This window comes from Oncorhynchus keta, chromosome 15 (assembly GCF_023373465.1).
Source record: "Oncorhynchus keta strain PuntledgeMale-10-30-2019 chromosome 15, Oket_V2, whole genome shotgun sequence".
NCBI classification, from domain to species: domain Eukaryota; kingdom Metazoa; phylum Chordata; class Actinopteri; order Salmoniformes; family Salmonidae; genus Oncorhynchus; species Oncorhynchus keta.
Window position 1 is genome coordinate 35259827 of NC_068435.1, and position 114452 is coordinate 35374278.

At 43.7% G+C, this 114452-nt stretch overlaps 3 protein-coding genes and 1 long non-coding RNA gene across 4 annotated transcripts; 2 read left to right on the forward strand and 2 right to left on the reverse strand.

Moving 5' to 3' along the window:
• Positions 1-10190: 10190 nt before the first annotated feature.
• LOC118395134 (uncharacterized) lies at positions 10191-17365 on the forward strand. Its single transcript, XR_004827906.2, has 4 exons — positions 10191-10306; positions 15009-15152; positions 15793-15949; positions 16342-17365. It is a non-coding gene; the product is annotated as an uncharacterized LOC118395134 (long non-coding RNA).
• An 8568-nt stretch (positions 17366-25933) lies between these two features.
• On the forward strand, positions 25934-29844 carry LOC127907688 (major surface-labeled trophozoite antigen 417-like). Its single transcript, XM_052464264.1, has 3 exons — positions 25934-25968; positions 27629-28393; positions 28962-29844. Exons 1-3 carry the CDS (start codon positions 25934-25936, stop codon positions 29842-29844), a joined length of 1683 nt encoding a protein of 560 aa, XP_052320224.1.
• Positions 29845-34103: 4259 nt separating this feature from the next.
• On the reverse strand, positions 34104-55008 carry LOC118394847 (phospholipid phosphatase 3-like). The gene is made up of 6 exons (XM_035788437.2): positions 54488-55008; positions 43941-44098; positions 40403-40683; positions 40098-40155; positions 39814-39990; positions 34104-35907 (listed from the first exon to the last, which is right to left on the reverse strand). The coding sequence occupies exons 1-6, from the start codon at positions 54627-54629 to the stop codon at positions 35779-35781; spliced, it is 945 nt and encodes a 314-aa protein (XP_035644330.1). The 5' UTR covers positions 54630-55008; the 3' UTR covers positions 34104-35778.
• Positions 55009-69676: 14668 nt separating this feature from the next.
• c8b (complement component 8, beta polypeptide) lies at positions 69677-109052 on the reverse strand. The gene is made up of 25 exons (XM_052464265.1): positions 108583-109052; positions 94889-95028; positions 93393-93491; positions 88253-88384; positions 87832-87951; positions 86998-87036; positions 85938-86003; positions 84623-84691; positions 82113-82160; positions 80681-81491; positions 80141-80268; positions 79289-79376; positions 76078-76088; positions 75716-75978; positions 74931-75072; positions 74415-74568; positions 73966-74107; positions 73729-73861; positions 72232-72429; positions 71726-71966; positions 71436-71564; positions 71136-71299; positions 70223-70376; positions 70023-70091; positions 69677-69884 (listed from the first exon to the last, which is right to left on the reverse strand). The coding sequence occupies exons 1-25, from the start codon at positions 108671-108673 to the stop codon at positions 69730-69732; spliced, it is 3786 nt and encodes a 1261-aa protein (XP_052320225.1). The 5' UTR covers positions 108674-109052; the 3' UTR covers positions 69677-69729.
• Positions 109053-114452: the final 5400 nt, after the last annotated feature.

Here is a 114452-nt window from a genome sequence, read left to right on the forward strand (position 1 = left end):
TTTCTTCACGATTGGCTGAACCCTCCTGATGACCTGGTTGGACATGACTCCACTTAGTTCCACTCATTTGACTACATTAAAATGGTGTACGCCGTCAATGGTAGTCTGGGTACCAGTCTTATTAGCTAACATCCCACTCCTGCCATTTGCCAAAGTACTTGGCCTTTATGCAATCACAACATTCGATATGCAGCTGGATTTATGGTGCAGTTTCTAATTAGTAGCTAGAAATAACATTAATATATTCCATTCCAACGTTATGGAACATAGGGTGTAAAGCAAATTTGGCGCAATATGAATTAGAATTTTAAGAATGACAACAAACAATACCGTTAGGTTACCTGCTGCGGTCATTCTGTGAGATGGTAGTGTCAATGCAATATCATGTTGTTCAAAGATGCTCGAGAGGAATCTGTAACGAGAGAGAAATAATGATATGGAAAATATTACCCTACAAGATTCAATCGAGCTAAGATTTCTTCAGTTGCGTCCCATTAATGAGAGAAAAGAAATGCAAAACTGGCATTCCTTGCCAGTGGTGATTTTAGCATGTACTTCTTGGTGGGGCAAATTTTGTTTTTATATATATAAAAAATTATGCATGCCAGCAAAGCCACTACACAACACTAAACAATACATTAATTGCACTTTAATGGTGGCAAACGGTGCCTACAAACTGTTAAGGCCTACACAAAGCTGTCTCAACAGCAGTCCCAACACCTTACCACTGCTAAGCCTTGTCTGACAGCAAAACAGTTCATTCAGCCTTCCCTTTTAAAAAACATAGCTGACATGGCTGACTTGTTTAAACAAATGTGGTTTCTACTGACAATTGAGCAGTGGTGGAAAAAGTACCCAATTGTCATTCTTGAGTAAAAGTAAAGATACATTAATAGAAAAGGACTGTCACCCATTTTTTTATTTTTTTTATTTGACCTTTATTTTACTAGGCAAGTCAGTTAAGAACAAATTTTTATTTTCAATGACAGCCTAGGAACAGTGGGTTAACTGCCTGTTCAGGGGCTGAATGACAGATTTGTACCTTGTCAGCTCGGGGATTTGAACTTGCAACCTTTCGGTTATTAGTCCAATGCTCTAACCACTAGGCTACCCTGCCGCCCCATAAAAGTGAATGCCACCCATAAAATACTATTTGAGTAAAAGTCCAAAAGTATTTGGTTTTAAATATACTTAAGTGTTAAAAGTCCATTTAATTGCAAACATATACTTAAGTATCAAAAGTAAAAGTATAAATCATTTCATTTTAGTTCATTCTATTAGGCAATCCAAACGGCACAATTTTCTTGTTTTTTAAAATGTACATATAGTTAAGGGCACACTCCGACATAATTTATAAATTAAGCATTTGTGCTTAGTGAGTCTGCCAGATAAGAGGCAGTAGGGTGACCAGGGATGTTCTCTTTTCCTGTTCTGTTAAGCATTCAAAATATAACAACTACTTTTGGGTGTCAGGGGAAATGTATGGAGTAATAAGTACATTATTTTATTCAGGAATGTAGTGGAGTAAAAGTAGAAGTTGTCAAAAAATATAAATAGTAAAGTACAGATACCCCAAAAAACTACTTAAGTAGTACTTATAATAATATATAATAATATAATAATATAATAATATAATATAGTATTTTTACTTGAATACTTTACACAACTGCAATTGAGATGTATAAACTATGGCATAAGGGAACAACGAGTGGATAAGAGGCAATCCGTAATTTCGATTAAGACATTAATGAGCGAGCTAGGATGGACGTGTCAATATAACCATTTGTGCTTCACTTTTGAAATGTACAGTGACAGAAATCAGAACATGGGCCGTTCTTACAGTATTCTCCCTGTACACCAAGTCAGAACCATAGGATAAATAACGGGGGCATATAAGCAGACAATGAAAGCGCTTACATTATTCGTTGATTACATTTCTCTAAAACAGGCTATAGGCTACACGTGCACATGCACCACCAAGTCAGAACAGTAGGCAAAAGTAAGAGGGTAAAAGAGACCAAATTATTAACGTGAGGCTCATGGGCTACTAACAGCTTACTACACAACATACACTTAGTATTATTTTCTTAGCTACAGTATACATATCTCCCATATCTCTACATATACAAAACCTTTTTGAACTCACCTTGTTGTGCTGTGCTCACTTCCTTCCAAACCACTCATTGTTGAATTTGCGATTTCCAAATTGTTGTGTAATGTTTATGTCCAATGGCTGATGAGCACTGATACGTTTTATCTATAATTTCTGTTAATTATTTATCTTCATATGACAAGGATTGAAAATAATTTGCCATTTTGCCATAATTTTATCTATGGCCAATGACCTTGAGGCTTCATGGATGGGCACTTCAAATCAATTCATCATCACATTTTATTGGTCACATAGTCATGGTTAACAGATGTTAATGAGAGTGTAGCGAAATACTTGTGCTTCTAGTTTCGACAGTGCAGTAATATCTAACAAGTAATCTCACAATTTCACAACAACTACCTATACAAATGTAAAGGGATGGAATAAGAATATGTACATTTCAATATATGGATGAGAGATGGCCGAGTGGCATAGGCAAAACGTAATAGATGGTATAAAATACAGTATATACATATGAGATATGTAAGATATGTAAACATTATTAGTGGCATTTTTAAAAGTGACTAGTGATCCATTTATTAAAGTGGCTAATGATTTGATTCTGTATGTAGGCAGCAGCCTCTCTGTGTTAGTGATGGCTGTTTAACAGTCTGATGGCCTTGAGATAGAAGCTTTTCAGTCTCTTGGTCCCAGCTATCATGCACCTGTACTGGCCTTGTCTTCTGGATGGTAGTGGGGTGAACAGGCTTGGGTGGTTGTTGTCCTTTATGAACTTTTTGGCCTTCCTGTGACATCGGGTGCTATAGGTGTCCTGGAGGGCAGTTAGTTTGCCCCCGGTGATGCGTTGGGCAGACCGCACCACCCTCTGGAGAGCCGACAAGATCCTCTCAATTGTGCATCTGTAAAAGTTTGTGTGGGTTTTAGGGGATAATTTCAGTTCGTCCGTGATGTGTACGCCAAGGAATTTAAAACATTCCACCTTCTCCACTACTGTCCCGTAGATGTGGATAGGTGGGTGCTCCCTCTGCTGTTTCCTGAAGTCCATGATCATCTCCTTTGTTTTGTTGAAGTTGAGTGAGAGGTTGTTTTCCTGACACCACACTCCGAGTGCCCTCACCTCCTCCGTGTACACTGTCTCGTAGTTGTTGGTAATCAAGCCCACTACTGTTGTGTCATCTGCAAACTTGATGATTGAGTTGGAGGCATGCATGGCCGTGCAGTCATGGGTGAACAGAGAGTACAGGAGGGGGCTGAGCACGCACCCTTGTGGGTCCCCAGTGTTGAGGATCAGCGAAGTGGAGATGTTCACCACCTTCACCACCTGGGGGCGGTCCGTCAGAAAGTCCAGGACCCAGGGCCTCAAGCTTCATGATGAGCTTTGAGGGTACTATGGTGTTGAATGGTGAGCTGTAGTCAATGAACAGCATTCTGACATAGGTATTCCTCTTGTCCAGATGGGATAGGGCAGTGTGCAGTGTGATGGCAATTATATCGTCTGTGGACCTGTTGGTGCGGTATGCAAACCGAAGTGGGTCTAGGGTGGCAGGTAAGTTGGAGCTGATTTGATCCTTTACTAGTCTCTCAAAGCACTTCATGATGACAAAAGTGAGTGCTACGGGGCAATAGTCATTTAGTTCAGTTATCATTTAGTTGCTTTCTTGGGTACTAGAACAATGGTGGCCATCTGGAAGCATGTGGCGACAGCAGACTGAGGTAGGGAGTGATTGAATATGTCTGTAAACACACTAGCCAGCTGGTCTGTGCACGCTCTGAGGATGCAGCTAGGTATGCCGTCTTGGCCAGCAGCCTTGAGAGGGTTAACACTTTTAAATATCTTACGTTGGCCACGGAGAAGGAGAGAGGGGGTCCGCAGTCCTTGGTAGCGGGCCGCGTCGGTGGCACTGTATTATCCTCAAAACGGGCAAAGAAGGTGTTTAGTTTGTCTGGAAGCAAGGCGTGTACAAGGGAGGGTGGGGTAGCGATGCCTTGTATGCATCGCAGAAGTTAGAGAAGCAGTGGCCCAGTGTATTTCCTGTGTGCGTGCCACAGACAATGTGCTGATAGAATTTAGGTAGCCTTGTTCTCAAATTAGCTTTTTTTTAAATCCCCAGGTACAATAAAAGCAGCTCAGGATATTTGGTTTCCAGTTTAGATTGAGTCCAGTGAAGTTCCTTGAGGGCCATCGTGGTATCTGCTAGGAGGGTTATATACACGGCTGTGACTATAATCTAGGAGAATTATCTTGGGAGCTAATGTGGTCGGCATTTGATGGTAAGGAATTCTAGATCAGGTGAACAAAAATACTTGAGTTCATGTATGTTATGATTACACCATGAATCATGAAACATCCACCTCCACCCTTCTTCTTCCCAGAGAGATGTTTATTTCCGTTGGTGCAATGCATGAAGAAACCTGGTGGCTGTACCGACTCCGACAACATATCCCGAGAGAGCCATGTTTCCGTGAAACAGAGAATGTTACAATCTCCAATGTCTCTCTGGAAGGCAACCCTTGCCCTAATTTCGTCCACCTTGTTGTCTAGAGACTGGACATTGGGGAGTAATATACTCTGAAGCGGTGGGTGGTGTGCACGCCTCCGAAGTCTGACCAAGAGGCCGCTCTGTCTACCCCTTCTGCGGGTACATTGTTTTGGGTCAGCCTCTGGGATTAGATCCAATGTCCTGGGTGGTTGTCCGAACAAAGGAAAGTCGTATTCCTGGTCGTAATGTTGGTAAGTTGACGTCGCTCCTATATTCAATAGTTATTCCTGGATGTACACTCAGCAAAAAAAGAAACGTCCTCTTACTGTCAAATGTATTTATTTTCAACAAACTTAACATGTGTAAATATTTGTAAGAACATAACAAGATTCAACAACTGAGCCATAAACTGAACAAGTTCCAAAGACATGTGACTAACAGAAATGGTATAATGTGTCCCTGAACAAAGTGGGGGTCAAAATCAAAATTAACAGTCAGTATCTGGTGTGGCCACCAGCTGCATTAAGTACTGCAGTGCATCTCCTCCTCATGGACTGCACCAGATTTTCCAGTTATTGCTGTCAGATGTTACCCCACTCTTCCACCAAGGCACCTGCAATTCCCGGACATTTCTGAGGGGAATAGCCCTAGCCCTCACCCACCAATCCAAAAGGTCCTAACCGTGCTCAATGGGATTGAGATCCGGGCTCTTCGCTGGTCATGGCAGAACACTGACATTCCTGATTGCAAGAAATCACGCACAGAACGAGCAGTATGGCTGGTGGCATTGTCATGCTGGAGGGTCATGTCAGGATGAGCCTGAAGGAAGGGTACCACATGAGGTAGGAGGATGTCTTCCTGTAATGCACAGTGGTGAGATGACCTGCAATGACAACAAGCTTAGTCCGATGATGCTGTGACACACCGCCCCAGACGATGACGGACCCTCCACCTCCAAATCGACCCAGAGTACAGACCTCGGTGTAATGCTCATTCCTTCGACGATAAACGGGAATCCGACCATCACTCTTGGTGACACAAAACCGTGATTCGTCAGTGAAGAACACTTTTTGCCAGTCCTGTCTGGTCCAGTGACGGTGGGTTTGTTCCCATAGGCGATGTTGTGCTGGTGAAGTCTGGTGAGGACCTGCCTTACAACAGGCCTACAAGCCCTCAGTCCAGCCTCTCTCAGCACTGATGGAGGGATTGTGCGTTCCTGGTGTAACTCGGGCAGTTGTTGTTGCCTTCCTGTACCTGTCCCGCAGGTGTGATGTTCGGATGCACCGATCCTGTGCAGGTGTTGTTACACATGGTCTGCCACTGCGAGGACAATCAGCTGTCCATCCTATCACCCTGTAGCGCTGTCTTAGGCGTCTCACAGTACGGACATTGCAATTTATTGCCCTGGCCACATTTCCAGTCCTCATGCCTCCTTGCAGCATGCCTAAGGCACGTTCATGGAGATGATCAGGGACCCTGGGCATCTTTCTTTTGGTGTTTTTCAGAGTCAGTAGAAAGGCCTCTTGAGTGTCCTAAGTTTTCATAACTGTGACCTTAATTGCCTACTGTCTGTAAGCTGTTAGTGTCTTAACGACCGTTCCACAGGTGCATGTTCATGAATTGTTTATGGTTCATTGAACAAGCATGGGAAACAGTGTTTAAACCCTTTACAATGAAGATATGTGAAGTTATTTGGATTTTTACGAATTATCTTTGAAAGACAGGGTCCTGAAAAAGGTCCGTTTTGCTTTTTGCTGAGTTTATGTTATAACACTTAAGATTTTCTGGGCTAACAATGTAAGAAATAATATATTAAAAAAACGAAATACTGCATAGTTTCCTAAGCACTCAAAGCGAGGCGACCATCTCCGTCTGCGCCACCTTGCTAATGTAATTCTGTGTCAGCACCCAAAGGGCTAGTAACTTTGAGCTCTCCCCTTAGACTTCGCTGTGACGTAGTTTCCCCATGAGTGACAAAACACTGAGCCAATCACGGCGCAACGCTCCGTATTTTCTGCTATCTTGCCACACCACCACAGAAAGCTCTGAGCTGGTATGAAATACCTGCATTTTGGAGCTCCTTACTCAAGAAAACAAAAAAGAGACCATGTTTGTATGGAGCTTTATTAACTCAATGATATACACTACTGTTCAAAAGTTTGGAGTCACTTAGAAATGTCCTTGTTTTTGAAAGAAGAGCAATTTTTTTCCCATTAAAATAACATCAGATTGATCAGTAACACAGTGTAGATACTGTTAACGTTGTAAATGACTATTGTAGCTGGAAACGGCTGATTTTCTATGGAATATCTACACAGGCGTACGGAGGCCCACAGGAGAACACCGAGAATGCGGTCCATGCCACCAAGTCTGTGGAGACCACACGCGCTCACCTGCAGGGCCAGCTACACAGTCTCACCGTGCAGCTCCGGGTAACACACAAGTTCAGGCATTAGTCTATTAGTCAGTCAATCAATCACTATATTGTCTGAGTTGGGAAAGGTGTATTTCTAAGCCTTAACCATTCTGTCTGTAGAATAAGACACCGGTAAAGTAAAGGAGGTAGTTTGCAGTCAGTATTATGCTTCCAGCCTGTGTGTGTGATGTCTGGGACTGTTGGGAAGAAAGACTGTAAAAAGTAGACATTTCTGTTTCACAAAGAATAGTCTTCTATACAACCCATTCAAGACGGATGTCGTCCATGAGTGAAATCCTATCTTGTTTTCACCAGGCTAGAGATAATTATTAAGATATGTTGAAAGGTTAAACAGTCAGTGTTTGTTCCCTGTCTTTCTTTCTCCCAGGGTTTGGAGAGGCAGCTGACTGAGCAGAAGATGGAGATAGATGGTCTGAGGGGGGAGATCTCCAGTGTGTCTGAGAAGGCAGAACAGGAGAAAGAGGGCCTGAAGAAGGCCACCCGTGCCCAGAAACAGAGGGCCGAGAGGTTCGAAGCTGCTGTGGATAAATGTTACACTCAGCTGAGGGAGAAGGTATGTATGGGTAATGTTGGGAGTCAGTTTGGAGGTCATCATTTTCTCGTCCCCAGGGTTTAGTTCAGGCTGGAGAACATGTTTTGAAACCAGGAGATACTACATGTACTTGTCCAATAACACCACAGCTTTTTTAGTTGTATTTTTGTAATACTTTTTATTTATTGGTTTTAGATCACAACAGAATCCCAACAAGAGATATACACATTTACCCCCCCCCCCTCCCCTCCCAACATGAAAAGGAAATAATTAATCTCTACACACCGACAGTCAGCATTTCATAAAACAATATAATGGTACGCCGACACGCACCCACACATGCTTACACACATCTTCTACAGTCGCATACATGCACCCATTCTCACACACATCCACCGACACACAAACACCCATCTCTTTCAAACATGTACATTTTATCTTCTGTTAGGGCCTATAAATATTTGCCAATATAATGTCAGTTTTCTATACTTTTTCCCATCGTATCTCAGAGTTATTTGGTTTCTTATTCTATGAGTTACCATTTACCAGACTGTAGATTTCATTAATTGTTTCTTTCCAATTTCTTATTTGTGGTGCCAGGGGTTTAAGGCAGTTTCTAGTCATCTGTTTAAGTGCTGTTATTCTCAGAATTCTGAAAAGGTACTTATCATTTTGGAGGACCAGTGTATGAAGGGTTCTCCCAAGGAACATGTGTTCTGGATTTAGAGAACGTGAGTGTTCAAGCGTATCATCCAGTACTTTATATACTTCGGTCCAGAAATTATTGAGGACTGGGCAGGAAAATAGTATGTAGATGTGATTAGCCCTGCTCTCCCCACAATTACGCCAGCAATTTGGTGTGATGTCACAGTTGTATTGTTGTTGTATTATAGGAGTTATGAAACATCTTGACTGAATTTCCCAAGAGAATTCCCTACAGAGTAGAGTTAGTTGTCTTGGACTTGTTCTTCTAGATATGTCCTCCCATTCCTCTGCGGTTGTTACTATTTGCAGCTCGTCTAACCAATTGGTTTTCACTATAATGTTCTCATCTTTTGTTTCTTCTCTGATAATTCTGTGCCCCAGCACATTCTTGGCATTTACTTTCTTAGATGTCTTTTCTATCTAATTAAAGGATGTACAGTGCCTTCGGAATGTTTTCAGACCCCTTGACGTTTGCCACATTTTGTTACATTACAGCCTTATTCTACAATTGATTCAATTAGGGATGCACCAATATGACATTTTTGCCTGATACCGATATCCAATATTTTCCTTGTTAAAAAACCCGATACCGATATTAAAATTTTTAACAGCTTTTTAAGTATTATAGTACAGTTAAATATTTGAGACACACACACACACAGTTATTACAGTTATACACAGTTATACACACAGCTATTTTGTTGGCATTTGCATACTCTACCGTTCAAAAGTTTGGGGTCACTTAGAAATGTCCTTGTTTTTGAAAGAAAAGCATATTTTTTTGTCCATTAAAAGAACATCAAATTGATCAGAAACACAGTATAGACATTGTTAATGTTGTAAATGACTATTGTAGCTGGAAACAGCTGATTTAATGGAATATATACGTAGGCGTACAGAGGCCCATTATCAGCAACCATCACTCCTGTGCTCCAATGGCATGTTGTGTTAGCTAATCCAAGTTGATCATTTTAAAAGGCTAATTGATAATTAGAAAACCCCTTTGCAATTATGTTAGCACAGCTGAAAACTGTTGTCCTGATTAAAGAACCAATCAAACTGGCCTTCTTCTTTCTTTTGAAACGTGTCAGTCTGTTCTTGTTCTGAGAAATGAAGGCTATTCCATGTGAGAAATTGCCAAGAAACTGAAGATCTCGAACAACACTGTGTACTAGTCCCTTCACAGACCAGCTCAAACTGACTCTAACCAGAATAGAGAGAGGAGTGGGAGACCCCGGTGCAGAACTGAGCAAGAGGACAAGTACATTAGAGGATTGAGAAACAGACGCCTCACAAGTCCTCAACTGGCAACGTCATTAAATAGTACCTGCAAAACACCAGTCTCAACGTCAAGAGTGAAGAGGCAACTCCGGGATGCTGGCCTTCTAGGTAGAGTTGCAAAGAATAAGCCATATCTCAGACTGGCCAATCATTTTTATTTATTAAGATGGGCAAAAGAACAAAGACATTGGACAGAGGTACTCTGCCTCGATTGCCAGCATCCCAGAGTCGCCTCTTCAAAGACCCCTCTTTTACGATGCTACTACTCTTAGGTTTATTATCTATGGATAGTCACTTTAACTCTACCTACATGTACATATTACCTCAATTACCTTGACTAACCACATTGACTCTGTACTGATACCCCTGTATATAGCCTTGCTATTGTTATTTTACTGCTGCTCTTTAATTATTTGTTTACTTGTATTTTTTTTTTTTACTTATCTATTTTCTACTGAACAGTTATTTTTCTTAAAACTGCATTGTTGGTTGTAAGTGAGCATTTCACTGTACTACACCTTTTGTATATTAGCGCATGTGACAAATACAATTTTATTTGATTTAATAAATCTGAGCTGATATGGCACTATAAGGCTGTGACTGGATGGTTCCATTGTAACTAATGATACGCTGTTCCACGACCTAGAAAACCATCACTGGCCCAGGGAGGTATGACATCCAGGATTTCACTGAGAACCGGGAGAAGAAGCCATGCACTGTGAGACGTGACATCAGTAAGGTTTAAAGACTTCATGAAGGTACTGCAGTAACCTACCACTAGAGGGAGACACATACTCATATACAAGGCATTGTTTACCTCTGTGAAAGGAGGCATGTGATCATTGGGAATGGTCATCAAATTTTCATCAATCAACTAATCAATTATTTTACAGTGTTTAGTACCCTTTTACTAGAACATTTGCAGGCTTGGAGAGTAACGGATTACAACAAACTGCAATAGTTACATTACCAGCAAAAATATTGTAATCAGATTACAGATACTTTTGAAAAAGTAGATGATTACCTCGAGGATTACTTTTAAATTCAGAAAAACAATCTTTGACACTTCAAATCAGCGTTGAAAAAAAGCGCAAGTTTATGTTTGTTCCACCTGAGCGAGTCTGACCACAGGTCAGTAACCACTATGATGACACACCAACTGTGTTTGATGCATCTCAGGAAAAGGGCAGGAATAGGCTTTTGTAGGCTACAGTCCAAGCTATTTCTTCCAATGGTGTGACTGCTGTCGTCATCCAAAGATTATCCAACTTGAATAAACGCTTGGAGTTAAGGATGACAGCAGTAGCTAAGTCTACGGTGATACGGATATCACTTGTTACTGATATCTACATAGCGCATTGATGTGAATCACACTCCTGCTCTCTCATTTAGTTATGGGCGCCTTATGGATTGTGGCTGTTGTTGATGGCTGATCACAAATCTAAATGTGTATTTGAACTCAATAATGGTTGAATTCAAGAAGTTTAAGCTGCCTTTCAATTATTGTTTTTGAAACCAGTGGACCGCCAGTGAAAAATGCATCGCTTCTTAGAGCGGATCCAAGCCTTTGGGAGACAATCAATTGTTTTTTCTTCAATAGTGCTCAAAGCATGCCATTCCATGAGCGCAGCATTTATGACAATCCATGACAACAAAATCATAAACAACAGAGTAGGGCTGGCTAATAAGTCCTTAGTATGCAAATCAAATCAAATCAAATCAAATTTTATTTGTCACATACACATGGTTAGCAGATGTTAATGCGAGTGTAGCGAAATGCTTGTGCTTCTAGTTCCGACAATGCAGTAGTAACCAACAAGTAATCTAACTAACAATTCCAAAACTACTGTCTTATACACAGTGTAAGGGGATAAAGAATATGTACATAAGGATATATGAATGAGTGATGGTACAGGGCAGCATACAGTAGATGGTATCGAGTACAGTATATACATATGAGATGAGTATGTAGACAAAGTAAACAAAGTGGCATAGTTAAAGTGGCTAGTGATACATGTATTACATAAGGATGCAGTCGATGATATAGAGTACAGTATATACGTATGCATATGAGATGAATAATGTAGGGTAAGTAACATTATATAAGGTAGCATTGTTTAAAGTGGCTAGTGATATATTTACATAATTTCCCATCAATTCCCATTATTAAAGTGGCTGGAGTTGGGTCAGTGTTAATGTCAGTGTGTTGGCAGCAGCCACTCAATGTTAGTGGTGGCTGTTTAACAGTCTGATGGCCTTGGGATAGAAGCTGTTTTTCAGTCTCTCGGTCCCTGCTTTGATGCACCTGTACTGACCTCGCCTTCTGGATGATAGCGTGGTGAACAGGCAGTGGTTGATGTCCTTGATGATCTTTATGGCCTTCCTGTAACATCGGGTGGTGTAGGTGTCCTGGAGGGCAGGTATTTTGCCCCCGGTGATGCGTTGTGCAGACCTCACTACCCTCTGGAGAGCCTTACGGTTGAGGGCGGAGCAGTTGCCGTACCAGGAGGTGATACAGCCCGCCAGGATGCTCTCGATTGTGCATCTGTAGAAGTTTGTGAGTGCTTTTGGTGACAAGTATTGGGGTCATGCTCAGGTAAAATAATTTGGCTAATCTATACTTCCATATTTCCAAGTCCTATTTTTGAAAATCAAGGGGTATAACATTTATTGGAATGACTGGAATTTTTTATGTAAAGATATAATTTAATCGTATTTTTATATGTAGTAGAAAGCAATGGGTTAGAAGAAGCCTCCATAACCAACCCATAAAGTAACATTTAACATCCATATATGACCAGCTATGTAAACTTTAACATAGATTTATCCTGCAATAGATGTCGTTCAATTGGTAACATTCATTTTGGTCTTCTTCTAATCTAAAAGTAACTGAATGTAATCAGATTACGTTACTGAGTCTGGGTAATCCAAAAGTTACGTTACTGATGACAATGTTGGACAGGTAACTAGTAACTGTAACTGATTACATTTAGAATGTAACCTACCCAACCCTGAACATTTGTCAAGTGCTTTACAGTAACCCAGCCTAGACCCCAAAGGAGGGAGCAGTAGCACAGTGGCATGGAAAAACTCCCTAGAAGAAAGAAAACTTGAGAGGAACCAGTTTCCGTTTGCGCCACCGGTCAGAAGATTGTTGATAATTATAGTAATGCTATTATTGTACTTTCTCAATTGACAGAAGCAGACTACTCCAGGCCCAGGGGCTTATGGGAATGGGGGCATCCCGTCTCGGCTGCTGGATGAGAGTATCACAATTCCAGTGTGTCAGAAGTTTACATACACTAAGTTGACTGTGCCTTTAGCCTTTAAACAGCTTGGAAAATTTCAGGAAATGAAGCTTCTGAAAGGCTAATTGACATAATTTGAGTCAATTGGAGGTGTACCTGTGGATGTATTTCAAGGCCTACCTTCAAACTCAGTGCCTCTTTGCTTGACATCATGGGAAAATCAAAAGAAATCAGCCAAGACCTCAGAATTTCTTTTAGATCTCCACAAGTATGGTTCATCCTTGGGAGCAATTTCCAAATGCGTGAAGGTACCACGTTCATCTGTACAAACAATAGTACACAAGTATAAGCACCATGGGACCACGCAGCCGTCATACCGCTCAGGAAGGAGACGCGCTCTGTCTCCTAGAGATGAACGTACTTTGGTGCAAAAAGTGCAAATCAATCCCAGAACAACAGCAATGCTGGAGGAAAATGCTGGAGGAATCAGGTACAAAAGTATCTATATCCACAGTAAAACAAGTCCTATATCAACATGACCCGAAAGGTCGCTCAGCAAGGAAGAAGACACTGCTCCAAAACCACCATAAATAAGCCAGACTACGGTATGCAACTGCATGTGGGGACAAAGATCATACTTTTTGGAGAAATGTCCTCTGGTCTGATGAAATGACCATCGTTATGTTTGGAAGAAAAATGCATGTGAAGCATGGGGGTGGCAGCATCATTTTGTGGGGGTGCTTTGCTGCAGGAGGGACTGGTGCACTTCACAAAATAGATGCCATCATGAGGTAGGAAAATTGTGGATATATTGAAGCAACATCTCAAGACATCAGGAAGTTAAAGCTTGGTCGCAAATGGGTCTTCCAAATGGACAATGTCCCCAAGCATACTTCCAAAGTTGTGGCAAAATGGCTTAAGGACAACAAAGTCAAGGTATTGGAGTAGCCATCACAAATCCCTGATCTTTGTGGGCTATACTCGGCCTTGTCTCAGGATGGTAAGTTGGTGGTTGAAGATATCCCTCTAGTGGTGTGGGGGCTGTGCATTGGCAAAGTGGGTGGGGTTATATCCTTCCTGTTATCATCGGATGGGGCCACAGTGTCTCCTGACCCCTCCTGTCTCAGCCTCCAGGATTTATGCTGCAGTAGTTTATGTGTCGGGGGGCTAGGGTCAGTTTGTTATATCTGGAGTACTTCTTCTGTCTTATCTGGTGTCCTGTGTGAATTTAAGTATGCTCTCTCTAATTCTCTCTTTCTCTCTTTCTTTCTCTCTCTCAGAGGACCTGAGCCCTAGGACCATGCCTCAGGACTACCTGGCATGATGACTCCTTGCTGTCCCCAGTCCACCTGGCCTTGCTGCTGCTCCAGTTTCAAATGTTCTGCTTGTGATTATTATTATTTGACCATGCTGGTCATTTATGAACATTTGAACACCGTGGCCATGTTCTGTTATAATCTCCACTCGGCACAGCCAGAAGAGGACTGGCCACCCCACATTGCCTGGTCCCTCTCTAGGTTTCTTCCTAGGTTTTGGCCTTTCTATGGAGTTTTTCCTAGCCACCGTGCTTCTACACCTGTACTGCATTGTTTGGGGTTTTAGGCTGGGTTTCTGTACAGCACTTTGAGATATCAGCTGATGTACGAAGGGCTATATAAATAAATTTGATTTGATCTCAATCCCATATAAAATTTGTGGAACTGGAAAAGCATGTGCGAGCAAGGAGGCCTTCAAAGCTGACTCAGTTACACCAGCTCTGTCAAGAGGAATGGGCCAAAATTCACCCAACTTATTGTGGGAAGCTGTGGAAGGCTACCCGAAATGTTTGACCCAAGTTAAACAATTTAAAGGCAATGTTACCAAATACTAATTGAGTGTATGTAAACTTCTGACCCACTGGGAATGTGATGAAAGAAATATAAGCTGAAATAAATCATTCTCTCTACTATTATTCTGACATTTCACATTTTTAAAATAAAGTGGTGATCCTAACTGACCTAAAACAGGGCATTTTTACTCGGATTAACTGTCAGGAATTGTGAAACTGAGTTTAAATGTATTTGGCTAAGGTGTATGTAAACTTCTGACTTCAACTGTATATGATTAGCTACAAACAGGGAGGGAGGCATAACTTATGAATGAATGAATTAATGTTATTGATCCCTATAACAGGACATATGGTTGATTGACTTTTCCCTCTCTCTGTGTTCAGGATTCTGGTTTGTGCCCTGGTACCTAGAACCTTCAATGAGGTGCTCCTCAGATGAAGGTTCTCCACGTCAGAAAGCAAGGACCCTACGACCTCTTCACTGGCTGACGAGAAAAGCCAATCACCTTCGGATATTTTGCTGCCCCGGTAACTGCACCATTAATTAAATTACCCTTACGGGAAAAGATTGCAGTCAGTGTGCATTATAACTGCAGTACACTGCAGTGTAATTGCAGTTAGAGTGCAGTCTAACTGCAGTTATAATGCACGCTGACTGCAATCTTTTTTCGTAAGTGTAAGTACACTACAGTTATTCTGCAATTACTGCATCCAAAATACCACAGTCGACTGCAGTTACTGCACTTTTCCTGCAGGTTCAAAACTGCAATATTTTTTTGTAAGGGGAGATTTTATGTAAATGAGAATAACCCCTTGTAAAAAAAAAAGGTTAAATGAAGAACTATAAATGAAAAATAAGAACTGTCAGATTTGGATAATTGAGATTTCATAGAGTGTCATCATGACCCACTGTGAAGATTGATAATTGATTTTCTTCCATCGTGAACGTTTAAATGATCCTTTTTGTGCTACATTTTGTTCAACCATTTTCTTTCCTTTCTGATAAGCAGCTGAAAAGGAAACTGGATGATACACAATTAGCTATGCACTTTAAGGCATGTTTGATGTGTAATTCAACCTAACACCCTGCTTGCATCCGTGCCTTAAGGACATCCTTTCACATGCTATTTCGGAATAACTGGGTTGTTTTGCTGCCTTCCTGCCCTAGAAAAAAAGCTAATCTGAATCTTGGTACGTTCGTCAAGCCGGCTAAGGTCTGGTATGAGGGCCTTCTGCGGCCAGAGAAAAGACACCCCGGCACGATTGGCCACTACCCTTCCGAACGCATATATGTGGGTTCCCTGCCCCAATACCCCCGCCAAGAGGTTAGTATTACGGTTTAATAGAGGTAACCGGGTTACAGAGATTTACAGAGCACCCCCCACACACACATTTTGTTGAGTTAAAGCCTGAATTCAAAATGGATGACATAGATTGTTTTTCTCACCCATCGACACACAATACTCCATAATGACAAAGTGAAAACAAGCTTTTGGAGATTTTTGCAAATGTATTAAAAATGAAATATAGAAATATATAATTGACATAAATATTCACACCCCTGAGTGTACCTTGTACACCTTGTGCACCTTTGGCAGCGATTACAGATTTGAACAATTTTGAGTATGTCTGTATCAGCTTTGCACATCTGGATTTGGGGATTTTTCTCCCATTCTTCCTTGCTGATTTTCTCAAGCTCTGTTAAATCTTTCCACAGATTTTCAATGGGATTCACATCTGGGCATTGGCTGGGCTATTCAAGGACTTTCACATTCTTATTCTGACACCATTCCAGCATTGCTTTGGTTGTATGCTTCGGGTCATTGTCCTGTTGGAATGTAAATCTTTGCCCCATTTTAAGGTTGTTTTCAGTCTGAAACTTGTTCTCATCAAGGATTTTCCTATATTTGGCTCCATTCATTGTCACCTCTGTCCTTACCAGTCTCCCAGTCTCCCAATCCCCATAGCATGTTGCTGCCACCACCATGCTTCACAGTAGAGATGGTGTTAGATGGATGATGAGCTCTGCCTGTTTTTTTCCCCAGACATAGCGCTTTGCATTCAGGCCAAAGAGTAAAAAAATGTATCTCATCAGACCACAGATTTTTTTGCCTTATGCTCTGAGTCTTTCATGTGCCTTTTTGCAAACTCAAGGCATGCTCTCATGTGCCTTATTCTTAGGTGTGGCTTCCGTCTGGCCACTCTCCAATAAAGCCCAGATTGGTGAAGTGCTGTAGAGACTGTTGTCCTTCTGGCAGGTTCTCCCATCTCAGCCAAGGAACTATGTAGTAATATCAGTGGTCATTGGGTTCTTGGTCACCTCCCTGACCAAGGTCCTTCTTGCCCGGTTGTTCAGTTTGGTCGGACGGACAGCTCTTGGCAGAGTCTGGTTCGTTCCTTATTTTTAAAATGTCCCAATGATGGAGACCACTGTGCTCTTGAAATTGTTTCAGACCCTTCCTCGGATATACAGTATGCTTCATCACAATTCTATCTCAGATATCGACGGCCAGTTCCTTGGACTTCATGGTATAGTTTCTGCCTTGACATGCACTTTCAACTGTGGGACATTATATAGACAGGTGTGTTTCTTTATAAATCATGTCCAATCAACTGAATTTACCACAGGTGGACTCCAATCAAGGATGATCAAAGGAAATTGGATGCACCTGAGCTCAATTTGGAGTGTCATAGCAAAGGGGTGTGAATACTTATGTAAATGAGATATTTCTGCATTTCATTTTCAATACAATATCAAACATTTACAAAAACAAGTTTTCACTTTGTCATTATTGGGTATTGTGTGTAGATCCATTTTGAACTCAGGCTGTAACACAAAATATTTGGAATAAGTCAAGGGGTGTGAATACTTTCTGAAGGCACTGCACATATGAGCAGAAAGCTGAAGTCTACCTATCCATTTATGTAAATATATCCACTGTCTGATTCCCAATTTGTCCACTGGATAGCAGTAGCAGATCACATGACGTCTCTTGGTAACTTGAAACCAGTTTAGTTTGGTTTGGGTAGTGAGTCACTGTGCCAAAACGGCTGAATGGATCTATATATGACCTTAGCAATCAGGGCTTTCAAGGTATGGAATTTGTTATTTTGAAATAAGACACAGACATGTGAGACAATTCTTAGATTCTTGTGACATTGCCTGGAGTAAGATTTTTGAGGTAGCTTTTCAAAAAGGCCTCCCGAGTGGCGCAGTGGTCTAAGGCACTACATCGCAGTGCTAGCTGTGCCACTAGAGATCCTGGTTCGAGTCCAGGCTCTGTCGTAGCCGACCGCGACCGGGAGAACCTTCCAGAAGGACAATAATCTCTGCAGCACTCCACCAATCAGGCCTTTATGGTAGTGTCCAGGCGGAAGCCAATCCTTAGTAAAAGACACAACAGCCCACTTGGAGTTTGCCAAAAGGCACCTAAAGGACTCTCAGAACATGAGAAACAAGCTTTTCTGGTCTGATGAAACCAAGATTGAACTCTTTGGCCTGAATGCCAAGCGCCACGTCTGGAGGAAACCTGGCACCATCTCTACGGTGAAGCATGGTGGTGGCAGCATCATGCTGTGGGGATGTTTTTCAACTCCAGGGACTGGGAGACTAGTCAGGATTGTGGGAAAGATGAACGGAGCAAAGTACAGAGATCCTTGATGAAAACCTGCTCCAGTGCACACAGGACCTTAGACTGGGATGAAGGTTTTACCTTACATCAGGATAACGACCCTAAGCACACAGCCAAGACAATGCAGGAGTGGCTTCAGGACAGGGCTCTGAATGTCCTGGAGTGGCACACCCAAAAGCCAGAATTGAAACCGATGGAACATCTCTGGAGAGACCTGAAAATAGCTGTGCAGAAACGTTCCCCATCCAACCTGACAGAGCTTGAGAGGATCTGCTGAGAAGAATGGGAGAAACTCCCCAAATACAAGTGTGCCAAGCTTGTAGCATCATACTCAAGAAGGCTCAAGGCTGTAATCGCTGCCAAAGGTGCTTCAATAAAGTACTGAGGAAAGGGTCTGAATACTTATGTAACATCTTTTACATCTTTTTGTTATAAATTTGCCACCCCAAAAAAATACAATTTTTTTCTTATAGGATATTATTTTGTGTAGATTGAGGTTAATAAAACATTTTTTTTTTTAGAATAAGGCTGTAACGTAACCAAATGTGGAAAAAGTCAAGGGGTCTGAATACTTTCCCAAATGCACAGTATTTAGTTTAGTTTTATCTTAAAAGGATAACTTTTTTAATGTCTCGCTATTTAAATTTTTCTGAAATTCACTGAGGAGGATGGTCCTCCCCTTTCTCCTCTGAGGGGCCTCCACTGATAGATTTTTGAACATTCATTTGATATTGGAGTTATAGGCAATGTTACTGTATGTAACAGAAATATGGATCTCTCTTTCCCTCATAAAAATACGGTTACTTTTTATACCTATTTGTTGACCTGTGGTAAATTCATCATGAATTTTACCCCACTCGGCATCATCTGTAACCATTCGACCCATGCTGACACATTTTAAATCCCAATCCTAATTTATCTTACAAGGGGAGTCTGAAACGCATCAATATTCCCCCACATATGATGTCCTATTAGCAGCCTCCAGGTGAGGTTTTGGCCAGCGCAGCTCCACACTCCTCAGGTTGAGAATAAGGAAAACATAGTTAGATGACTACTTGCGGTCGCACAGCAACGTGTTGGCACAACATTCTTCAAAGATTGAGAGAAAAAGGAGGTTAGTCAGGAGTGGAGTTAGTGGATATACAAATGAGGTTACTGACGCTACAGGGGTTAGTAAAATATTAGCCTCTCCTTAGGGTCAGCATTACATGAGGTAGATGGTGTCCAATAAAATATTGCACACAGAAAAGGTTATGTTGATTTTTTACGACTCCGGCAGCTGATTTCAACTTTAAGGGAAATCGTTAAGTTAAACAAACAGCAGAAATGCGGTCTAGATGTGGATGTCATTGAAAGGCCACCATTATAAGCAGATAAGGTTTTACTATAGCTGTCAGTGCAATTGACTCTGATTTATTATTTATGAATCATAAAATGGGTGTGTGGGCTATTTGGGGAGTAACCCTGGTTTTCTGCCAACCCAGTTGAGGCATAAAGCAGTGAACTGCTCTGAGAAATGGATATACAATAAAACCACAACCAGAGAGACTCATACCAGTAGGAAGATTAAGATCAGATCTGTTTGGCCTGGACTGGATGCTCTCGCTCTCACACACACATACTCGCACACACACACGTTTGTTTGAATAGATAGAGGAAAAATATTTTGATCCGTGTCCTGTTGAGTCCAAGATGATGTCAAAGCGTGGCGTTTTAAGTTTATGTGTTTGCGAGCGGTGAGTCGAGGGTCAGAAAAACACTGTTACAAACGAGGCCACTGGGAAAGGAAGGAAATCCTCCTGGGTCACAGGATTTGTGGAAGGGCCTCGACCACTGAGGTATGGACTTGCAAACAAAAGCCAGTTGGGGGTGGGTGAGAGAGCTTTATGGACTTTTATAGCACAGAATTAGTCAAGAAAACACTTTTTTTTTAAACTCTACGGGCAGTTTAAGTTTCTTGGAGAAAAAAATAAAAACTCAAGTGTTGAGGTCTCAACATATCCATGTCAGAAACTACAGTATCCACAAGGAATTTGAGAATTGCTCAATTCTCCTCAGGGGAAGTTTGGTACACAACTTTAACTGAGGCATAATGGGGAAAGAGGGAAAAATTCAGAGGAGGAAATCAGCAAGGAAAAGCATTGTTTATACATACTGTAGCTCTGCCTCATGCATACTTATTTGGATGACTCAGGCCAGGACCATACAGCTGGTTTCAGTCAGGAGCCTACAGAGAGATTTAAGTGATAGTAAAACCTTAATGGATCACATGTGTAGAGAGAACGTCACATTTGTAATTGTGTTGCGTTTTGAGTCTTTCGCTGTATCATACCATAAAGAGCAGTGGAGCCAGCTGATAGACACTCCCCAAACAAGATAATTGAGAGGCGAGGTGAGATACGAAAAATAAGACATGCACTTGTAAATATTTACAGTGGAGCGTACCCAAGATATACCCATGTCCTCCTGAATCTCTAACAAGACATGAGTGCAAGAGCAAAACAATAACCCAAAGACAGCGTGACCATTTTTTGGGTCATCATCAGTTTGCAACAACATCAATGTTAGCGCACCATCTATTCTAGAGCCTTTGATGAGATCTGATGATGTTATGGACAAAGGCATAAAACTATAACGACCATGCCCCTGTCAAACAACCGTCATTCAGATGGACTGCACCATAACAGAATCATTTTGCGTCAATGATGTTGGTTAAATAGAAGGACCCCAACCAGAGAGACGGTACTTCGCATCGGCTGCCTAATAGGAAAGCCTTAAGGAGCCCTCCTCCATGTCAGGCCACAATAAGGGCCATGAATGCAGATTCTAAGCACATTAACATTCCTGATGAAATAACCCCAGGGAATGTAACTCTGTATGAGATATCTACAGTCCAGTCCAAAGCCCAAGGTTAGGCGCTATAGGGCCAGGGGTGAATTCAGATTGGAGACAGACATTGCAGATATAAATGTAACAAATATAATAAACTCACAATGCCATATTCATCTTCAGGCCAGCTTATACTATGTTCTACCCAATGCATTTCTATCTGAATTTTCTGTAACATTGGACTCTCCTGAACAGGAGAGCCGTTAGACAATAGCATTAGCAAACCCTTGCAATTTGAGATGTTTTGTTTTTTTCATTTTCTGATGGAGAAATGTTGCCATAACTCAACTCAGCCATGTTCAGTTTGAGGTGCAGAGGGTGCAGAGGAGAGCAGTGACAGAATTCTGCTGGATCAAATAGGGATTCTGATAGTACAGCTTGCGCCTCCAGCTTAGTCCTCTCTAGATAGGAGGACATCTCTTTTCTTTCAGCAGCCAAGGCCCCCCCATCGCCCTATGACTCACACATTCCTGGTGGTGCAAGTCAGTGCCATGGGACCGCTCATGTTTCACAGAGGAGCTCCATGATGAATAGATGAAATATGGCCATAGATGATTGGTCTTTCCCCTCGGCCCTATAAAGTTTGCGTGTATATGTTTGAGCTTTTCAATATTTGATGAGACTCCAGGGGCTCATTGCCTAGGGAACAGTGTTACAGCTTGCTGAATGATGCTCCAGAGAAAAGTGAATGAGGTCACATACCTGTGGGCGTTAGCCAAGAAAAAAACAATGCTTCAGGAGAGAATGAGAGTGGTACTTGAAACTAAAAGTAATCTACGCACTGGGGATATTTTCCCTGTCTTTTCCTTTTCCTTTCCCATTTGTCTGCCTCGGGTCTCTTGTTTCACCCCACTCTGTGCTCTGGTTTCGGGTTCAGAACATGACGGGCCCAACCAGGGGTCATGGTCTCCAAATGTTTAGGGTCTACCAGTCTTCATTACATAGTCGAGGACGTTATTTAAATGTTTCTCAACTTTTGTAACCTTCAAACCTTGTTGTGTACTGAATTCTACATCTGTTGGTGTTTTACTCTCCCTTTGTTTTCTGCTTTGTTAAAGACATTGTTCCCCCACAACGTTCTAAAGAAACCCACACTGACATACCGATCGATGTGTAACTGGAGTCACTGACAACACACATCAACCTCCCTCAACCTGGTCTCAGAGCATTTTGTATTATTTTATATGTAAATCCGAAACACTCTATTTGGTATGATATGTTAAGAATTACAATTCGTATTATATGTTACGAATTTGCAAAACGTACAATATTATACACATTTGCAAAAACGTATGATATGTTACGAATTCTAGCTTGGTGGCTAGCTGGATAACGTTAGCTAGGCTAGAGGTTAGGGTTAGGGGTTAGGCTTAATGTTATGCTTAAGTTTAGGAGTTAGGTTAAAGGGTTAAGGTTAGGGTTAGGGGCAGCTAACCTGTAGATGCAAAGTAGCTAAAAAGTAGGAAATAGCTTAAGTTGCTAATTAGCTAAAATTATAAAGTTGTCAGTGATGAGATTTGAACTCACAACATTTGGGTTGCCAGACACTTGCATTATACGCCCACCCGTCTATCCAGACCAACCAACCTACTTTCATTTTTGCCTTAAGTTGCTAGCTATTTGTCTTATGCAACCATACCAAACATGACATATCATATAAATTTATTTTTGGGGTTTATGTTTACTATGTTAAGTCTAGTCTATGAGACCAGTCTAGTAGGCTATGTACAGTTGAACACAGTTTACATACACTTAGGTTCTAAAAAAATTCTTGTTAACAAACTATAGTTTTGGCAAGTTGGTTAGGACATCTAGTGCTTGACACAAGTAATTTTTCAAACAATTGTTTACAGACAGATTATTTCACTTATAATTCACTGTATCACTATTCCAGTGGGTCAGAAGATTACATACACCAAGTTGACTGTGCCTCTAAACAGCTTGGACAATTCCAGAAAGAAATATCATGGCTTTAGAATCTTCTGATAGGTTAATTGACATAATTTGAGTCAATTGGAGGTGTACCTGTGGATGTATTTCAAAGCCTACCTTCAAACTCAGTGCCTCTTTGCTTGACATCATGGGACAATCTAAAAACAATCCGCCAAGACCTCAGAAACAAAGACCACAAGTCTGGTTCATCATTGGGAGCAATTTCCAAATGCCTAAAGGTACCACGTTCATCTGTACAAACAATAGTACGCAGGTATAAACACCATGGGACCAGCCGTCATACCGCTCAGGAAGGAGACACATTCTGTTTCCTAAAGATAGTGAAAATCAATCCCAGAACAACAGCAAAGGACCTTGTGAAGATGCTAGAGGAAACAGGTACAAAAGTATCTATATCCACAGTAAAACGAGTCCTATATCGACATAACCTGAATGACCGCTCAGCAAGGAAGAAGCCACTGCTCCAAAACTGCCATAAAAAAGCCAGACTACGGTTTGCAACTGCACATGGGGACAAAGATTGTACTTTTTGGAGAAATATCCTTTGGTGAAACAAAAATATAACTGTTTGGCCATAATGACCATTGTTATGTTTGGAGGAGAAAAGGGGATGCTTGCAAGCCCAAGAACACCATCTCAACCGGGAAGCACTGGGGTGCAGCATCATGTTGTGGGGATGCTTTGCTGCACAAGGAACTGGTGCACTTCACAAAATAGATGGCATCATGAGTTAGGAAAATGATGTGGATATATTGAAGCAACATCTCAAGACATCAGTCAGGAAGTTAAAGCTTGGTCGCAAATGGGTCTTCCAAATGAACAATAACCCCAAGCATACTTCCAATGTTGTGGCAAAATGGCTTAAGGACAACAAAGTCAAGTTATTGGAGTGGCCATCACATAGCCCTGACCTCAATCCCATAGAACATTTGTGGGCAGAACTGGAAAAGCGTGTGCGAGCAAGGAGGCCTACAAACCTGACTCAGTTACACCAGCTCTGCCAGGAGGAATGGGCCAAAATTCACCCAACTTATTGTGGGAAACTTGTGGAAGGCTACCCGAAACGTTTGACCCAAGTTTAAATGATTTAAAGGCAATACTACCAAATACTAATTGAGTGTTTGTGAACTTCTGACCCCCTGAGAATGTGACGAAAGAAATAAAAGCTGAAATAAATAATTCTCTCTACTATTCGGACATTTCACATTCTTAAAATACTGGCGAGGCGCACTGTAGGCCCGGTGCGTGGTGCCGGCACTGGTGGTACTGGGCCGAGGACACGCACCTCAGGGCGAGTGCGGGGAGGAGGAACAGGGCGTACTGGACTGCCGAGGAGCACTATAGGCCTGGTGCGTGGTGCCGGCACTGGTGGTACTGGGCTGGGGACAAGCACCTCAGGACGAGTGCGAGGAGCAGGAACAGGGACTACTGGACCCTGGAGGCGCACTGGTGGCCTGGTGCGTGGTGCCGGCACTGGTGGTACCGGGCTGGAGACACGTACCTCAGGGTGAGTGCGGGGAGGAGGAACAGGGCACACAGGGCTCTGGAGATGCACAGGAAGCCTGGTGCGTCGTGTTGGCACTGGTGGTACTGGGTCGACGACACGCACCTCAAGGCGAGTGTGGGGAGGAGGAATAGGGCGTACTGGACTGCCGAGGCGCACTATAGGCCTGGTACGAGGTGTCGGCACTGGTGGTACTGGGCCGAGGACACGCACCTCAGGATGAGTGCAAGAAGCAGGAACAAGACACACTGGGTTGTGAAGGTGTACTGGAGACCTGGTGTGTATAGCCGGCATCAAATCTTCCGGAACTTTAACACAAGTTTCAGGCTGAGTACGAGGAACTGACACAGATGGCATCGGACAGCTAACACGCTCCTCAGGGCGAATGCCGTGCATACTACGCCAAACCAACAGCTCTCTCTTCACTCTCTCTCCTCGAATGTCTCATAATCTCCCCTCCGTTCACTCTCCTCCGATCTGTCCAATAACTCCTCGACAATCTCAGACTCACCCCTCAACTTCGCCGACTGCTCCAAGTCCCCCCCCCAATACATTTTTGGGGCTGCTTCTCAGGCTTCCAGCCGCGCTGCTGTGCTGCCTCCTCATACCAGCGCCTCTCTGCTTCCGCTGCCTCCAACTCTGCCTTGGGGCGGCAAAATTCCCCTGGTTGTGCCCAGGATCCTCCGCCGTCCAGAATTCCCACGAGTCCTGCGATTGCTGCTGCTGCCTTTTACCACGCTGCTTGGTCCTTTGTTGGTGGGTTATTCTGTCACGAACGTCGTAGTAAGGAGACCAAAGCGCGGCGTGATGTGAATCCATTCTTTTAATGTAAGACGAAAATAACACGAAGTACACTAAACATTCAGTCAGCAATATATTCTTCTTGGCTCCTTCCTTGGGGCTTCTTCACACACATATGGAGGTCATTTGGGACTTTTAGAAGTCTCCTAGAGGGGCTAGGGGGAGGTTTGTGTCTTTGGAAGGGTGAGGGGTGTACTGTGTGAAATAGTTTCAAAAGGTTAAGTGTGAAATGTTATAGTATACATAGTGAAAGCCGATATAGCTGTTACGGAATGAATTGACTGCATCATCCAATGAAGGGAAAAGTACAACACTGACCAGCACGTATAGTAATGTATCTACTGACATTTATACAGTCATGGTGACCGTATAGAAACCAATGGTGGTCAGGATGGTGACAACCCACCAGGATACATCTGTAGCCAAGCTGTGACATGTGCTTAGTTGGTTTTAGTCACAGTGGTGATTAGTGACAGACAAACCATATGGGGCAGATGGTTGAGAGGTACAGTGTACATTCAATTAGACCTATGGACAGCTCCCCGCCCAACATCCTCCAAGTGTGGTAAAGAATGTTTACCATTACAATCAAACCATTTTGATCATGGTTATTCTTCGCTCTCATTGCTCTTTTGGCAGTTTGGCTTTTGAGTACTGGCCTGGGTTAACAATGGGCCTGGAGAGTTCAGATTGAAACATATGGTGTAGAACAGATATGATTGTCTGTCATGTAGCCTTCCTAAGTTTTTGAGTTAATGCCTAACTTAACCCTAACCTTACACATTTGGAGTTAATGCCAACAACTTGACCTTAAACACTTAGATATTTGACATTTGGAAGAACTTCAAAAATGTGATGTATGAGAAAAATGTATGAATGTCTAATTGTGATGTGACTGTGAGAGCTGGTTGGACTTACAGCTGTGGTCCTCAATCCGCAAGTCCTCCTTGATTTAGAGCTTTAGGACGGCACAAATGAATAATCATGCATTGTGCACTCACTCCAATGCACAGCATGATTATTCATTTGTGCCGTCCTAAAGCTCTAAATCAAGGAGGACTTGCGGATTGAGGACCACAGCTGTAAGTCCAACCAGCTCTCACAGTCACATCACAATTAGACATTCATCCATTTTTCTCATACATCACATTTTTGAAGTTCTTCTTGTGTGTGTGTGTGTGTTTGTACTGTACGTGTGTGTGCATGTGCGTGTGTAGATCTGTGAGGGACAGTAAAGACTCTTACATAACTACTTGATCCTTGATTCTCCTCACCCACGTGCCCAGTGTGTGTTCCAGACCTTTCAAATAAAACATTAACGAGGAACAAATGCTCTTGTTAAAACAAGAAGGTTATGAAGATGGAAAGAAGTGTGTGTGTGTGTGTGTGTGTGTGTGTGTGTGTGTGTGTGTGTGTGTGTGTGTGTGTGTGTGTGTGTGTGTGTGTGTGTGTGTGTGTGTGTGTGTGTGTGTGTGTGTGTGTGTGTGTGTGTGTGTGTGTGTGAGTGAGATAACACATACTGACTATCCTCTCATAGTCTGGTGATGGTTGGTGTCTCATGGGTGAAGGCCTGTGATTCGTGCCAAGTGAAGGACGTGTTTAGTAAAGACCCATGTTGTAATGAGGCCCCTTATCAGCTGTGTGTGTGCGTGTCTGCGTGCGGTCGTGCACCATGCCTGAGCGAGGGAGTGTGGGTGTGCCTCGTTTCCTATCAACCCCCAATCTGGGGTGGAGGGATGACTTCGCAGGTTGACGTTTATTGGGATGAGACTTGTCCTTCAGGTAGAGCTGAGCGATTTCCTCTGCGAAGCCAAAAGTTTGTTATGCTCACTATCAGTGGACATGTTACTTCTTCTAATGGTTGCCATATGTTTTTCCACATTCCACATTTATAAGACCTCACATCAAAAACACAGCCAAAACAACAGCTCAAGTGTTGTAAAAACCAGATCAGAAAAATTGTAGCAGAGCCCCCTCAGCAAATCTCCTAATTTGTTTGTGTGATAAAAACAAGCTACTTCAGTCATTTTAATTGATAACATTTCTCATTTGGCTCAATGTTGACGTTTCTAGAGCAGAGAGGGCCCTTTTGAATAAACAAACAAGACAAAGAATATGTTCAAATAGGACAACCACAACAGTTCCACAGAGCTAACTGCGTGTGGAGAATGCAGTAAGGACAACCACAACAGTTCCACAGAGCTAACTGCGTGTGGGGAATGCAGTAAGGACGACCACAACAGTTCCACGGAGCTAACTGCGTGTGGAGAATGCAGTAAGGACAACCACAACAGTTCCACGGAGCTAACTGCGTGTGGAGAATGCAGTAAGGACAACCACAACAGTTCCACGGAGCTAACTGCGTGTGGAGAATGCAGTAAGGACGACCACAACAGTTCCACAGAGCTAACTGCGTGTGGAGAATGCAGTAAGGACAACCACAACAGTTCCACAGAGCTAACTGCGTGTGGAGAATGTAGTAAGGACGACCACAACAGTTCCACAGAGCTAACTGCGTGTGGAGAATGCAGTAAGGACGACCACAACAGTTCCACAGAGCTAACTGCGTGTGGAGAATGCAGTAAGGACGACCACAACAGTTCCACAGAGCTAACTGCGTGTGGAGAATGCAGTAAGGACAACCACAACAGTTCCACAGAGCTAACTGCGTGTGTAGAATGCAGTAAGGACGACCACAACAGTTCCACAGAGCTAACTGCGTGTGGAGAATGCAGTAAGGACAACCACAACAGTTCCACAGAGCTAACTGCGTGTGGAGAATGCAGTAAGGACAACCGCAACAGTTCCACGGAGCTAACTGCGTGTGGAGAATGCAGTAAGGACAACCGCAACAGTTCCACGGAGCTAACTGCGTGTGGAGAATGCAGTAAGGACAACCACAACAGTTCCACAGAGCTAACTGTGTGTGGAGAATGCAGTAAGGGCAACACACAACAGTTCCACGGAGCTAACTGCGTGTGGAGAATGCAGTAAGGACGACCACAACAGTTCCACAGAGCTAACTGCGTGTGGAGAATGCAGTAAGGACAACCACAACAGTTCCACGGAGCTAACTGCGTGTGGAGAATGCAGTAAGGGAAACACACAACAGTTCCACGGAGCTAACTGCGTGTGGAGAATGCAGTAAGGGAAACACACAACAGTTCCACGGAGCTAACTGCATGTGGAGAATGCAGTAAGGACAACCACAACAGTTCCACGGAGCTAACTGCGTGTGGAGAATGCAGTAAGGGCAACACACAACAGTTCCACGGAGCTAACTGCGTGTGGAGAATGCAGTAAGGACGACCACAACAGTTCCACAGAGCTAACTGCGTGTGGAGAATGCAGTAAGGGCAACACACAACAGTTCCACAGAGCTAACTGCGTGTGGAGAATGCAGTAAGGGCAACACACAACAGTTCCACGGAGCTAACTGCGTGTGGAGAATGCAGTAAGGACGACCACAACAGTTCCACGGAGCTATCTGCGTGTGGAGAATGCAGTAAGGGCAACACACAACAGTTCCACGGAGCTAACTGCGTGTGGAGAATGCAGTAAGGACGACCACAACAGTTCCACGGAGCTAACTGCGTGTGGAGAATGCAGTAAGGACGACCACAACAGTTCCACAGAGCTAACTGCGTGTGGAGAATGCAGTAAGGACAACCACAACAGTTCCACGGAGCTAACTGCGTGTGGAGAATGCAGTAAGGACAACCACAACAGTTCCACGGAGCTAACTGCGTGTGGAGAATGCAGTAAGGACAACCACAACAGTTCCACGGAGCTAACTGCGTGTGGAGAATGCAGTAAGGACAACCACAACAGTTCCACAGAGCTAACTGCGTGTGGAGAATGCAGTAAGGACAACCACAACAGTTCCACAGAGCTAACTGCGTGTGGAGAATGCAGTAAGGACAACCACAACAGTTCCACAGAGCTAACTGCGTGTGGAGAATGCAGTAAGGACAACCACAACAGTTCCACGGAGCTAACTGCGTGTGGAGAATGCAGTAAGGACAACCACAACAGTTCCACGGAGCTAACTGCGTGTGGAGAATGCAGTAAGGACAACCACAACAGTTCCACGGAGCTAACTGCGTGTGGAGAATGCAGTAAGGACGACCACAACAGTTCCACAGAGCTAACTGCGTGTGGAGAATGCAGTAAGGACGACCACAACAGTTCCACAGAGCTAACTGCGTGTGGAGAATGCAGTAAGGACAACCACAACAGTTCCACAGAGCTAACTGCGTGTGGAGAATGCAGTAAGGACAACCACAACAGTTCCACAGAGCTAACTGCGTGTGGAGAATGCAGTAAGGACAACCACAACAGTTCCACGGAGCTAACTGCGTGTGGAGAATGCAGTAAGGACAACCACAACAGTTCCACGGAGCTAACTGCGTGTGGAGAATGCAGTAAGGACAACACATAAATGCAACCCTGCACCTGATAAGGGTTCAATTGCTGTGGGAAAATAAAAACAACAGATTGATGTTTCAAGACCACGTGTCAGTATTAGTATGCAGTGCCGGTGATGAAGAAATCGTTCTTTCTCTCAATGAAAAAAAAAACATGGCTCCAAATGAGAATTCCCAGTAATGGCATCTGTCGTTGCAATATATCGGTCTAAAGAGCACTGTGTATACAACCTCAAACCAAACATTTCATTCCCAATCATTGCAACACATACATTTTACAAGAAAACATTCACCAAAAAAAAGGCTTTTATTTATCTTAACTGAAACAATAAAAACACTTGGTCCAAAAAAAAGGAAAACCTTTACCATACAACCTCAAGCCAAACATTTCACTCCAAATCATTTCAACACATACATGTTTATCAAACTGGCACACAGAAGGATTTCTGAAACATCTCTACAGGCCTTATAAAGTTGTAGACTGCTCAAAGTAGGGGCTCGTAATAAAACCTTTATCATCTGACCACAACCAAGGGGTGCAAGAATGCTTCACATCTCATTTCTGAATATCTATTAGACTTGGCCACTGTCTTCATCAGACAAGGACATTTCTTCATGGAGAAATAGAGTCCAGACGTACTGTAAATGTCCTCAGAATCTTCCTCTAACTAAAGATATAAGATGAACATGTGACCATGTTGTGCGTCAATAGTGTTTCAACTCTCAGAAGTAAAAAAATCCATGTTTGGTTTGTGAAACTTTTCACCAGCGTTGTTTATCGGAGGACAAAACTGGCTTTGAGGTTTTCAGACGCTGTTAGTGCTCAGGCCTCTCCGTCCTCTGGTGTGCCAAGTATCTACTCAGGTGGACGATGGGAGGGTAAATACCGTAACTGGTAAAGAGGATAGAAATTCCAAACCATGTACACACCAGACTTCTTTAGGGAGTTCTCTCTTTGATATGGGCTTGCTAGACAAGGAAAAAGTCAGGAAATAGTTGTGGTTGAGTCATGCCTAGAGTAAGCAAGTTTTCCAGCTTATAAGCTCCTTGCTGACACACTGCCAAATCTACAGTTACAGTTTTTTTCTCTCAGACATATACAGTACTGTGCAAAAGTTTTAGCCAGGTGTGAAAAAATGCTGTGAAGTAAGAAAGCTTTCAAAAATAGAAAGACACATCTAAATCAAATCCATATTTGGTGTGACCACACACAGCATCAATCCTTGTAGGTACACTTGCACAAAGTCAGGGATTTTGTAGGCATATAGTCAGGTGAATGATTAAACAATTAAACCAAACAGGTGCTAATGATCATCAATCCAATCCATGTAGGTTGAAACACAATCATTAACTGAAACAGAAACAGCTGTGTAGGAGGAATAGAAACTGGTTGAGGAACAGCCAAACTCAGCTAACAAGGTGAGGTTGCTGAAGACAGTTTACTCTCAAAAGTCCTACACCATGGCAAGACTTATACTGCATCAGCAAGGTCTCTCCCAGGCAGAAATGTCAAGGCAGACAGGGGTTTCCAGATGTGCTGTCCAAGCTCTTTTGAAGAAGCACAAAGAAACAGGCAAGGTTGAGGACCGTAGAGGCAGTGGTCTGCCAAGGAATCTTACTGCAGCAGATGAAAGACGCATCAAGCTCACTTCCCTTTGCAATCAGAAGATGTCCAGCAGTACCATCAGCTCAGAATTGGCAGAAAACAGTGGGACCCTGGTACACCCATCTACTGTCCGGAGAAGTCTGGTCAGAAGTGGCCTTCATGGAAGACTTGCGGGCAAAGACGTGGAAACAAGGCCAAGCGACTCAACTATGCACGAAAACACAGGAACTGGAGTGCAGAAAAATGGCAGCACGCGCTCTGGACTGATGAGTCCAATATTTGGCTGTAGCAGAAGACAGTTTGTTCGTTGGAGAGTGGTACATGAATGAGTGTGTGCAGGCAACAGTGAAGCATAGTGGAGGTTCCTTGCAAGTTTGGGGCTACATTTCTGCAAATGGAGTTGGGGATTTGGTCAGAATGAATGGTCTCCTCAATGTTGAGAAATACAGGCAGATACTTATCCATCATGCATTACCATCAGGGAGGCATCTGATTGGCCCCAAATGTATTCTGCAGAATGACAACCTCAAACATACAGCGAAAGACATTAAGAACTATCTTCAGCGTAAAGAAGAACAAGGAGTCCTGGAAGGGATTGTTCGGCCCCCACAGAGCCCTGATCACAACACCATCGAGTCTGTCTGGGATTACATGAAGAGAAGAGAAGCACCTGAGGCTGCCTAAATCCACAGAAGAACTGTAGTTAGGTTGGCCCAAACATCTTGGAGAACTATCTGCCGAATTCCTTCAAAAAAAATGTGTGCAAGTGTACCTAAAATAATTGATGCTGTTATGAAGGCAAAGAGTGGTCACACCAAATATTGATTTGATGTAGATTTTTCTTCTGTTCACTCACTTTGCATTTTGTAAGTAGATAAATATAAACTATTAACATGTCTATTTTTGAAAGCATTCTTACTTCACAGCATTTTTTCACACCTGTCTAAAACTTTTGCACAGTAGTGTATATACAGTACCAGTCAAAAGTTTGGACACCTACTCATTCAAGGGTTTTTCTTTATTTGGACTATTTTCTACATTGTAGATTAATAGTGAAGACATCACAATGGTGAAATAACACATATGGAATCATGTAGTAACCAAAAGAGTGTTAAACGGTTTTGCACACCCTTGGCATTCTCACAACCAGCTTCATGAGGTTGTCACCTGGAATACATTTCAATTAACAAAGTGTGCTTTGTTAACAGTTCATTTGTGTTATTTCTTTCCTTGTTAATGTGTTTGAGCCAGTCAGTTGTGTGGTGACAAGGTAGGGATGGTATACAGAAGAAAGGCACCCTAAAAAAATTACTTTTCACTATTCATGATTCAATCAGGATTATCATGTTAGCATCCACATTAATGTAGAAGTGCTTATAAACATATTATATTCTTATTTACATTATAAGTGACTCCAAAATGACACAATACATTATTTAGCATTAACTTCTATTGGGCACAAAATAATCTGAAACAAAACCAAAACAAACAGGAAATGCATCCAACAAATATATAGTCACATGCTTGATGTAGTCATTGAATGCTATGAATATGCGACCAATTCTTAACTTTTTACTACTTTAATACAAATATAAGTGAATTTGTCCCAATACCTTTGGTCCCCTAAAATTAGGGGACTATATACACAAAGTGCTGTAATTTCTAAACGGTTCACCCGATATGGATGGAAATACCCTCAAATAAAATCTGACAGTCTGCACTTTAACCTCATAGTCATTGTATAATTGCACTCACTGTCGCAATACTTTTGGAATGCACTGTACATTATTCATCCATTTACCATGTTAAATGTGGGGTCCGAAATTGTCAACCTGAATGAAGATGAGCAAAAATGACCGCTCTATTTTAATGTCATCAACAAATGTTAACGCCTGGAGTTTGCTAAACGGCATTGGCACTTGGATTGGAACCTGTGCATTGGTCAGATGACATGAAAATAGAGCTCTTTGGCCACACACAGCAGTGATGGGTTTGGCATCGAAATTAGAATGCATAATCACAAAAGAACCCCATGTCTACTGTAAAATATGGTGGTGGTTCTTTGATATTATGGGGATAGTTTTCTTCCTCTGGTCCTGGGCCCCTTGTTAAGGTCAAGCATCATGAACTTTACCCAGTACCAAGACATTAAGCCCAAAACCCAGCGAAAGTTGTGATTTTTCAGCCACTCCCGAACCTATGACCAGAAACACCTGAAACTGTTGCTCATTTGAGTATGGATTCTTGAAAGTTTGAATACTAGCATATGGAACAATCTACAGATGAGGCATATTTTCACTTAATATGAATTGTAACATGGAGCTCTATCAGCCCAGCAAAGGGCTAGTCTTCCAAGAGTCACATTCTCATATGGGAATGTACTAATTTGCCACTGGGGCATACTCACCAGGTATGTTCTATATTATTCCAGTATACCACTCGGGATATGGGTAAAAACCTGGAATGCACACTATTTCCCCTTGAGGAAGTAAAGCACGGAACGGAACTCCACCATAGAGTCTAGAACCTACGCCCAGATCTCACCTTCGCACGCAAAGTCAGAGAGAGAGCTGCTCAGCTTCATTATCAACTGCCTGTAAAAAAAAATAATATATTTTATGGCTTTGTCCCAGTCAAAGTGAGGAAGGACACAAAAAAAAGCACAAAAACTTTTAAAATAATTCGTTTTTATTATTACAAAGCACATCATCTATAATACATTTACACCATATGGTTTATATTTTCATCATTGTACAATATACAAAAAAAAAGGACAATACAAAAATATTAAAAGGTATTTTAATATAAAGCTGTCTTCTTGAAAGCTATTTCACAGAAGTTTGAATACTCACAACACAAATTGTCATTTCACTGAATGACTTTTGTCAATCCCTGCTTATTTAAGCAGCACTTACACAATAACACATGTATCCACGCGTCAACATTCATAGTGGATATTGCATGAAATCATAGGTAAATGATATTGTACATAATTCTCTGATACAAAAATGTTCTTTACATTACAAAAATAAAACAGATAATGCTGTTTGGTTGCAATGACATGGTAGGACAGAGCATACTATAGTGACACAGGGAAGGGGTTCTTTTTTCTGAAGTTGGCACAGTTTATGTGAATCACTAGAAAATGGATCACAACGCTCGTCTATGAAAGTATAATTCCACAGATTTCCTGTTTTTAATATAAACGTCTGTTGAAGCAGCCTTACGTTCCCGGTCTTTAACCTCAAGCACTTATGAAAAACACACACACACACACACACACACACACACACACACACACACACACACACACACACACACACACACACACACACACACACACACACACACACACACACACACACACACACACACACACACACACACACACACACACACACAGTATAGACATGACACTTGGATACTTGCACACTGACATACATACACACACATGCCTAATACTCTGACCTAATACTTGTGAGCAGTCATCTGGCACACATAGTCACTTCATTACAGGGCTCAGTGGAGGCTCGTCCCAACAAGCAAAAAGAGGCCCACATCCCTCTCTCTGTAGTCTCCATCTACAGTGTATATATTTCTATACAAACTACATTTCAGGAGACCTAAAAGCTGGTTTTAAAACAAAACATTACAGAAAAGCTTCACTTCAGTTCATTCAAGTGGTGACAATTAAGTAAAATATTGAGTTTGGATATAGTGCTATAGCTCGAACTTATAACGAAGGTCATTTATAAAAGAAAAAACATCCTTCCTGTAATCAAGGAATTTGTTCCTGTTCATGAGTTTGTATCTCATATGCACAAAGTATGTGTGTGATGGTATTATTAGCCAGTCTCCATGGTGCCTATAAAGCCAAGCGGACATTATCACGTTCCACAGCTGTTCGTTTCCTTCTCTCCTTCCTTCATGATTCTGTCTGTGAAACTTCATTGTCTGCAGATAAAGATACAGTTAATCTGCAAAGCACCAGGTTTGATATAGAGACCTTGGGTAATTAAAGCAAAATATGAATTCTCTCCCCAAACTCTTCCACATTCACATGTCATATGAGATGGTGAGAAACATGGATGTTGCTGGCTGTTCAAACAGCGTGTGTGTGTTGTTTGTGTGCGTGTGTGTGTGTGTGTCTCTCCTCTTCTTTCCAAAGTAAGTTCTCCATAGCTCATTATTTCTCTGTGCCTTGCAGACATGTCGGTCGGCAGTCTTGCTGCTTTCGCTGGTTGTTTAACACATCCAGTACAGACCAGTAGGTGAAATAAAGGATGTTTAAAACCTACAGCGGAAGGTAGCTGTACAGGTAGCTGTACTCTACTGGTCTCTACTATGCCATGGTGATGTGGTTGCTCCTCTCTCTTATGTCTGCCATGGGGTTGTTGGGGTTCTTTAATGGGGTCACTGGTAGAGCTGAACTTCTGCCTTTGGGCTTGAACAGGTCAGATACAAAAAACACCTGAGGGATAGGAAAGAAGAAGAAAAAAAAGGTCAATATTGTCAATAATAAATTATATTGTAACGGTTGTCTTCCTCCTCCTCAGATGAGGAGGAGTAGTAGAAAGGATCGGAGGACAAATGCGCAGCGTGGTAAGCGTCCATCTTTTTAATAAAGTAAATGAACACTGAACAAAAACAATAAAGTGAACGAACGAAACTGAAACAGTTCTGTCTGACGCAGATACCAACACTCATCAGAAAACAATCACCCACAACTCAAAGGTGAAACCAGGCTACTTGGTATGGTTCTCAATCAGGGACAACGATTGACAGCTGCCTCTGATTGAGAACCATACCAGGCCAAACACAGAAATCCCAAATGATAGAAAAAAGAACATAGACTGCCCACCTCAACTCACGCCCTGACCATACTAAAACAAAGACAAAACAAAGGAACTAAGGTCAAAACGTGACAGATATAGTAAAAACAGGTCAGACATGTTAATGATACAGACTGCATAACTGCATTACGCATGCAGTACTACACCATGTTTTACAGTGCATTCGGAAATTATTCAGACCCCTTGATTTTTACAATATTTTGTTATTCTAAAATGGATTAAATAAATAAAAAAATCCTCATCAATCTACACTCAATACCCCATAATAACAAAAGGAAAACAGATTTTTAGACAACTTCGCAAATGTATTAAACCTTAAAAACAGAAATAACTTATTTACATAAGTATTCAGACCCTTTGCTATGAGACTCAAAATTGAGCTAAGCTGCATCCTATTTCCATTGGTCATCCTTGTGATGTTTCTACAACTTGATTGGAGTCCCCCTGTGGTTGTCACGCCCTGATCTGTTTCATCTGTCTTGTGCTTGTCTCCACCCCCCACCAGGTGTCTCCTATTTTCCATTATCCCCTATGTATTTATACCTGCGTTTTCTGTCTGTCTGTTGGCAGTTCGTCTTGTCTCGTCAAGTCGTCCCAGCATGTTCTTCCTTGTTTTTCCTTCTCTGTAGTTTGTGATCTAGTCTTCCCAGTTCCGACCTGTTTTTGCCTGCCCTGACCCTGAGCCTGTCTGCCATTATACGCCTGCCTGACTCTTATTAGGATTACTGATCTCTGCCTTTCCAGGACCTGCCATTTCCCTATCCCTTGTATATAATATATCTCTGAGACTGCCTCCTGTGTCTGCATCTGGGTCTCATCCTGTGTCGTTATAGAGGTAAAATCACTTGATTGGACACCATTTGGAAAGGCACACACCTGTCTATATACAGTTGAAGTCAGAAGTTTACATACACCTTAGCCAATTATATTTAAACTCAGTTTTTCACAATTTCTCACATTTAATCCTAGTAAAAATTCCCTGTCTTAGGTCAGTTAGGATCACCACTTTATTTTAAGAATGTAAAATGTCAGAATAATTGTAGAGAGTATGATTTATTTCAGATTGTATTTCTTTAATCACATTCCCAGTGGGTCAGAAGTTTACATACACCCAATTAGTATTTGGTAGTATTGCCTTTAAATTGTTTAACTTGGGTCAAACGTTTCGGGTAGCCTTCCACAAGCTTCCCATAAAAAGTTGGGTGAACTTTGGCCCATATCTCTTGACAGAGCTGTTGTAACTGAGTCAGGTTTCTAGGCCTCCATCTATTTTGTGAAGTGCACCAGTCCCTCCTGCAGCAAAGCACCCCCACAACATGATGCTGCCACCCCAGTGCTTCACTGTTGGGATGGTGTTCTTGGACTTGCAAGCATCCCCCTTTTTCCTCCAAACATAATGATGGTTATTATGGCCAAACAGTTATATTTTTGTTTCATCAAACAAGAGGACATTTCTCCAAAAAATACAATCTTTGCCCACATGTGCAGTTGCAAACCGTAGTCTGGCTTTTTTATGGAGGTTTACTAGCAGTGGCTTCTTCCTTGCTGAGCAGCCTTTCGGGTTATGTCAATATAGGACTTGTTTTACTGTGGATATAGTACTTTTCTTCCTGTTTCCTCCAGCATCTTCACAAGGTCCTTTGCTGTTGTTCTGGGATTGATTTGCACTTTTTGACCAAAAGTACGTTCATCTTTAGGAGACAGAACGCGTCCCCTTCCTAAGTGGTATGATGGCTGCGTGCCACAAAACCTTTTTTCTGAGGTTTTGGCTGATGATTTCTTTTGATTTTCCCATCATGTCAAACAAAGAGGCACTGAGTTCGAAGGAAGGCCTTGAAATACATCCACAGGTACACCTCCAATTGACTCAACTGATGTGGTCCTTCTGTAGCTCAGTTGGTAGAGCATGGCGCTTGTAACGCCAGGGTAGTGGGTTCGATCCCCGGGACCACCCATACGTAGAATGTATGCACACATGACTGTAAGTCGCTTTGGATAAAAGCGTCTGCTAAATGGCATATATTATTATTATTATATTATGTCCATTAGCCTATCAGAAGCTTCTAAAGCCATGACATAATTTCCTGGAATTTTCCAAGCTGTTTAAAGGCACAGTCAACTTAGTGTATGTAAACCTCTGACCCACTGGAATTGTGATATGGTGAATTATAAGTGAAATAATCTGTCCATCAACAATTGTTGGAAAAATCACTTGTGTCATGCACAAAGTAAATGTCCTAACCGACTTGCCAAAACTATAGTTTGTTAACAAGAAATTTGTGGAGTGATTGAAAAATGAGTTTTAATGACTCCAACCTAAGTATATGTAAACTTCCGACTTCAACTGTAAAGTCCCACAGTTAACAGTGCATGTCAGAGCAAAAACGAAGCCATGTGGTTGAAGGAATTGTCCATAGAGCTCCGAGACAGGATTGTGTCAAGGCATAGATCTGGGGAAGGGTACCAAACAATTTCTGCAGCATTGAAGGTCCGAAAGAACACAGCGGCCTCCATCATTCTTAAATGGAAGAAGTTTGGAACCACCAAGGCCGCCAGGCCAAACCACCAAGATTGCCTGCCTGGCCAAACTGAGCAATCTGTGGAGAAGGGCCATGGTCAGAGAGGTGACCAAGAACCCAATGGTCACTCTGACAGAGCTCCAGAGTTCCTCCGTGGAGATAGGAGAACCTTCCAGAAGGACTATAGCAAAAAGGCACCTAAAGGACTCTCAGACCATGAGAAACAAGATTCTCTGGTCTGATGAAACCAAGATTGAACTCTTTGGCCTGAATGTCAAGTGTCACGTCTGGAGGAAACCTGGCAATATCCCTAAGGTGAAGTATGGTGTTGACAGCATCATACTGTGGGGATGTTTTTCAGCAACAGGGACTGGGAGACTAGTCAGGATTGTGGGAAAGATGAACGGAGCAAAGCACAGAGAAATCCTTGATGAAAATCTGCTCCAGAGCGCTCAGGTTCACCTTACACCAGGACAATGACCCTAAGCACACAGCCAAGACAATGCAGGAGTGGCTTCGGGAGTAGTCTCTGAATGTCCTTGAGTGGCCCAGCCAGAGCCCGGACTTAAGCCCGATCGAACATCTCTGGAGAGACCTGAAAATAGCTGTGTAGTGATGCTCCCCATCCAACCTGACAGGGCTTGTGAAGATCTGCAGAGAAGAATGGGAGCAACTCCCCAAATACAGCTGTGCCAAGCTTGTAGTGTCATACCCAAGAAGATTCAAGGCTGTAATCGCTGCCAAACATTTCTAAAAACCTGTTTTTACGTTGTCATTATGGGATGTAGATTGATGGGGGGAAAAACTATTTAATACATTTTAAAATAAGGCTGTAACGTAACAAAATGTGGAAAAAGGGGTCTGAATACTTTCCAAATGCACTGTATATGCAGTACTATATCATCCTATCTAGTAAATTATAGCTATAGTACATACTATGCATTATATGCAGTAAAGTACTATGTAGTTATGGGGACATAGTAAACACTAAGTCAAAATACTCACTATGCTGTAGGCCACCAGGGCTCCCTGTGCGAAGCCAGCCAGGACGTCGGTGGGGTGGTGCTTGTGGTCGGAGACACGGGACAGGCCGGTGTAGAAGGACATCATGATGAGGGTGAACTGTGTCAGGGGGCGCAGAAGACGGGCTCCACGCCAGGTGAACCTGGACTGCAGGTAGAACTGGGAGATTGGGAGAGATGGGTAATGAATCAACACAGGGCGACAGCTCGAGTGTGTGTACATGTGTGTTTGTGTGTGTGCAGTTAAGACACATAACAGTAACTCACCACCAAATACAGCATGGTGTACATGGAAAAGGATGCATGGCCAGAGAAGAACGACTTCCTGAAAAGGAGAAATACAATGTTGTTACTATAGCAATTAGAAGATTACTGCACAGGTAAGACCAATGCAAAGCCTCCCGCCTGGATATTGAACAAAGCATTCACTTTGTATGAAATCAAATATCCGGTACCCCTTTAAACAAAACATAACGTATAGGCTACGTTTCTTTATAGAGCATTCATAAAGTCTTCATAAACACCACATAGATGCTTCACAATCACAATGGAGTAATCTCAGAGTAATGTACCTGGCCTCCTGGACTTTGCTCTCGGGCCCATTACACTGGTAGTCTGTGATGTAGCCCAAAGAACAGTTGATGGAGGACCAGTCGGGCCTACACACGTCCAGGAAGTGGGGTCGCATGCGGCCCACCGATACCTTGGCGATGTCCGTGAACGATTGACTGACGGCGCAGCCAAAGATGAACACGCCCACCTGCTTGTAGAGGGCGGAGATGTAGGGGTTCCCTACGAAGGACTTAGAGCCCTCGTTCAGGTAGTAGATCATGTAGCTCTCACCAATGATGATCTGATGGGGGAAGGAACAAGAAGAGGATACAGTCATGTCATCTACAGCACAAAGATGGCCACTGTGGCAGTCAAATGGTGATTGGTTCAACCGGAGTCTACAGCGGCCATCTTTATAGATGACATGACTATATCTCTTAGAGATGATGATCTGGCAAGAGGGATAAAGGAGAGGACACAGTCATACAGAAGCAGAAACACACACCTCTATATGTACTGTATATACGGCTCAGCAGTCATGTCATTTACAAGGATGGCCACTGAAATCATATTGTTACTGTTATGTACTTCCTAATTACTGTCAGAGTCAATATCAGTACTTCATTGTTTCATTGTTGTAATTATGTCTCGTTTCAACAAAACTGAACTGGTTATTCATTTCCGTAATGAGAGAGTATCATAGTGTCAGACATCTGGTTTTCCAATATATATTTGGAATTCAGTTAAACACATCAGTAAAACAGCGGAGACTGATCAGAGAGTATAGAGCGACAACGGGTGGCAGGGTAGCCTAGTGGTTAGAGTGTTAGACTAGTAACTGGAAGGTTGCAAGTTCAAACCCCCAAGCTGACAAGGTACAAATCTGTTGTTCTGCCCCTGAACAGGCAGTTAACCCACTGTTCCTAGGCTGTCATTGAAAACAAGAATTTGTTCTTAATTAACTGACTTGCCTAGTTAAATAAAGGTTAAAAAAAAATAATACTAGGAGTAAACAGAGTGTAATATTACAACGATACTATGAGCTGAGGGAAAAAGTTCCGTACATCAAGGACTTTCAAATATTTGACTTCAAATATTTGAGGAGAAAGGTCAATCAAAAACACTCCAGACCTAACCCTTGGTTAGCACCACTAACATCAAAAACAAATTGCATAACGTTCAGTGTAGCTATGGGAGGGTGAGGGTGAGTGAGTATGTGAGTTGTGGAAGGCACATGCAGAGGTTTTCAGTAAGTGGGTAAATAAACAAACGTATAAAACCGATGATTGACGGGCCGGGGGACGTGGACCGGACTCCAATAACTCACTACAGCTGTTCAAGCTCGAATGCCTTTCCCTTCCCCAACCCCCTGTAGTCCACCTCCTGGCCACAGATAAATGGGAGAGAGGGAGTGAGTGGGGAGAGAAGGAGAAAGAGCTTGAGGTTTTATAGAGGGAGGGAGTGAGAAGAAGAGGGAGGGAGAGTGAAGAGAGGGAGGGAGAAAAAGAGTGAGGGAGAGGAGGGAGAGAAGGAGGGAGGGAGGGAGTCAATGGGGAGAGACAAAGAGAGAGGGGCAGAGTGAGAGGGAGGAAAAGAGCAAAGGAGAAATGAGAGGGAATGAAAAGGGAGAGAGAAAGGGAGGGATAGCGAGGGGGGGGGCAGGGGCAGCACTTCTGGTTTCAACCAGGAGAAACGCTGATCTAGGCGACATGTCAGATGTTCTGGTGGCCAGACTCTGCCAGAGCAGACACACATTGGGGGCACGTTTGTTTTCCACCGCGCCGGCTGACTCGTTTTTTTCACAGGGCTCTGATTTCACAAGGGGATGTCTGGGTGTTTTCTTGTTAGCATCTCGGTTTCATTGAGAAATTCTTGTCAGGGCAGAAAAACATCTAATTTCGATAGAAACACATTTGGGGGGAAAGGCCTATAGGGAGATTGTACAAGCTGATAACGTGTGTTTTTCTTTTTTCATTTCTCTCTCGCCACCATGGAGCCCTTTAGAGCCTGGTTGATCCAACCCAGCTGCTTCATGGGAGAGAAAGAACACATCTGTTTCTCATTGTGTAAGAACTGAGACTATATCAACTATGTGAATGAATGAAACGGCTTTGTATTAACTTTGTGTAACTGTTAAAGGTGTAACCTCAGAGATATTCAAAGTTGGGGAAGAGGTTGTCTCGTGCCTTGTCTCATAAATGTCTAGTCGTCACACAAATTATACAATTATAAAATGTTAACCCCAACACTCCCAGAGTATTTTTTTTTTCTTGTTACAGAGATTTATTTTAAGACCCTTGGTCTATGGGGGAACATGGAATTTAGCGTCACATTCAGAAGAAGAAAAATGGGCCTATAGCTCTTCTCCTGTGCCATCCACCACATTTCTAGCCCTGTGAATTACAGTGTTTGTAATCGTCAAGTCAATAATTCATATATTGGCTTCCTTGATGTGTTGGCTTTATGTTGACAAAAGTCATATTGAATTGTGTTGGTTGACAATGCAACCCAATCTCAACATTTAAAGGAGATGTATCTATTGGTTGGATAGTTTCATCTCAGGCACTTTAATCCTATTCTTTAACTATTATTTTTGGTTTAGTTGGAGCTAACAATCAAACATGTCATTTGTTAAGTTAATAAGCTATTTACTGTATTGCAAAAGCGATATTGAATTGTGTTTGGTGTGCAATGGCACAAAAGATATTTGGTTGCACTGACTTAGTCTGGCTTTAGTTCCAGGTTCTCAAGAAATGTACAATTGATATGTCGGCTTTTCCGTCTCCATCTCAAACAAAAATCTAAGTCAAAGAATAGGACTAAATCAAATCACTTTATTTAGTTTAGTTAACTTAGATTTGGAATATTTGGCAAATATAAATCCAAATCCAAATCCAAATCCAAAATGGATGATGTTAAGATATAGATGGGAGGGGTTGAATGGAGCTGAACGGTGGGACTAATAACAAACAAGATAACAAATGTAAAACATACGGGGTCTGTAAAATGTATATAGGTTCAGAAATGTTGTGAAATAGCACAGTTACAAATAGAAATCAAACTGGACGGACATCCGAAACAGAGGAAGGACTAAAAACAAACAAAATATAACTATTGCAAAACAGATTGTGTCTGTAAAATGTGTATAGTATGTATGTATAGTATAGTATGTATGTATAGTATAGTATGTATGGTTAACAGCATAGTGATAACACATTGGGAATTCAACAAACATCTGGCTGTCTTTTTGAGTGCGTGAATAAAATCTCACTGATCAACGTCTCAACCAAATATTACCCAAATGTCAACGTTGAAATGACGCCCAGTGGGAACCCCACAACTACCAGGACAGAGGGCAGCGTGCTGTATAATTTAGTCGACACACAGTACAGTAAGTGTTGATGGTGCTGCACATTGCTGAGGTGGAAAGTGAGATGAAAATAGAGTCACAGATCTGTTTGTGCTGGCTTGCCAACTCCTATGGCAACTCATATACATATGAGTTGGCAAGACAGCATAAACTGATCTGGGACTAATCAGTGAGGTATAGTGACTTACAGAAAGGATGGTGATGAGAATGCCAGCAGCAGAAAGCACAGCGTCGCTTATGGTGTCTCCGTGTTTGGCCGGATACTTGATGGACTCATCGTTGCAGTAAAAGCCTCGGCGGTAGGGCTGTACAGCACTAGTTTCTATGATCAGGAAAGGCAGGCCGGCTATGTACACACAGCAGTGGTGAGGTAGAGAGAGAGAGAGAGAGAGAGGGAGAGGGATAGATGAAGAGAGAGAGAGAGGAGAGAGGGTCAATAAGGTGCTCCTAAATGAGTGTCCACAGGTAGACGGCACAGCGATGGCTGGACATGGAACATGGGGGTCTCACTTTTCACTCACTCTTCAATCTTTCCAGACTTGTTGTCTTCACTCAGATAGTTCTCAACCTAAAACCAATTACTAGGAAATAGTGGTTTAGGTCTCAATTCAGTATTGATGAGTCGAGTAGGAGTTCATTTTGTACCAATAGGGTTTGTATACTAGCCTTGGTGCCTGTCTGTTTCAACTCCTTTGTGGATGTCATACCAACATGTTTGGAAAATGTTTATAGCCAGACCGACACCAAGGCTAATCCCATACTACTCCTAGGTTCATGAATGCAATCAATTGAATGTAGATCACCAACTGCAACATTTGTGAGGTGGCCTCGGCATAAAAGCCACAGTGAATCCCCGGAGTCCCCTGGATGCGTTTCCTGTCCCTCCTGCTGCTGAACCATGCTAAAGATTTACAGAGATGATGGGCACAGGGAACCCCACAACTACCAGGACAGCGGTGGGCAGAGGGGTTGTTCTTATAAGACAGGCTGATGCTGCTGTCTTTGACAGAACAAGCGCCTCCAGTGGGGTGTGATGGGAAACTTGTGCAGAAAGACAGCAAGGAGCATCACTGCATGTAATCTGTAATCTGCCCAAACACAACCTGTATTGCAGCAGTTAACCCACAACACCCACACACAGCTCTGGCAAGAACAAACAAACAAACACAGAAAGACACACCCACACACTTACCTGGGGCACTTACCTGGAAGGTGACTGTTATGCAGTTCTCGTCATAACAACATTGACAAAACGCTCCCGTCACACAAATCTCAGCTGATAACATGTCATGTTCATGTAATATCATGATACGGTGCTCAAAATTGGTCATGTACCTGTAGCATGTTCCGTTTGAGGAAAATATGTAGGCTGCAGCAAATAATCTACCAAATATCCTTTGAAGTGATACAGACTCTATTTTTTTTGCCACCAGACAACACTGATGTCCATAATACATCTGCAGTAATTGTGGAAGGATGGTGTTTCACAGTATTACTTACCCACCAGTGTTGTGATTGGCTGTAATATTCGCCTATTGATTTCTCCCGCTAGAGCGGCATCTGTTGTCAGAATGGTGTTTTGGGCTTTGTGGCTGTGTTATCTAGTGGAAATCGCTCTGTCATTTCCTGATTGCTAAAATGTTAACTTTTTTAGTTTATGCACTGAATAGTGTACTGTAGGGAATCAGAATTTTAGCAACCAGGATATGACAGAGCCCTTTCCACTAGATGAAACAGCCACAAAGTCAGAACAGCTTTCCCATTTTGACAACAGATGCCACCCCGGCAGGAGAAATCAATAGGTGAGGAGTACTGTGAAACACTACCATTCCACTATTACTGCAGATATATTATGGACATTTTTCTGAAATCACAATGCAAAAATGAAATTAAAATCATATGCGTAGCACCTTTACAGGGAAAATATCTGCTCAAAAAACTGTATTTGTCTTTTTTTCATTAGTCCACTGTTGATATAGTCCCAAAATGTTTTGCATGTAAGCAGTCAAGTTGTCAAGATATCGGACTTTCAAGAAGCAGTGTCACTGGCCATATCATCAAGACGATGAAAAATGACCCGACTGCTGACATCCTTACATTTTGGGACTGTATCAACAGTCCAAAATGAAAAAAATACCAAAATATTGTTTTTTTGGGGTGGATTTTCCTTTTTATGACAGCAACTCCCGAAAAATCGAATAAACAAAATGAAGTGCACTGACTTGGCAGCCAAGAAAGGGAAAAATCTGTCATTGTTAGAATCTGTATCGTCCATCATACTATGAAAAACCAACATCAAAACGGGGGCAGCTCGTATTAAAAGGGCTAAATGGTATCCATCGCAGATAACTGATGTGGAAGGCTGAGACAAATGTGACTGAAGGGTGTTTTTGTCCAATCGAATGAGTGTATTTCACCACTTTTAGAGGTAAAACCACTTGTCTTTTACAGATAAAGGGAAAAGTAGTACCCAGGAGAGGACTCCCCAACCCCCTGACAGAATTGGGAAGCTTACTCTCTCGATCTCATCCAAGTGGACCTTCAACTGATGTTCGAAGCTTTGAAGTGAACCCCTTGAATGATTTTGAAATGTATGAATACAAAGAAAGTCAAACATTTGCTCTCTCTCTCTCTCTCTCTCTCTCTCTCTCTCTCTCTCTCTCTCTCTCTCTCTCTCTCTCTCTCTCTCTCTCTCTCTCTCTCTCTCTCTCTCTCTCTCTCTCTCTCTCTCTCTCTCTCTCTCTCTCTCTCTCTCTCTCTCTCTCTCTCTCTCTCTCTCTCTCTCTCTCTCTCTCTCTCTCTCTCTCTCTCTCTCTCTCTCTCTCTCTCTCTCTCTCTCTCTCTCTCTCTCTCTCTCTCTCTCTCTCTCTCTCTCTCTCGATCCATCCCTACTCCTTTTCTCTCTGGGTAAAGGCTGAGGATGGGGTGAGGGTTGGGAGGAAGAGGTCAAACTGGGGGTGCTGGCTTGGGTACTGGGGACTGCAGAGCTAAGGCAGGGGTTTGATGTCTTCAAACCCAAATGTCAACACACTCCTTAGTGTGTTTGGCTCCCCTCGCCCTGCTCCCCTGCTCCAAGCTGCCTGGGCTTTGAAAGCCCAGCTGGGAGAGGCTCATGTTACAGGCCAGTCTCTCTGCCTGATGGGAACCCCAGACCAGACCCTAACCACTCCTCCACTGGCCTCCCTCCCTCAAATCCAAGATTCAACAGTATTCACATTCACATTACCATTACTGTTTTTACTATTTATATTCAAGCCATTTGAAACTTGGGGTTTTCAGAGGTGTTAGCGCTCTAGTGGAGAGAAAACACACTTTAAGTACCGCCCGATCTTAACTGTGGTCTGTCAGCCTTTTTCATTGCCCTTATGATGGGAGGGAATCAGCAGGCATTCCTCTCACAGCACAGTGCTTGGCAGCTTAGGGCTGCTGCTTGCTGATGTAGGGCAATGGAAAGAAAAGAGGGCCCTGGCCGCTGGGCTCAACACTGCTATGAATGTGAAAAGCATTCATCCCGGGGTTCTGACCTCCCTTGACTGCCTTTATGCACATGAACAGATCCAAGACTCAGGCGGGCCGGAGAGTACAAAAGAGAGGAAGTTAAATACAAGTAAAAGATGGCTGACTCTCTCTCTCTCTCTTTGAGCTCATTAAGGAACAGAAACGCCACAGTCGGGTCCTGACCCCTAACAGGTGACAGAAACAAAAATGGAGTGAGTAATTTAAGATGTTACCAAGTCTGTTCTTCCCATGATTCAGCTGTGTTGTCTTGCCTCTGAGGCCCTCCACACACCCCATGCCACCAGACAGTGCAGCATCAGCATTCTTCAAGGCATCTTGGGATTTCCCGTCTTCCTCCCTTCCCTTCCCGCTTCGCACAAGCGAGGGGAAAACCAGTGCCCCACTAGTTGCCAACAACAACATCAGCCAAGAGGCATACGTCTAATGTATTAGCTACACTGACGCAAAGAAAACATAAAGCACTCCCTAATTTGAAATTGGCATGAATGAGCAAAATTTCAAAATGTCCCATTTGGCTTAAATATCATCGTAGCGATCCCTATAAAGCCCCAGTAAGGTATAACCAAACAACTTCCTCGAAGTGATGAGTTAGTACTCAAACACCTGTCTGCTTTGCTTCTTCTCATGGAAAAATTGGAAGCGAGAAACATTTACCTTGAGTTTATTGGATGATAACAATTCTTAAGCAGAGAGTTTCAGTTTGGGGCTTCAATTCCACTATGGAAACCACAAACAATGTCTGGGACAGGCAAATGGCAGCTTGCATTGAATGAATTAAATTCCAGCATCATTTTGGGGCATTTCACATAACACCAGTTGCTGTAGCTAAAATAAACAGATACACATTTTCCACCATTGCTCTCCCACTGGCCTAGAAATGTAGACTGCATGTGTGAGGGAGTTGTGCTGCTGTATACACAGATGCAGTTGTGTTTTTACTTGTACCCTTGTGTGCATGGCAGTCAAGATACCCCACACAAACTACTCCCTGTCTGTCTGTCTGTCTGTCTGTCTGTCTGTCTGTCTGTCTGGTCGTGGTGCGGTTGCCAAACCCTATTCCTATGCTCTCCTAGTTCCACTGGCTACTGAGAGAGGAGAAGAGGGGAAAAGATCACATTTGCGTTGAATTGTGGTTTGCCAAAAATATTGGTGAAATGCTTAAAGAATCTGAGCTCCATGTAGCCTCAACATGTTACAGATTAAATAAAACAATAAAAAGCCAAAATAGAAATCCCTGTAAAAGTGTTTTTCTCCCCATTTGTCTCATTGAATAGTTAGTGATGTTTAACAGTCACACTATAGCTGATTAAGCCCCCTTGAGCTTTCTGATGATCTACAGCCAGGCAGAAGCAAATGGGGACATTATAAGGTGATTAGAAAACGTAAAACCCCACCTGCAACGACTTACTGCTCAACTAACCCCATTTAGCTACACACTTAACCCAGGGTTCACCCTTGCACTTGGACAGTGTTGGCCAAAACACGGTTGATTCAGTTCGATCTACAGGGAATAAATCTAAAGTTTGGTTATATTTTATAATAGCCAAGTACCTCAACTCTACAATGATTTCATCCATGTATTTGAGCGCAGACTAGACTCTTTTTTTATTCACTTCTGACTCCTTCGAGTCGCTATGCAGTCAATACTTAAAAGATTGCCATTCTTAAGTCCTTACCTTGTACCTATGTTTGTCCTTTGTTGTTGCGTGCCTTTCTTTGTTTATTGAAATCCATACTTTTTGATTAAATGTTAATTAAATACAACTACAGACTGTTTCCTCATTGCTGTTGCTCGAAGATGCTCTACGATGTGCCAATTGAATCTCAACATAGAAACAGTCAGTGGTTGTATTTGAATACCTTTTTTTGTATGGGATGACAGGCCATCATTGTAAATATGAATTTGTTCTTAATTGACTCGGCTGGATAAAAAAAAGTTAAAGAAAAAAAATAGCGACTCAAACGACCAAAAAACTCTCATTGTGGAGTTGAGGCACTTGGCTAACTTCACAATAATTTTGGATGAATAAGCCATTATAAATACTTTACAAATGCTTTCTAAATTATACTTGTTAATGAATAGAATTATGAATTGTTACCTAAAGTCCTGCCTGTTTAAACTAATGCTATTTTGGCTATGATAGTCTTGGGGTATGCAAACACTGAGAGCAGGTCTGGACTCCGGCCTGGTCCTATAGTGTATGTATGTGCTGTAGCCAACTCTTTTATTGGTATTACAATAATACGACAACAATAAAAGTGTTGGTTACAGCACATACAGTATGGGACCAGGCCAGCACCTTATTGAGATATTGAGATCTAAATATAAAACTCTGGATAGGCTACTGAGATCTGGGTCTGTAATTGTAAACTGTCTCAGATTAGTGCTGATCTAGGATCAGGTACCACCTGTCCGTATAATCTTATTCATTATCATCTAAAAGGCAAAACTGATCTTATATCAGCACTTGTACTCTCAGACACTTCATGAATACGGGCCCTGATTGTAAGCCTAGAGGAAAGTCCTTCTGGTCTGGAGATGCTGGAACTCCAGTCAGAGTCACAGTGAAAATGGAAGCTGGCTTGGCCAGTAATTGCAAGTGTGCTTCCACCATTTCCTCCTTGCGGTCTCTCCCCTCAAACCACATCTTTAGACAGCTATACACTGTTGGTTTGTTGACAGGCGTTTTCTGTGGGCAGGTACAAACACAGAGTGGGCAAAACTTACCCTCCGCCTCGTAAGAAAAAAATGATATATTTATGCATTTGCAGGGCAATAGAGAGATGGAGAAGTTTGTTGACAGAACCTTATCAGACACTATATTAAACAAACAGTTGTGGGGTAAGAAGTGGCCATAGATGTCCCATTGGACACAGTCAACTCAAGTCAGTGACCCTGTGGAACTTGAATACATACATCTTCACCCCAGACTAGTAAATTCCACCTCTTTTCCACCTTCATGTATTATACAATTTCAACAGGTCAAAGGATGAATACTTTCAAACTGTCAAGGGATAAAAAAATGACTGATCTCTGAAATGCATACAAAATCATATCACGTTCTTATTTATTTGTCACATACACTAAGGCGTTGAATGTGTGGGGGGCCTGCTGAGTTATGCAGCAGTCGAAGGCACGACATTGCAGTGCTAGAGGTGACACTACAGACCGGGTTCGATCCCGGGCTGTATCACAACCAGCCGTGATCGGGAGTCCCATAGGGCGGCGCACAATTGGCTCAGTGACGTTAAGGGAATGGTTTGGCTGAGGGGGGCTTTACAAGTAGGCTGTCATTATAATAAGAATTTTGTTCTTATCTGACTTTTTTTTCTCCGGGGCAATACATCCAGTGTTCAGCAAAATAACAACACAATGCCAAATAGAGATAGCCAAGTCAAATAAATAACATCCAATCATATTAACAGTTACGCTCTCGCGGGAATTCCACTAACAGTCCATATGTAGCCAAACGTAGCTGCTGCTCATTCCATTTGCTTGAAAATTGATGAATGGTTAAAAAAAAGTAAGGCCTGCATACATAGAGACACTGCTACTACCAGCAGTACTACACCTTCACCTGTTGACGACACAAGTTGTTCTGCTTCCACGAGCACATCCAATGCTAGCATCAGTAATTTGTACATTTGTTGTTAGCCCAGCTAGCATGGTCACTGACAGTTGTGAATATGATGCAGCCGAAGAGCTACTGCCCCCTTACCCGGGAAAGCACCGAACAACAGACAGGGACGTTGGAGGCAAATATGATAAGAACTAAGATCGAATCGTACTACACAGGCTCTGACACTCGTCGGATGTGGCAGAGCTTGCAAACCATTACAGACTACAAAGGGAAGCACAGCCGAGAGCTCACCAGTGACACGAGCCTACCAGACGAGCTAAACTAGTTCTATGCTCGCTTCGAGGCAAATAACACTGAAACATGCATGAGAGCAGTAGCTGTTCCGGAAGACTGTGTGATCACGCTCTCTGCAGCCAATGTGAGTAAGACCTTTAAACAGGTCAACATTCGGAAGGCTGGCGGGCCAGACGGATTACCAGGACGTGAATTGAGAGCATGCGCTGATCAACTGGCAAGTGTCTTCACTGACATTTTCAACCTCTCCCTGTCCGAGTTTGTAATACCAACATGTTTCAAGCAGACCACCATAGTGGCTGTGCACAAGAACACTAAGGTAAATTGCCAAAATGACTACTGACCCGTAGCACTCACGTCTGTAGCCATGAAGTGCTTTGAAAGGCTGGTCATGGCTCACATCAACACCATTATCCCAGAAACCCTAGGCGCACTCCAATTTGCATACCGCCCCAACAGAACCACAGATGATGCAATCTCTATTGCACTCCACACTGCCATTTCCCACCTGGACAAAAGGAACACCTATAGTTCAACACCATAGGGCCCACAAAGCTCATCAATAAGCTAAGGACCCTGGGACTAAACAACTCCCTCTGCAACTGGATCCTGAACTTTGTGACGGGCTGCCCCCAGGGGGTAATGGCGCAAAAGCCATGACAGGGAGACATAGTGGAGTGGTAACGCGCGTGCAAGCAGTTGCTCCCGACGCCATTTGGGCACACTGCAGCATTCACCAAGAGACTCTTGCTGCCAAGGGAATGCCTAACAGCTTGATAGACGTTTTGAACACTACAGTGAAAATGGTTAACTTTGTTGAAGCAAGGCCCCTGAACTCTCGTGTATTTTCTGCATTATACAATTGTAATGCTTTTACGACGTACAGAAGAAGTCCACTGGTTATCAACGGGCAAAGTATTGACACATTTTTGTAATTGAGAGACGAGCTTAAAGTTTTCTTTGCCGACCATAATTTTCACTTGTCTGACCGCTTGCATGATGACGAGTTTCTCACACGACTGGCCTATCTGGGTGAGGTTTTTTCTCGCCTGAATGATCTGAATCTAGGATTACAGGGACTCTCCGCAACTATATTCAATGTGCGGGACAAAATTGAGGCTATGATTAAGAAGTTCTTCTCTGTCTGCATTAACAAGGACAACACACAGGTCTTTCCATTATTGTATGATTGTTTGTTTACAAATTAACTAAAGCTTAAGGACAATGTCAAATGTGATATAGTGAAGCACCTGAGTGAGCTGGGTGCGCAATTACGCAGATACCTTCCCGAAACGGACGACATAAACAACTGGATTCATTATCCCGTTCATGCCCTGCCTCCAGTCCACTTACCGATAAATAAAGTGCAAGATTATTGATTATTATTAAATTATTATTTGTGCCTGGTCCTATAAGAGCTCTTTGTCACTTACCATAAGCCGTGACAAAAACTCACACTCATTCTTACGTTTAATAAATGTATCGTATTGCGTGTGTGTGGCAGGCTCACAATGATGGCAAAAAACAACATATCAGAGTGCGCTGACCCTGGTGCTAGAGGGGGTACAGCTGACCCTGGTGCTAGAGGGGGTACAGCTGACCCTGGTGCTAGAGGGGGTACGCAGCTGGAGGTTGAATGTTTGAAGGGGTACAGCTGACCCTGGTGCTAGAGGGGGTACGCAGCTGGAGGTTGAATGTTTGAAGGGGTACAGCTGACCCTGGTGCTAGAGGGGGTACGCAGCTGGAGGTTGAATGTTTGAAGGGGTACAGCTGACCCTGGTGCTAGAGGGGGTACGCAGCTGGAGGTTGAATGTTTGAAGGGGTACAGCTGACCCTGGTGCTAGAGGGGGTACAGCTGGAGGTTGAATGTTTGAAGGGGTACAGCTGACCCTGGTGCTAGAGGGGGTACGCAGCTGGAGGTTGAATGTTTGAAGGGGTACAGCTGACCCTGGTGCTAGAGGGGGTACGCAGCTGGAGGTTGAATGTTTGAAGGGGTACAGCTGACCCTGGTGCTAGAGGGGGTACGCAGCTGGAGGTTGAATGTTTGAAGGGATACGTGACTATAAAAAGTTTGGGAACCACTGCTGTATATCATCACACTATATAATGTACTTGTGTTAAGTCACCAGCAGACCAAAGACTATTAGACCTTGGACCAGAATACTTATTAAGGTCTTTGACTTTGATGTCTTTCTTGGAATGACTGCTTCAGTCACCTTCGAAACTATTTGACAGTGCACCGCCCTAGTGTTTCTGAGTCTGGTGAGGAATCACTCACTCTAAGCTCAGTCAAAGAGTAAGAGGAACAGAAATAGAGAAATAGAGAGAGAGAGAGACAGAAAGAGAGAGACAGAAAGAGAGAGACAGAGAGAGACAGAGCGAGAGACAGAGGGAGAGAGAGACAGAGAGAGATGGTACTCAGTACATTAGCTGAACATATGGCTGACCTTCTCACCACTTTCTTTTAATTACACACACACACACACACACACACACACACACACACACACACACACACACACACACACACACACACACACACACACACACACACACACACACGCACGCGCATGCACACGCACACGCACACGCACACACACACACCAGATATATTATGCCAGATGTCACTTCAAGAGAATTCCTGGCTTGATTGCCAGTGTGGGATGTGAGACATTATGGAAAATATTAAAACAGGCCAAATGAGGGCAACAGGAATGGGCAGACACCAAAGAAATATAGCCCTCTTGGAGCAATTGATCAATTGGCTTTTCCCCTTTGCCAGCAAAATATATTGCTGTACTGTGGGCGTGGGGGTTTCACTGGGAACTCTGGCAAAAATATTGTCATGATAAATCCCTTTTCTTTCTGAGGAGGAACATCTTTTCAACTATTTTTGCTGTCTTGTATTAAAAATGGACTACGGGGAAATGGAACAAGGAGTCAACAGAAAATGACAATAAAAAGAAGAAAACAAAGAAATGTAAAAGGAAATGAAACAAACCTTTGAATCATCTTTATGTTGACTGACATTGCTCTGATATTGGATTGTATATGTATGAATTATTATTATTGTTAGACGGACATTTGCATGAGTAGTTTCTGCCCTTGACCTAATGATAGCATAACACTCTAGCTCATCCAAGATAATAAATAAACCAACAAGTCATATAACATTATGATGCTGGGTTAATCAAAATGAATAAAATAATACATTTTATGAAAATGTAAAACTGTGGCCTATTTATATAAGAAAAATGTACTGCAGTGTCAGACAATGTGACCTAATAATATAGCCTAATTTCTTGTCCTATCTACAGAATGAAAAGTCCAGAAACACTCACCTAAAAACAAGCAGAAGAGATCCACACCGACCAGGAAGGTTTTCCTGCTGTTGTCTTTACTGTTGTTGTTATTCAGGGAAGAACTTCCCCCGTTCCTTGTTTCTGGTGCCATTGTCTTCTCATAAATTAAACAGCGTTGCATTTATAGGCTACTTACTTAAATGATTTTCCAAATAAACAAGTAAAGAGTGACGAAGTTGCTGCTGCAGTCGCGTTAAATTCTCGTAAATTGAACTAGAAAGCGAAGCGGAGTGAGTTCAATAGTTAGTTAACCATCAGCTGAGAGATGATTCTGAATATTTACCCATATATTGTGCAGATAAATTCAATTGAGATGTGACGATTGCCTTTAAGTTAACTGCAAGGGTTTGGCTTTTATTTCGTTCCCGTGTATTCTGCTCACTCACCCTGTGACTTTCGTTGTTGACTGTTGAGCAATTTCTAAGTTACTTCTAATAATCATTGAGGAGCACCGAAGTTAAGTTGCGCTCCCACCTTCGGTGTCCGCCTCCTAAAGAATCACCTCCCCCTTTAGTCCGGGGCCTTAGCTGATTTTTTTTTAAATGAAACTATATGGAGGCGGATACAAAAGCATAGCATTTGGTAGAGATGCTCTTTGGGATGTTTACATTGATATTAGAAGGGGTGGCCAAAACATTGGGGCATGGCACTCCTATTATTTTATTTTTCTACATAATCCAATATGGCCACCAAAACAGAATCAGGTTTTTGAAAGATGATATTATTGTTGAATTTTTGTTTCCATATATAGTAAAAACTATTGTGTATTTGTGAGTAGTGGACCAGCCTTCTACGATATTCCATGATATTTCATAATCGACCAGCCTAAAGTGGCAGAAATGTCCTGGAAACACCAGAAATCAACCTGTAGGCTAACCACTCAAGTTGTGTGGAACTACTACATGAATCACCCCAACAAATGTTAAAGGGTTAAAAGGTTAAAAATGCCACGTTCTAACAGTGTAATAAATACATTTCATATATGCTATCGCAAAAATAATATTTTGTTTGTGTTTCTTAAGGTCTTATGTAACATTAGAATACGATTTTTATTTTTTAAATTTCAAATAACACAATAGCATTTTCATTAGTTTATGTCACTACAGGCTAAGTAAAAAGTAAACATAAAATAAAACAAATTCAATCAATTTTATTCGTGGAGTGGCTTTGGTATAACTATGAAACAGAACACACATATGTTGGAACGTGATAACAGCTTCTTATACAGCGACAAAATAAAATACCCCAACCACGCAGACGCACCGTCAGCAAGACGCGTGTCGGATGTCACATTAACAACGAAAGTTGGTGAGTGCGTTGCTGATGTTGTTTTTTTGCTTCATATGTGGGGCCTGCTCTCTCAGGGATACATTCTGTGATGATAATCTGCCCATAGCTTTGTCACCTGCTTGATTATTCAAACAGTGCCATCCCTTCCACTCTCCTGTCTCACTGCGCCCCTGCTCAGTGAGCACCGCCATTTTTGCTCTTAGGCCTTTGAAGTGTAGGCTCAGGCTCAGGCTCAGAATCAAAAGAATAGTTACCAGAGATGTCAAGATTAATGTGTACCCCACCATCGGAATCATTTTCATTCAGATTTTGTAGCAACGCTAATACAGCATGTGCATCCATTTCTCTTTGTCTTCTTGCCAATGTAAATTACGCACACTCAATGTGCACTCCAAGTAGGACAGAGTCCACTGATAAGACTGCTTGGATTCAGTGGACCGATATACAATATTGAGATTATAATTCAAATAGATCAATACAATAGAACACCCTCCCCCTGTTTTTCATTGACCATTCACTGATTACACAACCATGCATCGTTCACTTCTCCTTGCTCATCAACTCAACCATTCTCAGCCGTTCTCCCATATCATACTTGAATATGTTTAAATTGGGGTTTTTCCACATTTTGTTACATTATTCAGCATTATTCTAAAATTGATTCAATTGTCAGGTTGGATGGGGAGCATAGTAGTACAGATTTTTCAGGTCTCTCTCGAGATGTTCGATCGGGTTCAAGTCCAGGCTCTGGCTGGGCTACTCAAGGGCGTTCGGAGACTTGTTCCGAAGCCACTCCTGTGTTGTCTTGTCGGCACAAGTCTGGTTCATCCTTGGGAGCAATTCCCAAACGCCTGAAGGTACCACGTTCATCTGTACAAACAATAGTATGTACAAACACCATGGGACCACACAGCCATCATACCGCTCAGGAAGGAGACGCATTCTGTCTCCTAGAGATGAACGTACTTTGGTGCGAAAAGTGCAAATCAATTCCAAAACAACAGCAAAGGACCTTGTGAAGATGCTGGAGAAAACAGGTACAAAAGTATCTATATCCACAGTAAAATTAGTCCTATATCGATATAACCTGAAAGGCCGCTCGGCAAGGAGGAAGCCACTGCTCCAAAACAGCCGTAAAAAAAGCCAGACTACAGTTTTCAACTGCACATGGGGACAAAGATCGTACTTTGGCGAAATGTCCTCTGGTCTGATGAAACAAAAATATAATTGTTTGGCCATAATGACCATCGTTATGTTTCGAGGAAAAAGGGGGAGGCTTGCAAGCCGAAGAATACCATCCCAACCATGAAGCACAGGGGTGACAGCATCATGTTGTGGGGTGATTTGCTGCAGGAGGGACTGGTGCACTTCACAAAATATATGGCATCATGAGGCAGGACAATTATGTCAATATATTGAAGCAACATCTGAAGACATCAGTCAGGAAGTTAAAGCTTGGTTGCAAATGGACAATGACCCTAAGCATGCTTCCAAAGTTGTGGCAAAATGGCTTATGTTTCTGTTGATATTATGGAGCGAATTTGGAAAAAAGTTCGGCGTTGTAGTGGTAGCATTTTCCGGTCGATTTCTCAGCCAAGCATGATGAACAAACGGGAGCTATTTCGCCTACAAAAATAATATTTTTGGAAAAAAGGAACATTTTCTATCTAACTGGGAGTCTCCTGAGTGAAAACATCCGAAGTTCTTGAAAAGTAAATGATTTGGTTGCTTTTCTTATTTTCTTATTTTCGTGAAAATGTTGCCTGCTGCCAGCAGAGCCTAGCATAGCATTATGCCATGATAAACTTACACAAATGCTTGTCTAGCGTTGGCTGTAATGCATATTTTGAAAATCTGAAATGACAGTGTGATTAACAAAAGGCTAAGCTTGTGTTTGAATATATTTAATTTGTGATTTTCATGAATAGGAAAAGTTTCTAGGGGTATTTATGTCTGCTGCATTATGCTAATTCGTTTGAGGCTATGATTATGCTCCCGGATCCGGGATTGCTACTGGCAAAAGGTTAAGGACAACAAAGTCAAGGTATTAGAGTGGCCATCACAAAGCCCTGACTTCAATCCCATAGCAAATGTGTGGGCAGAACTGAAAAAGTGTGTGCGAGCAAGTAGGCCTACAAACCTGACTCAGTTACACCAGTTCTGTCAGGAGGAATGGGCCAGAATTCACCCAACTTATTATGGGAAGCTTGTGGAAGGCTACCCAAAACATTTGATCCAAGTTAAACAATTTAAAGGCAATTCTACCAAATATTAATTGAGCATATGTATACTTCTGACCCACTGGGAATGTCATGAAAGAAATAAAAGCTGAAATAATTCATTCTCTCTACTATTATTCTGACATTTCACATTCTTAAAATAAAGTGATGATCCTAACTGACCTAAGACAGGGAATTTTTACTCTGATTGAATGTTAGGAATTGTGAAAAACTGAGTTTAAAAGTAGTTGGCGAAGTTGTATGTAAACTTCCGACTTCTCTATGACAAGACAACCAGCCTAGATTGTGCTAATGGTCTGAAGAAGGAGCTCTTCTCTAAGAGGTCATTCTCTGCAACATTCAAACCGAACAGTGTACCAAACAAGCATTTGGTCACCTTCACCAGAAAGATTTGGATGGGCTTAAACAGTTGATTCCTGGACACATTTGTGGACACTCTTACCAGAGGCTGACAAAGTGAGGTGTGGCTGCAAAAGTAGCCACTTTGTTGTCGGAAGTGTTGATGCAAGGTTACTGGATTGTCATGCATTGCATTATGACATTGTCCTGGCACATGTGAACAAGGGTCCTGAGTCTTTCATTTTGTTCACGAATCACAACGTAAGGAATATATTTGATGCATTTTTACTTGATTTCATGTTTTGTTTTTTTATGTAGAAAATGTATATTTATTTGACTATGGATTCATTACATCTCCATTGGCGACCATTTTGAATTCTGCTTTCTGGTTAATTTTGAAATGAGCACCCTTTCTAGGATATTTTCATATCATCTGAGGAATGTTTGTACCAAATTGCATGCTTTTTTTATCTGCTGCAATACAGTTTCCATGGTCAAATTCCGTCTATTATGGCAGCCATTTAAAATGTAGCAGTAACTCACTTCCTGTTCAATTTTGAAATGGGAACCCCTTCTGGGATGTTTTCATATCACCTGAGGAATGTTTGTACCAAATGTCATGCTTGTAACTGCTTCGTAAAGGGTATTTTCTTCCCCTAAGGCCCTTGACTACTACATGCTATAGCCCATTACTCTTGCCAACTCAGAAACAACTCTCTAGCCACTGTAGCTATCCAACAAAGTTTGTTTTCTTCAGCTGGCTGACAGCAGCTGCCCTAAATCTATCAACTTTACATTCAGTACAGCCATTGTTACTGTGACAGTTGCATCCTCTTAACCGCATTGACAGATGCAAAATGATTCCCATAGATACATTGGGAGAAGTCGGTCTTTAGGTTTCATATTTCATTTGGCAAGTTTTGCAATAGAGTAATAGTGTTTGCACGTGAACAATGGTGCCCCCTACTGAATAAAGTACCCCAATTCACTGTAATAGACAAGAACTACTGTATGACTCATCATTTTATGCTATACAGAAACATATATGTACTGAACATCAAAAACAGGAAATAACAGATATTTTCAACAACAAAGACCAAACCAGTGTGACGAGCCAAAAAAGTATTACTCGTACTTGACCAAGGCATCATACACAAAACAATGAAAAGTGCAGACTTGAGTAAGCCTACCTACTTAACCATTTCCATTAAGTACAGTGCAAAGATGATCAATGAAAGGAAAAAGTGCATCATTTACATTTTTCATAGTAATAAAGGCAACAAGAAAAACAAAAACAATTTCTCTAATAGCCTAGAATACAGGGGCGGACAGTGATTTGGAGGCCCCTGGCAGAGGTCAGGCAGAGACAGTTTTTTATTTTCACTTCAAAAAGTAGATTACTTTCAGATGTTCATACAAAAAAATTCCAGCATCTGCACTGGAGAACGCATCCAAGGGGTTGGGGGGGTTCTCCCATTCTTCTCTACAGATCCTCTCAAGCTCTGTCAGATTGGATGGGGACCGTTGCTGCACAGCTATTCTCAGGTTTGTCCAGAGATGTTTGATCGGGTTCAAGTCCGGGCTCTGGCTGGGTCACTCAAGGACATTTGGAGACTTGTCCTGAAGCCATTCCTGCATTGTCTTGGCTGTGTGCTTAGGGTCGTTGTCCTGTTGGAAGGTGAACCTTCACTCCAGTCTGAGGTCTTGAGTGCTCTGGAGCAGGTTATCATCAAGGATCTCTCCCTACTTTACTCCGTTCATCTTTTCCACCATCTCGTCTTGTCTCCCAGTCTCTGCCGCTGAAAAACTTCCCCACAGCATGATGCTTCCACCTCCATGCTTCACTGTAGGGATGGTGCCAGGTTTCTTCCAGACGTGACACTTGGCATTCAGGCCAAAGAGTTCAATCTTGGTTTCATCACTCCAGAAAATCTTGGATCAGTGTCCAACGGCCTGGGCTGGGCAGAGAGATTCTGACTAGTGGCCTGACACTGGATTTGCTGAGGCAGATGGGGATCCAGGGGCGGCTCAGGTAAGTTGCATTCCCGTGTCTCACAGAGCCTTGAGGGCTTGAAGAGTAAGGCACCTGATAAGGCCATTAGAGTTGGAGTTCGAGGAGGTGCAGCTAAGTTTTCCACAGGCTTATTCCTTGCACATTGGGGTACAGGTGAGGTGTATGACCTTAAGCAGTTGTAGTGGATTGCTTGCATCTCGGTAGTCTAGTCCAGCCTGATCCTGTAGGTTCCACCAGGATCCTCTTCTGTAGATCCAAGGCACTCAGTGTGGTGAAAGCTTGTGACATGCTGTCATAGGGTTGTTAAGCCACACAAGGTCTCCTGGTTTGTAGGGGATGTGCTGGACATTTTTGTCGTAGTTGTGTTTTTGTTGTAACTGAGCATGTTCTCTGTTCTGTGCAGCAGATCCAAGGGCAGACTGGAGCTTGTGGGTAAGTTGACCTACATAATCTGCTGGTGTTGTGGACGTGTGGAGGCTGTCATTCTCCCTGCCGTCATTCTCCCTTCCCGACCATGTGTCAGAAGGGGCTGAAACCAGTTGTAGAGTGAATGCTGCTGTTGTAGGCCAGGGCAACTTGGTTGAGGCACTCATCCCAATCGCCAGGCTGTTGGGGCAGTGTCTTGGCCAGCTGATTGATAAGTGTCCTATTAAATCTTTCCACCATCCCATCACATTGTGGATGATAGGGGCTGGTCCTGGGGCCTCATTTATAAAACGGGCTTACGATCAATTTTGATCTTAAGTATGACTTATGCAGAAAAGTAGTTATTTATTAAACCTTACTTTGACTTGGAAATTATCTTCTCACTACGCAAAGTCTAGACTTGATGTAAGTGATTTACCTGCTGGTTACGTAGTGGTATTGCAGTTTGGGAGATATGCATCCATTCCTGTGGTGAACTTTGCATTAGCTTTATGAATAATTTGTTAGGAATTATCAATTAAAGGTGTGAGGAATTAATTGCCAGACGCAAGGTGTTTTGAATTAAAAACAGGATGCGATGTTCTATAAATAGTGTGTCAAATTAGAAAAAAGTAACCATGGCGGTTCTTGCATTGGAAGACTTTGAAAACCATGCTTTTAGAAGGGAGAGAGTTTTCGGAGACCGGAATGACTTTTTTGAGCATGATGATCCATGGCCTATAAATCGCAATCGTCTCCCAATAAATGTTCTGTTAGATTTGTGTGCGGATTTAGCCCCTAAGTTGCAATTTGGCGCATGGCAGAACAAGGTAGGTTGTGGAGTGCACCATCGGACTGCTGAAGGGCATGTGCAGTCAATTTTAAGGTAATTTGAGATTTATAGATCACAGGTGTGTAAGTTACAAACAGGCTTCTTAGAAACTACGTAAGCAAGGTTTTTTATGCTCAGTATGTTTTATGAATAGAACGTAAGCACACTGTCAGAAGTGATCTTTCGACTAACTTCAAGTATAAATCTAAGAACATTTTTATAAATGAGGACCCAGGTCTTTTTAACTCCCAGCAACTGGCAAAGACTCAGACAATGTCAGCCTTGAACTGACGTTCTTGGTCAGTGTGCAATGTCTCTGGTGTGCTGTGTTTCCTGACAAAGTTCTCGAAAAGACACTTGGCCACATTTGTAGTGCACTGGTCTTTCATGGCGTAGAGGTTGATGTACTTAGAAAAGTAATCCTGTACCACAAGCACGTATCTGTTGCCTCGGCTGGTGAGGGGCATTTCCAGAATGACGGCCGTGACTTTCTGAAATGGCTTGGTTGCTACAACTTTCTTCATAGGTACTTTCAGGTGTGGTGTAGGAGCCCTCCTGGTGTCACATGGGATGCACTGTTTACACCATTACTGTATGTCATTCAACATGAAAGGCCAGTAAGCAGAGTTGGTGAGCATGTTGCAAAACCTTGTCAGCTGACAGATGGCCTGCCAAAGGGTTACAGTGAAGGAGTTGGAGTACATCTTCCAGTATGGACTGAGGCACAATTACCTGATGGATGACTGACTTTGAGGCAGGGTGGTAGAATTTTCAGCAGAGCTGACCAACGTTGAATATCAGCCTATGGAATTTGTGTCAGTATGCTGGCCTGCGATGATTAATCTGCCAATGAGGCGGTTTCTGACCTTTTGTTTTCCAACTGATAACTTCAGCCAGGATGGTGTCCTGCTGCTGCTCTCCCCATAGGTCCGGTCCCGTATTGGAGCTTTTGTGGACAAAGATAGAGGAAGCTTCCACCTGAGGTGTATCTGGTACTTGGCGGTACTCTGGAGAGGCAGGACGGTACTGGCGGTCGTTCAGGTGAGTAGTAGGCTTGTGATGGATGTTGAGCTTGACGGCTGGTGAGAAGCCACATGCTCTTCTTGCAGAATTATTGGATGGGATGGAGGTCCTGTTGGCCTAGAAGCCCAAACACTCTGTGAGGTTCTGTTTTTTCCCCCGTAGCTGGCGTACCTCACTCGTCATGCCATTCACAGTGAGCGTCAGCAGCTCCACAGCATGAAGGAAGTTCTCATCCGTGTCATTAGAACGAACCATAGCAACCTGGTCTCTGGCCGGTGCCACTGGTGGGTTCTCAGCATGTAGTTGGAGAGCTGCACGTGCTCTTCCACAGCGACTTGCGACGAGCAGCGCCTCTGATCCATTTTCATGAATTTTCACCTGCAAGGTAAGGTCCAATCCGACCACAAAGCAGCAACACTTCTCCCCTTCTTGTGCTTTGTGGTCATAGTCTGGGAAGGCCTCCAGAACCAGACAAGTGATGTCAGCACTGTACACATCCAAGCTCTCACCAGGCTTCCTAGGGCGAGCATTCACAAATGTCTGAAAGAATGGAAGAGACTGCCTGGGGCCAAAGACTTCCTTCTGTTTGGTCTTGACAACAGAGAAGGTCTTCTGAATGATTGGTGAAAGGCTGTCCCAGTAAAGGAATGCTGCATCAGCTAATCGTGTGGGTAATACTGATGCAACTCCACATCCGGCAGATTGTACATAGCTTGTACACCTACTTCAAGGCGACGAGACCAGCTAGCAAATGACTCAATGCCATCTCCCTGGTTAGCTGGTGGCAGGTCCATTTTCAGGAGCCCTGAGAAGTCTTGTGGGGTTACAGAGTCATTAGCATTGTCCAAAGGTCCAGCTTCATTCGCATTGACCCGAAATTCAGGATCATTGTTAGCATTGTTCAAAGATTCCGTTTCAGAGTCAGACATGCTGTTCCAAGAAATGTGATTTTGTTTGGGGGTGTGGTTATTTTTCCATGGACATTGCGGATACCTTCCCCAGCTAGCATTAAGATAAAGTACTCTTCTGGACAGCTGGGAAGAACTAGCTATTTGCTTGTTCTGCGAGATTTTGAGGATTACTGCAGTTTTGTCACGTTTGCCACATTCCAATACATACCATCAGTGTAAAGTACTTAAGTAAAAATACTTGAAAGTACTACTTAAGTAGTTTTTTGGGGGATATCTGTACTTACTTTACTATTTTTGACAACTTTTATCTTTACTTCACTACATTCCTGAAGAAAATGATGTACTTTTTACTCCATACATTTTCCCAGATATCCAAAATGAAAGTACTTGTTGCATTTTGAATGCTTAGCAGGACAGGACATTTATCTAATTCACACACTTATCAAGAAAACATCCCTGGTCATAACTACTGCCTCTGATCTGGCGGAATCACTAAACACAAGCTTCGTTTGTAAACTATGCCTGAGTGTTGGAGCGTGCCCCTGGCTATCTGTATAAAAATACAAATAAATTGTGCTGACTGGTTTGCTTAATATCAAATAAATAAATATATAAAAAAATAGTCACATGCGCCAAATACAACAGGTGTCGACCTTACCTTGAAATGCTTACTTACAAGCCCTTAAGTACATTTTAGCAAATATATTTACTTTGATACCTAAGTATATTTAAAACCAAAAACTTTTAGACTTTTACTCAAGTAGGATTTTCTTGGGTGACTTTCACTTTTACTTGAGTTTCTATCAAGGTATCTTTACTTTTACTCAAGTATGAAAATTGTGTACTTTTTTCACCACTGATAAATATCGAGGGTCTGATTCTGGTGACATGACGATCTATGCTTGACTGCCGTTTGACTGCCGCATATACATAATAATCTCATCATGTAGAATAAACAACCCGCACAGCATACCCGCACTGTATCTGCGAGCTATTGGCTAGAGGGCAAGTCTCAAGACCAGAGTATGCACATTTGCTACTTATCGCAACAGTTTTTGTAACAAAACTATCAGTAGAGTTGAAAATGCATTGGAAACACATTGAACTTTAGATTTGTATTTGGTATATCAAAACTTAAGTAAAAAGTACATTTTGTGTGCAGAACCTCATCACACAATGATTTTTTATCCGCAACAAGTCCATTCGGTGGAAATATATCACTGATGGGAAAATTTACATATTTTCTTCATTCTAGAATATTTGCTTGAAAATCTGCTGCTAATTGGATGGAAACCTAGGGGGGGCTCATCTTTGTATCTGTGCCATTATAGCATCTGTGACGGCATGGGCAGCACCATTGACGTTATCTCGATGGTGCTTCTTCACAGTTGGCTGATCCTCGCCCTGATGACCTGATTGGACATGACTCCAACCGGGTCATCAGGAGGGATAAGCCAATGAAGTTGGAAGTCCCAGCCAGTTCACTACATTAAATGTGTTCTCACTAGTTACCACAGATTCAAACTTGTCTATTTCGTAAAAATTCATGAAAACTGTGCTTTAAAAAAAAAAAACTTTAAAACAACGGTTGGACATCTTGGACACAGTCACCAGTTCTTATTATACCCGTGGTTTGCATACGCCGTTTCGTGTTTGCCTCCATCTTGCTAGTTACGGTTTTACTTCGACTACTCCACCTGCGCACTATTAATGAGCAAGGGCGCAAGGAGCAATGTCATTACAAGCATGAGCAGCAGGAGGCTTTTGGGCATTCTACCAGTGTTGCAGGGGAAGTGGCTCTGCTTGGCTGCGACTAGTTGTGGGTGTGGAAAAAAATGTGTTTTTGCACTACCACCAGTGGGGAGTGGAAATCTGCAGGCACCACTGTTGGCACAACCGCAAGAAACATGAAAAGTAATGTTGTGCGTGCAGCTGTATGCAAGTAACTTGTTGAGGACCAGGGGTTGAATTCAGTTCAGTGAACAGAACCAAAAACATTAAATAACAGGAACGAAAGTGATCCATTCATTTATCTGTTATTTTACCAGGTAAGTTGACTGAGAACACGTTCTCATCTGCAGCAATGACCTGGGGAATAGGAGGAATGAGCCAATTGTAAACTGGGGATTATTAGGTGAACGTGATTGTCAGATTGGGAATTTAGCCAGGACACCAGGGTTTACACCTCAGAGAGTCAGGACACCCGTTTAACGTCCCATCCGAAAGACGGCACCCTACACAGGGCAGTGTCCCCAATCACTGGGATATTATTATTGGGATATTATTATTTTTTTAGACCAGAGGAAAGAGTGCCTCCTACTGGCCCTTCAACACCACTTCCAGCAGCATCTGGTCTCCTATCCAGGAGCTGACCAGGACCAATCCTGCTTAGCTTCAGAAGCAAGCCAGCAGTGGTATGCAGGGTGTTTCATACTGTTCCTGAACAGAACCGTTATTTCAAAGGCATTGGGAACCTGTTAATAACGTTATTTTACGTACCAGGCAAAAAAACGCAACCAAGAGCCTATGCAAAGACCTCACTCTGTCACTCAGAAACGTATTCCAATGTCTGCCTGCAACCTTGAAATCTTTGACTGTACCTGCCCCTCCCCCTCTGAATCATAGGCTACTGTACTGACATTACAAGTGTGATTCAGAAGATGGGGAGAGAGATTTTGAATTAGCGAGAGAAGAATGGGTTAACTTTTTTAATGCGAGTTAAGAATCCTATAGGCCTAGTTATCACGTTTGACGTTGGATTTATTAACGACAAAAAGGTAAGACGTGTTTTTTTATTTTTTTGCCACTTTGCACACACACAAGCTCGTTAGCTAAAAGGACATTCAAAGTTCTTCAATTTAAGCCGCTTCTCCTAGGTATAATTCTGTGGACCTAATTCAGATAATGCATGTCCTAACAAGATGCCCAGAGCTTCAAGCCTCCTCCTCAATCCTCTCCTGCTATCTCCCCACCTAGGGTGAGCATTCGCAAAATTTCGCATCTTGCGCCATAGGCGATCTGTCCATCACGCGTGTAAACAACTAGCTTGCTTGCTCTTTCTGAACTGATTGGTGAAGGAATTGAATGAGATAAATGTAAAAAAAACAAAACTGTTGATTTCACTGTTAAACAACAGGTTTAGACTAACAGTGAAATGCTAACTTACGGGTCCTTCCCAACAATTCAGAGATAAAGAAATAGAAAAGTAAAACGTGTCATAAAAGTAATAATAAATACACAATGAGTAATGATAACTTGTAGGTTCTATATACATCACCAACCTCAAGACAAGCATACAATCTGTTGAGTCGTATGTCTCCAAATGTTTAATGTCGTTTTCATGTGGGTTTGTGTGTGTGTGTGTGTGTGTGTGACACTGCATATCCTTCTTGGCCTTCTCCAGCTCCTCATACTGCTTGATGTCGTAGATGAGTGTGAAGAGGTCATGCAAGTCAACGATCAGGGGCTCTGCCTGCTAGGGAGAGGGAGGGATGTGAAGGAAGAGGAGCACACACCTTCATCTTTCAGACGACACACACGCAGTTCACAAACACTTGTGTCGCAATCCCAACTGTGGTGTCCCTCCTTCCCAGAGGCGTAGTCGAAGGCCCGGTGGTAGTCGAAGGCCTGGGTATCCTTGGCGATATAGGAGATCTCCTCCACCGAGTGGTGATGCAGCAGAACCTGAACACACAGGTAGGAAGTGACATAAGTTAGAGTTAGGAAGTAATGTAGTAGATCTACGAAACAGGGAAGAGGAAGTGACAGATCAGGATCAGGAAATGGACTGATTTTATAGTTTAGTTAGATCCGGGAGTTTTTTCAGACACGTGACCTGTCTAGGAAAATTCCTGGCTCGACTCTATACGTTTCTATGAATTTCATGAATTCTTGAAATAATGTTTTGTTTCAAAATGAGGGAGTGAACTGGGAATTCACGGTAAGTAGGCAGGCAGACTTTGATGACCAGTCTGATGAGACAGGACAAGTGTTCAACGCTGCTACCCATCCCTGGAGTTGGCCACGGCACTCAGGGGTCATCAACAGTCATGATAAGTGGGAACAACAGGATGCATCTGACACACACAGACACACAAAATAAAAGTTGTTATTGTTTGTGCTGCACACACATACACACACACTGAAGAGAGCCTCAGGAAAGGTGGGTGTAACAGAGTGCTATTATTTGTAATTACTTATATCTGTCATCAGATGACAGTAAGTGCCACACCTTACTACAGTAACTGTGCGTGGGTTAGTACACTACATGACCAAAAGTATGTGGACACCTGCTTGTCTAACAGCTCATTCCAAAATCATGGGCATTAATATGGAGTTGGTTCCCCCTTTGCTGCTTTAACAGCCTCCACTCTTCTGAGAAGGCTTTCCACTAGCTTTTGGAACATTGCTGAGGGAACTTGCTTCCATTCAGCCACAAGAGCATTAGTAAGGTCGGACACTGATGTTGGGCGATTAAGACTGGCTCGCAGTCGGCGTTCCAATTCATCCCAAAGGTGTTCGATGGGGTTGAGGTCAGGGCTCTGTGCAGGCCAGTCAAGTTCTTCCACACCGATCTCAACAAATGTATGGACCTAGATGAAACAGGATAGGGACATCCCCAAGCTGCTGTTACTAAGTTGGAAGCACAGAATCGTCTAGAATATCATTGTATACTGTAGCTTTAAGATTTCCCTTCACTAGAACTACGGGGTCTATCCTGAACCATGAAAATCAGCCCCAGACCATAATTCCTCCTCCACCAAACTGTACAATTGGCACTATGCATTGGGGCAGGTAGCGTTCTCCTGGCATATTATTATTATAAGCCAGAACCAGTTTTGTCCGTGGGACTGCCAGATGGTGAAGCATGATTCATCACTCCAGAAAATGCATTTCCACTGCTCCAGAGTCCAGCCTACCACTTCACTGCTGAGCTGTTGTTGCTACTAGATGTTTCCACATCACAATAACAGTACTTACAGTTGACCGGGGCAGCTCTAACAGGGCAGAAATTTGAAGAACTGACTCTCCACCCGGCACAGCCAGAAGAGGACTGGCCACCCCTCATAGCCTGGTTCCTCTCTAGGTTTCTTCCTAGGTTCTGCCCTTTCTAGGGAGTTTTTCCTAGCCACCGTGCTTCTACACCTGCATTGCTTGCTGTTTGGGGTTTTATGCTGGGTTTCTGTACAGCGCTTTGAGATATCAGCTGATGTAAGAAGGGCTATATAAATAAACGTGATTTGATTAGTTGGAACAGTGGCATCCTATGACAGTGCCACATTGAATGTCACTGAACTCTTCAGTAAGGCCATCCTACCGCCAATGTTTGTCTATGGAGATTGCATGGCTACGTGCTCGACTTTATACACCTGTCAGCAACGGGTGAGGCTGAAATAGCCGAATCCACTAATTTGTAGTGGTGTTCACATAGTTTTATGTGTATAGTGTATGTGTTGAGACTTCGATGAGTGAAGAGCAATAGCAGAGTGGGTGAGACAGAGCCTGCCATAATGTTGTCTGATAGGTTCCACGACGGACAGACCTGGAGTTGCTGGAGTGTGTGGTTTTCCTGTCAGTCAGGAAGTAAGACACGCCGACGGTGATGTGATAACCCCCGGCCAGACAGGGGCGCCGTCTGCCTTGGCTCCTCCTCTCAGAAACAATGCTGCTGATGTCATAAGAAAGACGGGACACAACCAATTTCAACACTACAGCAGGAAGTGGGAGTCAATACCAACGATGTATGTTTAAGGGGTAAAGGATGTTATCAAATCTTCTGATCTGATGAGAAAGATGGCCAAAATCTTTGTGTTTAGAAATACAAACAAAGACATTCTCTGTTATGCTTGATCACCTCAGTTTTTCTCAATTGGCTTACACACATTTGTGTAATACAATTTGCAAATAAATTAAATCCTACAATGTGATTTTCTGGATTTTTTTTCTCATTTTGTCTGTCATATTTGAAGTGTACCTGTGATGAAAATTACAGGCCTCTCTCATCTTTTTAAGTGGGAGAACTTGCACAATTGGTGGCTGACTAAATACTTTTTTGCCCCACTGTAGATCATTTTGTCATAAGAGAGTCAAGAATGCAAACATATCACAGGCACATTTCCAAGGGTGACATGAATTATCTTTATTTCAATCAAGAGTCCGGGACAATATCAGAAACAATCAGTAGTTTCCATCTGGAGTCCTCTGCAGGCTATGCCTCCGTTGCTAGGTGCAGGGTTGTTACACTGGCGGCTCCGTGTCTTAGACCGCTCCGCGCAGGGTGACCACGAACCCCAGCAGCTCCAGCTGCCGTCTATGCCTATATCTATTTGGGACAAAGCTCAAAAGGTTAAACCTCGCCAACAGCATGGAAATGGCAATATTGTGGAAATGAAATAGAGATGTCAAAGCTACAGGTGAAGGCTTTTATCGTGTAGGTTTGTGTTTTAATTAAGAGAATGACCTGGTCGTTGGGTGATCTCACAACCCAGTCCACTGTAGCCAGATGGACACACACACTCACACCTGGTGCCTGGGGGGGGAGGAAGACATCATCCTCATCATCACTATCATCATCATCTTTCGTAGTTTCACTAATCTACAAAGTATAGCTGGATCGGGGAGGAAGTACTTTAAGTAGGGGGCTAGAGGGAGGGTGTTTACCTTTGAGAACAGCCAGTCCGTTGTTGCGGCAGGGGGCACAGCGGCAAGAGCTGTTCTCCTCCAGGTATTCAGCCAGGGCTCTCCTCAGGTTCTTCTTCAGCGAGTTAGAAGAGGAGAAGTCTCTGGCGGTCACCAGCTCATATAGCGGCCGCGTCTGTCACACAGACAACAACAACAATACTTTAACATCATCACAACCAGCTCATAAAGCGGCCGCGTCTGTCACACATACAACAACAACAATACTTTAACATCATCACAACCAGCTCATAAAGCGGCCGCGTCTGTCACACAGACAACAACAACAATACTTTAACATCATCACAACCAGCTCATATAGCGGCCGCGTCTGTCACACAGACAACAACAACAATACTTACCTACTTAATACCTACCTACTTCCTATATATCTACTTACAGATTATGGAAAATTTGCTCTTTCAGTATTTTGTCCAGTAGTTTTCTTTAAGGACAAAACCCCTGCAGTTTTGCCAAAGATAATACAAATAAAAAACTCTAGTAATACTATAGTAATGTCTGCAAAAACCCTACAATAAATACTACTGTACAGTATAAACACTACAATAATTACTACTGTTTAGTATAAACACTACTTTTTTTCTACAGTATTTACAGTATACAGTAAACAGTAAAAACCACAGTATACTACAGTCATGTCTGCAACACTACAGTAAATACTATAGCATTAACTGTAGTGTTTTTGCAGACTTTAGACTAAAGTCTGCCAAAAACACTACAGTGAACACTACAGCAAAGTCTTCAAAAAACACTACAGTGAATACTATAGTATTTAACCATAGTATACGATAGTATTTCTTCATGTGGGTGTAGAATGAGAGGGAGTGTATACAAAAGAGACTGAGATAAATGGAGAGAGAGACAGCATTCCCACCACGCTGCGGATGAATTCAGGGTTGTAATGCACTGCTTCTCCCCACAGTCTCATCAGTTGTGGCGTGGGCAGCTTCTTGGCAGCCAGCGAGGTGATGGACTCACTGTCACCCCCCCGAACCACCGCGACAAAGTCCTCCACCATGCTGCCTTTCACTGTGTCCTCTAGAGGAGGAGGGAGACGGCGCGGAGAGAGAGGAAGATAGAGACAGTTAAAGAGGAGGAGGAAATGGCTATTTGTTCTAGAGTATGAGACAGAAAGAGAGACCTGTGTTGTCGGTGATTTAGATCCACTCCTCACCTCCCATTTCATTGAGCAGACCATCACAACTACCTCCCTCGACCCCGAAGGTCACATACACTCCCTTGATGTTGGCCCCCACCTTCAGACCTATCTGCACACAGTTCTTGTAGGCTTCCAGAGAGTAATCTAAAATGGGAGTGGAGATATAGTAGGGTATTACTACTACCATTGTGATATGGTACTTTATTTCATTTGTCCATGGGTAGCTGCTGTGAAGTGAAATGTCACCCTAAGGCCCCGCGGTGCACTAGCCTCTTTGTATGGAATAGCAAAGCATCGTCGGTCACCTGTCTTCTCCAGCTTCTCCTTGTCCAGGATGACTGTGTACTCGTAGTCTCCTCCCAGGGTAGCCTCTGTGATGTAATGGGTGCCATAGTCTCTGTAGATCTGTCTGTACTCTCCGTAGTTGTAGGACTGGGGCAAGGCACGAAGACGCAGGAAGAACTCCGGGTGCAGCATCAGATCTTCTGACTTCAGGATGTATCGGGCCAGTTGCAGCTCTGCCTTGGCCTGGACAAAGCTGTTTTCCTGTGGAGGAATGGCGGGCAAAGGGGCGTGTCAGGAGGGCTTGGTTACTGACTGTGAATGACCCAAAACGTTGATTTTGGGGTGAATTGTGCCTTTGTGTTGTTCAGAACATTGCAGATAGAAATGTACCGGTAATAAATAGAGCCGGCTCGGTTCCCTATTATACAAGACAGACAATCATATCTGTTCTACACACTGCATTTCTATCGGGAACATTCTGTAATGATGCTCTCTTCTGAACAGACCCCTGATGGACAACTCTCACCTTCCTAGAGGCGCAGCGTATTTTCTTCTCTGACTTGGAGTATGTGGAGTCAGCGTAGTTGAAGCCGAACTCGGCCACGCCCGGTATGGCAAAGCCAATGGACACCGTGGTCTTGGAAGAGCGCTCCGTCATGGTGTAATGGACAAACTCAGAGTATGACTCAAAAGACTGGAGCTTGAAGTCGTATGTGCCTTTGGTCTGTGGCAGACAAACAAGAGAAAAGTAATGTTTACATTCACTACAGGTCACAGTCACACATGTACTGTAGCAGCAACCCAGTTATGAATAAATGTATCCTCTATACTGCTCTTAAAACACCTGAAATCATGAAGCATATTGCTGAGACAACATGTCTGTATTGTCCAGTTATATTAATCATTAGAAATGTGGTAGTGTAGAAGAAGGAAGGATGCATTTTAAGAGTATTCGATTAGGGCCCTTGCTAATGCTATAGGTTATAAGGCTTCCTACCTCCAGTGTGTACTGCTGCAGGTTATAAGGCTTCCTACCTCCAGTGTGTACTGCTGTAGGTTATAAGGCTTCCTACCTCCAGTGTGTACTGATGTAAGTTATAAGGCTTCCTACCTCCAGTGTGTACTGCTGCAGGTTATAAGGCTTCCTACCTCCAGTGTGTACTGCTGCAGGTTATAAGGCTTCCTACCTCCAGTGTGTACTGCTGTAGGTTATAAGGCTTCCTACCTCCAGTGTGTACTGATGTAAGTTATAAGGCTTCCTACCTCCAGTGTGTACTGCTGCAGGTTATAAGGCTTCCTACCTCCAGTGTGTACTGCTGCAGGTTATAAGGCTTCCTACCTCCAGTGTGTACTGATGTAAGTTATAAGGCTTCCTACCTCCAGTGTGTACTGCTGCAGGTTATAAGGCTTCCTACCTCCAGTGTGTACTGCTGCAGGTTATAAGGCTTCCTACCTCCAGTGTGTACTGCTGCAGGTTATAAGGCTTCCTACCTCCAGTGTGTACTGCTGCAGGTTATAAGGCTTCCTACCTCCAGTGTGTACTGATGTAAGTTATAAGGCTTCCTACCTCCAGTGTGTACTGCTGTAGGTTATAAGGCTTCCTACCTCCAGTGTGTACTGCTGTAGGTTATAAGGCTTCCTACCTCCAGTGTGTACTGCTGTAGGTTATAAGGCTTCCTACCTCCAGTGTGTACTGATGTAAGTTATAAGGCTTCCTACCTCCAGTGTGTACTGCTGTAGGTTATAAGGCTTCCTGCCTCCAGTGTGTACTGCTGTAGGTTATAAGGCTTCATACCTCCAGTGTGTACTGATGTAAGTTATAAGGCTTCCTACCTCCAGTGTGTACTGCTGTAGGTTATAAGGCTTCCTGCCTCCAGTGTGTACTGCTGTAGGTTATAAGGCTTCATACCTCCAGTGTGTACTGCTGCAGGTTATAAGGCTTCCTACCTCCAGTGTGTACTGCTGCAGGTTATAAGGCTTCCTACCTCCAGTGTGTACTGCTGCAGGTTATAAGGCTTCATACCTCCAGTGTGTACTGCTGCAGGTTATAAGGCTTCCTGAACCTGACGTCCTGGATGTAGTGAGGCAAGCAACTGCCTGCGTAGTATCTGTTGTCAATGACCACTCCCTCTAAGTTACTGTTCAGTATGTTGATTCTACAGGAGAGAGAAAGGGATTCACTTTCACGTAACTCCTGTGCTGATGTCAATGTGTACGCCGAGCTCAAGTTTTTACTCGGCCCACAGTGAACATGCCTCACCCTTTGGCCAGGTTCTCGATGCCATGGTACTCCTGTGCCTCCTGCTTGCAGGCCTTGTTCACCTTCTGACAGCCCTTCTCATCTGACCAGTCCCCACAGTCATCATCCCCATTACAGCGCAGGTCTATAGGCACACAGCGCCCTGGGAAGACACACAGGTCACATCTCAAATCACACCACATTCCCTATGTGGTCCTCTAGTTTTGTTTCAGAGCCCTATACTGGCAGTGCACTTTGTGGAGTAAAACGTTTCATTTGATATACAGCACTTTTTTAAATTCATTTTTTTTTACATCCACACAGACATCTAGAAGACATGCATGGGACTAAGCCGTGTAAAAATAGCAGGCATATAGTTTTGAGATCAGAGGAGAGAATACCAGTGGTTAGGATTATTCAAATCAGGCTTAACGTTAGGGTTAACTTGGTGGATTGTGTGGAAAGAATACCTGTGTAAGTGCAGAGGAAGCCTTCACACAGAGGTGTTTCATCATGTGTACAGTCGTAGCGAGATGGAGGGCTACAGGGCTCCACCTCTTTGCCCTGGACATGACAGGGCTCCCCGCCAAACTGAGATGGCTGGACAAGCTTAGCATAACGATACTGGGGGAAGGGCGATGGAGAGGGGAGGGTAAGAGAGAATAAAAGACAATTGAAAACAATTTGAAGGCTACAGTGCAACACCTACTTACTGCCCACTTACTGTACAGCTATTAGTCACAGAAAGGCTGCATTACCTAGGCTGCATTATCCAGTCTGCATTACCCAGTCTGCATTACCCAGTCTGTGCACAGAATGTGAAATACATCCCATGTCCGTTACATCCCATTATCCGTGTCAAGTGGATTACAGACAGCAACCTGTGCCACTTACGCTATACTCTCCACTAACAGGTTTTTATCTACCATCCTCCTCCTCATCATCATCATCATCATCCATTTCTTCCTCCTCCTGCTAATATTCACCCTCTTCTTCCTGCAGACATCGCAGCGCGTCCAGGAGGACCACTCTGATTGTACACAGTCCACCGGCTGCACGGCGACCTGAGTCCCCACAGAACGAGCCTCACGGACGCCACTGGGCTCCTCGCCACTGCCGGCAACATCACTGAAACATAGGTCACCATAACTCACAGTTCACCGCACTGCATCAGCCTATTATATTAGTCAAGCAGGGTACGACGGGAGGAATCATCTGTGTGTTGATGTGCTAGAAAATCATTATGGTTTCAAAAAGGTGGACTTCTTTGAAGAAATATGCACACACACACACACACACACACACACACACACACACACACACACACACACACACACACACACACACACACACACACACACACACACTAAAACTAAACCTAGCTCCTAACCCTGATTCTAACTTTAACCCTAAACCCCCTAGAAATAGCATTTGACCTTGTGGGGACTAACAAAATGTCCCCAGTTGGTCAAATGTTTGTTAGTTTACTATTCTTGTGGGGACTTCTGCACGCACACACACCATTTTCTATTCTCAATGGACTTTTGCATTGATTTAAACAGCCAACAATTTAAATCCAGAATAATGTTCCCTCCCGTTGTACCTCCATCTAGGCCTCCAAGGCCTCCATCTAAAACCTTACCCATCGGGAGTAAGTGTACTGCAATGAACCTCACATTAAGTCATACAATGTCTGGTATTGACGCTGGTCGAGGACAGCCATTGCCCTTGAATCTCTATCTTCCACACACAGAGTGAATTAAGGTCTTACCGGAGTAGGAGCAAGCACAATGCAGCACAGAGGAGGCAGTAGCCTAGGCCAACTGTAGGCTTTAACATGGACACAGAGAGCATGGTAGTTGTGGATCTGAAAAATCTCCAATAAAGACGGACGCACAGACCTGACGAGACAACAGTGTGTTCAGCTGTGTGTGTGTGTGTGTGTGTGTGTGTGTGTGTGTGTGTGTGTGTGTGTGTGTGTGTGTGTGTGCATGTACTTATGAGTGTGTGTACATGTGTGTTTGTCCGTGCGTGTGTGTGTGTTCAGGTATCTCTGTCTGTGTGTAAACACACACTGATCAATACAAGCGGGGGCATGGACTCAATGTTAGGTTCAGACCGTGAGTCTGTTACGGGAATCTCCACTTTCATAAGTCAGGTATTAGGAAACTCAAAGCACACAGATCATGTTTGGTGTACAGTACGTTATATTGGTCTGGAGATCTCCCAGACTGTTTGTTTACCTTCTTTGACCTCAATCAAATGACCCTTGACAGAAACATCAGCTCCACTCCACACAATATGTGGTGATTGCTTATAAATGTAAAAACAAAACGCTATTTGAAATAGATTGAGGTCAACTTCAGTTAAAATGCTTCATGTAGGTTTGTGTTGGTGGATATATGCCATTAACAACACACAATTACAGAGTCATGTACGGTTGGCAGAAACATGGTAGAAAACCTTTTAAAATGGAGGAGGTACTATCTCAACAGCATTAAGAATGACCTCGTTTCCATTCTCCATTTCAAAAAGCTTTCTTCTGCATGTGCTGACTGGACAGGGCCCAGGTAATAGCTAGAACACAGCCCCCTCTGTTGGATCCATTGAGTTGGAACAAAATACATGCAGGACTTATTTCAGGGTCGCTGAAATGACCAGGTGTTTTCTTAGAAAGCACACCGTGAAATGGTCATTCGACAGTAATATCCTATGAATGACCATTTTTTGTTGCGGCACCCAGTGTTACAAATAGCTGACGCAACATACAAAGTTCAGGAGAAAACGGTGAATCACATGATCTTTTATTTGTGACTGAACAGTGGGCATAGAGTAGCACAGTAGATGGGACGAAATATACGTACAAAAAGTCCTCTTTCTCTTTTCAACACCGTTCGGGGGATTCATAAATAAAATGGGACCATTTCGCTTTGTCTTAGACGAGCAGGGTTACAGTTATTATCATCGTAGTCTAGAAGTAAATAGTAATCATATTTATATTATTTCATAGCCATATAAAGTCTCCATGTTTTGGCCATTTGTAACTCTGCGAAGCGGACAGACCTACAATATGCCCCAAACCCTCAGTTGCATCAATGAATTGTGTTACTGAAATACAATGACAGGACGATGTAACAGTGACAGGGCAACCAAACCTGTCCAACTGATAGTTATAAGGCATAGTAATGTACTCTGGAGTCTGCAGCTGGATGGGCCATCTCAACTAGCTTATTGGTTACGGTTCCTAGAAACCACCTAGATATGTCTAGCAGACCTGGGTTCAAATACCATTTGAGATCATTTCAAATTGTTCAGCTGTGCGTGATTGAGCTTGCCTGTTGCAATGGGGCCAATAGGAAATTCCCAAAATGCAAACCCCGCCCACCTGGCACTAGAGGCAGGCTAAAGCAAATGCTCAAAAGTATTTAAATAGTATTAAAACCCAGGTCTGGAAGCAGTAGAGTAGATCAACATTGAGTTTGAAAGCAAAACATTGAAGTGTGAGCAGTACACCTGTCTGGAAGTCTAAAACAGCTAAGAAACAAGGTTATGCAGGAGATCCCCCCCTTCCCTCTCCCCCAGGTAAAAGTGACAGTGACTTTATTAAGAAATTAGCCTGTGGATATTTTGTTGTTGTTGTGTGACTTCATTTTCAAAAGAGTGAGTTACGTCACACGTAGGTAACAGGCATCATCGCTTTGATTCAATGGCTAAGTAACACAGATGCATCAGTTCATATGTCACAGACCGACCAAACCCAACAGAGAAACAGAAAGAACAAAAAAGAACAAGAAAGAAATTGCCAACAAAAGCAAAGCAAACGTCCAGATGATACAGACAGAGGTGCTGGTAGGGCATTGCTTTAGAGTTGAGAGCCACAGGTAGGCAGTGTCAGAGAGGCAGATGACGGCCCTATCTTCTGGCACAGAGATGCAGGTGTACAGTCGGGGCCTTGATGAAATCTTATTTACAAAATAGAAGTTTGGCAAACAGGATTTTTATTTCGGCCGATGCCTCAAACATTTTTTTTTTACCCTTAAAAACTCTCATACGCATCAACTCAGTAGTCGCAGCTTTCAAATGGCAAATTATATTTTTTTTATATTTTTGCTTTGAAAAGGGAGCTACGGAGAACAGTTGTCTCGCAGTCACTGTTGCGTTTGGCTGGATCCACAATACAAAGTCTGTTCATGCAAATGGAACAAGTCAGTTCTTTGAAAACATTTGGGAAATCCATATGTTCTGCACAACGAGTCCTTGCAAGGTACAACCCCAAAGGACACCATTCTTCATCAAAATACCTAAAAAATCATCAGAATCCATAGAACACATTACAATCCTCTTTCTGAAATTGCAGTGTGATTGGTTCTTCCAGGTCACATGATAGATTGGATGTCTCCTCCCACTGACCTGTGGCAGAATGTTGTCATGGCAACGGCCTGCTGCTACAGTTTCAAAGGTCACTTCCTGGGAGAAAAACCTTCCAATTGGCAAAGGGAGAAAAAAAGACAAGGTTTGTCCATTGTGAGGAGTGTGTTGTGTTGTCCGTCTCAAGAGAGAAGCCAGTCCTATGGTACTGCTACTTTAGACTGCCAATATTAATAGTCCCCAGAACAAAACAGTGATCAGTGTAATCCAGCTATGTGGAGAGACACAGGAGTCTAGAGTCTCTCCTCTCCCTCTCAGTCTGCTGTCCTCCTCTTCTCCTCCTTCTCCTCTCCTCTCTTCTCATTTCCTCTTGTTGGTCATATCTCTGGGCATAGAGAGGGTTCTTCTCCTGGAGAGGGAGGGAGCCGCATTAGAACACATACACTTGTGTGAAATATGTGCAATTATGAGCCTATGGACAGCAGGTGGCAGTATTGTTCCTTACATTGATCATACTTAATCAATGCAGCAATGTTCCATTTTACAACGTACTACAGAGCCATAATAAAATAAACCTTTAAATGAAAATCACAGCTCTTCCATAATTGGCTGAGGACCATTTAGCTGCAAGGACACAGAGAGAGAGAGAGAGAGAGAGAGAGAGAGAGAGAGAGAGAGAGAGAGAGAGAGAGAGACTAAAAGACAAACAAGATATCTGTGCCTCTGAAAAGACACCAGACAGACAGGCAATAAGAGCTGAGCGGTAGAGTGTTGTTAGACCAATCAATAAAACAGAGATGTTTTAAGCAGCCTTAAGGGGATACAAAAGGTTAGAGAATAGAACAGGAGAGGATCGGAGAGAGGGAGAGGGGTGGGATGAGGAGATGAGAGGGAAGGGGAGGACAGAACGGGGTGATAGAGGAGAGTGGTAGGAGAGTAGAGAAGAAACCCACCCAGAGTCCCAGTGTTCTCTAGCTGTCTTCCTGCGGACAGGTCTGGGCCTGTGGACAGTCAGATGGAGCATCACTGGAAGGACAAGGAGACCGAGCCCGGTTGCATGAGCCCTAGGTGGAAAGAGAGAGAGAGAAAGAAAGAGAGAGAGAAAGAGAGAGAGAGAGAGAGAGAGAGAGAGAGAGAGAGAGAGAGAGAGACATTGGGAGAATGGTTAATTCCAGTATTCACCCATTAACACAAGTGCCGAGGCAGTAATTTTGACTGCATATGAATGTAACGTTTATATATCTCTGCCCCCTTCCGTCCTTGACTTCTCCTAAGTGCGTTTATTTAACACGTGTACGTTGTGAGAATGTCGATATCACTAACAGAATATATGTGTTACAAGAGGACATTGTTTTCTCCTCTGGAGCACCAGAAAGGTGACTTTTTCAAACACATCCTCCGACAGAGTCACATGCAGGTAAGATGTTTTGATTCCTATATTGTATCTGAGGTTTCCAAAAACACTTCCCTTTGACAAATAAAACTCTCAAAATTGAAGAGATGAGCTTTATTTCAAAATATCACTTTTTCCAAGAATAACCACTGTACCATGCGCTCCACATGTGAGCCCGCGGTAGCAGACAGCCTGCAGTAACATAAAGTCATGAAAATGCTATTGTGTTCTTTGAAATACATTTTTTTTTTCGAATTACAACGTTACCCAAGACCTTTATAAATACAACCAAAGGACTTTTTCCCCTCTTAGCATATATCAAATGTTTTTGTTCGACTGATGCAGTCAAAATGGCAGGTGAAGTGATAAAACGACTATCTACCAACCGTTTGATAGCTCATTATATCATTATGAAGCAGATTAGCTGACACTCACCGAGTCATCCTCCCTGGTGCTGGGGTGTGTGGCCTCTGTTTCGATGGGGGAGTGGTCTGTGGGGGGATCACTAGCCTGGGACGGGGCGGAGTCTGAGGACGAGCCAGGTTGGGGGGCTGGGGTGGACGCTGCAGAGACAGAGTTGGTTGTTGGGTGTACTGTACTCCTTTTTCCCCACTTTAACCGTGTCTTAAAGCATTGTACATTATCCAGGTGGGTATAGTTAGGGTTTGTTTAAAGGGGAACTTAACCAAAAAAAACACAATATTTAGTTTTTTTTTTCATTAGTCCACTTTTGATATAGTCCCAAAATGTTTTGCATGTCAACGGTCAAGTTTTCAACATATTGGACTTTCAAGAAGCAAAGTGCCACTGATCATATTATCATGACATGCAAAATGATGCATTTTGTATCATCATGATGATGTGGCCGATGGATTTTCCCTTTAAGGTTTGGGTTGGGTAACTTACTTGTTTTGTATGAGTATGTGCAACTATCTAGTGTAAATGTAGGAAAAACTGGCTATAGGTAGAATTTACCTGAGTCAGTGGAGGGCGAGGTAGACGTGCCTGGACTCAAGGTCATCCGAGAAAGGTCAAGGTCACTACAGCTGCCTTCCTCTTCCTGGGTTGCGGCAGATGATGACTCCAGGCCCAGCTGGCTACAGACCAGGGTGTCAGGGGGCACGTTCACTAGACCGGGCGTCTCACACCTCGCCATCATGACAAGGCCAACGGGCGTCTCACACCTACCCAAGGCACCAAGACTCATTGAAGTAGGGCTCATCGGCCTGGGTGTGCCACACCTGCTGCCCACCATGACAAGGCCCAGCGAAGAGGGGCCTTCGCCTGCGTCAGAATCCCCACCGATGCTATGCTGCTGCTGGAGCAGAACGGGGTCCATCGTCTGATGCTGGGGGCTGGCGATGGCCGAGGAAGGGGTGGAGGAGAGGTCACCGTGGGGCCCCTGGGGCCCAGGGCACACGGTGGTGATGGGCACCATCATGGGGAGGTGGTGACCCCCCACAGCCTGGGCAGGCATGTAGGCAGCCATGGCGGCCCACTGCTGCTGGGTGGCAGGGAAGATGTTGGCCTGGCTCCAGATGACGGGCTGGCCCCCAGGGAGGACCTGGGTCACCTGGAGGGGCCCTTGCACCCCAAAGGCCAGGGTCTGGGCCTGGCCAGCGAAGGGTCCCTGCTGGGCCCACTGGGCTGCCTGGACTGGCCCCATGGTCATGTACCCTGAGGGGACAGAGGTGGGGCTGAAGGGGCCGGTGAACATCTCTGGGGGGTGCTGGGGCTGGCGGTGGCTCCTGCTGGGGTCCAGAGTGTTGGCCGGGGACGGGGGAATCTGGGGGGACATCATCCACATACACGTCTGAACCAGGCACCTATCCTTTCACTGCGGTCATTGTGATTATTCATTTATTGGCTTTTTCGATTTGGGGGTCAATTGAACCATCTGTTCACACAGAAATCAGAATAGAAAATGTCTTCCAATGTCTTACTGGTCTTTAGCGGTTGTCATGACTGTGAGTTTCTCTATGATCCACACAGTAGTTTGACTGCATAACAACGCATTCAAATGTTGACACATGGACCTCCCGAGTGGCGCAGCGGTCTAAGGCACTGCATTGCAGTGCTAGAGACGTTACTACAGACCCAGGTTCATTCCCGGGCTGGGCAACAACCGGCCGTGGCCGGGAGTCCCATTGGACAAAGCACATTTGGCCCAGCGTCACCCTGCGTAGGGGAGGGTTTTGGCTGTGGGGCTTTACGTGGCTCACCGCACTCTTGGGACCTCTTTGTGGCGGACCGGGTCCCCGGCACTATTGGGCCCCCGGTCGCCAGTTTAACAGTGTTTCCTCCGACACATTGGTGCGGCTGGCTTCCGTGTTAAGGAGCGCGGTTCGGCGGGTCATGTTAAACGGACAGAGTCTGTCTAAGCAATAGGGAATGGATAGTTACTCACCGAGGGTGGAGTTGACATATCTCCGAACAGATCAAAGTGGTTGATGTTCTGTGGTGGGGCAGAGGAACAGGGACAGAGAAGGAGAACAGTGACATTTCACGACAAAACAAAGTCAGACTTTCTAAGTCATAACACAGTCTATTACTCTGTATGTGTGTGCATGCGTGATTGCGTGTGAAGAGAATTGTACTGAAGATGCCAAGAAACAACTAGCTCTCCTTTCATTTCATTATCAGAAAATGGATCTAAAATGAATCTCTCACGGTGCTCTATAATTGGCTATTCAGTCCAATCAAAAGAACACTGATTAGATATTATTATGTCCGTCTCTACCTATCAAATCAGCCCCAATAGTCCCACAATGCATTACCATTGTGATTCCTCTCAAACACAAGATAATATTATATGATTAGGTAGGATTTGGACGGTATACAATATACAGGTAACTGCCAAAATAAAGGAAACACCAACATGGAATGTTTTAGGGCATTTGGCAATACCACAAGCTGCCAGAACAGCTGCAATACTCCTTGGCATAGATTCTACAAGTGTTTGGAACTCTATTGGAGGGATGCAACACCATTCTTCCACATTAAATTCTATCATTTGGTGTTTTGTTGATGGTGGTGAAAAATGCTGTCTCAGGCACCACTCCAGAATCTCAGATAAGTATTCAATTGGGTTGAGATCTGGGGACTGACACAGACACAGACACACACACACTTTACACCCTCTTTGCTCATTTGAGACCCCTCTTTCAAAGTCACTGAGATCTCTAGCCATGGTAGCCAAAATAATGGGCAACTGGGACATTTTAATACATGATCCCTTGCACGATGGGATGTGAATTGCTTAATTATCTCATCTGCTTTCAATATACTTTGTATCCCTCATTTACTCAAGTGTTTCCTTTATTTTGGCAGTTACCAGTACATTCACCACTGCGTTTCCTGAACCCAATGAATATATATACTTCTATACATTTACCCACCGAGACAATATAACTACCTGACCCATATAGCAGATGTGACCGTTCCCCAGCCATATAACTTCAGCGCTCTAACAGTACAATTACATTTCAGAGGAAGTAGGAAGGAAGGACATAGGTTCTACAACTAGACTATGAAATGGATAAGTCGCATGAAATGTATGTCCTAGACTGCAGGGGCCATGCACAAGCAGACGATGTATCACCACGGGAATACACAGGGGATTTGCATGCTATAAATAAAGACACACACACACAGACACGAAAAGAAGAGTGAAAATGAGAGGAGAACAGCAATCAGTGTTGGTGAAGGGGGGCAACATAACATTGTCTATGTCCTGTTTGAAGTGTGTGTGTGTGTGTGGGGGGGGGGGTCTGATCATATACGGTACATATTGTTTCTGTACATTATGGCTTGCTCTTACAGTTCTATGTATCCAGTAGGAGCAAGAGGGAGGTACAGTAGTTTGTAAAAGGTGGGCAGACATAGGTTATAGTTATACTGGGTCTTTACCTCAGGCAGACAGGCAGAGTGACACACACATCAAGCTATGGGGGATCTCTGAGTAGAGCTCCAACTGAATGCACAGACAAGCAGTAACTCTTAAGAGATATGGAAGCAGCGTCGGCAGCTATTGATACAACACCAGCTAGCATGATGTGTTTTTGGGGGGGAGATAGCAAGGGAGACAGGATAGCTATCATGCCGAGTTGATATGTTGCTGAACTATCAGCATAGAGAGGAAGCGAGGCGAGAAAGAAAGCCCACTTTCTTCTTAGGGTTTGTTTCAGAAGTCAGGTGGACGTTTTCTTCTCTCTCCGTGTAAATGTATTGACTATTGCATCTGACATGGTGAAAGGATAGAAAGAGATATATTTCCAGTTCTGCGCAACCAAAAAGTGAATCCATGATATGTCTATTTGTTCTGGTCCAAAATGAACCTCGCTGTAGAAAATATATTGGTGAGACTGGAAATGACAAAAGCGTTTTGTCTTTATTGAAGAAAAGACGCCTCTTCGATGTCTAACATCGTCCTCTATGTTTAAAAACCTGTGGAGGATCTGAAGCAAAGACACATCGCTTTCTCCACTGGATTTATCTGAACAACTGACTGTATCTGTTGGGGCAGACTGTGCATAACAATACAATATACACCCCCGTATACATGACGATACATGTTGCAATATACAATATCATTTAATCTTTATACCCTTAGATACTGTAATAATATACTTAGGCCTGACGCTTGATCATTTCTTGCCCAAGACAACTGATATCAGACTGCACAGGCAGGCAACCACTGCCTCGAGACACACTGCTGATAACCAGTCTGTGGGTGTATACGACCACGTCTACGTGTGTCGGCGAGGTGGTTAGGGGTCCAATAATTCCACAAGGTCACACAGACAGGGGTTCATGAATGGACACTAAAGAAGAGGGGAGTTTTCCTTAGTGAGGGAATGAGAGGTTTGCCAGTGGAGGGAGTGGACGAACCAAAAAAACAAAAACAAAAGCACCTACAGTCATGAAATGGCGTTTTGGGACGTCATAGATCCCTTCTCCCTTCTGCTGACTGGTAGCGGTAGGGACCTGTGTTGGAGGTCGAGTCAAAATGAAAGAATAAAGTGAGCTTTGAGCAACACCATTTTACCAAGGTTGATTAAGAAAGAGAAAAACGTATTGATTATTCAATGAATCCTTTCTTCTGCTACAGCTGAAACACTCATCATTTCAGGTGTCTCTGGTCTGCAAATGGTTTAAAGGAAAATGTTATGCAAATTCTACCGCTGCACAGCTCTTGAATCAACTCTTATTTAGATCCATATTGATTGTAAGCAATGCTGTACGATTGTGTGTGCTACTTCTTTGTGTTGACATTAAGGCGGCACAATTGTTTTTCTCCATTTGGATCACATTCAACTAGAGGTTTAAATCTGTGGAAACTGACAACGCTGGAGCGCTTGCCCTCTCCTCTCTTTTGTATATTTTCCTCACATTAATCTATTAACTGTAGTGAACAATATGGCCTCTCTCTCTCTCGCTTTCGGCTGGCTGACTTGGAGTTGGGCGGAATTCTCTTCTCTATTGATCTTGTTTCATTTGGAGTTCAAATGGCATGGCAAATGATTCATTTCGACTCATCTTTCATCTTCAGAAAGGAAGAGGAGGAGGAGGGACGAGGAGGAGGGGGGCGAGGGTGGAGGGAGGGAGGGGGAGGTGGACAGAGAAGGGAGGAGGGGTAAGGGAGGAGGGGTGAGGGAGTAGAGAGGTGGTGGAGGGAGGAGGAGGAGGGGGGCGAGGGTGGAGGGAGGAGGGGTGAGGGAGTAGAGAGGTGGTGGAGGGAGGAGGAGGGGGAGGGGGGCGAGGGTGGAGGGAGGAGGGGTGAGGGAGTAGAGAGGTGGTGGAGGGAGGAGGAGGAGGGGGGCGAGGGTGGAGGGAGGAGGGGGAGGTGGACAGAGAAGGGAGGAGGGGTAAAGGAGGAGGGGTGAGGGAGTAGAGAGGTGGTGGAGGGAGGAGGGGGACCAGATTAAATCACACTCTAGGTCCCTAGAGGCTCCTGTTGGTCCCTTGAACTGAGCTGGAAGGTCAAACCTCTGGATGTCTGCAGGGAGCCCACATAGACTCTAGAGAAGCCTGGATGAATTGGTCTGCCAAAATAACTAGCCATGACTGCACTTGAGATGTTATTCTAATTTACATTCGGAACATTGTGAGTATACTTTTTTTTACCCAGTGTACTGCCCTGCTCTCTAACAAACAGAAATCTAGTGTAACACAACGCTCTGGGTTGACTACTCTACAAAACGTATGGAAGGGGCGGGGCTTGGTATTGTACCTGGTAAACGCTCTCTTCTGATTGGTGGCCACGGAGGGGCTCATGTCCAGCCTCAAACACAATGTACTACAACAGAAGTAGTGGGCGGGGCCAAGAGGGATGGAGCATGTCGAGATTAACGGAAACAGAGAGAGAGAGCGATCGAAAGAAAGAGAGAAATAAGAGACAAAATACGGAGAAAGAGAAAGAGATAGAAAAAAGAGTGTGAGGGAGACAAACAAGGAAGGAAAGAGAGAGAGAGACGATAGAGTGAAGAAGGAAGAGGAGAGAGCACAGTAATTGGTCAGGCAGTAGTTCCAGGTACTGAAGAGGTCCCTCCACCAACTTCATCAGAATACTGCTCCACCTCTCCACTACCACCTAGACACAGAGGGGCCAATCCTGACTCGAGATCCGCGTTTGTAACCTAGATGATTTACACGAAAGTCTGAGTTAGTTACACGCACGGATCCCAAGTTTGGATTCTGCCCACAGTCATTGGACTCTTGTATTCGAAAACAAAACAAACGAAAACAGTCACTACTACTACAGAATTGCAAAGTAAAACTTTTCTTTGTGGGGGTATACAGCAGAAAAAGCTAAAGGGGCAAACAACAGAAATTTGGAATGAGTTGGGGCATATCCACTGAACATTAGCATTCAGAGTAAGGGTTAGTGTTGTCTGTATTCAGTGTGAGCAACAGAGTAGAGTATCAGGTTCAGCCAAAAGCAAAAGGGGAGAACAACCAGTCAGGGTCAGGTCTTTAGAAGAAAATCAGAACATATACACAGGTCAACTGAAAAGATATGGTTCAACAACACTGCAATGGGAGAGTCGAATGGTTGAACAAAACCGTCTACTGTGATGGTTGGTCTACTGCGTATTACTGAGATGGTTTGGATATCATGAATCATTAATTCAAGCAGATCAGCGGCAGATATTTACATTAAGGATTAATTGTTTCGTATTCCATAGAATGAATCACGTGAAAACACTGTTGTCAGTAGAAGCTAGAGCGAAAAAGGTCCCATGGGGTTTCATCGCTAGTTCTGATGGGCCGCGTGTCGTGTGGCGACGTACCTGGTAAACTGGATCGTCCACCTCGTCCTCCAGAATGGTCTGCGTGATGGTTGAAGAGAAGGAACGTTTTACATAACAACAAGAAGACGGATACAGAGGAGAATAGAGCAAGACCATGGATAGACGAATAGAAGTACAGAGAGAAGAAAAGAGCGAGAACAAAAGAGCATGCAAGGGCATCAGGTGTGACCAATCAGCCATTGGCTTAGGGGAAAACAGTTTTCTATTAGGAACTCAGTGGAGAGTACCTAGTCTTAACATATTGTGCCTAGTCTTAACATATTGTGCCTAGTCTTAACATAATTGTGCCTAGTCTTAACCTATTGGGCCTAGTCTTAACCTATTGTGCCTGGTCTTAACCTATTGTGCCTCGGCTTAACCTGATGTCTGAGTTACTGTATACATTTTCCACCATAATAATATATACCATTGTGGACACAGTTATACATTACATTAAGCCTTTTACATTGACAGGAGTCTTTCGATGCATGAAAGTCATGTTTTGGGATAAAAAAAAATAGTGGCATTATAACGTCCCTCAAAACACCTTAAATCATTTGCATTGCAGTCACAGCCCAAGCCGAGATCTGGACTCGTACTCAAAGCGCGTGAAGCAGTCATCTCTGCCTGCTGGTCGCTAGGCTAAGCAAGAAAGCATGCTTACGCAAGAGGGGGGAACGCTCACTTTGACAGATATTAACCCATTTCTTCAATGGATACGCATCATCTCCCTTCCTCTAATATCTCTCACTATACTCATGAGTACACTCAATATGGCCATTGTGCATAACGGCCATGGTAACAGTTCTGTTGTTGTTTCTTGTTGTTATTTACCTGGTAGACGGCCTGCTCACACTGCTTGTCCTTCTGGGCCTTCCTCTCCATCTCCTCGCGCTGCTTGATGTCGTAGATGAGTGTGAAGAGGTCGCGCAGGTCGACGATCAGGGGCTCTGCCTGTCAGGGCGGGAGGGAGTGATGTGAAGGAAGAGGAGCACACACCTTCATCTTCCAGACGACACACACGCAGTTCACACACACACTTACGTCGCATTCCCAACTACACAGTGCTGCAAATATCTAAAAGGATAAAAGCAGAGTCCTTCCTATTGGACAATCTTTCAACTGTGTTACAAACGGTTGCTCCCTTGTTGCAACACTATGTGTTGCATTTGAAACGTGTTGAGTGATTGTAACTTTGGCTGTAACGCTCTTTCTGACTACTACACCTCATTAGGATCTCAGGTCCTGGACTCACCGACTGGCCGGACTTGATGGCCACGAACCGGTGGTGTCCCTCCTTCCCGCAGACGTAGCCGAAGGCCCGGTGGTCCCGGGTATCCTTGGCGATATAGGAGATCTCATGCACCGAGTGGTGATGCAGCAGAACCTGAACACACAGGGAGGAAGTGACATAAGTTGGAGTTAGGAAGTGATGTAGTAGACCTGTGAAACAGGGAAGAGGAAGTGACAGGTCAGGACGAGGAAATGGACCATACAAAATGGAGGGGGCTTGGAGACCCATGTTGGATACTGTAGGGTTAAGGTCCTGATTTGATAGATTAGTTAGATCTGGGAGTTTTTTCAGACATGTGACCTGTCTATGAAAACTCCTGGCTCGACTCTATACATTTCTAATGAATTTCATGAATTCTTAAAGAATGTTTTGTTTCAAAATGAAGGAGTGAACTCGGAGTTCACGGTAAGTAGGCTACAGCTTCTTACTAATTCTATAATACTACGGCAATATTGTGCTCCAGATTCACCGCAGCAGAGAATGAGGGAAAGCAAATGTAAATGCATTAGTCTTTCTTTGTCTAACTGTTGACAGGGAATAGTCTTGACAAGAATAACTACCACTTATGCCATTCTTCCCTTTTTCTCCTCATTTCCAGCTCCCACATGTCTCAGTGGGATACGAGGCCCAACGCATTTACTGCTTGAACAACGGCCGATTAGGGTGTGGGTGTCCGTGTGTGTATATGCGTGCTTGTGCGTGTGTATGTGCACAGATCAGACAACCCTTTTTCACTTATTTGGAAGATTTCTCTAACCTGGGGGTAATGATATTGTTGTGTATTGTGCAATATGCAAAAAGATGCATCGTCAACAGAGCGTGGGCAGCCCTGAACACCTGGTTCAAAAATACAACTGACACACACACACACACACACACACACACACACACACACACACACACACACACACACACACACACACACACACACACACACACACACACACACACACACACACACACACACACACACACACACACACACACACACACCCGTGCTCAAAGTAGTTGGGCTGTCACTCATCTACTCCCACCTGCTGCTCCACTAACAGCGTTGATAAGCTTTGAGCAACGGGGATGAGCTACTAAGAAATTAAACCCGGGCTTATTCAGTGGGGTGCACTGATAAGAACGTGGCAGAGAGAAATGGAACATACTAGAGCTGACAATATTCTATAGTCTAGTTGACAGTAAACAGTGTCTTGTCTGCATGACACATTTCTATCCGAATGTTCTGCAACGCCTCGTCCTGCTGAAAGAGCCCTGTATTTTACCATTACGATTGTTGGGTAAATTAAGTGCTGCTGGGGGAATCAGTTTATAAAATGAAAGGGTATTAGGGGGACGATGATTCTCAAACAAAATTACAGAAGCCGCATGTGGTGATGAGCGTCAGAGGGTAGGGCTTACACACACACACACACACACACACACACACACACACACACACACACACACACACACACACACACACACACACACACACACACACACACACACACACACACACACACACACACACACACACACACACACACACACACTACGGGGCTCGATGAGGGGTATTATCTAGTTGTTGTTGATAAATGACAGGGCTTGTGGCGAATAACGGGTGGCACCACTATCCAACGAAAATAAAAATGGAAGTCATCAAATATCCAACCACGAGTTGTCTTGTGAAACGGGTCTATATACAGTATTGCGTAATGCATTTTTTTCCCTTTAATTAGAGTTGAAGTGGAGCTATGGGACAATTAGGCTAGCAGTTAGCAATGATGATGATTAGGGGTGGAACTGTGGGCTAATTAGCCTAGTGGATAGTGGTGATGAATGGGGGGGAGGGGGTTGTGTGGGGGACAGCAGGTCTCTGGGCCCCCAGGGGAGGTGATGAGGGGGAAGGGGATAATATCATATCACTCATATACACACTGTCATTATAACAGACAGGTCTTTATCATCCGACAGTAGCCATCATACAGCAGGCCAGGCCCAGGTTAAGTCAAAGCAGTATACTCATTCTACATTCCACTTCGACCCTTAGCCCCTACTCCCTAGACACTGATGTTACTATATCTACTGTCATGACGTGCCCTTTGGGGGGTAGGGGGGGTTTCATAGCCCCCGCCCCTCTCTCACTCTCTCTCCACAGTTTAATGATGGTCATAAATACCTGCAGGAAAACTCTCTCTCTCACTCTCAGAAATTAACTTTAAATCCCTTTGTTACCACAGAAAAAGGCGTTGCAGTACGGTAACATCAAAAGGTTGAATAATTAAACAGTATTTCTGTATTTCAGACATTTGGAATGGTCCGTGGGTATTTAAAGAACAATCCTGTGGAATTTGTTAATAATTTGTGATGTAACTAAAGACGGTAGGACAACATAACTGTATCTCTGAATGTATATATTTCCCAGTCGTCAGGGTCACATCCAAATGTGGGGGAACGTATATGAATATACAGTGGGGAGAACAAGTATTTGACAAACTGACAATTTTGCAGGTTTTCCTACTTACAAAGCATGTAGAGGTCTGTAATTGTTATCATAGGTACACTTCAACTGTGAGAGACGGAATCTAAAACAAAAATCCAGAAAATCACATTGTATGATTTTTAAGTAATTCATTTGCATGTTAGTGTATGACATACGTATTTGATCACCTACCAACCAGTAAGAATTCCGGCTCTCACAGACCTGTTAGTTTTTTTAAAGAATCCCTCCTGTTCTCCACTCATTACCTGTATTAACTGCACCTGTTTGAACTCGTTACCTGTATAAAAGACACCTGTCCACACACTCAATCAAACAGACTCCAACCTCTCCACAATGGCCAAGACCAGAGAGCTGTGTAAGGACATCTGGGATAAATTGTAGACCTGCACAAGGCTGGGATGGGCTACAGGACAATAGGCAAGCAGCTTGGTGAGAAAGCAACAACTGTTGGCGCAATTATTAGAAAATGGAAGATGACGGTCAATCACCCTCGGTCTGGGACTCCATGCAAGATCTCAACTCGTGGGGCATCAATGATCATGAGGAAGGTGAGGGATCAGCCCAGAACTACACGGCAGGACCTGGTCAATGACCTGAAGAGAGCTGGGACCACAGTCTCAAAGAAAACCATTAGTAACACACTACGCCATCATGGATTAAAATCCTGCAGTGCACGCAAGGTCCCCCTGCTCAAGCCAGCGCATGTCCAGGCCCGTCTGAAGTTTGGTAATGACCATCTGGATGATCCAGAGGAGGAATGGGAGAAGGTCATGAGACAAAAATAGAGCTTTTTGGTCTAAACTCCACTCGCTGTGTTTGAAGGACGAAAAAGGATGAGTACAACCCCAAGAACACCATCCCAACCGTGACGCATGGAGGTGGAAACATCATTCTTTGGGGATGCTTATCTGCAAAGGGGACAGGACGGCTGCACCGTATTGAGGGGAGGATGGATGGGGCCATGCATCGCAAGATCTTGGCCAACAACCTCCTTCCCTCAGTAAGAGCATTGAAGATGGGTCATTGCTGGGTCTTCCAGCATGACAACGACCCGAAACACACAGCCAGGGCAACTGAGGAGTGGCTCCGTAAGAAGCATCTCAAGGTCCTGGAGTGGTCTAGCCAGTCTCCAGACCTGAACCCAATAGAAAATCTTTGGAGGGAGCTGAAAGTCCGTATTGCCCAGCGACAGCCCCGAAACCTGAAAGATCTGGAGAATGTCTGTATGGAGGAGTGGGCCAAAATCCCTGCTGCAGTGTGTGCAAACCTGGTCAAGAACTACAGAAAACGTATGATCTCTGTAATTGCAAACAAAGGTTTCTGTACCAAATAATAAGTTCTGCTTTTCTGATGTATCAAATAATTATGTCATGCAATAAAATTAAAATTAATTACTTAAAAATACAATATGATTTTCTGGATTTTTGTTTTAGATTGAATAGTTAGTGAATAGTTGAATCACATAATAATTACACCTAGAGAATTGATTTGATAATATAACAGTCTTCACATTAATGATAGTCCAAAAGACACGACACTACACAGGATAATAGATCTAAGGATTACATGGGTGGAAGCAATGTTGCGACATTTCCACCTAGCCAATTAGAAGGCTTGATGACATTTTTACCATAATGTAGAGCATTCTGAGTGGGTGAAAAAGTTCCTTGGTGATGAAATGTCACATCCTTATGTTATAAAATAGATTTTACCAAGACAAATAATGATTCTTCATGTTCTGAATCATTGAGTGAGGTCTTTCTCTAACATGTCATTAACATTATATCCAAGAAGTCAGATTTCGTAACAAAATACATCCGATAATAAGTACTGGGCTCTGTTGACAGAGCAGTGCCGCTTTCTCGTAGCAACTTGAGGATTGTACATGTTTTGGTGGTCAATGCAAAGTCGTTTCCGCGGGTTGCAAAAATCTAAACTAGCATGATACGAGCCAAATTAAATGTAAGAGGGTTCCAAAGTAAATCTAAACTAGCATGATACGAGCCAAATTAAATGTAAGAGGGTTCCAAAGTAAAAAAGTTTGTTCTACGCTGAGCTCTCCGTTGACATTTCACAGACATAGGCTACACTTGTTTTTGTGAGATTTTTATTTTATTTTTTAAATAACACAAATTTCGCATTTATAGGAAAAGCGCATACTAAAGTATGAAAACATTACATGTCATGTCGCAAAATCGATATTAATCCTACCTCCATATTGTTTTATGTAATATTCCACGGGTTCCACGGCAGTAGCCTACTTTCCTGATTTTTTACTACTTCTTTCCTCTGGCCTCCATTTGGATGATTGGTTTTCTTAGAGGAGTATCTCTTTTACCCATTGGTCAAAAGATGCGTTTTTGATTGGACACCCTACACAATGTTTATATCTATCTGCTTTTGTCGTATTCGTTTGGCATGTCAACTGCACCATATGCCAGGTAGGCGCACAAGATGGCTGCCCTTTTTCTACATGACTGCGATTGAACTTGAATGTCCTATAAAGGTTCAGTGCCGCTGGGGCTGAGGCCTGGCTGCGTAACTCAGCTCAGCCGATGGGCAGGCCTGGCCGCGCGGCTACGCAGTGGAGCCCCATCACTCACTCACCCCTGATCTCTCGTCATAAATCTTGATCCCCCCGAAGGAGATGGTCAGGAAGACTCTCTGCTTGTGCTCTCCTTTGGAGCGCGCTGACGAAGCCATTCCCTGGAGGAGAGGAAGAGACACAGGGCGATGAAGGGGAATATGCTCAGCACGAAAGACAGCAGCGTACCTCCGACTCACTACTCAGGTAAATATGACAGGGGGGAGAGGGAGAGGGGGAAGAGGGAAGGGAAGAGGATGGCAGCTGTTACATAAGGTGCAATAGGACAGAACGTTCTTTCATGTTGCTCCTTTTGAACCCTCCTTCTCTCAACACTTCAGTGTTTTTCTTTTTCACCACAGTCTTTTATTGTTTAGTATTTGAGAGGCTGGTTTCTTAAGTAGGCTGCTGCTGCCTGCACCTCGTGACACAAGCCGCCAAACTACAATGTAGCGAGTTTGAGTTGTGCTGACTGAACATATTCTGCTGACCGACCATAACCTACACCTCGCTGAGGCACTTCCGTCACGTCTTGCTGACTGAACAACCACAGAGCCTTTGAAGTAGATGTTCCCATGCATCTTAGCTGCTTTTCCCCCTTACAGAAACAATTAACATTTCCTGCATGTTCCTCAGTCTTATACCGAGGCACGACCCTCCCTCGCTAACACACGCCTGACATGTCTTTCATGTAACGAAGCTGTGTGAGAAGAGAAAGAAGACAGAACCTCATTGTGAACGCTGAACACGTCTGACAACCCTGGAACCCCAGTCACGTTGAGGAGGGTTGAGCGAGCGACCCTGTACACTACCAGTACACTATATCCCCCCCCCGCCCCTCTCCTCTCTTCAACCTCAGCATAAGCTCGGCGCCTCAGCCCTTAATACAGAGACGCTTTGAAAATATCAACCATCAAACTCTCTCCCTCCCCATTCTCCAGAGCGGGAAACAAAGAGCGATCCAATGAATAGTGGAGAGAGGGGAGTCTATGGCTGTCGTCAATCGACAATCGGCTTCTCCATTTGGTGGATTAAGTCCTCAAGCTTAGAGAGGCAGTTCGATAGAGACCCCTTCCCCTCCTCTATTCCATCCCTCCACCCCCCTCCTCTGCCTGTCTAGATAACAGCATGCCTGTATTGACATAAGAGCATTGACTGTAACTAGCAGTGACTGCTGGATATGGGAGTCATAGGCAGGTCAGTGTTCAAATGTCACAGCGTGGATCTACAAGACTCCTGCTTGTTGTGTTATTGGACATGTGGAGCAACTCACACTACATCTGATTTGAGAGGATCAGAGCAGGAAATGGATTTGCCTGTTGGCTGTGCGGGAATGCCACTATGTCTCCAGCATGGTTTAAATCGTCCAGAAGAGATGTAATATAACTGGGCACAAACTGGTTGAATCAACACTGTTTCAATGTATTTTGTCAACGTATTGTGACGTGAATACCACCACCCTCTCCTAAGTTCAAGGCACTGCCCTCGTTATCAGACGCTCACGCGTGCGCACGCACACCTTGAGCTTCATCATGGAGTCCTGGCACAGCTTGTCCCCACGCGCCGCTGTCACCTCATCAATCCCAATCAGCTTGGCCTTGTAGCGCACGCCATCACCACGGAAACGCTTAATCAGCCCCGCCTCACTGCGGTCCTGACCTGCAGAGAGAGGGAGAGATACGGACAGGGCGAGAGAGAGGGGGGAGGGGCAGTACAGAGAGAGAGGGAGAGAGGGGGGGGGGGTATAGAGAGAGAGGGGGGTACAGCAGGAGAGAGAGAGAAGGACACAGAGAGAGAGAGAGGGAATGGGTACAGAGAGAGGGGGGGTACAGAGAGAGGGAGAGCGAGTGAGAGAGGAGAAGAGAGAGAAATGATAAATTACAGGTACTGTAGCAGGGACATGTCAGTTCAACTGATTTTAGTAGCTCAGAGGTGTGTGTGTCTGTGTCTATGTCTGGGCATGCGAAGGTAGAGGGGTACTGTAGGTGGGGAAAATACATATTTATGGAATATTAATATCAAATGTCTCAGGAGAAAACTAGAGCATCATCTTTCATCATCCTGTCTCCCTAACGAAGGCTATGACGCCGAAACACATCAGGGGCTTCTTAGAATCTGGTCTCCTGAACAACATGCCACAGCAACAAAGGACTTTTTATACCATGAAGAGGGTCTTGATCCTCCTTGTTTTCTGACTGAGTGAAAAAAAATACATTTGAAATAGAAACAAATAAAATCTAAGGACTAATATGCCAAATTCTAAATAGCCCACTGTACTGTAGGGCTAAACCACATCAGATAACAACTTGACAACTGAACAATCCAGCACCACCTATCCCGGCAGGACATTCCGGGGGGCAGGGGGTCACTGCACCCCCCCTCCCCTCTGTTCCCATGGGAGCTTTTGGCTGGTGATAAACAGCATGAAAGGTTGCTATTGAGAGGAATCATCTCGGTCCAGCGCACGCCCACAATCCCATAAGCCCTCTATGGGTGATGGATGGATGGGAAAAGAGGAGGGAGAGAGGGAAGAGAGAGGCAGAGGGGGAGACAGAGAGTGAGGTGTGGGAGATGGAGGAAATATCTTTGTCTGACTTGCGACAGGCTCTTTTGGTACACACACAAATGTATATGTGGACACCCCTTGAAATTAGTAGATTTGGCTATTTCAGCCACACCCGTTGCTGACAGGTGTATACAATCGAGCACACAGCCATGCGATCTCCATAGACAAACATTGTCAGTAGAATGGCCTTACTGAAGAGCTCAGTGACTTTCAATGCGGAACCGTCATAGGATGCCACCTTTCCAACAAGTCATTTCCTCAAATTTCGGCCATGTTAGAGCTGTCCCAGTCAAATGTAAGTTCTGTTATTGTGAAGTGGAAACCTCTTGGAGCAACAACGGCTCATCCATAAAGTGGTAGGCCACACAAGCTCACAGAATGGGACCGCGTAGTGCTGAAACGCGTAGTGCATAAAAATCATCTGTCCTTGGTTGCAACACTCACTACCGAGTTCCAAACTGTTTCTGTAAGAAAAGTCAGCACAAGAACTGTTCATTGGGAGCTTCCAAGAAATGGGTTTTCATGGCTGAGCAGCCACACACAAGCCTAAGATCACCATGCGCAATGCCAAGCGTCGGCTGGAGTGATGTAAAGCTCGCTACCATTGGACTCTGGAGCAGTGGAAATGCATTCTCCGGAGTGATGAATCACGTTTCACCATCTGGCAGTCCAACGGACGAATCTGGGTTTGGCGGATGCCAGGGCACCGCTACCTGGCCCAATGCACAGTACCAACTGCAAAGTTTGGTGGAGGAGGAATAATGGTCTGGGGCTGTTTTCCATGATTCGGGCTAGGCCTCTTAGTTCCAGTGAAGGCAAATCTAGACAATTCTGTGCTTCCAACTTTGTGTCAACAGTTTGAGGAAGGCCCTTTCCTGCTTCAGCATGACAATGCCCCAATGTACATACAGAAATGGTTTGTCGAGATCGGTGTGGAAGAACTTGACTGACATGCACAGAGCCCTGACCTCAACCTCATAGAACACCTTTGGGATGAATTGGAACGCAGACTGCGAGCCAGGCCTAATCACCCAACATCAGTGCCCAACCTCACTAATGCTCCTGTGGCTGAATGGAAGCAAGTCCCCTCAGCAATGTTCCAACATCTTCCCAGAAGAATGGAGGCTGTTTAAGCAGCTAACGGGGGCCCAACTCCATCTGGTGTAAAGCCTTCGCAGAAGAGTGGAGGCTGTTGTAGCTTCAAAGGGGGGACCAACTCCATATTAATGCCCATGACTTTGGAATGAGATGTTCTTTTTTCATTATTATTTTATTATTTAAATTTTTTATTTTACCCCTTTTTCTCCCCAATTTCGTGGTATCCAATTGTTAGTTGCTACTATCTTGTCTCATCGCTACAACTCCCGTACGGGTTCGGGAGACGAAGGTTGAAAGTCATGTGTCCTCCGATACACAACCCAACAAAGCCGCACTGCTTCTTAACACAGCGCGCATCCAACCCGGAAGCCAGCCGCACAAATGTGTCGGAGGAAACACCGTACACCTGGCGACCTGGTTAGCTCGCACTGCGCCCGGTCCGCCACAGAGGTCGCTGGTGCGCGATGAGACAAGGATATCCCGACCGGCTGACCCCTCCCTAACCCGGACTATGCTAGGCCAATTGTGCGTCACCCCCACGGACCTCCCGGTCACGGCCGGTTACGACAGAGCCTGGGCGCGAACCCAGAGTCTCTGGTGGCACAGCTGGCGCTGCAGTACAGCGCCCTTAACCACTGCGCCACCCGGGAGGCCTGGAAGGAGATGTTCGACGAGCAGGTGTCCACTTACTTTTGGTCATGTAGTGTACGTCCGGTCTCTCTGTCGGTCTCTCCTGTCATCATCCTCCCCCACCTAACCATCGGCTCCACACCGAAATGTTTCTCATTTTGTCTTCCCCTCCGCGTTTTGATTATGTCGGCCCAAACCATCCACTTGTCTGTGTCTGTGAGTAACCTGTCTCTACATAACCTGTAGGTGGTTTGTCAGTGTTAACCATCTGTCGCTGCTGACACACACACACACACACACACACACACACACACACACACACACACACACACACACACACACACACACACACACACACACACACACACACACACACACACACACACACACAGGGATAGTGGTATTTCAAATCAAGGTCGACGGCACCTTGGAGAGTTTAGACTATTTCAGGCCCTGCTTCGCCTCACTATTATAGGTCACGGGACTATACAGTACATCACATCAGTCAGCGGGGCATTTTAAACGGGTTGCGTGGCTACGGCCGGTGCAACAGAAGCAGGACAGCCTTTACTATCCCGAACAAACAAAAAACGTCTAGCTGCACACTCAGACCATATTACACCAAAACGAGCTCATTCCACCGCTGAAAACAGATGCCGTCCACATGCCATATCTTACAGAAATGTCATGAGTTTCCCCTCCACTCGCTGAATATTTCAGTGAAATAGGATGTCAGTGTTTATATTGCCTGGGGAAGTAGAAATAAAAATAGGATGAGAAAAAAGGTCAAATGAAATGGCCTCTGCGAATGAAGGTGGAGAGCCTTTCGTCATCTTGGAGACGGCTCGGCTCATAGTAATACCTGGAACGGAATTCATGGAATGGTATCGACCCCATCAAACACAGGGTTCCCATGTGATTGATAGAATCCCATCCACTCCATTCCAGCCATGAATATGAGCCGCCCCCTCAGCGGCCTCCCGTGAAGCACAGTCGCTCACTAATTCATGAGGGCTCAACTCTCTAAAGGGGGGAGCGGGCTTGAAGATGCTTAAGTCATTAAACTCTCCAAGTAGGTGAACGTCACATCTAATTCTTGTTTCCTCTGCTAGAGGATAGGCCTAGAAAATAAGGCTCATATAGTCACTGAGCGTTGGAGACCGGTCTAGTGCGTTATCAGCTGGCATGCACGATCTATAACTACAAGGGAGAAACCACACAACACAGGCTTTTTTTTTACCCACACTGCGGGTCATGTTGAATTGGTATTATAGCGTGCATCTTGATGTATTCCGTCATACACTTTTAACATACTGAATGCTGCATCATAAAAGAGCATCGTAAAGTGCATCATATCATATGTCATCCATCATCAAGTCTTACCAAAATATATTGTACTACTACAGTACTGTTTCATTTGAGCCCCCCCCCATCTGTGTCCCCTTAGTAGATTGCTGCTTTACACTGTACTCTATGCCAACTGTGTAATCACACTTGACGAGAAATTTTGTAGATTTATGTAAAGATCCACAAAAACCCCAAGCAGCCCTCCCTGCATAGGAAACGCTAGCATTGCCAGGGTCTCTAGGTACGGCATGGTAACCCCTGCAGTATATGCTCAGGGTTCACATCGCGGTGAGCGCACTACAATAGACTTGAGAACCAACCGCTGCAGGGAATGAGGATGATTGCGTGATATTCACAGCTTTGGTAAGAAGCACGCCCTCTTGGCTTCCTGGAAGAGTTTACAAAAAGGTTGAGCAAGTCCCTATGCCCTATTCTGTGTTTTCAGAGTCAAAATTTGCAGAGTAGCTTGCTAGGCTAGCCACATGAAAGTATAGCAGGCACTGCCAGAACCCTGTTTTTGTAATAGTTAAACTGTAAACATAGGTTTCTGGAGCAATTCAGACTAAAGCACTCAAGGTACCCACCTGAGACGAAAATACCTCAACCTACTGAGAGGACGATTACCGCTAGCCCTGCTCCATACCAGTTCGGAAGTAGAGTCAGTGGACTCGCTAGCCGTGAGAAGATAGCGGCTGCGCCCCCCCGCCCCGCCTCAGTTAAATGGGGACGAGGAAAGGACAGATGGCATGATGGCACCAGATGGAGAGTCATAAGTGGCCCTCCAGATACGAGACGTTGGCAACAGGAACTTTGGTTCGGGAGCCCAGCACCTAAGGAAGCGTAACCTTTGAACTTTACAGAGGCTGTTACCCATCTGCAGTATCTATGCATCAGCGTCTATTTATAATATGAATGTATACGTGTGCAATATGAATGTGTGCATTTCTACAATATGTTTCTATGTATGTATGCATCCATACATGCAGCCATTCATCCATCCATCTGTCTTTTGGTCTGTCTGTTCACTCAGCTTTAGACAGTCTTACAGAATGTTCTCCTGTCATGTCTCTGCTTCTAGTCTTCTGAGGCTGGGTGTGAAGGCCTGTCTAGAGTAGACTGGGGCAAGTCTGGCTGCACCATCTGCCACCCCTTCCCTTTACCTTCCCTTCCTTTCCATCCCCTGTGTGTGTGGATGAAGTAACATTCACTAGCCTCATCACACACACGTCACACACACGTCACTCACACACGTCTCACACACACACACACGTCTCACACACACACACACACACACACACACACACACACACACACACACACACACACACACACACACACACACACACACACACACACACACACACACACACACACACACACACACACACACACACACACACACACACACACACACACACACACACACACACGTTTACTAAACTATATAAACACATTCCCTGACCCAATGCACACAGACTTGGAATTAGAATACAACATTAGGGCAGAGTCCCGATTCTCCACCCTTCTCCCACTTGCACACTTTCTCTCATAGATTTAACAACGGTGGAAACTCCCCCCAGCCAATGCTTCCACGGATGCTTTTAAATCCACGAGGGTGGAGTGCGCAGGTGCACACTTCTGGAGAAGGGTGGAGAATGGAGACGTGGCCTGGGTCTACACCGTGTAGCAGTGAACACACTGCAGACGAGACGGTGGGGTGCCTCTTGAATGAATCGCTAAACCAATTAGTGAGTTAGCGAAGGGGCATTTTGCACATCATCAATGCAGTGGATACACTGATCACATTAGTTACACAAATGTATCGATGTGCTTTAGCTGGGTAGTCATGGTCAAATGACTCTTTAGCAGGGGGCAAATGACAGACGATTACAACAGTATGATCATGTGCCCCCAAATTTGATACTCTTTCAAGATAAATATGTAGAATATAGATGATATTCTTGACAGGACAAATCTGGGTTTGGCGGATACCAGGAGAATGCTACCTGCCCCAATGATAGTGCCAACTGTAACGTTTGGTGGAGGAATAATGGTCTGGGGCTGTTTTTCATGGTTTGGACTAGGCCCCTAAGTTCCAGTGAAGAGAAATCTTAACGCTACAGCATACAGTGGCATACAAGGCCCTTTCCTGTTTCAGCATTACAATGCACCCGTGCACAAAGCGAGGTCCATACAGAAATGGTTTGTCGAGATCAGTGTGGAAGAACTTGACTGGCCTGCACAGAGCCCTGACCTCAACCCCATCGAACACCTTTGGGATGAATTGGAACACCGACTGCGAGCCAGGCCTAATCAACCAACATCAGTGCCCGACCTCCCTAATGCTCTAGTGGCTGAATGGAAGCAAGTCCTTGCAGCAATGTTCCAACATCTTCCCAGAAGAATGGAGGCTCTTTAAGCAGCTAACGGGGGCCCAACTCCATATTAATGCCCATGATTTTGGAATGAGGTGTTTGACGAGCAGGTGTCCACATACTTTTGGACATGTGGTGTATATTGAATTTGACAAAATGTCAGTGCATGACACCTCTGAGCAGCCGACAATGGCATAGTCAGACTTCTGATGATACATTGGTTAACTAGAGTAGAGGGAGTTTGAGGTGGCACCATTGCCCAACTGTGATTGGAAATAGAAGATACACCGGAGCTGAAATGCATGCGACCATAATGGTATTTAATTTCTAGGACATTTCAACCCTGCCAGGTCAATACACATGAGAGGTCACTGACTGTAGATTTATGCTTTTTCTTTTTTAAGTGAGTCATTTTTGTTGTTGTTGTTGTTGCACAGATTACAGTTGGTGAGAAACTGTTGCTATGGAGATTGAGTGAAGTGATGCTACCGATGGGCAGAGGGGAGGCTTGCTTTTACCATCTCAACACATACGCACACTGCAGTAAGGGTTAGATTTGTTTAATGTCTGGTCTGGCTATAGAGAACACCAGGGATTGAAATTCCTTAAACAAAAAGGCTCACATCTAAAAGGCCAAAAAGGATTTGCCCTCTATTGTGCGTAGTTTGTACATCTTTTCATTCTTTATTTATTTTTATTTTTTTAACAACGAAAATCATTGGGAGAAATTACAGGAAGGCAATAACCAAATTGCAGGAAAGAAATAACCAAATTGCCACTGAAAACACTTACATTAACCTACTCTATAACCACCTAGACAAACGAACGCAGGCTTTGTCTTAAACTCTGCCATCCATCCATCCATCTAGGCCCTGCAAATACACCTTGAGAGGGTCCCTCACCCAACCCCAGTGAGTCACCTCTCTGAGCCCAGCGCTGTCTGACAGTGTGTATCAATCTCCATGCTAACACCATTTGCATTTCTATGAATCTAAATGGCCTATCCAATGATAGCTACAACTGCCCTGCAGCAGCACAGCTGATTAACATGCTAAAGCCTACGCTGATAGCCTCTCCGCCAATGGCCCTGTGCATCGCATGGCCACGTGCGTAATAGACCTTCTCGCTCCCCTCATCCACTTAACTCAAATCCTCCAGCCCGGCCATTTATCTGGTGTGATCCGACGGACGGAGCCAGTGAGACGGCCACAGAGGACCTGGCCCCAGAACCCTGCTGCTGACGCCTCTGTTCTAGGAGAAGCCAGATTTACTGTAACGCCGGAGTGGCTTTATTTATGGCCGCAGAGATGGGAGGGAGGGATGAAAAGAGAGAAAGGAAGGGACAGAGAGAGACAAGCATGAGCCATTTCTCTTACTTTCTTTCTCTCCTTCTGTGCCTCATTTGCTCTCTCTCACTCCTTCTCTCCCTCTACTCTCTCTTTACTCTCCCTCTCAGCCAATTCAATCCCATTTCAATCTCACTGTGATTTTTCCGAGGCTGCCTTGTCCTATTACATCACTTATGCTGTTGATCAAAGCGACAGGGTGTGCGTTCCTCCGTCCATGACACCTAATTCATGACACTACCAGCCCCCAGGCTCCAGCCAATAGCTGCTCTAGATCTGCTGCATCTGGATGAATCCCTGGGTGGAGCAGCACAGCTCTGGAGTCGTGCTCTCTCTCTCTCTCTCTCTCTCTCTCTCTCTCTCTCTCTCTCTCTCTCTCTCTCTCTCTCTCTCTCTCTCTCTCTCTCTATCTCGCTGTGTCTGTCGCTGCCTCGCTCCCTGTGGCTGTCTCTCTTTCTCTCCCCCTCTCCGTCCGTCCGTCTGTCCGTCTGTCTGTCTCTCTCTCTCTTTCTGTCTCTCTCTCTCTCTTTCTGGCCCTCTCTCTCTCTCTTTCTGGCTCTCGCTGTGTCTGTCGCTGTCTCGCTCCCTCTGGCTGTCTCTCTTTCTCTCCATCCGTCTCTCTCTCTCTCTCTCTCTCTCTCTCTCTCTCTCTCTCTCTCTCTCTCTCTCTCTCTCTCTCTCTCTCTCTCTCTCTCTCTCTCTCTCTCTCTCTCTCTCTCTCTCTCTCTCTCTCTCTCTCTCTCTCTCTTTCTCTCTCTTTCTGTGTGTCTGTCGCTGTCTCGCTCCATCTGGCTGTCTCTCTTTCTCTCCCCCTCTCCCCCTCTCCGTCTGTCTGTCTGTCTGTCTCTCTCTCTCTCCCGGGCGTTATTGGCATGGGAAACATGTGTTAACATTGCCAAAGCAAGTGAGGTAGATAATATACAAAAGTAAAATAAACAATACAAATTAACAGTAAACATTACACATACAGATATGGGAGTTTATCAAAATTGGATTTGTTTTTGAATTCTTTGTGGATCTGTGTAATCTGAGGGAAATATGTCTCTCTAATATGGTCATACATTGGGCAGGAGGTTAGAAAGTGTGGACAGTGAGCACTTGAGAGCCATGTCTGTCTACGGTGGCCTTTCTCAATAGCAAGGCTATGCTCACTAAGTCTGTACATAGTCAAAGCTTTCCTTAAGTTTGGGTCAGTCACAGTGGTCAGGTATTCTGCCACTGTGTACTCTCTGTTTAGGGCCAAATATTTTTTTGTTAATTCTTTCCAATGTGTCAAGTAGTTATCTTTTTGTTTTCTCATGATTTGGTTGGGTCTAATTGTGCTGCTGTCCTTGGCTCTGTAGGGTGTGTTTGTGTTTGTGAACAGAGCCCCATGACCAGCTTGCTTAGGGGACTCTTCTCCAGGTTAATCTCTCTGTAGGTGATGGCTTTGTTATGGAAGGTTTGGGAATCGCTTCCTTTTAGGTGGTTATAGAATTTAACAGCTATTTTCGGGATTTTGATCATTAGTGGGTATCGGCCTAATTCTGCTCTGCATGCATTATTTGGTGTTCTACGTTGTACACAGAGGATATTTTTGCAGAATTCTGCATGCAGAGTCTCAATTTGGTGTTTGTCCCATTTTGTGAAGTATTGGTTGGTGAGTGGACCCCAGACATCACAACCATAAAGGGCAATGGGCTCTATGACTGATTCAAGTATTTTTAGCCAGATCCTAATTGGTATGTTGAAATGTATGTTCCTTTTGATGGCATAGAATGCCCTTCTTGCCTTGTCTCTCAGATCGTTCACAGCTTTGTGGAAGTTACCTGTGGCGCTGATGTTTAGGCCAAGGTATGTATAGTTTTTTGTGTGCTCTAGGGCAACAGTGTCTAGATGGAATTTGTATTTGTGGTCCTGGCGACTGGACCTTTTTTGAGCCAATTCATTGATATATATGTTGAAGAGGGTGTGGCTTAAGCTGCATCCCTGTTTCACCCCACGACCCTGTGTGAAGAAATGTGTGTGTTTTTTGCCTAGTTTAACAGCACACTTGTTGTTTGTGTACATGGATATTATAATGTCGTATGTTTTACCCACAACACCACTTTCCATCAATTTGTATAGCAGACCCACATGCCAAATTGAGTCGAAGGCCTTTTTGAAATCAACAAAGCATGAGAAGACGTTGCCTTTGTTTTGTTTTGTTTGGTGGTCAATTAGGGTGTGCGGGGTGAATACGTGGTCTGGTCTACAGTAATTTGGTAAAACGCCAATTTGACATTTGCTCAGTACATTGTTTTCATTGAGAAAATGTACGAGTCTGCTGTTAATGATAATGCAGAGGACTTCCCCAAGGTTACTGTTGATGCATATTCCACGGTAGTTATTCGGGTCAAATTTGTCTCCACTTTTGTGGATTGGGGTGATCAGTCCTTGTTTCCAAATATTGGGGAAGATGCCAGAGCTAAGGATGACGTTAAAGAGTTTTAGTATAGCCAATTGGAATTTGTTGTCTGTATATTTGATAATTTCATTAAGGATACCATCAACACCACAGGCCTTTTTGGGTTGGAGAGTTTTTATTTTTGTCCTGTAACTCATACAAGGTAATTGGAGAATCCAGTGGGTTCTGGTAGTCTTTAAGACTTCAAATTCTAAGATTTTTATTTGATCATGTATATGTTTTTGCTCTTTATTCTTTGTTATAGAGCCAAAAAGATTGGAGGAGTGGTTTACCCATACATCTCCATTTTGGATAGATAATTATTCGTGTTGTTGTTTGTTTAGTGTTTTCCAATTTTCCCAGAAGTGGTTGGAGTCTATGGATTCTTCAATTACATTGAGCTGACTTCTGACGTGCTATTCCTTCTTTTTCCGTAGTGTATTTCTGTATTGTTTTAGTGATTCACCATAGTGAAGACGTAGACTCCGAGTCTCTATGTTTTTGGTTGGACAGGTTTCTCAATTTCTTTCTTAGATTTTTGCATTCTTCATCAAACCATTTGTCATTGTTGTTCATTTCTTCTTCAGTTCATTTCTTCTTCAGTTTTCTATTTAAGATTTGTAGATTTGATAGGGAAGCTGAGAGGTCAAATATACTGTTAAGATTTTCTACTGCCAAGTTTACACCTTCACTATTACAATGAAACCTTTTGTCCAGGAAATTATCTCGAAGGGATTGAATTTGTTGTTGCCTAATTGTTTTTTGGTAGGTTTCCAAACTGCATTCCTTCCATCTATAGCATGTCTTAATGTTACTCAGTTCCTTTGGCTTTGATGCCTCATAATTGAGTATTGCTCTGTTCAAGTAGACTGTGATTTTGCTGTGGTCCGATAGGGGTGTCAGTGGGCTGACTGTGAACGCTCTGAGAGACTCTGGGTTGAGGTCAGTGATAAAGTAGTCTACAGTACTACTACCAAGAGATGAGCTATAGGTGCACCTACCATAGGAGTCCCCTCGAAGCCTACCATTGACTATGTACATACCCAGCGTGCGACAGAGCTGCAGGAGTTGTGACCCGTTTTTTCTGGTTATGTTGTTATAGTTGTGCCTAGGGGGGCATATGTGGGAGGGAATGCTGTCACCTGCAGGCAGGTTTTTGTCCCCCTGTGTGCTGAGGGTGTCAGGTTCCTGTCCGGTTCTGGCATTTAGGTCGCCACAGACTGGCACATGTCCCTGGGCCTGGAAATAATTTATTTCCCCCTCCAGGATGGAGAAGCTGTCTTCGTTAAAGTATGGGGATTCTAGTGGGGGGATATAGGTAGCACACAGGAGGACATTTTTCTCTGTTAAGATAATTTCCTTTTGAATTTCTAGCCAAATGTAAAATGTTCCTGTTTTGATTAATTTAATGGCGTGAGTTAGGTCTGCTCTATACCAAATTATCATACCCCCTGAGTCCCTTCCCTGTTTCACACCTGGTAGTTTGGTGGATGGGACTACCAGCTCTCTGTAACCTAGAGGGCAACCAGTGGGTCAGTCTCCTCTATACCAGGTTTTTTGCAGGATGACAATGTCTGTATTACCGATTTCTCTCTCTCTCTCTCTCTCTCTCTCTCTCTCTCTCTCTCTCTCTCTCTCTCTCTCTCTCTCTCTCTCTCTCTCTCTCTCTCTCTGTCTGTCTGTCTGTCTGTCTGTCTGTCTGTCTGTCTGTCTGTCTGTCTGTCTGTCTCTCTCTCTCTTTCTGTCTGTCGCTGTCTCGCTCTCTCTGGCTGTCTCTCTCTCCCCCTCTCTGTGTCTGCCGCTCTGTCTCTATCTCTCTTTCTCTGTCTCTCTCCCTTCCTCTATGTTTCTCTCTGTCTCACATTCTCCCTCGGTCTATTTCTCTCTCTCTCTCTTCTGTCTCTCTCTGGCTGGCTCTCTCTTTCTCTGTGTCTGTCGCTGTGTCTCTATCTCTCTTTTTCTGTCTCTCTCCCTTCTTCTATGTATCTCTTTCTCTCTCTCCCTCTCTCTGTCTGTCACTCTGTCTCTATCTCTCTTCCTTCCTCTGTCTCTCTTTCTCTCTCTCCCTCTCTCTGTCTGTCACTCTGTCTCTATCTCTCTTCCTTCCTCTGTCTCTCTTTCTCTCTCTCCCTCGCTCTGTCTGTCACTCTGTCTCTATCTCTCTTCCTTCCTCTGTCTCTCTTTCTCTCTCTCCCTCTCTCTGTCTGTCACTCTGTCTCTCTCTCCCTCTCTCTGTCTGTCACTCTGTCTCTATCTCTCTTCCTTCCTCTGTCTCTCTTTCTCTCTCTCCCTCTCTCTGTCTGTCACTCTGTCTCTATCTCTCTTCCTTCCTCTGTCTCTCTTTCTCTCTCTCCCTCTCTCTGTCTGTCACTCTGTCTCTATCTCTCTTCCTTCCTCTGTCTCTCTTTCTCTCTCTCCCTCTCTCTGTCTGTCACTCTGTCTCTATCTCTCTTCCTTCCTCTGTCTCTCTTTCTCTCTCTCCCTCTCTCTGTCTGTCACTCTGTCTCTATCTCTCTTCCTTCCTCTGTCTCTCTTTCTCTCTCTCACATTCTCTCTCTGTCTATTTCTGTCTCTGTCTCTCTCTCTCTCTCTTCTCGCTCTCTCCCATCTCCATCTCTGGCTGTCTCTCTCCCTCTGTCTCTCTTTGTCTCTGTCTTCTCTGTGACTGAAGGCTGACTGAAGGTTTCTCTGGATATTCATGCTCTTGAGTGAAATCCTTTCTGCATTGGTTATCTTTGGTAAAAAATAAAACAAAATAGGAAAAAAACAAAACAGCCCATGCTGTGATAATATGTTTACTTGCCTTTTATGGTGCTATAATTATATTATCAACAAATGGCCCAGACATATAAAAGGGGGTTAACCATGTTAGGGTATATTAATAGCTGTAGTTAATATTTATTGGGCCATTGTGTAACAATGAATTGAAATCACTTTTCATTAGATAACAAGTTGCATGTTTTGATGGAGGTAGTTAATGTGTGTCATGTATTTAATGTTTTCAGAGTCTTAATGCATTTTGACCAACGTGTTTCAGTTTGGGGCAAGGTGTACATTGTTTTGAAAAGGCGAATTCCGTTTGGACAAATGTGCTCAAGCAATGGAAGAAAAAAATGCAATACAGACAGAAGCTTGTCTCTGGTTGCTGGCAAACATACAAGCGTCTATCTTTTCATTTCGTCTAGAAATGTGTGTGTGTGTGATTGGGATGTGGTGTGTATTCTGTGAGAATACGGTGTACTTTGTGTGGGTTGGTGAAACATGTAACGCACGTACAGTACCCTGTGTATGTTCCAGTTTGTTGTGATGATGGGTTAGAATTGTATCAAATAGAATAACTGTAGTTGTGTGTTCACATGAGTGGGGGGCGTTTGCATAGCATATATTACATCTACGTAGTTCTGTGTTTGTATCTAGAATGTTTACCTTTAGTCCTCCTGGACTCCCGTCTCAGAGTGCTGGTTTTGACACCTGCTTGGAGCTCCGAGCTGGCTGACTCTCCTCCGGCTGATGACATCCTCCCGGGTCCTTCCTGTCCTCAGTCCTCCTCACAGCAGATCCACCATGGGGTTATCACTCCTCTCCTACCTCCTATGGTCTCCTATCCCCCTACTCCAGGTCTAGGATGGAGCACACTATCTTCCTACTCCAGGTCTAGGATGGAGCACACTATCTTCCTACTCCAGGTCTAGGATGGAGCACACTATCTTCCTACTCCAGGTCTAGGATGGAGCACACTATCTTCCGACTCAAGGTCTAGGATGGAGCACACTATCTTCCTTCTGCAGGTCTAGGATGGAGCACACTATCTTCCTTCTGCAGGTCTAGGATGGAGCACACTATCCCTATACCGCCTATGGACTACTCCCCTGTCCCCTAATCCAGGATGGTTATCACACACCCCCAACCTCCTATGGACTGGCCCACCTACCTCACTGCACCCTACCCACTGTCCCCTACTCCAAGTCTAAAACGGAGCCCACTATTCCCTATACTCCAAGTCGAAGATGGAGCCCACTATTCCCTATACTCCAGGTCTAAGATGCAGCCCACTATTCCCTATACTCCAGGTCTAAGATGGAGCCCACTATTCCCTAAACTCCAGGTCTAAGATGGAGCCCACTATTCCCTATACTCCAAGTCTAAGATGCAGCCCACTATTCCCTATACTCCAGGTCTAAGATGGAGCCCACTATTCCCTAAACTCCAGGTCTAAGATGGAGCCCACTATTCCCTATACTCCAAGTCTAAGATGGATTCCACTATTCCCTATACACCAGGCCTAAGATGGAGCCCACTATTCCCTATACTCCAGGTCTAAGATGGAACCCACTATTCCCTATACACCAGGCCTAAGATGGAGCCCACTATTCCCTATACTCCAGGTCTAAGATGGAGCCCACTATTCCCTATACTCCAGGTCTAAGATGGAACCCACTATTCCCTATACTCCAGGTCTAAGATGGAGCCCACTATTCCCTATGCTCCAGGTCTAAGATGGAGTCCACTAATTCCCTATACTCCAAGTATAAGATGGAGCTCTCCTCCATGTCCTTTGTGGGAAGTGTGATGGTATTTAGTGAAGAAAGCCATGGAGTTCCGATCTCTCTCAGTGTAGGCTCATCCTGGGAGTGTCTGAGTGATCTCTCAGAGCTGATGAAGGGGCAGATCTTGGAGTGGCCCTCTGGAATGCTTTAGACTAGTTCTAACATGGTGGCTAAAATGTCCCTCAAAGAAGGTCAAGTATTACATGGTCCCTCTATTGCTCTTTAGTGCAGTTCCCACCTAGTGATTGGTGAATACTTCCTCCCAAAGGGAACGCATGGGTTGTGGTGGTACTGTTATATTCTTTAGGCCAGGTTGAGTAGGGCTATGCCTCTTGGGTAGGATACTTCAGAGATTGTCCTCATGTTGTACATCACTGTCCCTCCTTCGAGTAGCACTGGAAGTCTAAGAGACAGGGAAGACATTTAGCATTAGCTAACGTGTGTGTATTAGCCACTGGTAAGTAACACGACAAAACACATTCCTGCATTAGTCTTCATTATAATGAGTTAAAACGTGAACATGGCTGATACCAATTCATCAGTAAACTAGGTAGTCATTCTCTTGTCTAGCTATCACAGTTTGGGTTATGTTTAGATCGCCAAGGTTATTTCCATTCCTCAAGGGACATTCTGTGATTTTCCTGAAAAACGAATCCCAGATTGAAGCTGAAAGAAAACACTGCATTACAAACGTTTACACCCCACATAGGGTCAGTGCCAGTGGAGGCTGGTGGGAGGAGGTACAGGAAGACGGACTCATTGTAGTGGCTGGAATGGACTAAACGGAACGGTATCATACACATCAAAGATACCGGAAAACACATGTTTGACTCCCTTCCATTCATTCCATTCCAGCCATTACAATGAGTCCGTCTTCCTCCCACCAGCCTCAACTGGTCAGTGCTTTTTATAATGTGCTATTTACTATAGAGGAAAGGGAAGGAGGCTGCAAACAGAGCAGATTCATTTCTAGGGCAGAACTGTGGAGAGAGAGGATCTTGGCATTAGGAGCGCTGAATTGGAACACAAAAACACACACAAAACACATACACGCACACACACTTTGAATTGGAAGCCCCAGCGCTTTTAATGCCCTTGAATTATCCACTTCTAACATAGGGGCCGTGCCAAGGCAAAAGCTGGCACAGAGAACAGCAATGTGGTTGGCATGGTGATGGTTCATTGTTGGAAGAGTAGACCTCTACTCCACTGTGTCTGTCCTCAAAAAGAGCAGCTCTGCTCAGTTGTTCATATGGCATTGTGCACGTGTGTGCTGTGACATTGTGTGACATTGTACTTTTGTATGTGTGGGTGTGTGCGAACGAGAGAGTGGGTGTGATATAGATATAGAGCGAACGAGAGACAGACAGATAAACCGAGATAAATGGAGAGAGACAGAAAGAGACAGAGAGAGACAAACCAAGAGAGACAGGGAGAGAGAGACAGCGAGAGATAAACTGAGAGAGAGAGGGACAGAGAGAGACAAACCGAGAGAGACAGAGAGAGAGAGACAGAGAGAGAGAGACAGCGAGAGATAAACTGAGAGAGAGCGATAGACAGAGAGAGATACATCGAGACAGGAGAGAGAGACAGAGAGAGAGAGAGATAAATCGAGACAGGAGAGAGAGACAGAGAGAGAGAGAGACAAACTGAGACAGACAGAGAGAGACAGTGAGAGACAAACCGAGAGAGAGACAGAGAGAGAGAGAGAAATAAACTGAGAGAGAGAGGGACAGAGAGAGACAAACCGAGAGAGACAGAGAGAGAGAGACAGCAAACTTGGGACAATCCTATGCATTATCATTAACAGCAGACTCATATATTTCCTCAGTGAAGACAATTTGGCATGAGGGTCTGCTAAACAAATTAATGGAAAGTGGTGTTGGGGCAAAAACATACAACATTATAAAATCCATGTACACAAACAAGTGTGCGGTTAAAATAGGCACGAGTCCAACACTATCATTAAGTTTGCAGAAGATACAACAGTGGTAGGTAGGCCTGATCACCGACAACAACGAGACCTGGCCGGGTGGTGCCAGAATAACAACCTATCCCTCAACGTAACCAAGACTAAGGGAATTATTGTGGACTACAGGAAATGGAGGACCGAGCACGCCCCCATTCTCATCAACGGGGCTGTAGTGGAGCAGGTTGAGAGCTTCATGTTCCTTGGTGTCCACATCAACAACAAACTGGAATGGTCCAAACACACCAAGACAGTCGTGAAGAGGGCACAACAAAACCTATCCCCCCCCCAGGAAACTAAAAAGATAATTGTTTACTCCATGTGTAACTCTGTGTTGTCTGTTCACACTGCTATGCTTTATCTTGTCCAGGTCGCAGTTGCAAATGAGAACTTGTTCTCAACTAGCCTACCTGGTTAAATAAAGGTGAAAAAAAAAATTAAAATAAATAAAGATCCTCAAAAGGTTCTACAGCTGCAACATCGAGAGCATCCTGACTGGTTGCATCACTGCCTGGTACGGCAATTGCTCGGCCTCTGACCGCAAGGCACTACAGAGGGTAGTGCGTACAGCCCAGTACATCACTGGGGCTAAGCTGCCTGCCATCCATAAAAATTGTCAAAGATCCCAGCCACCCCCAGTCGTAGACTGTTCTCTCTACAACCGCATGGCAAGCGGTACCGGAATGCCACGTCTAGGATAAAATGGATTCTCAACAGTTTTTACCCCCAAGCCATAAGACTCCTGAACAGGTAATCAAATGGCTACCTGGACTATTTGCATTGTGTGCCCCCCCAACCCCTCTTTTATGCTGCTGCTACTCTCTGTTTATCATATATGCATAGTCTAACAACGAGGGTATCTGACATGGTACAAATCTGTCGTTCTGCCCCTGAACAGGCAGTTAACCCACTATTCCTAGGCCGTCATTGAAAATAAGAATGTGTTCTTAACCTCTTGAACCTCTGGGGGCAGTATTTCGTTTTTGGATGAAAAACGTTCCCGTTTTAAACAACAATATTTTGTCACGAAAAGATGCTCGACTAATAATGTCAAAGTTAATTGACAGCTTTGGAACGAAAACACTCTGACGTTTCCAAAACTGCAAAGATATTGTCTGTGAGTGCCACAGAACTAATGCTACAGGCGAAACCAAGATGAAATTTCATACAGGAAGTGAGCCAGATTTTTGAGGCGCTGTGTTCCAATGTCTCCTTATATGGCTGTGAATGCGCAAGGAGAAAGCCTACACTTTCTGTCGTTTCCCCAAGGTGTTTGCAGCATTGTGACGTATTTGTAGGCAATTGACCATAAGAGACTACATTTACCAGGTGTCCTCTCGGTGTCCTCCGTCGAAACTATTTCGTAATCTCCAGGTGCGTGCATTTTTCCATTTTGAACAGAGGAGAAACCAAACTGCCACAAGTGATTTATCATCGAATAGATATGTGAAAAACACCTTAAGGATTGTTTCTAAACAACGTTTGACATGTTTCTGTCGAAATTATGGAGTTAATTTGGAAAAAAGTTTGCGTTGTAATGACTGAATTTTCGGGGGGTTTTCTCAGCCAAACGTGATGAACAAAACGGAGCGATTTCTCCTACACAAATAATATTTTTGGAAAAACTGAACATTTGCTATCTAACTGAGAGTCTCCTCATTGAAAACATCCGAAGTTCTTCAAAGATAAATTATTTTATTTGAATGCTTTTCTTGTTTTTGTAAAAATGTTGCCTGCTGAATGCTAGGCTTAATGCTATGCTAGTTATCAATACTCTTACACAAATGCTTGTGTAGCTATGGTTGAAAAGCATTTTTTGAAAATCTGAGATGACAGTGTTGTTAACAAAAGGCTAAGCTTGTGAGCCAATATATTTATTTCATTTAATTTGCGATTTTCATGAATAGTTAACATTGCGTTATGGTAATGAGCTTGAGGCTATAATTACGCTCCCGGATACGGGATTGCTCGTCGCAACAGGTTAACTGACTTACCTAGTTAAATAAAGTTTTTTTTTAAAAGTACATTGTACCTCAATTTGGCCGACCAACCAGTGCTCCCGCACATTAGCTAACCGGGCTATCTGCATTGTGTCCCGCCACCCACCAACCCCTCTTTTGCGCTATTGCTACTCTCTGTTCATCATATATGCATAGTCACTTTAACCATATCTACATGTACATACTACCTCAATCAGTCTGACTAACTGGTGTCTGTATGCAACCTCGCTACTGTACATAGCCTGTCTTTTTACTGTTGTTTTATTTCTTTACTTACCTATTGTTCACCTAATATCTTTTTTGAATTATTGGTTAGAGCCTGTAAGTAAGCATTTCACTGTAAGATCTACACCTGTTGTATTCGGCGCACGTGACAAATAAACTTTGATTTGAAATAGGCAAAAAATACAAATTTCTTCCCACAGGGCCGTGGGGTGAGACAGGGATGCAGCTTAAGCCTCACCCTCTTCACCATATATATCAACGAATTGGCGAGGGCACAAGAACAGTCTGCAGAACCTGGCCTCACCCTACTATAATCTGAAGTTAAATGTCTAATAATATGACATTTGTAATGTCTTTATTCTTGGGAAACTTCAATGAGTGTATTGTTTTCTGTTCATTTTTATTGTTAATTTCACTTTTGTATATTATCTACTTCACTTACCTTGGCAATGTTAACATGTGTTTCCCATGCCAATAAAGCCCCTTGAATTGAAGTGAAATTGAATTGAGAGAGAGAGACAGAGAGAGATAAATCGAGAGAGACAGAGAGAGAGA

What these genes read in the sequence shown, in the direction of transcription:
- c8b (XM_052464265.1), bottom strand. Translation starts at nt 108,673, where the DNA reads ATGTCATCAGCCGGAGGAGAGTCAGCCAGCTCGGAGCTCCAAGCAGGT. An exon ending in TGGACGATCCAGTTTACCAG is followed by an intron (nt 86,004 to 86,997) that starts GTACGTCGCCAC and finishes CTTCTGTTGTAG; the next exon opens with TACATTGTGTTTGAGGCTGG. An exon ending in TTGTGCTTGCTCCTACTCCG is followed by an intron (nt 75,073 to 75,715) that starts GTAAGACCTTAA and finishes CCTATGTTTCAG; the next exon opens with TGATGTTGCCGGCAGTGGCG.
- LOC118394847 (XM_035788437.2), bottom strand. Translation starts at nt 54,629, where the DNA reads ATGCAACGCTGTTTAATTTATGAGAAGACAATGGCACCAGAAACAAGG. An exon ending in TCTCTTCTGCTTGTTTTTAG is followed by an intron (nt 44,099 to 54,487) that starts GTGAGTGTTTCT and finishes GTGTGTACATAG; the next exon opens with CCGGCCTGCCTTTCCTGATC. An exon ending in ACACCATGCTGTATTTGGTG is followed by an intron (nt 39,991 to 40,097) that starts GTGAGTTACTGT and finishes CCAATCTCCCAG; the next exon opens with TTCTACCTGCAGTCCAGGTT.
- LOC127907688 (XM_052464264.1), top strand. Translation starts at nt 25,934, where the DNA reads ATGGACAGCTCCCCGCCCAACATCCTCCAAGTGTG. An exon ending in CCCAACATCCTCCAAGTGTG is followed by an intron (nt 25,969 to 27,628) that starts GTAAAGAATGTT and finishes TGGGGAATGCAG; the next exon opens with TAAGGACGACCACAACAGTT. An exon ending in AACTGCGTGTGGAGAATGCA is followed by an intron (nt 28,394 to 28,961) that starts GTAAGGACGACC and finishes TGGAGAATGCAG; the next exon opens with TAAGGACGACCACAACAGTT.